At 56.3% G+C, this 140136-nt stretch overlaps 2 protein-coding genes across 4 annotated transcripts; both read right to left on the minus strand.

Annotated features, from left to right (window-relative positions):
* Positions 1–5277: 5277 nt before the first annotated feature.
* On the minus strand, positions 5278–84400 carry ZFPM1 (zinc finger protein, FOG family member 1). Of its 3 annotated transcripts, none has more exons than XM_066349249.1 (10): positions 84023–84400; positions 52575–52727; positions 49922–50044; positions 25323–25456; positions 14574–14676; positions 12472–12672; positions 9384–9614; positions 9033–9128; positions 8794–8940; positions 5278–8659 (listed from the first exon to the last, which is right to left on the minus strand). In XM_066349249.1, exons 1-10 carry the CDS (start codon positions 84060–84062, stop codon positions 6879–6881), a joined length of 3009 nt encoding a protein of 1002 aa, XP_066205346.1. In that variant the 5' UTR covers positions 84063–84400; the 3' UTR covers positions 5278–6878. The 3 variants fall into 3 exon arrangements, with proteins under 3 accessions (XP_066205346.1, XP_066205347.1, XP_066205345.1); XM_066349250.1 differs by having other exon boundaries at positions 5278–8599; positions 9384–9617; XM_066349248.1 differs by having other exon boundaries at positions 9384–9617.
* Positions 84401–93998: 9598 nt separating this feature from the next.
* On the minus strand, positions 93999–106839 carry ZNF469 (zinc finger protein 469). Its single transcript, XM_066348992.1, has one exon. The coding sequence runs from the start codon at positions 106837–106839 to the stop codon at positions 95164–95166; it is 11676 nt and encodes a 3891-aa protein (XP_066205089.1). The 3' UTR covers positions 93999–95163.
* Positions 106840–140136: the final 33297 nt, after the last annotated feature.

A 140136-nucleotide genomic window follows, 5' to 3' on the forward strand; every position in this document is an offset into this window, starting at 1 on the left:
CTGGCTTCCAGAACTGGGAGAGAACATTTCTTGTTATTTTAAGCACTCTCCCCCTATCCCCCAACTTCTATGGTCATTTGTACAGCAGCCCCAGGACATTCATCAAGAGGAAAGAGAGTTGAATGGACAGGGGTTTGGAAGAGGATGAACCCTTCCCTCGCACTGACTTCCTCTGGTCCTGCCTCGTCTCCCTCCAGCATCCCCAGAGCTGGTGAGCTGCAGCAGACCCCCTGTCATTGGGCCATGAGAATACTGAGTTGGATGGCTCCTCCTTTTAGAGCCCTCCTGTGGGTCAGCCTGGAGGTCCTCTGCCTGCACAGTCCTCCACAGCCACCCCTGTCCCAGGGGAGCAGAGTGCCCAGCATGCCATTCGTGTTCCAGGACACCGCCTCCTTTGCCCTCCAATGTTTTGGCCCCTCTGCCCTCCTGTGTCCTGACTAGGCACAGGTGTCCAACGGTTTTCTCAGATGCCTGTCAGTACCTTAAGCCTCCCACAGTTCGGTGACTCAGGCAATTTTGCCAAACATGGTTTGATTTTCCCTTTCACAGAGCGATCTGCTGACTGGTTACATGGTGCTCCTTCGCTTTCAGTGGGCTGATGGTCGCTACCAACCAAATCCTTTCTCAGGGGCCGCTGCTTATCATAATAGCACTGGTGTTCCTTTGGGGGAGAGCATTTATTTTCCTCCAGGTGAGGAACTTAGGAGTGGAGCAGGCAGTCCCAGCGTTTGGAAGACTGTGTCTGTGTGGCTTTTATGCACGTGTTTCACCTCTTTGAGGCTCAGTCTCTTGTCTATGAAATGAGAATGGCACTTGGGAGGGGGCAGGTGACATTTGCTCTGCAGGTGTATGGGTGGTGGCTGCTCTGGAGCTCCAAGGAGTGAGGCATTGGAAGTGTGCAGTCAGCATCCATGGGAAACAAGACACAGGCAGGTGCCCAGGAAGAAAGGCAAAAACATGATGTGAGCACTACTCAAGAAACCCTTGCAGGACTCAGATCCTCCGTGGGGAGTTTTGGGTTCCAGCAGGCTGTGGCCTTGTAGGCCTTGTTCTCTACGTTCACTATAGTGTCCTGCTACAAGTTTATTTGCTTTTTTTCCCTTTCATTTCTCTGAAGTGAGAAGTGGGGAGGCAGAGACAGACTCCCGCATGCACCTGACCGGATCCACCCGGTATGCCCACCAGGGGGCAATGGTCTGCCCATCTGGGGCGTTGCTCCTTTGCAACTGTAGCCATTTTTATAGGGCCTGATGTGGAGGCCATGGAGCCATCCTCAGTGCCCAGGCCAACTTTGCTCCATTGAGGCCTTGGCTGCTGGAGGGGAAGAGAGAAATAGAAAGGAGAGAGGGAAGGGTGGAGAAGCAGATGGGCACTTCTCCTGTGTGCCCTGGTCAGTAATTAAACCAAGGACTTCCACACGCCGAGCTGATGCTCTACCACTGAGCCAACTGGCCAGGGTGGGCTTATTTGCTCTTTATATTGAGATAATTTATACTCAGTTAAATGCACCATTATACTTCTACATATATTATAAACCTAAGACATCAATGTCACTTTTATTTTGACATTTGACTTTTAAAATGTTTAAAGCCAGAAAGAGAAATAGTTTTTACGTTACTTTGCTTCCTTTCTTTCTATGAACCCCAGTTCCCACTGGGGTCACTTGCTTTCATACTGAAACACTTCTTTTAACTTGGTGACATATTTGCTTGTAGTCTTATTTATCTTAAAATAACTATTCTGCTCCTATTCTTAAAGAATATTTTTGCTGAATGTAGAATTTTGAGGTGACAGTGTTATTTTTTCTTTTAGCCCTTTAAATTTTTTATTTTGTTGTCTTCTGGACTCCATTATTTTCTGAAGAGAACTCAGCTATCATTCTCATTGTTTCCTATACTTTAGTGTCTCTTTTCTCTGGGTGAGTGAATCTTACCTATTCATGATTCTGTGACATCCTGCATTGTCATTTGGAAGATATTGGCTCATTGAGTCAGGCAGAGCTTCTAGAGTGACATCATTAATCTTATATATAACATTAAAAAAAAAAACATTTTACATTCAATATTGCCACCAATCCCACTAGAGAAGTCTTTAACTATTGAGAAGCTGTTGTGTAGACAATGATGAATACAATATTCCCCAAATTCTAATCTGCACTCAAAAGCTCCAATTTTAACAGTAGCAATAAATACTGTCATCTGTTTTCCTCAAAGGGACAGGCTAACTGTTCATTTTCTAGGAAAAGTTGGCCCAATACCCAAGTCTGATTAGGCATGTCTTTTTATTATTCATTTTCCAAATCAAAGACGTTCCCTGAAAACATCAGGGAGTTCAGATTGTAACTCAATCTCCAGGGCTGTTCCTCGAGGCAGCCAGCACCCACTTTCCAGTCCCTCACAAGGTATTCAGAAGATTGTGCTCAACGGTGAAGATTTAATACAATGAATACTTTTTACAGCTTCATCAAGGACACTTTTAATGGAGGCATGGGCAGAGAGGGGCCACTGCCACAATCTGGTGCAGCTGCCTTATTTGTGCTAAGGTCTACTTGTCATATCTACCTTGGCTTTTGAGCCATTCATGCAAATATGGATCAAAGTAGGAAACTGCAGACCGTCTGAAGGGTCTTGGGGTTCCCTAGGGTTCCTTGAAGCATGCTCAGAGAACTGCTGATATGAAAGCACATAGAGGTGTGTGCTTCTGTGCCCTTTCCCTTTCCATGCTGTCCTCTGCTGGGCAGCTGGGGTGTCTAGCTGGTTGCTGAGGCCCCACGGCCTCACTGCTTTGGTGTGGCTACAGCTCTAAGCCTCCAGCCAGGCTCTAGGTTCAAGCACAGAATATCTCTGCTCATCAGCCCCCCTCCATCTGCTCAGCCTCTGCAGGGCTGCTACTTTTGATCTTACCGGGAGTTGAGTTGAATGAGGGTTGGGTGGAGCTCTGGTTACACCCTGTTTATTTACATCTCAAAGGTCTGGAAGGTGAGCTTAGACCACTTTCCCTAACGCTGAGGGGGAAATGCAAGTGCAAGAAGGTACAGACAAACTGTGGATTCAAACACAGGTAGCAAGGATATAAAAAGCTTCAAGGGATGATGTGATTGGCAGAATAATGGCCCCAAAGTTGTCCATGTCCTAAACCCCAGAATGTGTGAATGTTTCCTTACATGGCAGAGGGGAATTGAGGTTGCTAACCAGGTGACTTTGAGACAGACAGATAACCTAGAGGTGACTACAGAGGCATGTGCAAGACCCAGCAGGGCCCAGGCAGACTGGCTGGTCAGGCAGAGGAATGGGCCTCCCAGAGACCCAGGCTCGGGGCAGGAAGTGGGGGCCATGAGAAGAAGCCAGCCATACTTTCCACCATCCATGGGTGGAAACCCATTTGCTGGCTGCCTTGAGGAACAGCCCTGGAGATTGAGTTACAATCTGAACTCCCTGATGTTTTCAGAGAACGTCTTTGTCTGATTTGGAAAATGAATATGTGTATCTAAACCTGAAAGCCAGACTCAATCCGCTTCCCTAAGGGCTCCCTGAGGGAGAGCAAGTTAGAAGAAAGAAGATGTCTCAAATCCTGGGTCAGTCCTAGGGCCCTCAACAGGGCTGTATCTGTACCTGCTAAGCTAATAAGAAAGATGCTAAGAGAGTCCGTGTTCCTGTTGTGCAGATATCTCTCAGTTGTTGAAGAAGAATCTGCTGGGAGCTGATTACATGCAGATTCTCAGGCCCCAGCCGCACTGGCTGGCCATCTCCCTTTCAGTGGGGACAGACTCATTTCCAAACTCTGAGAGGACTGTTCCTCGCAGTGATGAGCCACCTTCCATCCCTCCTTGCTCCCTCCCACAAGTTTCCTGTCTCCTCGGGAAACAAAAGGCTTTGAGGCTTGGCCAGCCTGGAGCATAATAGGGCAGGCGGGCTCCCAGCACCGTGCCTGCTGGCCCACATAAATGAGTTGCTGCTGACCCCTGGTGCCAGGAATGTCCACCTGCAGTGATTTCTAGAGTTAGGCCCTGTGGGAAGAGACTGTGATAAATACTGACAGGAGCAGGGTGAACAAGACTACAGGGCGTGGTACGGTAACCGGGGCCCAGGGGCCACCTCTGTGTGACAGGAACCCCTGAAGACCTGAGCAGGCCTGACTGAGGCTGGGAGAAGAGCAGTGGTGGCCAGTCCACTGGCTCAGGTGTGGCTGGGGGCACAAGAGAGGCGGCAGTAGACCTTGAGAGGTAGGGACAAGCAGACTGGCTCACTGATAGGTTTGAAAATGCCAGTTGGGGGAGAACTCAGGTGAAGATGCAGATAGTAGTGGGTGAGGCGGTTTGCTGTGACAGTGAAATGTAGTGGGCGAGGGTGGTACTCTGTCAGGGTGGACGGCAACTTCTGCAGAAAGAAGACACGGGTGGGAGGTGTGCAGTCTTGAACATTTGGGGCCCTTAACGGACATTAGGGCGATATCCAGGCCAGTTGGTATGGTGTTCACAAGAGTGTGGCTGGACTAGAGAGAGATTTAGGGGCTCGAGAATCCGTGTGCCCACCATGGCAGAGTGCAGTGAGAGCTTCAAGAGGAGGGCTGGGTGAGCCATGAACTCATTTAGAGAAGCAGCAGGCTAGGAGGTGGGGGAGTGGTTGGTGACTGGGAGCCAGGAGAATCAAGTTTCCCAAAGAGAGGTGTGAAGGGGGCTTGGACTGTAGCTGGGACTCTAGCCATAGGGGTGGGTGGCCGTTTCTGGTGTAGAGGGTGGGAGTTGAGGAGGAGGCATGGTTCACTGGTGGAGTCTGTAGGGTGTGGGCAACCTGGAGTCTGAGGAGGGAGGAGGTGGGATGGGTTCTGGACTGTGGGCTGGTGCTGTAAGATACTCAGCCCTGTACAGGGCCCAGGCCTTCCCTGGTGACAGTAGTTCAGGCCTCGGGCAGGGGTCAGGGTCAGCTCTGCCTGCTGAGCTAAGCTCTCAGAAGAGGCTGCAGGACCACTGAGCACATCCTCGCTCATCTTTACAGGTGCGAAAACTGAGGCTATTTTCTGTATGGCACAGTCTTCCATTCACATCTGCCCTCCTGTTCAGAGTCACTGTGTAGGGGTGGGGATGTGGCTCTTGAGGTGGGTGAAGATGCTAGATGCTGCTCTCCCCCCTCCTGCGAGTCTGTGTAGTTTCCCCCTTTTGAGCATCTGTTGCTCATAAGCCATATTCCTGGTGTTCCCCAGCATCTTTTTTAAAAATTTATTTTTAAACATACACACAGTAAAATTAACTTTGTTATGTTTAATTTCTTAAGAACAGTATGTGTTGCTGCCAGAGTATCTGTCTTCATTTGGTGATCTGGCTTAGAGGCACAGCTTCCTGAACTCTCCATGCAAATTAATTCAGAGCAATGCAAATAAGGAGGGCTGAGGGTCGTGCACCTCCCCCATGCCACCGCAGGAGGGCAGAGGCCAGGTTGGTCTTTTGGAGGACAGGCATCTACAAGAAAGGCAGCTTGGCTCCCATGGGACACTCCCCCAACCCTTTCCTAGAGCCCAGGCCCCCTGAGAGTGTGGGGACCCTGACTATCCGGGGGCCTTGGCCAAGTAACCCTGGTACTCAGGATTAACTCAGAGCAAGCAGAAGGGGTGTGTGTGTTTGGTTCTTGCCTGTGAATGATGCCATGGAGACTGCTCTTGTCCAAATACAGGCTTGTTAGCTTGTGAGGCTGAGTGGGAGGGAAATTTACCTTGAGCCTGGTGAGTCTGGGTGGGTGGCAGGAAGCACCTTTCAAAAAGCAGAGAAAGGTCAGAGTTCACGTTTATCCACTGCAAGCTGCTGAGTGAAAGTGTTTGCTACTTCAAACAAAGTTGGAAAAGACTGATGGTTCCTTTTCTAGCAGGGACACAAGGCTGGAAGGTACCCAGTTAACCAGTTGCCAAAAGTTAAGACCATGGCTAGACTTTTTGCTTGGGTGTGGCCTAGCATTGTCCAGTCCAGCTGCCGCAACAACCCCCACAGCTCCAATAGAGCAGACTGGGGGTGGGGTGCTCCTGTCCCTCACCTCCACTGCAGCCACCACAGGTACCAGGATTTGGTCCCCCTGGCCCCAGGGGTCACTGTGAATCTTGGTACCCTCTCCTGTCCAACTCTTCCTTGGTGCCTGTTGACTGCTCCTTCACTCCCACCAGGCTTGGTAAGAATAGGGCTTCATCTCCCCAAGATGTTCCCATCCCTGCAACCTTGGTGGCCTGTGACTGGGTGGGTGACAACCAGGTCCCATGACCAAGCAGGGTGGGAAGACTCATGGGTAGGATTAGCCCCCTCTTTTGGTATCTGGTGGCCAAACCAGACTTCTAGTTGGATTCTGGGGGGTGGAGTTGGGGTGGCAATAGTGGGCCTAGAAGGGAAGTGCCTGTTCTTCCTATGCCCCAAGTGGGTACAGACCAGCTGGCAGGGCAGCAGTTCTCAGTGTGTGTGCTGGCGTCAGACTGACCTGGAGCTCAGTTCAGCTCTTATGGCCACTAACTGTGTGACTGTGGCAGGGGGTCTGGTCACTCCAGACTCCACTGGAGTGGAGGGGGTGGTGGTGGGCCTCTAGGTGCTTGGTGCACAGAGCGCCCAAGATGTAGGCCTGTGTGCACCCCCACCCAGCAGGGCCCTTTGCTGAGAGAACTAGGCTGCTCCACCACTCTATTCATCAAACTGAACTTCTTTATTAAGTGCCAAGGGTCCAGGTGGGTGCTGCCACCTGCAGCCCCCTCTGCTGAGGCCTGTGCGTGGTGTGTTTCCCAGGAGCCAGAGCCACCAGCAGCCGAGGGGCTGGGGGTGATTCCATCTCCATAAGCAAAGGCAGGCAGGCCTGGCTCCTGGAGAGCAGCGGGGCGTGTGAAGCGGTCTCCCTCTGTAGTGTGGCTGCTGGTCACTTCACGTGCTCGGCGGCGTGCGAGGAACAGTAATACTTCTTGTGGGCGATGAAGGTGGACAGGCTGCTGAACTTGATGTTGCACAGGCGGCAGTACCTGTGATTGCCGTTGGGCAGGGGGGCCTGCGTCCCCTTGCTCGGGGTCTGGACGCCCTTGTCCAAGTGGGAAGGAGGTGTTGGTGGGGCAGGGGGCGGGCCAGGCCGGGGACTGCTGTCAGGGGGGCCGGTGGATGGCTCCTGGCCGTTAAGACCATCGCGAGGGGCGGTGGGCGAGGGCGTCCGGGCCTCTGCGCTGGGGCCGGGGCCAGCCAGGGGTTTGCCCAGCAGCAGGCCGTGCGCCTGGCGCAAGTGCTCGACGAGGTCCCCACGAACCAGGCCGTTCGGGGGGCAGTAGGGGCAAACGACGGCGGGATCCTCGGGGGCGCGCGGGCGACGCGGTGCGGCAGGGCAGGAGAACTTCTTGTGCGCTAGGTACGCCTCGAGGCTGTGGAAGCTCACGCGACAGGCCGTGCATTCGTGGTAGTCGGCCAGGGCCGGTAGCACGGTCGTGGGGCCAGGCAGAGTGGCAGAGGCCTGGCGCCTCGGCTTTTTGCTCAGATCGATGGGGCCTTCTGACGGGTCCGACCCGCTTCCGCTTCCGGGCCGCGGCGACGGCGAAGCAGAAGGCTCGGGAGCGTGACCCTGCGCGGACGGGGCGGGGACTGGCGCCGTTGGGGCGGGACTGGCCGCCTGCAGCTCGTAGAGCTTGCGGCGCCTGCGCGTGCGCACGGGTGGAGGTGCAGGCGCGGGGATGCCAGGGGTCCCTGGGTTAGCGGCAGGCGCCGGCCGGCGCGGCGGGGGGTCGTGGCGCGAGGCGCAGTAGTAGCGCTTGTGCACTGTGTAGGTCTCGTGGCGGCTGAAGCGAATGTTGCAGGCCTCACACAGCGTCCGGCGGGGGTCGTCGTCCTCGTCCGCCCCGCTGCCCGGGCTCGGGCTGCCCTCACTGCCCCGGCCGCCCGTCTCCGCCTCGGGCGTGGTTGCGCCCGCCGCCTGGTCCTCGCGCGCCCCGAGGCCTGGAGACGAGCTCGGAGCGTCGGGTTCTGCGGGCGTTGGGGCAGGGGGCGCGCGTGCAGGGGTGAGAGGCGCCTTGGGCCTGCGGGTTGGGGGCGCGTCGTCCGGCGCGCGACGGCCGGAGCAGTAGAGGCGCTTGTGCACGTAGAAGTTGCTGACGTTGTTGAAGGTGATGTCGCACTCAAAGCATGTAGCGCCCTTAGGGGCCCCCGCGAGTAGGTTAGTCGGCGCCCCCGCGCCCACCCCCACCTGCAGCCGGCTGTGCACCAGCTCGGACATCTTGGCCAGGATCTCTGAGGCTGGGGGCGCGGCGGGGAACTGTGGCAGGAAGAGCGCGCCTGGGCCCGGGCTGGAGCCTGGCGTGGGGCTGGGCAGCTCTGTCTTGACCCTGGCGAGTGCGGGGCTAGGCGGTGAGGGCGTCCGCGACGAAGGGGCTGTGGACCCTGGCTCCAAATCGGGCTCCTCCGTCGCCTCCACCTTGATGTTCTTGGGCGGCACTGGGGGCTCGCTGCTGCCCCCGTTTTGGGGGGCCGTTCTGGCCTCTCCATTGGTGGCCTCGGCCAGGGCTTTTCTGTCCAGTCTTGATGATGGGGTGGAGCCCAGGCCCAGGTCAGAGGAGGCCAGAGGGCCGTGCAGGGCCGTGTGCTGCTGGAAGCTGCCCAGACTGTCTGCAGGGAGATCCCAAGGGCCATACTTCAGGGCTGGAGCAGGACCTGCCTGGGCCAGACCTGAGGAGGGGGCAGGGCGGGAAGGGAGAGGAGGGCTGGGCTGAGGTAGTGGAGGGCCAAGGCTGAATTGACCACATGGCTATTTCATGGATCAGCACCCACCCCAGCCCTCAGAGGGGTCCCCTGGGACTCACCTGGAGGGAGCTTGGTGGAGGGGTGCCCAGCCCCTGGCGAGTAGATCTCAGCCTTGGAGCCCGGCTGGCAGACCATGTGGTTGGTCACCAGGTGGCTGTAGAGGATGTCCCTTGTGGTGGAGATAAAGCCACAGCTGTGGCAGACACCTGCAGATGGGCTGTGGTGTCAGGGCCCTGCAGCTGATGGGTTCCACAGACACCCCCTGGCCTGCCCTCTGCCCCCTTCTCATCCTACTTACCGCTCAGTGTGTCTGTGTGCACCTTGAGGTGCCGCTCGCAGTTGGCCTTGGTGGTGAAGGCCGACAGGCAGATGAGACACACGAAGGGGCGCTCGCCTGGAACACAGGGCCCAGTGAGGAGCCGTGACTTGGGCCATGTGTGGAGGGCTCTTCAAGCCTCCCAGGACCCCGGCCCGGGCCCAGCCCCGAGCTGACCATCTAGACAGCCACAGATGGGCTTCGTGCCCTGGGAGCTGTGGAAGGCTGTGTGGTATGGTGGGAGGACCCCACAGGCGCGTCTGTTGCCTGGGCGCAGTGGGCACGCACACGCTATCAAGCAGGCGGGGGTCCTGGGGGGGCATGGAGCCTCACCACTGTGGCTGCGCATGTGGATCTCCAGGGAGCTGGCACTGGGGCAGCTTTTACGGCACTGGGGGAAGGGGCAGACACGCTCGTTGGGGTACGGCTCCTTGGGCTTCTCGTCAACAGCAGCTGTGGCAGGAGAGCTGGCACTCTGGCGGCTGGCGCAGTAGTACAGGAGGTGAGCTTGCAGGTTCCGCTCGCTGCGGTACCAAATGCCGCAGTCCTTGCAGGGGAAGACATCTTCTGTGGGGGTAAGAGGTGGGGTTCTGGAAATGGGGGCCTCCTGCAACCCAGGGTGAGGGAAGTGAACTCTGCAAAGTGAGGGCTCAGCCTTGGCTTCCTCCAGCATCCTCCTGCTTTGAGCGGTGAGGTTTGTGACCTGGCTTTTCACTTCCCATCACTGCTGTTCTTTCTCATCTGTCCTTTTACAACCTGGGGTGCCCTCTCTATGGATTAACAGGATGCTTTGGCCTCATGAGGTGTTCATGGGAGGAGCATGAACAGGCTAGTGGACAACCACAGGAGTGAAATGGGTCTAGGACATGTTTGTGTCAGTTATTTGACAGAGATGACCATGTATAGGTGAAGAAGGTGGGCAAGTGTGTGCAGGTGCACATGTGCTGGCAAAGGGGCTGTGAGGGATGGTGTAGACCCTGGTGCTTGTGGAGGATGAAACACAGGTGCATGTGCATCAACAGGTGTGTGAGTGGCCAGGTGCACGAGTCCCCAAGCATTCAGGTACAAGGATGAGAACTGAATGTGGTTCTAGTGGCTTCTGGGATGGGAGTGGGCAGGAGGTGAGGCCAATAGCTGCAAGGAAGAGAAGCCCTTCCTGTTCCCCCATCATCCCCTGTGCAAGTCGATGGTTCCACATCAGTTACTGACTGAATGGTCACATTGCTGAATCCACCAAATTTACCCCAAATAAGATGCCTCTAATTTTTCAGTTTATAGGAGTTGGAATCGCAGGGCTGCTTTTGCCAGCAGGTGAGGATTTCTCTGATGGATGCTTCACCACTTCTCTGGTTCTCAGTGTGTCTTTATGGCAGAATTTAAAGGAATGTTCTGTTTGTTTCTGCCCCTGCTCTGTGGCCAGCTGCCTCTTGACTTAGGGGTGGAACGAGGGCCCCTGGGTTATCATCTGGTTTCTGCTTCTGCAGGTTTCCAGCCTGGCTTTTCCAGTGTTTGTTCTGGGTCTGTAGTAATTGCTCAGGTGCTCCTTCTCCACCCAGGAGTCAGCCAGGTTTCCCGCTCTTCCCACCTCTCAAGGAATTTAAGTACCTGTCTGTCTGGGTGAGGTGGCCACCCTCATGCCCCATACCTGCAGTTTTTTTGGGCGCTGTTCCCTTCCTACTATGTTTTTTCTGTTTTTCAAGTTCCTTTTCATTTAGGGGTTCAAGGTGGCTCTGTTCTCTCTCAGCTGAGGCCTTGAGCTGAGATGGGAACCTGAGGATATCCGTGGGTTTGTTTTTATGTTTGCAAGGTCAGTGCTGGGGACTTGGCTGCTGGCTGCTGGCTGGGGCCAGAGCCTCGGAGGCCCATTTAAGCCCTGGCCACAGTGACCCAGGGCTGACCACAGGTCATGTCCTGGGTGGGTGTAGCCAGGTAAACTGTACAAATACCTCTAGGCTGATATTACTGTTATCCCCATTTCACAGGTGAGAAAATTGAGGCTTAGAATGGTGGAGTCTCAAGAATTAAACTGGGACACAGCAGACCTCCCTTCCCCCAACTCTAGTGTCCACAGGTCCCGTCTTTTCCTGGGGTCTCATCCTGCCCCAGAGCTCCCCAGGGAGCTTATGGAACTCTGCCTGTGCCCTGAGCCCCAGCACACGTTCTCCAGCTGTCTGGAGTCAGGATGTTCAGAAGGGCTCTCCTCAGTGACTCCCCTGCCAGCAACAGACCTGACTGACATCCACCTACACAGCCACACCAAAGCTCACGGCCTCTTGCTTGCTGCTGCCTCCTTAGCTGGCCCAACCACAGCTTCCTGGTCCCTGTGGGCTCCAATGTCCCATCTGGCTCTTGTCTTAGCTGCATCCACTTGCATCAAGCCATCATTACCTTTGAGTTGCTCAAAAAGGTCACTTAAATTTTGCAACCCTACCGTTGCCATCTAGCAGCCAGGGCGATTTAAAAACTAAATTGGATCACACCCTTTGCTACTTAAAGCCTCTAGTGAGGCCTCATTGCTCTGAAGTGAAAGCCCGTTCTTGCCTGGAGCCACCCTAAGAGATTTGCCCTTTGCACACTTGCTGCACTGCCAGGCTCTAGCCACAGTGCCCATCTCCTGGGCCTCGGTAGATGACCACTCAGGTGCTCTTTCCTAGTGTGCAGACCCGAACCTGACTGTTCTCTGGTCTGAGCAGCTTTCCAAGGCACCCCAGTTAAAGTAGCCCCACCACTGTCTGACCTCGCTACAGCTTTCCCTCATAGGATATACCCTTGCCTGTGGCTGCTGCCACTACCTCCAAATAAGGCCACCTCTGTTATATCGTTGCCTCTGAAGGTGGGCTAGCACCCACCTCGGTGACTCTGGGACTTCCAAGGTGATGTTCAGTGTGATACTAAACAAGTATTTGTGGAATGAATGAATCCAATTTAATTCTCAGCAACTCTGAGGCTTAGTGTGTGCTGAGAATGTGTGTGTGTGTGTGTGGGGGCAGTACCAGTGTTAGTGGGCAGGGCCAAGGGCAAGCCACATCAGCAGAGGCTGAGAAACAGAAACCTGCTCTGCTCCCAAGGGGGAGGCATAGGCCCTACGCCTATGTGCAAGGCCTGGGCCCTAGGGACCCTGCTGCCTATGCCAGAGCTAGGCATATGCTGCTGCCCTGCCTCCCTGTCGGGGCTGCCCCATTACTCCCTGTGAGCCAACCATGTTGCTCTCATGCTGCCTGCAGCCTGGAACCCCAATTTCCCTCCTGGTACCCTACTTTCAAGCTCCTCGTGCATGTCTACTGCAGCATATCTCCTGCTCTGCTCAGATCCCAGGGGTCATGGATCTCTGTAGATCTTGAGCTGCTGAGCAGCCCCTGCAGCCCGGCGCCTGGGAACTGTGCTAGCCCTGTCATGCACCTGGTATGAGGGTGGTACTCACTGTTGATGACTGCTGTGGCGAGGATGGATGCCATACCGGCTTGCTGGGGCAGGAGCTGGATATCAGTGTGTGAGGGGGCCAGACACTCGGGCTCTGGTGGCTCCTTCTTCACAGGGGGGCTGTGGGGCTCGGCTACAAGGAACACACTCAGCAGTCCACCTGTTGGCACAGGCTTGGTGAGCCTGCACCAGAGGGCTCCATCTGCAGGGGTAAGGACACATGTGATGAGAGGGCCAGCAGCCCCAGGCCCATCACAGCAGCTCTGCCAAAACTCTTCTCATATCCTGAGCGCCTCATCTTAGAGACCAGAGTTTTGAAGCTCGGGGTGGATGATGGAGCCAAGGCTACACTTAGGGAGTGGCCATGCCTGGTTCACAGTTGTGGGTGGTTGGTTTCTACAAGTTGTTCTGCCTCCGTGGGGAAACTGGATGGTCCCCCAGGCCTGTCCAAGCCTTGGGCTTCCTTACCATGAGCCCATGGAGTAGGAAGGACCCAAGGGTGGCCAGTAATGCTGCCCTGTTTTCCAGGAGAGAGCTGGCTTGAGTGCCATTCAACACTGCTGGAGCACTGTTCCCGAGGTGGCCTGCAGGGGGCAGCCTTAGCCAACAGGACCCTGGTGGGCTGCTCAGCCATTTACCCCTGGTGTCCAGTACAAGGCCACTTCTCTAGCTGCAAGGACTCCTGTCCTGTCTGGGCAAATACGGGTGGCTGGAGCTCTGCTGACCAGGCCAGGAGGAAGGGTGGCCAGACAGCGCTAACTGGCCCTTGACCTGGCTGGGTGTGTAATCTCATGGTTGACTAGTTGCTGCCAGTACCCAGTCCTCCAGCTGCTTTCTGGTCCCTAGAGTATCCCTTGGTGGGGATGTGGGGCCAGGGTTCTTTCCCCACTGTGAATGGGGAAATTGAGGTGCAGAGGGTGAAGCACTGGGCATGGGGTTGACAGCAGGGCAGCATGGAAAGCCCAGGTCTGCAGATGCTGAGCCAGCACACATTCTGCATCCCTGGCAGGCCCTGACAGCTCCCAGGTGGGTAGGGGCCAGGCTGAGGAGCTGGTCACAGGGCTGCTGCCTGTCTCCAAAGGCCTTTGGCTGTCCGGAAACCAGAGCCACCCTCAGGATGGAGCTTTGCTCCATTGGGATGTTCAGCTGAATGTGCTGTGTGCTCAGGACATGGTGGTGAGGGTGACCCCCCCCCCCCAGGACATTTTAGCAAAGCAGACCACTCCCTTGCAGGGGAACGAGGTGGGTTTCCTATGGTCAGTAGGTACATACCCTTCCTGGGAGGCCATTTGGCAAATGGCTCTTGTTTATAGAAGTTGTCTCTTGTCTGTCTCCACATCCTCTCATAGGACCTGAGCTTCCTATCTATAATGGGTGGGGAGGTCCATACCGCATTGACACCCTGGACCTCACACACTGGAAAGGCCCTGCAGTACTTTTCTTAAAGGATTTTTTTTTTTTTTTTTTTACAGAGGAGAGGGAGAGACAGAGAGAGAGAAGGGGGGAGGAGCTGGAAGCATCAACTCCCATATGTGCCTTGACCAGGCAATCCCAGGGTTTTGAACCAGCGACCTCAGCATTTCCAGGTCGACGCTTTATCCACTGCGCCACCACAGGTCAGGCCCCTGCAGTACTTTTCTTAAGAATAAGATCACCCAGGGCAGACAGGGCTGTGATGACAGAAGCCCCTGCATCTGAGTGGCCTAAACTTTGAATTGAGAAGGTGAGGGGGGAAAGGACCCCATTTTGCTCTCCCTCCTCCATACCCTCACCCTCCTTCCAGAAGGTGCAGGGAGGTAGGAGTGGGCCAGAATGTCCTGCTGACACCCATTGCTGGGCCCCTAGTCTCATCTGGGTGCCTCCACTGCCCTTGCAGTATCCTAGAGGCCCTGAGAGTGGTCCTGGCTTCCTAAGACCCTGCTCCCACTTCCAGGGTAGACATTTGTCCAGCTCCAGATGGGCATTAATCAGGGTGCTAGGGATGTGGTGGCCAGTCCCTTGGTCTGGCCCAGAGCAGGCCAGTTTCCCTTTAAGAGCCAGCCCAGGGAGAGCCAAAGGACCTCCACCTTCCGGAAGGCGGAGAGGGAAGTGCCAGATACCAACCCTTCCTGTGGATCTCCACATTTGCCTCGGCCTTCATCAGGGTCTGGGGCAGTGTCCTCAACCAGCAGGCCTCATCCTCCAGCAGCAGGGTCAGGGCCGGGCTCTGGTGGGGGGTGAGGGGGTAGAAAGGAGAGGTTAATAAGGACACAGCATGGGAAGAGCCCAGTTGGGGGTTTCCCACAGCGCATGTGGTGAGAAGCTCAAGAGACCACCTGGTGGGATGTCTGGAACAGGCCCAAATACTCTGCTGGTGATACCTTTCAGGGGTCAGATGCTTGGAAACTGAGGTCCAGAGAGATTAAACAACATATCCAAGGTCAAGCCAGCCAGTGTAAGAGGGCATTTGTACCCAGACCTGTGTTTTCTCCTTAACTGCCCTGCCCCATATCTTAGCAGGTTGCTGGGTGCTGAGTTCATCAACTCCATCGGGCACATGGGCTGCACCAGGCACAGAGTCCTCCCACTTGGGCTCCAGGGCCTCTGTGGGGCAAGGCAAAGATAGGTCTTGAGGAGACGGCAGGTCCTGAGGAGAGGGGCTTCCGTGTCCTCCCAGAGAGTGGGCACCCTCCCCATGGCAGGGCAGGCCTACTTATGTTTAGACCACCTTGGGGCGGCCAGAACGTGGCTCACAGAACGTGAGCCCAGCAGCTCACTGAAGTCCCCAGGCAGCACAATGTCCTCATATTGAGACTGGCTCAGTACCTGGCCCCGTTCTGTGGCTCCGAGAGACCAGCCCCTTGCCCACCCAGCCTCGGATCAGCCTGGAGAGCAGGCAGTGTCTTTCTCCCATCTCACAGGTAGGGAAAGAGGGATGGAGAGGGAGGGAGGGGGTGGACAGTTTGCACTGGTGCCCTGCCCAGCAATGTTTTGTCTCCCAGCTGGGTCTGCGAGCTGGCCTTTGCAGCATCCAGAAGGAAAGAGTGCTCTGGGTTAGACCCTCAGGGTTGCTGCCTGCTGGGCCTCGGAGGGGGGTGACCTGATTTCTGGAGCCCTGCAGAGCAGAGGAAACAGGTCCCCTGTCCCAGTGCATCCTGGTGCCTGGATATGGCTAGCTGGGGATGGGCTGCCACAGCCCCATTCTGGCCCAGCTCATGGTTACACACAGGGTTGTGGTGCAGACCCATGGCTGGCTGGCGGGCAGGGCAGGACCGTGGCCCTTGTTGCCAGAGGAAGTTGAGATGACCGCTGCTACCCTTTGGGCCTCAGCCCTAGAACTGGACCCTGGTTCTGGGCTCCTCTGCCTGGAGGTCCCCAAACTCAGCAGTTGAGTCCTGTATGGAAAAGTATGGCGCACATCAACATTTGGGTATTTCTTATTTTATGCAAATAAATGCTTTTTACTTAGAAACTTTGTGCATCAGGACCATTACCTGAAGAACCAATGTCACTTGCTGTCACCTGGAAAAGCTACTACCTAGATGGCATTGGTTTTGTGCACCCTATGGACAAGGTGCTGCCATGGTGGGACAGCCAGGGCAGGGGATGGTGTGTGGGGTATCCTTTGACGGGTTCTGGCCACCTCCCTGCCAGGTCCGAGCCCATGGCACTTTCCTGGGCTTTGGCTGTGGGGACCACGAGGCTCCAGAGCTGGGCATTGGGGTCCAGTCCAGGTTTGACCTCCCCCACTGTGACCTTGGGCAAGGCACTGCTTCTCAGCATCCCCCTTCACCACCTCTGCATCTTGTCCCTATCCTGTGGCAGACTGGGGGACCCAGTGAGATGAGGCCAGTGTACTGGGCACTCCTGGTAACAACTCCCAGCCGAGTCGGCACCATGGTCAGCGGAACAGCTGTGTGGCTCAGTCATGGACTGGGAGAGCTGGCCAGTGGGTGAGAAAGGGCCTCACCCGTCCCAGTACCACACAGCCCTCCCTAGGCCTTGGCATCTCTCTGCAAACGGGTGATGTCCCTCCTAATTGGAGCCGTGGCCTGAGCCTGCATGCTTGCTCTGGACCCATCCTTGTTCTGTGCCTACTTGCAGGGGATGTCTTATCCTCGGCTCTGTGGCTTAGTTTCCCGTAGGGCATTGAGAAGAAGCAATCTGTGTGAAGACCTCCTTTGGAATAGCACCAGTCTGGTGTGTGACTAGCACGTGACAAACAAGCCCCTACCACCAACATCCTTGTTTTTACATTCCATTTGGCCAGCAGGACACACCAGGCAGGGGCTGGGTCTTTAGGTCCAGCAGGCTGGTGTCCACTGGGGCATTGGGACAGCAATTGCTAAATGTCAACTTGGGGTAAGCATCTCCACCAAGGAGCTTGCTTTGGGGCAGGTTGGTGGCAGGTGGTTCCCTGCTTTTAAGAGACACCTGGTGATTCTGACACTGCAGAGCAGGGGGCAGGAGCTGGATGCCACCTGGGGGTCCCTACTGGTTGGGAGGTCTGCTAAGGCCACAGCTGGAAGTGGGGTGTAGGGGGGGTGGGAGGCGAGTCAGGCCTGGGTGTAAGTGGAATGGGTTGAGGAAGGAAGCTGGCACAGTGGTTGGCGAACCTACAGGGCTAGCAGCTACCAGCAAGGCAGGGGCTGGGCCTCCTTGAGTCTCTAATGAATATTAATGAGTAGAGGAGGGTGAAAAAATTAATCTGCCTGATCCTCTGATGGGTGCTGCGGTAACGATATGAAATCTAATTATTCGTCCCAATATTTCTAAACCCTCAAACTGAGACTGACAGCCTCCCAGTCGGTTTAATGCTTATCACTCTCAGGAGCGCGTGTTCACAGCATGATAAAACCCCCCCCGCGCTCAGCTTTGCTGACGCTGCAGAACCCCTAATTTTCCATGTACGTTCTAAGCTGACAGAAGGCAGTGGTGCCATGTCCCTGGCCAGCTCTATGCCGTCTGCCGGGAACAGCCCATCTCTGTGTCCTGATGGGTATTGGGCACCTGTACTTGTTGGCTGTCCTGGATGAGCTAGGTGACAGCTCCTATCTGGTGAGGGCAAGTGAGGAGGGAAGGAGTATAGAAACCTAAAGGGGGCTTCTATCCTGTACCTCACACCTGGTTCCCAGGAGGAAATGGGTCAGGAGATCCAGGACTTTATGACTGACTTTCACACCCCTAACACTGGGTTGGACTGGCCCCCCCACTTAAATGGGGAAGGCTGGAAAAGCGTGGGGTGCACCTGTCTGAATGGCAGCACATGCCTGCATTTGGCCCCTTGGGGTATAAGGCTGGACACCCCCTGGCTCCTGGGGAGTGTAGCACGGCCTTGCCCAGCCTGCCCCTGCCCCCCAGCCAGCCTGGTGCCTGCCTCTTCCCCTGTACCAGGCAGCTGGACCCCCATGTCTACAGGCTGCAGCCTGAAGGCCACCTCCCTACTGCCAGGAGCATGCCGAGCCCTAGGGCTGAGCATGACCAGTGGGGGGCAGATTTTAGTCTCTGCTTCTCCTGTGGAGGGCCTGACACAACATGGGGCTGCCTCATTAATTATTTTCTTTCTTTTTTCCCTACTATTTTATCCCCAGTTTGGAGCAGCCGGGGAACAGAAGCCCTTTTCTCTGGTGGTAAAGGTGCTGGGCCTAGGCAGTCCCCTGCCTGGCCTGCCCTGCCAATGGGCAGCGGGGTACAAGTTTGGGAAGGACTATTCATAACTGCCCCCGCCCCGGCCCTTTGCCAAAACTAGCAGAATCATGTGTGCCGCCAGCTGCTTTCCCTCCATGGCCGCCCCCAGGCTCGGTGCCCAGTCTGGGTACAGCTTGCTCTGGACAGGCCCTGTCAGGAATCAGGGAGAAGCCCCACCTGCCCTGCCTGCAGCCCCTCGGGGTCGCCCCTGTCCCTCCCTCCTGGCTCCAGGCCTGCCCCACCCAGCCCCAGGATAACGGGTGGCCACTTTAAATTCTCTGGGTGCATCTGAGAACGCTCCTTGTTTCCCCAACAAAGAGGTCAGTGTCTGGATTCTGTGCCCACCGATAACCATCAGAAACCCTATCTCCACCGCATCCGCTGTGACAACTTTATCTGAGGCTGTTCCCAAACCTCGCGGTGCTTCTCATGAAGCCGCATGGAAGGAGAGGTGGGGGCCCTGTTTTGGGGGAGGGTGGCCCAGCACAGGGAGCACACAAGCCCTGCAGAAGGTCAGGGGGACCACTAGGCCTCCCCCAGGTTACCACAGGCATGTTTGTGGGAGGGCCTGGTGGGAGCAGGCTGGGGTGGGCTCTGACTGGGCTGCCCCACCTCTGTCCTTCAGCCCATCCTGAGAAGCCCCGCCCACACCCTCCCCTTCACCTTGCCAGAGGCAGTGGCCTTCTGTCCTCAGGCCTCTCTTGTCTTCCCCAGAACCCGGTCTCACAGGAGAGGAGACTGAGGCCCACAGAGGTGAATGGTGCCAACGGCTATGGGAGGTGGCTTTGTGCACACAGAACTAGATTCAGGTATGCATGATCTCCACAACTCACTGCAGCCTTTGCATGCATTCATTCATTCATTCATTCAGCAAACAGTCCCGGTGGGTGTGCTCTGTGCCAGGTGCAGGGGACCGTGAACAGAACAAGCAGTTCCTGATATCCCGGCATGGATGCTCGAGTGGAGAGGCCAGGAAAGAACAAGCCATGGAGGCTGGAAAGGAAAGTGCTGCAAAAGCAGGTATAAGGCTGAGTAGAGCTGAGGTCTGGCGGTGGCAGGGGCTGGTATGGGTAGCTGTAGCCAGGGCACTGGGGCAAGGCTTGGGGGGTGTGAGGAAGGGCGCAGTGTGGGCATCAGTGGGAAGAAGACATTGGGAAATGACAATGATAGGGGAGGGGACAATCAGAGGAGGAAAGAGCAGGGGGGGAAAGAGATGGCACGGGGAGGGCCGTGTGGTCCCAGCTCTTTTCTTCAGGGTGACCCTAGGGCTCAGGGAGGGAGCCAGCCATTAGGGATTTGTGCCCTGGCCCCAGGGGAGGGGTAGGTAGGGCTGAGGAGGAGAGGCTTCTTCCAGCCCTCAGCATGGGTCTTTGTGGTGTGGTAAGAGGGTTCCTGAGTGCCTGACAGATACAAGCTGAGTCCTCTTCCTAGGTCCCCAGGAGGCCAGTCTGAGTTAACTCTGTAGCAAGAGCCCCTTTATGCTGACAGCACCTCACATACCCCATGGCACTTTCCCAACTCCCACAACTGCAGGCAGGGAAACTGAGGCATGGAGAAGGGTGCCAGAGACCCAGGAAGCCCAGCAGCAGGTCTCCTATCTGGGGCTTGTCCCCAGGACACCCCACACTGCCCTCTTTCCTACCCTGGTGTTCCAGTCTGAGCATCCCCTCAGGGGGTGCCCCATGCAGAGCCAAGGGTCAACCTGGCCAGGCGCTAACTGCCGATCTCTAGCTCCGTGGACCAGGCAGAATGTGCCCCCCAAAGATACATCCTCTCAGAGCCTGAATGTGACCTTGTTTGGGAAAGGAGTCTTTCTGCAGATGTGATTAAATTAATGAAAGCCCAGACAAAATCATTCTGGATTATCCAGGTGGGTCCTAAGTCCAATGACAAGGAGGAAAGAGGAGGCAGAGATGGGACCGATACATATCTAAGCCAAGGAACTCTGGGGTTACCAGTAGGCACCAGAAGCTGGAGAGAGGCCTGGAATGCATTCTCCCTCAGAGATGCAGGAACCAGCCCTGCCAACACCTGGCCTCAGACCTGGGAGAGAATATAATTCTGTTTAAGACACCAGGTTGTGGCACTTGGTTGCAGCAGCCACAGGAAATTCTTACACTCTGGGGCAATCTCTGAGCCTCAGTTTCCCCAATAGGTTCAATAGGATTAGTTGGAAAAACTGACTCATGGCCAAGGTGAGTCAACAGTGTCAGGATAAAGCTCTATCCCACGGCCTGAAGGAGAATGACCACCATGGTCCTAGTGACCTGTTGGCACCCCCAGTTTGGGGCCAGTAATGTGGGAAGGGGAGGGGAGCACGGCCTCAGGCATTTCCTGTGAGGTCCCGTGGGGTTTCTGGGTCCACTGGACAGAGGACAATGGGCTGCGATGGGTGGGAGAGTCTCCTGTCTCCTGGGAGTAGCAGGGGCACGGACAGGCCCACGGGGCTGGTAAGTAAGGAGGCAGGGTTGGGCAGGGATATGGGCAGGAATGGCTGGCAGGCCAGCTCCAGTGCTGCCTTGCTGTGCCCAGACCTAAGTGGGTAGCAACGGCCTGCTGCCAGGGTGTGTCCACAACATGTCATGTGTCACTGACTCTTACTTTCCAGGTAGGAACGTGGAGGCTGGGCAGCTGCAGCCAGCTGCACTTGGCACTGTCGGAAGAGGCTGCCCTGAGGTGGAATGCTCAGAAACATTTCAGCAGGTGAGCACAGCGGGGTGCAGGGCGGCTTGCAGTGCCTCCCCACCTGGGTAAAGAACTCGCAGCACCCCTCACCTGGGCTGGGTGTCCCGGAAGTCATAGAGAAAACAGCGCAGTAATGGGCTGGTGGGGGTGGTGTGTGTGTGTGTGTGTGTGTTCTTCCCTATTACAAACAAATGTAAATGAGAACCAAAGAGGGCATCACTCAGAGTGTACACGGGCATCCTGCCTCAGCCCCCTTGCCAGAGGCTCCTAGTCAAGGCTTGCCCTGCTGTGAGGTTTGACTCTGCCATGGCAGTGACCTCTGATGTCAGCCTTCAGCGCTTCCCACATGAAGAGCTGCTTAGAGCCAAGGGCCCCAGCCCCATCACCATCTTCAGGTGAAGGACCAAGGAGGCCCATGATCTGTAGGCAAAGACTCACAGGGGCCTCACTGTAGGTCAGGGGGTCCCATCTCGACCCATCAGGCAGAGTCTTTCCCCACTGGACCTCCTGCCCTGCTCGGCAGCCATGGGTTCCTCCCAGGTCTCACTAATGTCATGATGGCCTTATGGCTAAAGTAGGTGAGCCCTGGGGGTAGGAATGGACAGACGGATAGGCCAAGCCAGTGTGGGCCAAGCTGGGGGTGAGTTTTTTCATTCATTCATTCGCTCATTTACCCATTCGTCCCCTCATCCATCCACCTACCCTGCATTTATCTACCCATCCACTATCTACTCATTCACCCATCAATCCATTCACTCATCTGTCCACCCATCTACCATCCTTCCTAAACATTTCTTTTGTATCTGACTGCAAATTTTAGAGCTGGCTGGGCCTCCAAGCCCCCGTTTCCAATGGTGGAAGCTGCTACTGGATCAGGGAGGGACCTGTCTGAGTTAACACAGCAGGTTGGTGTTAGAACCAACTCTCAACCCCCTGCCAGGCTCTGTGCCCTCTGTGTACTTCCTGAAGTTCCCACCCCCAGTGTCCAGCCAGCCAAGCTGTCCTCTCTCCAGCCTGCAAAAAGCTCTACCCACCTCCCCAACAGCAGGAAAGGGTCGCCACGCCCCACTGGCACCCTCCCCTTCCCTCTGCCCCCCACCCTCTTGAAAGAGTGAATACTGCCTGGCTGCTGATAGGACGATCTGGGGCAGGAGGTGCTGGGGGAGAGAACCGGGACCCATCAGCTGAGCTCGATAAAGGGCCCACTGAAATGTTAGCAAAAATATTTAGACAATAAATGAAGTATCAGAAAGGCACGCATATCTTTAAGAAATCAATCATCTTGTACGGTGCGTCTGGACATTTGGCGCCAAGGCAGAGATAGCGCCTGCTGGGGAGATAAGGGTTAATCAAGGATTTAATTCTGCAGGAGATAAAGCTACAGCGAAGAACAGGCGAGGCTCCTTCCTCCCTGGGCTCCTCCGCAAGAGCCTCAAAGATTGTTGGCTTCTCTGGTGCTCGCTCCCTCGCTCCCCTCGGCCATTATCTCTCTGCCTGGAGAGCATATCCAGCCTCGTGCCAGATCTCCCCAGGCTGACCTGTGCCCCACGCCCAGGGAGGACAAAGCACCCAGAGAGGAGGCTGCAGGTGGGGAGGGAGGACCCTGTCTCCAACCCTCAGCTGTGTCCTTATGGAGCCTGCAGGGGTCTCTGGGGTTGGGCAGACATGGGTTCCAGTTCTCCCTCTGCTGTTTGATCTGGATGGGTTTGGTACACCACATAACCTCAGTTTTCTCATCTGTAGAACAGGGGCAGCAGTCCCTGCTCCACAGAGTGGGAAGGAGGAGGAAATGAATTGTTGTGTATAAGCATGGGCACACAGCATGGTGTGGGAAGAGAGTCTGGAACACACACCTGTCCATCATGGAAAGGGCCGATTATCCCCAGGAGGGAGCAGAGGAGAGAAGTGCAGACCCTACTCAGAATATGCTGAGACCCCCAGTCCTCAGCCACCTGCCTTTTTCCTTTCACTGCTCACAGGTTTTCTTGATACTTTGAGAGTTCAGAGGCCAGGGCCACAGAGCTCCTAGCCTACCCATTCCTCCTTCTCACTATAACTGCCCCCCAACAGCCTTCTTTCTGAAGAGTCAGCTGCTACCCGAATGCCTCCAGTGACAGGAAGCTCACTGCTTCTAGAGACTGCTCTGAAGACCATGGCCTCCCTCCCACAGTAGAGCCAACATCAGGCTCCTTCCGTGAGCCAAACTCCGTCCTGGAGCTTCCACTGTTTCCCTCCTGCTTGGGACCACAGGACAAGAGGGTCGTTCTTGCTGCAGGGCTGCTGGCTCTAGTGCCCACCGAGCCCTGCCCGGTGGTAGGCACCTTGGTAGGCACCCTTTAACCCAGTGGTCCCCAACCTTTTTTGCACCACGGACCGGTTTAATGTCAGAAAATATTTTCATGGACTGGCCTTTAGGGTGGGACGGATAAATGTATCACGTGGCTGAGACAAGTGCCAAGAGTGAGTCTTAGATGGATGTAACAGAGGGAATCTGGTCATTTAAAAAAAGTAAAACATTGTTCAGACTTAAATATAAATAAAACGGAAATAATGTAAGTTATTTCTTCTTTCTCTGTGGACCGGTACTAAATGGCCCACGGACCGGTACCGGTCCGTGGCCTGGGGGTTGGGGACCACTGCTTTAACCTGCCCAGCTGCCCTGGGAGGCAGGCGTGCTGCTGGCTTCTCCACTTCACAGACAAGCTGCAGCTCCTCCACGGAGAAGCTGGAGGGATTGCAGGCTTGGACCTCAAGGACCCTTCAGGGTTTTCCTCTGCCCCTTTGAGGTTCCAAAAGGCGAGGAAACAGAAGCTCAGAGAGGTCAGGGCTGTCTGGGAGCACACAGCAAGATAGCCAGAAGGTAGTGGACATCGGATCCGGAACCGGAGCCATGGGTGCGGCTCAGCCACAAAGGTGCGTGCCCTCAGTCATGGGTCAGCCTCCCGCCGACTTGCTGAGTGGCTTGGGCAAAGGCCTGCCTCTCTCAGCCTGACTGCTCAGCTGTGACAGCCAGTGTGGGCAGCCCATGGGGGCCTCAGCTGGATTGCACATTTGGACCCTGGGCGACTTCTCCAATCTCCTGAGGCCCAGGCCCAATCCCAGAGCTTCTGACACAACGTGACCCACAGCCCAGGTTTTATTGCCCACAGGAGTGGGTGGGTGCTGTAAGTGCTGGTCCCAGGGTCTGCAGCTGGGGATTCTGCCTGCCATCTTATCAGGCCTTGGACACCACTACAGGCTGAGTTCCTGGGGCCCTGGTTTCCACAGCTGAGCAATAGGGGTTCTAACTACCAGGTTGGAGCTGGTTACTGCTGTCAAGGCAGCATTTACCCTCCACGTGCTGATGGGGGTGGGGGCATGCCCTCCCACACAACCCTACCACTGCCCGATGACTACACGGAGGCTGACTGGAAGCCCACACATGAGATTTCAAGACCAGGAGACCTAGCACCGCAGGGCACCTGCTAGCTAGTGTGTATCCTGGATCAAACTATAGCTGAATGCCACATCAGGACTCAAAAAGGGTCCAGGCCATTGCTGCACTTGCACTTTTGGAGCACCTGAGCCTGGGCTTGAGGGGACCAACCTGGGGTGCCACCCGCCTCCCAGGCAAGAGCCATCAGGACTAGGAGGTGTTTCCTGAACACTCATCATTCACAGGCTCCTCCCGGTTACCATCATACCATATGCTGCCCATTTGCTTCCCCATGCTTACTCACTCATTTCTCATAAGTGATGCTCTTTCTTAACTGAACTGTATTTTAACAGAAGCCTTTGTACACCCTGCTTGAGGATGCCAGACTGACACCATAACACAAGGTAGCTCAGAAGTAACAGTGAGACAAACGACAACCTGGTGGTGTTCTCATCTAGGGGGAGGGTGGGGCTTCTAGGTAAAGAGGGAGACTAGCAAGTGCTGAAGAGCCACTGATGACACTCAGCCACCAAAGGTGCCCTCTCCTGGTCCTCAGAAGGACCTTTAAGGACAAAAACTGAACAAATCTTTTGCCTTCTGCTGAATCTGTGCCCGGGTGCTGAGAAAACCACTGACTTACCACCAGCAGGGCCCCTGCCCATACCTGGGAGGGGACATCCCTGACTTCCTCCCCAGGCACACACAAGGTCTAGTCCTACCACTTGGCTCCTTGTTGCTTCCTCCCCTCAAAAGCCCTTTTCCTTCTCTGCCTCACCAACTTCTACTTATCCGTAAGGGCCTGCTTTAAAAAAACCTCCTCCAGGAAGCCCTCCCTGTGTCACCCAAGCATTACCCCCTCTAGGAAGTGCTCCTTGGGCTCCCAGGCAGTTAACCCTCCTTGACCTCCTGGTCCCAATACCCGCATCTTCTGATGTGTTTCACATGGAGTGGTGGGAGCTCCTGGGCTAGAGTCTAACCTGAGCTTGGCATGGGGGGGCCAAAGGGGCCTGTGCCCTGGGTGGGATGATGCCCTCGCTGCTGCCCTGTGGCTGGTGCACAGCGTAGCCATGGTATGGGTTCCTTACCGGTTCTGCATGCCCGGGGGATGAGGCGCTGGTCTGGATGCTCCCGTGGAACGGGCCCCAGGACAGGCCCTCAGCAAGGCTGCGCCGAGCCCGCACACACCGCTGCCCATCCTGTAGGACCTGCTCCAGCTCGTCTGCAGGGAGAGACATCAGAGGTATGAGGAGCGCCCACCATGGTGATCGCCCAGCCCAGCTGCCTGCCCAGGTCCAGCCTACCTCTGCAGCCCCAGCCCCCCACCCTGTCCCTCTTCACCAGGAGCAGTCAGGGGCTGCAGGGCAGAGGCAGGAGTACCGCTCTGTGGGCCTGGGCCTGAGTTACAGGGATCATGGCTTGTGCCTGGCTTTGGGGCCCAGGGAGCCTGTGAGGCAAGACCTTTCCTGGAGACAATAGGCTGTGAGATAGGACAGTGAGAGGTGCCTGCTGCTGGATTTGAGCAGGCAGATGCATAGCTTGGGCGACATGGCTGTTCTGTCAGGGACATTTGTGGCTTAGGGACCATAGTCACCGAGTCATGAACACACATGGCCTGGGGACCACAGCTGCCATGTCATGGACATCTGACCCTCATGCAGCCAAGGGTGGCACTGGCAAAGTTGCTTGTGCCTAGGATGCACGCATGGAGCCAGGTCAGTCCTGATGCCTACGCTGGGATGAGTACGGAGCAGAGGATGCTGATGTTGATGAGACCCACCCACAGCCCCTCCACATGGGCTGAGTCCTCCTGGCCCCTTCCCATTGGCCGAGTCCCTGAATCCACACAGCAGCCTGGGAGGGCACCTGTGGAAATGCTGAGCCTTGGTTTCTCATCTATAAGATGGGGACCCCAAAACTTCCCCCACCTCCGTGGGTGGTACAAGGATTGAGCGAGTGAATTCACTTAACATGCTTAGCAAAGTACCTGCTGGGGCAACTGAGGCACAGTGCCAAGCACTCCCCACAGGCCCTTAGCAAAGCCAGAATCCGCACCCGGGTGGTGCTGAGGTCAGCTCCATTTACTCCCTGAAGATCGGAGGGGACCCCAGAATCCTGCTGCTCCCACACCACCCTCAGGACCTCTGTTTACTCTCTGGAAGTTCTGGACCCTGACACTTGCTGAGGTCCGTGGCCAGCCATGGCCTCTCTCATGGCCTGTCTCCTAGCTGAGGGTGTAAGGCGCCCGGGGTGCTAAGGCTCCCTGCGCCATGGGCACCCTTTGGGTTCTAACAACTTGTGTGGCCTTGGCTATGACTCCATGGCAGGGCTAGAGTAGTGTATCCACTGCAAAGCCAGGATTCAGTTACATTTACAGATAGATGGGCCTCAGCGTGAGCCCCTGCGATGGATGGGGGGGACCTTGGGGTTGGACAGGGTCTACCATTAGACCCCGGGGTTTAGCCCAGGCTTGCCGCACAATCCACATGACCTTGTGTAGTGGGCTGAATGGTTGCTCCCAAGAGATGTGTCCACCCAGAACCTGTGACTTTGCTTTTATTTGGAAAAAGGGTCTTTGCAGATGATATCAAGTTAGGATCTCAAGATGAGATCAACATGGATCACCCAGTGGGCCCTGAATCCAATAACAAATATTCTTATAAGAGACATGCAGAGGAGAGACTCGAGGAAAAAGACCATGTGAAGACGGGGGCAGACAAGGAGTGATACAGCCAGGAGGAAGCTGCACCCGGGGCCCTGAGGAGCTGCGAGAAGCAGGAGGGACCCTCTCCTGGAGCCTCCAGGAGCATAGTCCCGCCGACAGCTGGATTTAGGATGGCAGAACTGTGAGAGAATAGATTTCTGATGTTTTAAGGAATCAAGGTTGTACAAATTTGTCAGAGCTTCCCTGGGAGAATCACACCCTGCATGTTACACCCCTCCCTGGCTTCAGTGTCCTAATTGGACAAGGGGATGGTGGTGACCCCATGTCCTCAGATGGGAGTACTTCTCTAGGCCACACAACTTCTGCTCAGGAAGGCCAGGCTACCTTATGCCTCAGGTGCCACGCAGGCTGCCTGGGCCCATGGAGGCCTCACGTGGCCTGGCCTGGTCCCCAAACAAGCGCTGCTGTGGCGGCCCCACTTCCTGGAGCCCCAATTGGGCAGGCTGTGGCCTTAATGGGCCTGATTATCAGATAACTGCCGGCCTAATGGCAGAGATAACGTGTAAATATGCCAGGAGGCCTGGCTAAAACGTTCTAACTGGGTCCTTGTCTTCCCCAGGGCAGATAAGATGGCAAGAGACCAGGGTGAGGCCAAGGAGGCCGGCGCCCCTTTATCAGCCCTGCAGAGAAGGGGGCAGTGGCCGACTCTGCTGCTTTGTGGCATGCTCACAAGGGTCTGTGTCCTCTGCCAGCCCACCTAGAATGCCTGAGTCCCAGGTTATGGGCCACTATCTCCCCTGGGCCTTAGCAGTTGGTGCTGAGGGGCCAAGTGAGAGCCTGCCTTCTCCTCATGCACCCTCCACCCCCCACACAGATGAAGAAACTGAGGCCCTGAGAGGACACACAGCTGGCAGTAGGATGCCAACACCCCTGAACCTAGGCGACCTGGCTCCAGATGCTGACCCAGGCTCCTGTCCCCTTGTGTCCTGGGTGTATCTAGTTTCTGGTTCTCCACCTGGCCAGCCCTCGGGTGTGTATGTGTGAGGGAGCGATGGGGGATGAAGAGGCTGTCTAGAGATGAACTCATTAAACATTCATTTGTCTACCCATGCATTTGTCTGTCCAGCCATCTGATGGGTCCATGAGCTGCTTCCGAGGATGGACTGAGCCTGTGCCCTGCCTGCCCAGGGCAGCGGGGCCCAAGGGAAAAGCATCCAGAATCCAAACGTCATGGCTTACCCCAGCCATGACAGCCATACACACAATGAGCACACAGAGGTTGGCCTGCATTTGGGCATCTTTACAGAGTCGCCCACGTGTTCCTGTGGGTGCTAGTTCTCCTGCTGGGGCCACAGACAGGAAAGGTACAGTGGGCACGACTCCCTCTGTTTTCACATATTGTCTTTTCTGTGTGCACAGTGTTTGTGAAGGAGTCGTTCTGGCCTTGTCAGTCATAGAGCCTCCAGAAAGAGACACTTCCATCAGAGGCTGGAGCCCACCTTCCTGTAGGAGGAGGGACTCAGAATTCAACTCCGTCTTCCCAGGTGTGGGTGGAGACTTGGGGACATGGAGGGGGAGGAAGGCAGCTGGCCCAGGTCACCCTGTGAGCAACAGAAAGAGTAGGGCAGCCTCAGGCCTCCCAGGCTGCCTCTGCTCGTCATACCAGTGGGGGCCTGTGGTCCCTTTCCCAGAGCCCTGCCTCTGGTTTGCCCCCCAACTGCCCAGGCATGCACCCACAGGCAAACGGCCATGCTCCCTAATCAGAACCCCACGGCTGGTGGACCGATCCTCCCAGATAACAGCATGGCTGGTGTTCCCACGACAGCCGCTCCATCTCCTGGGTATCATGCATTGCCAGAGACGGCTGCCTCCTGATAAAGGCGGCCTTTCTGCACTGCTGGACAGAACCCACTACTCAGGGCTCACTGAGGGCCAGTCAAGGCCCAGGAAAGGCGGGGAGGCCGGGGAACTGAGGGACCTGGGCTGAGGATTGGCAATAGTCAACATGACATCCCACCACCCAAGTCTAGGGAAGTTGTTTCAGGCGCCCCCTGTGGGTGGATGCAGGGCCATGGCAGGTGCCTGGCTTGGTGAGGGGCACATGGCTGGATTTAAGCCCTAGCCCAGGGGTCCCCAAACTTTTTACACAGGGGGCCAGTTCACTGTCCCTCAGACCGTTGGAGGGCCGGACTATAAAAAAACTATGAACAAATCCCTATGCACACTGCACATATCTTATTTTAAAGTAAAAAAACAAAACAGGAACAAATACAATATTTAAAATAAAAAACAAGTAAATTTAAATCAAGAAACTGACCAGTATTTCAATGGGAACTATGGGCCTGCTTTTGGCTAATGAGATGGTCAATGTGCTCCTTTCATTGACCACCAATGAAAGAGGTGCCCCTTCTGGAAGTGCAGCGGGGGCCGGATAAATGGCCTCAGGGGGCCGCATGTGGCCCGCGGGCCATAGTTTGGGGACCCCTGCCCTAGCCCATCCCGTGTCTTTGTGCAATGTACAATCTGTGTAACTGTCCATGGTGGCCCTAGTGATAGTGATGTTCAACACCTATCTGCTCAGATAACCTACTTCCACCTCCCAGTCCCTCCCCAACCCTCCCGGGGCTGAAATGGGGTCAAGCAGGTGTTAAAGCCCAGTTAGCACCTAGCAGAGACTCTCTCTCAACCAGAAATAAAATTGCATCAGAAAAGTGGTGGGTGGGTGGTGGGACCACTTCCTCCTGGCAGACTGGGTATCTCATGAAGGCCCAGTTCAAGGCCGAGAGTAAATGAAAGCAGAAATTGGAGAGGGGCTAACAGGTGGATGACACTGAGCCAGGGGTGACAGCTGATAGGGAGATGCAATTATTTTTAAAAAGTCTCTATTAGAGCTGGAGGACCCAGGTAGTGGTAGCTGTGCAGATGGCCAGTTCCCAACCACACTGACAGGAAACCCAGGGCTCAGGGAGGCTTAGGAGCACCAAAGCCACACTGTGAGCTTGCTCAGGCTAATGGTAGGACTGGAACCCAGGTCTTTGGACTCGTGGCTTGGTGCTCACTCAGTCACAAAACCCTGTGTGGGCACCTGGGCCAAGGACAAAGGAGGACAGCACCTGCCCTCAAGGACCTCCAGGAAACACAGGTGGGAACATTTCTACTGGTCAGCTTATCAGGGTAGGCTTCCAGGTAGAGGTGTCTTCCTCCTCCCCAGCTCCAGAGCAGCTCAGGCAAGAGTGGCAGAGAGATGCCAGCTCCAGCCAGGCAACTGGCCAACTCTTCTCTATCTACCCTGGTTCCTGGCCCCTAAGCTGGAGAGTGAGGGCGATGCCATTTTCCTGAAGAAGTCACAATCCTCACACAATTTCTGGCCATTTATTGAGCCTTAAACAAGGACCTGGCACAATCTACAGGGATTCCTCCTAGCCATATTGAACTTATTCCCCAGTGTACACAGCAGAAGACTGAGGCTCAGAGAGGTTAAACAACCAGCCCAAGGTACACAGTAAGTAGGTGGGGTTTGAATAAAATCTCCAACCATGGTCACGGCTAGGGCCTAAACACCCTTTTCTGGGCTGAGGCAGGGGCAGTAGAGAAAACAGAGGATGGGGAGGCTGCCGGAGAGGAGGTGGGGGGAGAGTGGGCCAGCTTCGAGCTCTCTTGCCCCACGGCTGACTTCCTGCTCTGTCCTCAGTTTCCCTATTTGCAGATGGTCTCCTCCGGGGGTGCAGCAGGCCCTGGAGGGTCAGGCCATCACTACAGGCACAGCATCAAGACAAAGACTAATCTATTCTGGCAAACAACCCCACACATGTTATTTCCAGAACAAACATGCAGGGTGGGATTCAATTTCACCCCCACGCATCTGTGAGGAACCAGATGAAAAAAATCAGTTTTTGCATATTTATATGATTTACATGTCTATTTAGGTCTAAAAGCCCTCCAATGGCACCCCAAGGGGATAGCGAGTGGAAGTAGGGCTGAGTATCACCAAGTCAGCTCAGGGCCCACTCCTGGGAGCCCCGCAGAAGGGACCTTCCTCTGCTTGGCTGTTGCTAAGCCTCAGTTTACCGGCTGGGTTGGCAGCTGTGTGAGGAGAGGCCAATGTGTTGGTAGGTGTGGCCCCACTGCTTTCCTCCCCCGGGAGCCCAGGCGCCCTGTGGCCTAAGACCCAGCCCAGGGCTGCCGCTGAGTTGCTGCTCTCAGCCTCAGCCCCCAGCCCTGCCCCACCCTGGAGCCCACGGTGGCCTCCCTCCACAGCATGCACGACAAGCCAGTGAGGAGGTTACACTCTTCCCGCTTCATCCTGCAGAGGGGGCCCAGAGAGCTTGAGCAACGCCTCAGGTTCACAGAGCAGGCACTGCCCACACCAGACCCGAGCTCCTTTCGGGACCATCTGGCTCCAGAGCCCGCTGTGCACAGCTTCCCAGGCCTTAGTTTCCTCCCTTGTGCAATGGCCCCAGCAGGCTGCCTTGCAATTCTGACTTGGGGCGGCTCTATACGTTTGCTGGAGTGTCCATGAGTGTGGGGACTGCCTCCTGTACCCTGCTGACTGACTCTTCCTTTAGGCTAATGGCTGGTGGCCTCCAGAACAGAGTCCAGCCACTGGGCAGTCTCTGCTGTGAATGGTGGGCCATCGGCATGTTGGTGCTCACTCTGGGTCACTGCCAGCACCCACTTATCTAATCAGCCCCATCACTCCTACCAGGCCCCACCCTGTGGCTCCTGTGGGCCAGCTGGCCCTGGCTTTGTTGGGGAGTGGCCCTATCTCAGGGATCATGCTGTTTGCCTTTGATAAAAGTCATAGAAAAGAGAGAAAAAGAAGCAAGAGGGAGAGACAGAGGGAGGGAGACAGAGGAGGAAAATCCCAGGGTGAGCAGGCACCCCACCGCCTCAGTGGGATTCTAAAAGTTTTCCTGGGTGTAGGCCCAGAGTGAGGCTGGTCTGGAGCCTGTGTGAGCCCTGTGAGTGTGTATTTCCAACACATCCTCTACCAATGTGGAAACCAAGCCCAGAGAGGGCAAGTGGCTCTGATAAGGTCACACAGCCACCAGATTGTGGCTGGTGCCTCTACTGGCTGGCACAAGCTCTTCTGCGATGACATGTCCCGCAGATCTGTTCACTCAAACACCTGCTTGGCCCCTCCTACTGCAGACACACCTCAGTGGATTCCCCACATAATCTGGAGCAGTGGGGACTGTGCCCATTTTACTGAGAGTGACGTGACTTGTCCAAGGTCACCAGCTCTAAAGTCCAGCCCATTTCCTGTCGTCAGCTTGACCTTCCTGACAGGGAAAGCCATGAGTTGGATGGCAGCTAAAGCCCTAGAAGGACAGAAACAAGGACAAAAGGAGGAGGAGGCTGAACAGCTCCTCCTCCTGCCCCATGGTGCCACCACTATCCAGGGTCTGTCTGCTCTGCAGCTTTAGCAACTGACCTTGGCTCTAGATCAGCGGTTCTCAACCTGTGGGTCGCGACCCCAGCGGGGTCGCCTAAAGCCATCAGAAAATACATAATGCATATCAGGTATTTACATTCTGAATCATAACTGTAGCAAAATTACAGTTATGAAGTAGCCACCAAAATTATTTTTTGGTTTGAGGTCACTGCAACCTGAGGAACTGTATTGCGGGGTCACGGCATTAGAAAGGTTGAGAACCACTGCTCTAGATCCTGTGTTTGTATCCTGCCACTGCCATCTCCCAGCCGGACAGGTCCTTTCCCTCCCAGAGCTCCGTTTCCTCTTGTGTGAAACGGGCTATAACAGTATCCGTCTCATAGGTCATCACCAGGTGAAATGACATACTGAATACGGTATGTGAAGAGCAGGGCCTGTGCACATTAAGCTGCGGCCACTGTGGACTACCTGCCTGGGCATCCCGCCCCTGGCATACTGGGAGGTTTGGAGGCCACCCACGGTGGGGGGGCAGAGCCCTGGTTACACAGACACACAAATAGGAGTCACAGGCAGGCACAGAAGGCCGCCTCCTAGACAGTTATTGTAAGGTGAGAGTCGAGAGCCCTCCAGATGGGGTAGGCGCCACCTGAGGCCATGAGAGCCTGTCTGGATGCCCAAGGTCCATGGCTGGTCACCTTCCCTTCTGTTCTGTGGGCACCGGGAGGGGAGAGTTTGTTCTGTGTGGATGTTGTGGCTCTGCTTGTGTGTGATCCTCCTGTGATCGGGCTGGGCTGGGCTGGGGGTGGGGAATCTAGGCCTGAGGAGAAACGTCTGTGGGAAGGCTAGTTCCCACCAGATCTTGGAACATCCCCATCTGCTGGGGTCCACCTTGTTGACCCCTATTCTTTTTTTTTTTTCTGAAGCTGGAAACAGGGAGAGACAGTCAGACAGATTCCCGCATGCGCCTGACCGGGACCCACCCGGCACGCCCACGGGGGGGGGGGGGGGGGGGCGATGCTCTGCCCACCAGGGGGCGATGTTCTGCCCCTCCGGGGCGTCGCTCTGCCGCTACCAGAGCCACTCTAGCGCCTGGGGCAGAGGCCAAGGAGCCATCCCCAGCGCCCGGGCCATCCTTGCTCCAATGGAGCCTTGGCTGTGGGAGGGGAAGAGAGAGACAGAGAGGAAGGAGGGGGGGGTGGAGAAGCAAATGGGTGCTTCTCCTATGTGCCCTGGCAGGGAATCAAAATTTTTTTTTTTAATTTTAATTTTTATTTACTGACATTTCTTCGAGGTGGTTTGGGGGAGGTGGCTTGACAAAGATTGTGGGGGAAGTAATTAAAGCCCCCAAAGTCCTTGGCATAGCCTTTGAGACTCAAAACACAGGATAGAATTGGTGGCCGAGAGGGACAGAATACTGTATGGAAAGCCCACAAAAGGGGCTGGTCCTGCTCTGTTAGCCCCTGTTCTTGCTTCCCACTTACAGATGGGGCACAAAGCCCAGCAGAGCGGGTGCCTGGCTCAGAGCTCCCATATGGAATTGGGAACAGGCTGAGGCAGATCTTTGTCCTGGGGCGTGAGAAGGCCCACGGGGCTGTGGACAGCTAGCTGTTCCCAGGAGGCCCATCCCTGCTGCCAGTTCTCCCCCAGGCATGGGGCAGTAGCAAGACTCCTAGCCAGGACTGCTGACAGGCTTGGTGGTGACCTTCTCATACCCTCCAGGGCACGAAAAAGGCAGTCATACCCACACAGCCTGAGGGCTCAGGACCAGGAGGCCCAGAGCTATAGGGTGCCAGCAACCCAGTGTGTCCCCTGGATCAAGCCACGCTCGAATGTCACATCAGGAGACAAAAGGAGCAGAGCTGGATTTCAGCCTTGGCTGTGTTTCCAATGGCACCTTTTGACAGGTTCCGCTCCATCTCAAACTTCCAGCTCCCATCTATGAATTATGGGGATATCATGTCGAGAGGACATGGCTAAAAAAGCTTTTGGGGAAAAAAAAGTGGGGTCCTTTTCCCATGCTCTCTGCCCGTCCAGGGAAGCAAGGCCTGGGGAGGTTGAGGGATTTTCCAAGGTCACATGACCAGCAAGTGGCACAGAGAGTCAATCAAGCTCAGGTCCTTCTGACTCCAAATACATGTTCCTACCCCAGGCAGTGTGCCCGTATTCGCAGTGACTCTAGTACATCATCACACAGCTGGCATGCTCTAGGCCTTTAAGCACAGTCCTGTCCCCATTTCACCGGTGGGAGTAACTGAGCTGAGAGGGGACTAAACGATACTGATGGCCACGCCGTGTGCACAGCTACACTCTCAGGATTGAGGCTGTCTCCCAGGACCCAACCCAGGACCCTGGCCCCATGGCAGTTGGCAAGGCCAAGATAGAAGGAATGATCTAACCTATGCTACCGCGGAGGCAGCAATGATGATGGGAGTGAGAGCCTCGGAAGCAAAGCTACCTGAAGCCTCAGCAGATCAGCGGCTCATGGCCTTGCGAGGCTCATGGCCTCTCTGGCTTGGGCATCCCCACAGAGCCCCTCAGAGGGTCCAGACCCCCACAGGGAGACCAGGGTTTGGGAGAGGCAGCCAGAGGGGCTGGGAGCCGTAAGCTGAGGACATGAACAAAAACAGGGACGTACTATCGTCATTTAAAAACAAGATTTCACAACAATCTGGGATCCCTGGCCTCAAGGGAGATACTGGATTCTGTGGCAGTCAGGCTCTGATTCTCGCAGGGCCAGGAACTATGCAAGCCCAGTGCCAGCCGCTGCCCCTCAGACAGTGACTGTCTCCCCTGAAATGATGCCCCAGCCCCTGACCCTATTCTGGCCACAGACCACAGGGCCACACTCCTCTCAGATCATTTGGTGTTATTTTATGCTGAGTGTACAGCACTAGAGGTGTGGACGTGACTGTGATTAAGACCAAAATCCATTTCTCTGATGAGGAGAGTCAGAGAAGAGGAAATTCCTGGGAACCTCTCACCCCCTGCCCGGGACTCCTGGGTATCCCCCTCCTGGTCCCACCACCGCCTGGCGAAGTCTCTGGCTTCTCTGTCCTGACCCTGGTGCCCTCTGCCAGTGCGGCTCCTGCTGGCCTTCAGGCATGGTTTGAGTAGCCAGCCCCCATTAGTCCCAGCCGCCCAGGTGCTCAGGCTAGTGCAGTGCACGGGGCCTGAGTCCTCCCCGAGAGCGGTGGTTTCCCTCTCATTTCAGGTAAGAGCTTTTCAAATGGCTTCAAGCCCAGAACCTTCCTAGGAAGTTTGTCACAGACCCTGTGCTCACAGTAGCTGGCTGTAGGGGGCAAGATGGACCCTGAGGCCTCATCTGACCTCCTGCTGGGGGGGGGGCAGCATACCTACCAGGAGAACCACGGCAGCCTGCCCAGCCCGTCACACCTGCCCGAGGCTCTTTCTGCGGGATGGGGGTTGAATGCCCACTGGGCAGTGTGCCACCTCTTGAACCTCACCTCTCCTGTCAACTCTGCAGAGTAATTGTACAATGTGGGGTGGGCTGAGACCAGGCAGAGCTTGCAGGTGACATGACTGGGAGCCAACGGCAGAGGGGGCTGGCAGGACGACACTGTGCCTGGCTCCGATCTGGTCAGGTGGGTGCAGGCACAGTGACTCCCACAGGGCTGGGGTAGGGGGCACTCCAGGGCCTCTGTGTGCTGAGTAACCTCACGCCTACAGCAGGGGGGATGCCCTTGGCCACCGGCCCCTTTGTCTCTGGCTTTGTTACACCCTTAGTGCCACTACCCCTAGCACTGTGGAGCTGATGCTTGTATTTTAAACGGTCTCTTCACTAGAATGTTAGCCCCTTCGGCTGGGGCTGCCAATGGCTGTGTCCCGCTGGCCCCAGTAGTGCCAGGGACCTTGCAAGCACCTGTGTCTAGAGGATGGTGGTAGGAGGTGGAACTGGAGCGGGACATTCCAGTCCAATCAACAAGCACAGGCCTGGGAGATGGGGCAGCTGGTCCTGCTGGGCATGAGAGGGGCCCGCGCTGCCCTCCCCTCTGCTCCTGTTCTCACCTCCCAGCCACCACCCCTCCTCACCCTGGGCAGGGGCCTAGCTACTCTGGGCTTCCTTAAAGAGGTAGCTCTCAGGCTGCCCACCCACAAAGAGGTGGTAGGCAAGGAAGGGGACTGCTGTGGATTGGCCTGCCAGCCACCCAGGTGAGGACTGAGCAGGGAGGGTAGCCTCAGGTGCTGGAGCCCCCCGCCCTGCCCCCACCCCACCCCACCCGGCAGCTGGTGCTTGTGAACTTCTCTCCCTATCACTGGAACATCACTGGGGATTATTGATTTTTTGATATAGAACAACAACCCATCTTTATCGGGCTGAACCCTGGCCCCAGCTAATGGCGGAGCTGGGACCGCTTGGGAATAGCCAGAGAGGAGGGTGGGGCCCAGCTCCCCAACCCAGGCCGTGCAGGGGCCCTTCACTACTCTCAGGCCCAGAGACCTATCCTGGTGAGGGGGTGGCCCTAGGGAAAGGGGGGCCTACTGAGCTAGGATGGGGTGAGGCCGTGGCTGTCATCTGGACTGGGCCCCAGGTGGGCATCTGGGGTTTTATGGGGGCCACACTCAGGCCCAGATGAGCCCTTTCTGAGGCCCTGTGGGCAGCTCTGAGTCTTGGGGATGGTTGTGGTCGGGGACTGCCTAGAACTCTGATCACTCCATCTGAACCCCCAAGATGGGGTTCCTTGGGGTGGGATGTGTCTCAGACACTCTTCCCCCTCCAGGCATAACCAAGAGAACCAGCTTGACTGGCAGGAGCAGCCATGGGGTGGGCAGTGAGCCTGAGACTCCTTAGGGGTGAGTGTGCTGGGCCCAGGACACTTGACTGCCCTTGCTGAGTTTCCAGTAGGCCCCTTCCTGCTCCCCACCTTGGATGGAACCTCCCTTTGGCCCCATGGAGCCTGAGAACCACAGCTTCCTGGGTGCCTCAAAGCTCAAGGACTCATGGTCTCTCCTGCCTTCTTAAAAAGCTAACCATTCTGGTCTCTGGGCCTCTCAGTCTTCCCACCTGCAAAGGAGGGAGAGGAAGCCTCTTCAGATCTTGAGCTCTGGTACTTTGGTTTTGGGAGACCCTGTGGCCTGAGCACTGGGGTCAGGGTCCCTGGCTCTCCCCAGCCCTGTAGGCGGGCTGGAAGCAGGATGTGTGATAAGGTAAAGAAAATACCTCTTGTGCAAATAGCTTATCTGGCCCCTATCAGCCTGGGCGTCCTGGCCCCTGCCCCCTGTTTTTCCAGGGGCTGACGCCACCAAGAGGGCCCTTCCTTCTTCTCTAGCCTTCAGCTCACCCCCTCATAGCCCCCAGTCTGGCCAGTCCATCCTGCTCCCTGATTCAGGCCAGAACATGGTCCTCACAGGGCCCCGCCTGTCTTCTGTAAATGGGCAGGTGGGGTGGGCATGAAGGTAAGGGAGAGTCTGGGTGGTTGCAAGGGTGAGGACAGGCCCACTGCCACTGGTGAGGCAGGACTGCCCTAGCCTCGTCCTGCCCAGGGGGGCAGCTGTGGGCACTGAGCCAACACACTTGAGAATATCATGACACTGCCACTGTCTATGCAGGGTGAGCCCCTTAGGGATTACAAAACTCTTCCAGAAAAGGCAACAGAACCTGAGCACCTGCTGGCCCTTTATGAGCACCAAGCACCTCCCACCTGCTCTGCCCACAAAGGAGGCGTGTATACACGGGGAGGGAGGCTGAGGCTTATAGGGAGGGCTCCAGCTTGCCTACAGCCCCACAGCCCTAACTAGGCACTGGCTCCCTGCCCCAGGGTGTCTTAGGGACAACCCAGCATGAGGCGAGTCCCAGGAATTGTTAAAGCCCCGTCTTGTGAAAGCCGTGCAAGTTCACTGCACTATGTAAAACAAGCAGGCCCTGGCCGGTTGGCTCAGTGGTGGAGTGTCGGCCTAGCGTGCACGAGTCCCAGGTTCAATTCCCGGCCAGGGCACACAGGAGAAGCGCCCATCTGCTTCTCCACCCCTCCCCCTCTCCTTCTTCTCTGTCTCTTTCTTCCCCTCCCGCAGCCAAGGCTCCATTGGAGCAAAGTTGGCCCGGGCACTGGGGATGGCTCTGTGGCCTCTGCCTCAGGCGCTAGAATGGCTCTGGTCGCAACAGAGCAATGCCCCAGATGGGTAGAACATCGCCCCCTGGTGGGCATGCCGGGTAGATCCTGGTCGGGCGCATGCGGGAGTCTGTCTGACTGCCTCCCCATTTCCAACTTCAGAAAAAGACAAAATAAATAAATAAATAAATAAATAAATAAATAAAAAATAAAACAAGCAGACACCTGCTTTCATTGTACTGGTCAATTCAACTCTCAAACCACCCCATGCCATAGGGACTGGTATTGTCCATTTTACAGATGAGGAGACTGGGGATCAGGGAGAACCTGGCTACACAGGGAGGCTGGTGACTGAGTCTGCACTCAGGTCCCAGACCCTGTCCAGTGCTCTGTCCCTCTTCATGCCCCGAGGGGGAAGAACAATGACCGGGGCATGGCAGGGCTGGGGGAGAGAGGAGGAGGGATGGCATACAGAGAGCCTTGCCCTGCCCACGGCAGGCACAAGCTGGTCCCCACCCCAGACATAGCTGAACCTCTGCTCAGAGACTCCTGGCGCTCCCCAGTGGGCCCTGAATGGAGCACTCTGCTGCCCGTCCAGCTGAGCCCATGGCCGGATTCCACCGGGAGTCCCTCTGTGGGACACAGTGCTTGTTCCCAACTTCCACTCCTTGCTCTGTCTCTTGTCTGCTAAGATGACTGCCTGTGCCCTCTGGGGCCCAGCAAGGTTCCTGGGCCCTGGGGTGGGACAGGTAGAATTTTGGCAGGACCGGTAAAGCTCAGGGACTGGGGGAGGGGGTAGGTGGTGGAGAAACTGCCCCACGTCAGCCCCAGATTTGCCGTCCCTGCCCATGGCCTTTGGCTCTGGGAACGTCTGACCCACTGTGTGTGTGTGTGTGTGTGTGTGTGTGTGTGTGTTGCACACACTGGCAAAGCAGTGGGAACATCTGTGCAGAATTTGCTTCTTTTACAATCATTTCTCCCTCTTCTTGTAGAAATTGTGCAGGCCAGCAAAAATAAATAAATAAATAAATAAATAAATAAATAAATAAATAAATAAATGGCTTGCTATCTTCAACACAGCATGATGACTATCCTTGCCACTCCATGCCTGGCCACGCTGAGATTATTTTTCTGGGATAAATTCCTAGAAGCTGAACTGCTGAGTCAAGTCAAGAGCATCACGGCACCGCGCAGGATCCAGCCTGGGTACCTTGGTGTGGCAGTGCTTTTTTGGGGGGAGGGGGGTGGTAGGTCCCCAGAGCCTACTGCACCCAGCAGGGGGACTCCTGGTGACAGACAGGAACATAGGGTTAGGGAGGCTGAAGGAATAGTCCAGGAGGCCAAAGGGTCCTGGGATGGCCCAGGTGTGTGCCTGGGGCCAGAGCCCTGCTGAGGGCCCACTGCTGAAAGTGCTAGGGCATCCTGTGACAGGTGAGCTGGGATTGGGGTGACACAGGAGTCCATTTGGAGGGGACTTCTGGCAGGGGGGGAGGGGCTGAGGCAGGCAGTGCCCCCTCCTCACTATGACACATAATAAGACCCAGAGATAGCATCGTGCCTCATTTCAGGCCCCGCTTGGCCCTATCGGGCAGGATATGACCAGCCCTCGAGCTGATGGCGGCCCCTTTGTCCCATCTCCGGGGACCGATCTTATCGGCTGCGTCCACCGCTGCCGTAATGGAAAAACGCAGTGAGGAAATAAAAAGTTACGCACAGAGATAGAGGAATAATAAATAAATAAATAAGGAGCCCAGTTTGCTTGGCAGGGGGAGGGGCTCTTTGAGAACAAAGTGTTAAGTCCCATGGGGGGAGGGCAAGTGGGCGAGCAGGTGGGCGTGTGGGAGCCCTGTTCCCATCCTGGGTCTGAGAGAACCACTGCGGCTCGTCCAGCCTCAGTTTCCTCATCTGTCAAGTGAGTGTGATCAAAGAACCCACTCCTGGGGCCGAAGGATATCCTGTGATAAATGGTGCCTGGTACGAGGGCACTGCTGCCTATGATTGACAGCAGGCTGCCTCTGTCTCTCTCTCGGGCAACAAGAGCTAGCTGGTATAGGGGATATGTCCCAGCTGAGGCTGCATGACCTCAGGGAGAGCCCAACCAACACCATGCACTGGGGACCACAGCCCTGTAGACAGCTCAGTCCTGGGCACGCTTGGAGAGAGCCACTGTGGTGCACACACTGCCCTCCTGCTGCCCCGCTCTGCCTGGGCCTGTCCCAGGCCACCTGGCACCTCCAGACAGCCTGAACATCATGTCCCCATCCCATAGAAGAGCAGCTTAAACCCAGAGAGGGGTTAGGGGGGCCCAAGGCTCCCAGCAAGAGAGGTGACAGCTGGAAGCCAGGTCTGCCCTAGTACCAATGTAGGGGCTGTGCCAGCAGGAGTAACAGGACAGTAACAGTATGGTGACAAGGACAGTACTGGTGACAGTGACAGTACAAGTACCAGTGCTAGTGACAGCAACAGTGTTAGCAACAGCAGCTGTGACAGTGACCAGTCCTGATAGCAGCGATGGCGCTAGGAAGGTGGCAGCAGGAGCACCGGTGCAGGAGGGGGCCATGCTGGCACCGACAGCGGCACTGACACAGGGGCAGTGGCCGTAGTGGCGGAAATGGCCAGCCCTCCATCCCATCCATCTCTGTGTGCATCTGGGGCCACTTTACCAGGAGGCTCAGAGAGGTGAGCTGATGCATCCCGGCAACTTGGCCAGGCCCTGCTGGGTCTGGGTTTGGGCTTAGGAGGAGGTCAGAGAGGGAAGCTTCTGGAAGGGATAGCCAAGGCTCCAGAGGCTCCCCAGGTGGGGGTGGGCAGAACTGTTCTACACTAATGTTTGGGAGGGGCAGTCCAGGCAAAGCTGGTGCTTAGACACAGCCGACCGGCAGGGTGGGCTGGCTGAGGCAGGAAGCCAGTGGGAGGGCGGAGGAGGAAGCTGGGCTTGATTAGCACCCGTGGCCGAGATAGGCTGCCCTGGCCACAGATAGGCACCCCCGGAAGGCCGGTGAGGTCAGCGGGCAGCATGGGCAGGCAGCCAGGCCTGGGTTCCCCCAGACGCAGGACTGCTGAGGACCTGGGCCCCACCCATGCTCCTCGCTGAGCATCTCTCTGCCCACTCACTGTCCACCCGCTCAGTGTCCATACCCTCTGAGGAGGGGCCCTAGGAGTCCCTGAGAACCATGTGGGGCTGGGCCAGGAGAGGGTGGGCTGGGGTTACTCTCTGGGATGTGGACTTTGGGCTTGGTTCTCTCAATGACCCAGTGGTGGTGCTGGGGGGCAGCCACTCAACCTCTCTGGGCCTCAGTTTCTACATCCGTGAACAGGGTGGCTGGCATCTGATGCCAAGTTTCAGTCTCAGCTTTTTCATGGGTCTCCCATGTTCACCTGAACTTTAATAGTCCATTCGCCACACGGCAACCAGCCCAGCCATCAGCCCTCGCCTGCTCCTGCTCTATCCTTGTCTCCCCCATGGGTCCTGTACATGCAGGGTCTCTGCACACTGTGCTCTGTGGGACGGTTACCGGGGATCCACTGATCTCTCTGTGAAAACTCCCAAGGGTGAGGGCAGCTCTAGCCCAGCCTCCTGCCCACCCCTCTTTCCTGTCTGCACTCCCTGCTTAGCCTGCACCCCTCGATGACTGCTCTCTGTGCTCTGGGTTGTGGCTCCGAAAGGGCAGTGGCTGGTCTGTTTTGGTCATGCTATACCCAGTGCCTACAACGGGGCTGACTCACAGGAGGCACTCAGGAAGTAAAAGTGTAAGTGACTAAGCGAGTGGGGCTGAGGTCCTGTGGAGGAGTTGGATGGGATGGTGGTCAAGTGTTGCCAAAGAGCTGCCCACTGGTAGCCTACTCTTCTCACATGTTCTGACCACCCCCCAACCTGTGACCTCAAGGCCCAGGCACCTTTGTTGGGGGCAGAGGTCAGAGTCAAAACCAGGCCAAGGGGCAGCTGCCATGGCAGGGCTGATGTGGGTGCTGGGTGGTCAGCTCCCTTAGGGTGAGGAACTGCTAAACACAGTGAGGGGCTTCTCAGGGCTGAGGGGGTCAGTTTCCTGGCTATGGGGGGAGCCATGGTCAGCTCTGTCCCTCAATTTCCCCACCAGCTAGAGAGGGAATAGGTGGACTTATTGCATCAGGCTCTCTACACAAGGCTTTTCTGGGGTGCTGTGCATGGCCCAGTGCCCGAGGCAGTGCAGGAGGCAGTGTCCATACGGGCCAGGCCAGACACAAAGGAGAGGCCGTGGGTTCATAGCCCCACCTCAGCCCTGGCCTGGGGCTTCTGCCCAGAGGGCCTTGCTCAGAGAGGTGGGCAGTCCTGAGCTTTGGTGGTGGATGTAGGCTAAAGGTTCAGGCCTTATGCTGGTCTGGGGACTGATGCTCTGGGGAGGGGTCATGGAAAGAGCTTGGAGCCTAGGGGTGGTGGGCAGCCAGGGTTCTGTTGGTCAGCCAGCCACACTTGGCTTTTGCTGGCCAAAGCCTATAACCTCTGAACTCCATTTCTAAGACAACCACTACAGATGGGGCCCCCATGCTCTGGGCTCGCCTCCTCACCCCTGTGCGCACTCCAGACCCAGCCAAGAACTCTCCGACCTCAGGGCTCTTGCCTGCAGTGTGCCCTCCGCCTGGTACACTGTCCTGGACAGCAGCTAGTTGCCCTCACTGTTCTGGTATTGGCTTAAATATGGGCTTAGCAGGGCCCCTTCTGGCCACGCAATGTAGAATTGCTCCCCCTTCTTTCTTTTCTTCCAGAGTCTTACTCCCCGAACACATAACGTTTTTAGTCCTTGTAATTTAACCTCTGTCTCCCTGACTAGAAAGAACATCAGCTTCCTGGGTGCCTGGACTCTGCCAGCACTGAGCAGAGGCTTAATACACAAGTGTTTGTTAAGTGAACAAACAAATGTCTTCCCTTCTCTTGCCCATTCCTGGGCTGTAGACACTATGCTCGTCTGGTTCAACACACCTCCGCGAGGGCGGGACCGACTCCGCCTCTGCTGGCACCTGCAGCGTGCCTGGTCCCAGTAGGTGCTCAGAAAACACCTGGGAAGAAAGGATGGCTGACTGCAGGGACACAGACCCTCCTTGGGATTTTGCTCCATGTCCCTGAGTCTCAATTTGCTCAACTGAAGTGGGGAGGTCAGGATGGTACAGGGAAGGGCTCACTGGGTGGTCCTAGGGAACATGCCTCTCTGGGGCACCTGGTGTGGGCCCTCTTCCCTGGGACGCCCACAGAGAGGTGGCTCCTGACCCAGCCGCTAGGTCTGGTCTCTGGAGCTGACTCCAGGTTGACCCCTGACATCAGCCATCATCCCCCTCCTGTGACCCCCCCTATCTGTTAATCTAAGACAAATAGGCCTATCAGGCTGCAATGCCAGGCCCGGTGATAAAGCAGAATAGCTGAAATGATTTTTCCCACCCACACATGCCGAGCTGGCGGGAGGGGACTTGTGGCTAGGCAGTATCAGCTCATCTCCCGGGCTGTCCATCTGGACGGGCTGTCCTGCCTCCGCCGCCTGCCCGCTCACTGACCGATAACAAACCTTGAGGTTTGCATAGAAACTCCAGGCAGCAAGATTAGTCAGCTGAGCACGGCCCAGAGAGTCAGCCTTACGCCCTCACTTACACTCCAGGGCGAGGATTCCCAGCTTCCAGCAGGCCCCCCAGGACCCTGGGGATGGGGGACCAGGCTCCAATCCCGGAGCAGGAAATGGCTGACAGATGCCTCCTCCAGCCCCTCACAGCAGCCGCTGTACTCCCAACCTATTCTCTGCACAGCAGCTGACCAAACACCCCATTTAAAACCCTTCAGCCTTCCATTTTATAGTCAAGAAAATGGAGGCATCTCTCTATAGTCTATGGCATTGAGCCCAAGCCCTGACCCATGAATGCCCCATCCTACCTTTTACCAACCCAATTCCAGCCTCTAATGCCAGAGTCACACCCATCTTCAAACTCAAGACCTTTGTGCATGCTGGTTCCTTGCTTGAACACTTTCGCCCCATTCCAATTTGTCCTTTAGGCTTTGGCTTGGGGGTGAGGCCCAGGGTTAGGGGAATGGTGCTGACCTGCAGTGCTGTGGGAACACCATCAGCCGACTCAGCACTCCCTCCACGGCGAGGGATAGAGCTTGGGACAAAGAAGGTGACACCAAAATTTGGGCAATTGGATTTAAGTAGTCACCAGGTAAGAGCTCCAGGCCCTGAGACACTGATGAATAAAGGAGACTTCACTCCTGGGGCCCTGATCACATAGCCAGGCCAGGAGCAAGGTATACGGCTCCTGGAGGCTAAGGTGGAGGGGTGGGCACTAAGATGAGGCCTAGAGACACGTCCCCCACCAAACAGGCACAGCCCTCTCACATCCCAGTTCTCCGTATGCTGTAGGTTGGGTGACCTTAGCCATGTCAGTTTATCTTGCCAGACCTCAGTTTGCCCGATTGTAAAGTGGGGCAGGACTGTTGGTGGGATTAGGAGAGGTAACAGTCACGAAGGGGTAAGTGTAGCTCGAGGTGCACAGGAAGCATGAGCAAGAGCAGTTATCGCCAGGTGCTGAGCACAGCGTGCTGTGCTCCACAGTCCTTCTCTTGGAGGGTGTGGGTCCCCATCCCGGCCTCAGTCTCAGCTCTCGGGACCCCCAGGCCATCCCCTCATCAAAGGCCCTGGCTTCTGGGGGAACAGAACTAACTCACCCCCAGACTTGGGGGCATAGCGGTGGTAGTGACAGACTATGGCCCCTTGTGAGGACTGTTTGCTCCAAAGTGTCTCAGTTCTGTCTGGAGCTGGGCACAGGGTGCTGCTAAGTGTTGGTGAGTGAAAGATGGGTGGTAGGTGGTCCCCACTCTGTGCCCCCATCCCTTCCTGATCCAGCTCAGTCTGTTCCTGCCCAGTGCCAGTCTGGGGACTTATGGACAGGCCTCCTGCCCATCCTGTGCCCTCGTGATAAAGCCAGGCTGTTGTCCAGCAACTCATCTTGCACGAAAGACCCATCTTGCCCCACGGCCCACAGGCCTCGCATTGTGGTCCTCTCACCTTCTCACCTGGTCCCACCCCTCAAGGCTCTGCCCAGTTGGCTTTATTTTGTAAATAGTGGTCACCAGGAAAGAATTCCAGGCCCTGAGATACTTATGGGTAAAGAAGACCCTGCTCCTGGGGCTCTGACCACATAACCAGGCCACAGGCCTGGGTACCTACCTACCACCTTGAACACTAAATATGCACCTGGCCGTCCCCTTCCTTCCTGGGCCTCTGAAGCCCAGGCCACCATCATGGCCACTTGATGCCCTCTCGTAGGCCTCCCGGGTTCCCTTCCCGCTCCCCAGTGAGTAGGGCGCCCATGGTGAACAGCCCTGCACTCAGCATTCAGGGCAGCAGGATCAGGTCTCCCTGACAGGCGGACAGAGAGCCAGACAGAGGCTGTGCTCATTGGAGTTTTCTCTGCTAGGCACAGAAGGTGGGGAGGGGAAGGGATAAAGGGAGGTCAGAAGAGTGAAGCCTTCTCTGGCCACCCCCAGGGGGCAAGTCACTCTCCCTCCGCTGGCCCAGGGGCTGCTCAGTGGGAAGAGGCCCAGGCCTGGGCCCAGCCCCACACACAGCAGCGCTCCCATTCATCTGTCTTCTCATGACCTGCTAGGCAGGCCGAGGCCCTGCTGACCGCCACTGGACAGAGGCTTGGACAGGGTCATGAGGTGGGTAAAGGCCCAGGACCCCACACAGTCAGATGGGATCCTCAGGGCTCTCAGTCCTAATAGGGGTTTGTCTGTCTGACCTGCTTCTTCTGGATGTTAAGGGGAGAGGGGGAGGGGGAGGTGGGTGTCAGGAAGTGTGGGGACAGAGTCAGGAGTGGGGGTGGCTGGAGCCAATCCCTGTGGAGCAGCGAGCTCTGCACTAGCAGAGCAAAGGCAGCAGCGCCGCCCTCCCAGGAGGGCTTTAGGGATTATATATAGATTATAGTTTGCAGCCATTTGCATATCAGAATTTTAAACAGCCAGCCCCTCTAGCAAACAAGGTCATTTCAAAGATAAAACTACTGAGTTCTCCTTCCTGCTGCCTGTCCCCTTCCCCTTTGAACTGGGCTGAAGGCTCAGGCCTGGGCAGCTCCAGCCCAATGTCCCTTTCTCCAGCCCTGGGGGAGCCTTGCCCACCATGGGTGGTGACCCTCCCATAGACCAGAGGCTGGGGTGGGTCTCTGGCTCTGCGCTTGTCCGCTTTCGCGCGGAGAGATCTCACCCCCACCCCGTCTTCCTTGGGACCAGACCCCACTCACCCGATCCCTCCTTGACCCCTCATCCCTTCCTCAGGCCCTAGGGCCTCCTTGCTGGGCCTTACTAACACCTCTGAGTCTTCGTATGGGCTGTGCCCTCTGCCTGGCACGCTCCCCTTTCACAGGCTCTCATCCCTTCCTGCCCTGTGGGGCCTGCTGGGATCACACACTCCCAGGGACCCCTCATTTCCCACATACACCACAGATCAAGTTGGTGTTGCTTGAGCTCCATGAGAGTGAACATCCTCGGCACAACTAGCATCCCTCCAACGTTATTGGTGCACCTCTGCTCTAGCCCTCACCCACCCCTCGTGGCTCAGAGGAGGAGGTGACATCTTAGAGGCCATACTGTGGTGTCATTGCAGAGTTGGATCTCAAATGCAGCCTGGACCTTGGGCTTTGACAGACAGGAGATCTGGGTCTGGTGCAGTGGAGGCATCTTGGGTGAGGGGTGGGTGACAGCATTTGTGGGGCCAAGATAACCGCCACCCACAAGAGAGCGACAGGTACTTCTCCCTGCTTCATGGCCGCACAGCTCGGTCGGCTGCAGGAGCGGCTGTCTCAGACTGTGGCTTCTCCCTGTAGGTCTGCCTCCACCTCCACTTTCAGAGCAACCCAGGCTGCCATGATGGAGTGGCAGACCTGAGGGCGACGCCAACGGGGTGCTCGCTCTGCACCAGGCATAACTCTCTCCTCACAGCTTCCTTGAGAGGCTGGCGCTCTCCTTAGCTCTGCTGGACACATGAAGAAATTGAGGACCAGAGAGGACAAGCGACTGGCCCACAGTCACTCTGCAAAGTTTGGACCCAGGCCGGCCAGGCGGACTTGGGGTCTGTGCTCCTGCTGAGGACAGCTCGGAGGTCCCCACTCAAAGCAGTAATACCTGAGAACCAAGCCGCCAGCAGCTGACACAGCTCCTAACTTTAGCAGATGAAAACAAACACCCTGAATGCCTCCCCAGTCTGATTTTGGAGCTCTTGATTCATCGGGTATCGGTCAGTGGTAGGAGGAAGGTGGGAGTGGCAATGGTCACGGGCAGGACCCAGGACCCACACTCAGGTGCTTACAGAGCCCTTGTACAACCGGGGCCTCACTTGTATTTGCAGTATGTGGGAAAGGCCTCCTGGGAAGAAAGGGGAGCCATATGGGAGCCCCCTCGGGGTTTTTTGGACATTAGCTTGAGGTCCTGACCATTGAAGGCAGTGTAACAGCGCTGTACCCACTGTGTAGCTGCAGAGAGGGGCACTGAGGCCCAGCCTCTCTCCTGGGCTGGTATCGCCTGGGTCCCGACCAGCCAATGGCAGCCAGAAAGGTGAGGAGGGGGCTGCCAGTATGGGCTGCAGCATGTGTGCTGAGTCCTGGGCCCTGTGAGGTGACCGGCTCCCACCTTCACACAGGCCAGACGGGAAATCTAGCCTCGGGCCAATCACTTACTTGCTCAAAGCCAGATTGCAGGGTGCTCTGTGGTCCAAGCTACCACCCCCATCCCAGAGGGGACAGGTGGGTGGTGCCCCTAAGCTTGCCTCACAGGCTGCTGGTGAAGGTAGGGGCTGCATTTTCCCTTACACTGGGGGTCTGGGGACTAGCTGCAGGCTGGGGCTCAAGGAAAAAAGGGTGGAAAGAGAGGCTCAGAGGGGCAGAGAACAGAGAGGACCTTAAAGTTGCAAAGAGCACTAGGCCTTGCAGGTAAAGGTGGCCAGGCACTGGCAGCATCCTTACACTCAAGGTGGTCACTGCTGGGCAGTGCCCTTAGGGACACCAACCCAGCGGGGCCCTGACAAAACCCTGCTGCCCCATTGCTGGCACGGGCGGCCCCTACAAGATAAGAGCCCACTGGGCCTCTCTGGCTTTCCCGGCCAGGCGATAAGTGTGGCCTGCTTAGGGTCTGATAGGGGGTGGCCACCACGGCGGTTGGCCAGTGGCAGCTTATCAGCCCATCACTGCCCACTTCATATCTGTGGGAGCTGATAGGGAGTCCCCCCCCCCGGCCCCCAAGGATGCAAATAGCGCAGGAAGCTCCTGGGTGTACCCCAGCCTTCGCCTGGGATCAGGTTCGATCTCTAGGGACCTCTGTTTTTTCATATGTGAAATGAGGATGATGATACTGACACTGCAGGGTGAGCTGGCACCACCTGGGGTGAGAACTCAAGCTGGTGTTCACAAACTTACAGCCGACTCCGGAGCCAGGTGGTGGGTCCAAACCCAGCTCTGCCACTTCCCAGCTGGTGACCTTGGACAAGCCCCTTGGTCACTCCGTGCCCCTCTGCTCTGGTGAAAACTTTCCTGACCACCCAGCAAGGGAAGGCCCTCACTATGTATCTTCTTTCCACTGGTCATTAACCTCACTTGTGTTATTATGTAACCTTAGTTGTGCGTGTGCACGTTCCCTGAGGACTGTGCTCACAGATGTCTGGTACACAGCAGCTACTCAATAAATGCTTGCTGCATCCACGCCTGTGCCTGGCTTGAGTACACAGTCTCCCTTCCATCCTTCCAGTCACCACGAACACGCCTTCCCTCCTTTACCCTGGCTCCCACGTGACAGCCCTTGATGACAAGCTGCACCTGTGCCTGGGGGTGCAGCTGTGCCAAGTCCTCTCACACCACCCATGTCCCTGAACTGAGGAACCACAGAGACGATCAACATTCTTCCTGCTCCTCACAAATGAGTGGAATTGGGGGATCCAAAAAGAACACATCCAACGGAATCTCCAAGGTCAGCTGCAAATTGGAGTGGGGGCAACTGGTGGCCCCAAACTGCCCTCAAAGATACTCCCTGTGGTCCAGGACCAGGCAGTTTGCAGCTACCCCTGCCTCTCAGGTGCCTGCAGCTACCCAGAGTGGGCCAGACTATCCTGCACTGGTTTGAGCATCTGTACAGCTCTGTATCCCACACCCAGTGGGAATGCCCTCCACACACACCCTCCCTCTTCTTGGCCCTGGCTGTTTCTGCCTCCTGGGATGCCTTTCCCTGTCTCTACCTCCCGTTCGTCTTTCCCAGCCAGACAGGCTCTCTTGGGAATCCTCAGGACACCTTGGTCTGCCACATCAGGCCTGGGATTCAGCTCTGAGTATCAGCACGGCTTGGAGCTTGCTTCCAGTGATACCACTGGCCCCATAGGAAGCTGGACTTTGGAACCGGCACAGGCCCGGGCCTGGTGGGTTGCCACCAACCTTTCCAGCCATCAGACCAGGCCTGTCCCACCCGAGTCATCACAGTTGTTGGCTCCCAGAATTCCCAGAAGCTGGGCTCTGGGGCCGTCCTGGAGAGGCAGTGCTGCTGGCCATGATGGCAGGCACGGTTACCTGGCCCACTCCAGGCGCTGCTGGCCTCCTCCTCCGGACTCGCCTCTGGCTCCTGCCCGTCCGTCTCCTTGGGGCCTCCAGGAGATGTGGGGTGTGGTGTCGGTGGGAGCAGGGGACTGGCTTCTGCAGAGAGGAAAACACCATTAGGCTCCACCAAGTACTGGGCACCGAGTCGTCTGACCACTTGCCCTACCCTCCGGCCAGGAAGGACACTGAGGCAGAGGTGCGTGAGCATGTGCCTAAGATCACCAAACCCTAGGCTTGCTATAATTGGGAAAGATCAGACACCTCGATTTTCCCCTTGGCCTTCTAAACCTCTCACCCCCCTCATTAATTGTAGCAATAATAATTGCTATTCCAATTGCTGTTAATAATTAGAGTGCAGGATGCCCTACTGGGAACGCCCAAGCTAGGGGCACACGTGTGGGCTCCGCCTCCCCAGTCTCCTCCTCTGGCAGCTGGGGGCCTCTCCAGCAGGCCCTGCACCCAATTCCAGCCCAAAGGGCATATTTGCCTTCCCTGCTGGCCTGATAACCACTTCAGCCCCCAATCGATGAGCTCCCATAAAAGCCCCCCCTTGATGACGTCATGCGCCCAGCAGATTATTAATACCCAAGATAAGGGCCATGATTAACATCAAATAAATCAATCACACAGTATAAAAGTCCTATTATTTTTGGCTATAAATCAACGTGGCTGGCATTTGAGCTCCAGCCACCGAGAGAGAGCTGCGCTGGGCCCGCCCGCGAGTCAGATATTGCTCCTGCCGCCTTATCTCGCCCATCGTCGCGTTATCACCACGGCCTGTGCCAGGTGCAACCCCGGCTGTTTTTTCCAGCTCCTTCCCCACCCCGCCCCCGTGCAGCCCCAGCTCCCAGATCAGATAAGGGGCCCAGCACCCTAGGAAAGCCACCAGGTCAAAGTCCACCAGTAATGAGCCATTCGCCCTTTGGCAGATCAAGGCCCCCGCGAGGCCTCCCATTAGTGCACAGCATCTACAGGAATGGTGATGGTGACAAGAGACCCCTCATACACTCCCTCAGCTTCACTGCATGCCCAGCTACAGATCTGGAAACTGAGGCTCAGAAAGGACAGGAGCATGGGCTGGGGACCAGCTGGGGAGAAGGCTGGTAATGATGATGATAACAGGTGAGATAATAATAACGAACCTGAACTGGCACCAGAAGCCAAGCCCCTGATCCCTTCACACAGTCCAGCAGTCCCCAGTGAGCTGAGAGTGATGGGAGCTCCGGATCTGGGTTCAAGTCCCACTGCCCCAGCCTTCTCTCACTGCATAGCCCTGGTGATGCCAATGGGCCTGCTGTTGGGCAAAGGGATGCAGGGGCCAGCGGGTCCCAGAGGACAAGGATTGTTAGGCTCCTGGGCTTGTGGTTATTGCACAGGGGACTCTGATGCTGAGACCGGAATATGCTGGCTGTGGGAGGTCCACAGTGAGAAGGAACCTCCCTGCCAGGGACCAAGGCCTGTCTGGGATACCTGCCTGGCCCCTGCTCCTCCTCAGCTTCAAGGCGCCCCCTGCCCTGCAGAGCTCTCCTGCTGTCTCCTCTCCATCCCAACTCGGGGCCTTTGAGCTGCAGGCGCCCCTGCCTGGTATACCCTTCCCTGGGCACCCACAGCATGGGTGGCTCCGCGCATCCCTTGGGTCTCTGTTCAGTGTTGCCCCCCAACCACATCTCTCCTTCTCTCCAGTCATGCCCACCCACTTACCACTCTCCCAAATGGTTCAGACCGTTTGTGGCTGTCTCCCCCATCAGACTATGGTCTAGGGGTGACTCAGCCTGGGTGTGCATTCATGGTAAGGAACGGGAATGGGAGTTAAAATCGCCACCCACAGCCATGGTGAGGGATCCGGGGAGGCAGGGGAGAGAGGGGCCGGGGCTCACAGCAGGTGGACCGGGCAGAGCCCAGCCCCCTTGCCCTCTCTCTACTGGCCCTCCAGCCCCAGTTTCTTCTTCTAGAAAATGAATGAGGGTGCTGAGCTCCCCCAATGCCTTTGCCTCAGTGAGGGCCCCCTACTAGGAGTATCTGGGGGGGTATAGGGGTACAGCTAGCCCAAGAGGCTGCCCCAGCTTCGAAGCCCTCCCGGGGACCTGTCCTGAGCAGGCCTCCAGGTGTCAGATTAATTCACCCCTGAGTGGAGGGCTGCCTCTTCTCCCAAGACTTCTTCTCAGCTTGTGAAATGTGTCCCACACTTTACTGATGAAATTGCCACCAAATAGGCCCAGGAAGGGATTCCAGGTGCCTGGGCTGGGGTGGCATGGGGAGCTGGTGGGGAGATAAGGGGAATCAATGTGTATCCAGACCTGGGGGTCAGATCCCTGCTCGGGTGCTTAGGCTGTGTGACTCTGGGCAAGTCATTAACCTCTCTGGGCCTTATTCCCACATCTATAAAATGGGGTTATCCCCAGGCCCCTCTAGACCCTGGGATCAGGCCCCTGGCTGGGAGCGGCCTGGGCTCCTCCTGGCCTTACTGGGCACAGTTAGCCCACAGATACACCAAACTCACTGCTATTTCATAGGTGTGGAAACCCAGAGACACTGGCTGCCATGAAGTCACAAGGGAGAATGTGAAAAGGTGTGGGGTGGCTCAGAATGCCAGACCCCATTCTGCCACACCTACCGCCCAACTTACCTGGACTAAGAGGGCTCAGGGGCTTGGGCTCCCCCTTGGCTTCAGGCTCGGGCTCAGGCTCAGGCTCAGGCTCAGGCGCTGCTGCCTCTGGCTCCGGGGGGCCAATGTCTGGAACTTGGGCCTCTTCTCCAGCTTCCATATCTCCAAGGGGACCTGCAGACATAGCCCGAGGGGAATCATGAGGCACTGGCCCTTTATGGTGTACCCTGGCCACCCCATGGGGTCAGAGGCCATGAAGGAGCAGCTATCAGCATGGGGGCTCCCTCAGGGTTCCCCAGGATTTGATGTGTGAATGTCACCCCATATCAACCCAACCCCTGCAACCATTCTAATACCTGGGTGTTATTGGCCTTCCTGCCCCACATCGCCTACCCTACAGCCTCTGCTGGCCCCATGAACTTCTCTTGCTAGGATGATGGTCCCAAACTTTCCTCTCTGCTCTGGTCCAAACCATGGGAGCCGGTATGTGGGACTCTTGTGGGTCAGTGAGCCCCTGGAGGTTACCGTATGTCCCCATGTATAAGACACACCTTTTTTAAAAAAAAATTGGGGTCTAAAAACTGGGTGTCTCTTATACAGTGGTTGTAGATTTTTTAACTTACATTTCCTGCTTTTTTGTGCAGGAAATGGAACTGAGGACTAGGCAATATATGAAGACAGTGATTTGTCATTGGATATAGATGAGGACAAGCTAATGGATGGGAATTTTGACAGTGATGAGGAGTTGTATGAATTTTATGCTGAATAAAACTTGAGTTCAATAACTTTACGTAATACATTTTTTCCCCCAAATTTTGGGCCCCGAAATTAAGGTGCGTCTTATCCATGGGGAGGTATGGTACATGACTGCTGTGGCTTTCCCTGTCCCACAGGTGCTGCTCCCCTGCCCCAGACCCTCTGGGAAGCAGCCCACACTCAGGTTCCAAGGTCTGGGGGCTTCGTGAGGGTGGCCCCAGTGCTTGGCACACAGGAGACACTGAGAGGAGCTGATTAAAATAATAAATAGATGGGCACAGATGAGCAGACAGGTGTCTGCAACCTCTGGGGGCCAGCGCACCACAGGCCTAGGATCCCCTAATTCCAATCCCCAATCCCCAGAGGCTCTTACAGGGGGAGCTCCATGGAGCCCACCTATAGGTAAGAAGCCAGATGAGCGTCCAGGTGATCTGACCAGCCCTGTGAGGGTGTCAAAGCTGGACCCGCCAGGGCCCCTGAGTGCAGGGCTGGGTGGCAACCTCTGCTCTGGTCAGCCAGATGATGCCAGTGCAGAGGACAGAGAACACTGGTGAACAGTTGCCCTTCCTCATTCTGACCCCCAAATCACCTAAGCCTCTTCTATCCCTGTCTCAGCCTGGGCCTCAAGACAGGTACCAGGATGGCGCTGCCTCCTGCTCCAATCACAGCACATCTTTGAATGTCATTTACTTATAACATTGATGAGATGCTGTAGGAACCTAACTCTGGTTTATATCTATTAGCCTAGGGTAACTGGATTTTGTTACACATCATATCATATTAGAGTCACAGAACCTATAAATGATGTTAAGTGAGGACTCACTGTATCTCCCAAGTTATTCCTCTGCAGACACCTGCCCTAGCCCCACCCACAAGTCAGCAGGGAGATGACACTCATCATCAGGTTTGGCGTAGGAAGATCTGACTTATGAACCCCAGCTATGGAGTGGGGGGTGCGGGGTGGGGTGGGGCTTCTGGGACCAGGCCACTAAAGAGGGAAATGAGCAAGAAGAAAAGTCTAGAAGCTGTGGCAACATCTGCAAAGTCACATGTCAGAGGTGCCTGATGGAGCAGAACGGAGCTTATGTTGACAGGAACAGAAGGCACCAGAAGGAAGGCCTGAGTGGGGAAGAAAAAAATGGCTACTTCTCAAGGGCCACTGAGCAACCTGTCCCTGGCGGCAAGCAAGTAAGCAGCAGAGGGGAACTTGCTTGGGATTCACACCTCAGTGGCTGGTGGTTCTTGACCTTTATGTCGTGACCCCTCTGGGAATCTGATGAAATCTGATGGTTACTTCCCAGAAAAACACAGAACGACCAAAATTTGTCCAGTTTCAGGGGCTCCTCACTGAATCATTAGTGTCCTCCTTCCTGGTGCCTTTACTCTCCAGCTTTGCCAGGGTGTTCCAGGGGGAACGAAGTGGGGTGGTTAGCTCATGGAGGGAGACGGGGCCTGCTGATGCTTCGGATTTTTGCCTGGTGAGTAACAACTGTGCAACCAGCCAGGGTCCAACACGGGCCACAGAAGCTGGCTCATGGCAGCAGGATGGGGAGACCCATGAGGCTATGATAGAAGGTGGTGGCTGAGTTCCCCGGCTTACTTTCAAAATCCAGCAATTTACACAGAGCAGGGAGGAGCAAAGCTGGTGCTCTCTCTGCATTTCAGCTCACTTCTCTGACCACAAGTGGGTGACGGTCCGCTACTGTGGTGAAAACTGATTTGTTCCTGGTGAGGCGGATGCCTTCCTGACTTCTGTGGACACCTGAGGGCAGACACTGTTCTAGACAGCAGAGGTGCTGGGACCTCTGGACTCTGCGGGGACTTCCAGGCTGGCAGAGGAGATAGTCAAACAATAGACAGGCCCCAAACCGAAATAACAGAAAATCAGAAATGTGCTGTGAAGAAGGGAGGCAAACGACCAAGAGAGAAAAACAACAGGCAGAGATGCTACCAGCAGATGTCAGAGGGGACGATGTTCGTCCAAGGCTGATGGCTAAGAAGAGAGCAGAGGAAGCGGCTTGTGCACAGGCCTGGAATCCAGACAGCCCTCGTTACGGTGGAGGAAGGAGTGGGGGGCAGTCAAGGCTGAGAGGCATGTAGGGCCAACCCACAGAAAGGGGAGGTGGATCCTAACCCTGGGGGTCACAAAGGGTCCTGGCAGGGTGGCAGGGTCATTTCTCAGCTGTAGCTCTCCAAACTTATCTCCTGCTGAATCCCAGCCTCTCCAAGACACCTCAGAGCTATAATTACTCAGACCACACAGAACCAGCCCTAGGCTAAGCCTCCATGCTCTCGTCAATGTGCCCACACAAGCAAGTTCCGGGTTGGGCTGGGCACACCCCAGACCGGTCGGACTCGTGCCCCTGGGACCAGTGGGAGGTCTGACTCGCACTAACCTCCTTCGGCATGCAGCTGGGCAGCAAAGCACTGGATGCAGTGGAGGCCAGCCTCTGATCCCTCTCCCATGGAGATGGCTCTGAGTGGGCACTGCCCATCACTGTGGCCTGCACACAGTCCTGAGGTCAGTCCATTTGCTGGCCCTTTTCTAAAAGCTCTGTACCTTCTGTGGGTCATCCAGAGCTGGAGGGGTTGCCCTGTAGCTGTGGCCCCTCCTGCTGAATGGGCCATGAGATTTCAGGGCCTCAGTTTCCTGCTCTGGAGAATGGGAATAAAGCCACCAGGGAATGCAGGGACAGAGCTTGGGGCGGGGCTGACACTCCCCTCCCCACACCTGCCAGGCCCTCTGGGACAGTAGACCCTACTCTTAGCGCCTCACCTAGGTGGGCCTCAGCCAGCCAGGGAGGCCTTGAGCTCCTGTTGGGTCCATTTACGGAAGAACAAAGGCGTCTGCTCCGCACAAAGGCGTGACAATGAGCGTGAAGAAAAAGGCTGTAGGCTGAAGCAATTTATTCTATTGCTGCTAATTCAGTTCCAGCACAATTAAAACAGCTCTGATAATGCAGGAGACAATTGCCAACCAGCAAATTGCTACAAGCCCACAACCAGGATGCAGCACAGAGAATTCCGCCCCATGCCCACCTCAGTGCATAAAGAGCATGTGCATCGCCCCAGCTTGAGCCCCTATGACAAGCCTGTTCCACCTGGGGCTCAGGTAGGAAGGTTTCTCAGCTGCCAGGGTGATTGGTGAGATACTGTGCTTCCGTGGGTGCCCTGTGATAGGAAAGAGCCTGCTGGGCCCCTGTGGGACCCCTTCTACCAGAGACCTCAACAGCGGAGCCAGAAAGACTCACGGCCAGGGAGGAGGTACCCTTGCTATGTGACCTCAGACAAATCCCTCTACCCTTCTGTGCTCAGTAACCACACAGGATGAAATATAGTAACACCTGTATCCTAGCTTAGCTCAGGGCTGGCACTCAGGGCTAGCACATAGGATATGTGCCCCAAATGTCACTGTCATCACCATTAGCTACTACAACCCACCACCCAGCAGGGCCTTGGAAACAGTAGGGGGCATGGCTATGATTAAGCACTACCGTGCGCTTAGCATTTTATTAATGTCCTCTGTACCCGCCACCCCCTGTAGCCAGTGGTGAGGGCGAGGTGCATGTGGGGAGCAGGGTACACTCCCACCACACAGGGAAGAGTGCTGGGAGAGGATAGCAGGAGGGGGAAGGGAGTGATGTGGAGGGGAGGCAGGGCTCTGGTGACAGTCACGATGGGCAAGTGCACCCCTCAACACCTCCCAAGATGGAAGCCCGAGTCATGCCCACTTTGCAGATGAGTAAACTGAGGCCCAGCAAGGTGAACTGACCTGCTCATGGGCCTGGGCATGGAAGCAGTGGTAGGGGCAGGTGGAGCAGTACCCTCCTCCAATAAGCTACCCTTTTAGATATGGGCTCAGACCATGGCCCTTCTCTGTGCCAGGGGTGGCCCTACACCTCTTCTTAACCTGCAAACGACTTGGAGTGAGGGCAAGGCTAGCCCCATTGCCCAGTGGATTCCAGAGGCTGATACCCAAGGCGAGCACCTGTCTGGGGGGTGCCTGTGGGTGATCACACCAGTTACCAGTTACCACAGGCCAGGGGAGCACTGGGCATGGTCCCCGCTGCCCAGAGTCCCTTGATTATCACGGTGAGCAGACACCACGCGCACTGATCCATCTCCTGCTCATTAAGCTGGATGCCGAAATGGAAATGAAAACATAATAGCTATTTGATTGGGGGTGAGATATTTTGCATATTGGCTCAGCGCTGATAGCGGAATTTCATCAACTCCCTTTTTTCATGCTTTAAAACTGAATTATGGAGACAGGCTCTGTGCAGCAGGATGATTCCAACTCCTTCCAATTCCTGGAGCAGCAACGATTAACGACCCCCTCCCGACTTTGATGGCAAGGCAGCTGTGGTATCCTTTTGAATAACTGCCTTGAAGAAAGCAAAAGCTGGGAGCTGAGGAGGGGACAAAACCCTGAGACTTCAGTTTCCAGGTGGACCTTCCAGGCGGGTGTAGATGGACGTAGGTGGCTTAAAGCACTGGCCAAAACTAACCCTGGTCCCTGCAGACTACTTGTGTTAAATGGGGGCGACTCTGGCCATCCTCCGCCAGGCCACTGGAAACGGGAAAGAACCAGGGCAGCGTCCCGATGAGCCCCCACCTGGACTGGGGCTTGACCAGGGGGGCGGGGCTTTCCTTTATGCCTGCCCATTGCACGGACCGTCTCTGCCTCTCCGGGAATGTCCTCTACAGTCCCAGCTTACAGGGGACGAAAACAGAGGTGGAGGCCATCTACCTGCTCAGGTCTTCTTTCCATGTCAGGGCAGGATTTTGAATGCAGGCCTACTAGCCTGGGGGACAGGTGGGTTATGTGTCTTGCCCCTCCCCCACCAATATCTGGCCTGCCCAGAGAGGTGCAGAGCTGGGAGAGGGCACCAGGCAGACCCTGGGGTGCAGGTGAACCCGGCTTTGATGGTTTATTTTTAGTCATTGTCCTTTCATTCACTCACTCACCAATTCACTAGCTCAGTTTTTCACTCACTTGTTCATTCAGTCATCAAACATTTCCTGAATTCACTGAGTGCCAGAACCCCACAGGCACTGGGGACCCTGCAGCAAATAAGATGTAACCCCCCAAAAAAGAAGCATGAAAAATGCAAGTGCAGCCATTGTGACAAAGAGGTGGAGGTGCCAGTCATGGAAGGCTCCTTGGAGGAGGCAACAAATAAGTGGAGACCTGGAAGGAGACCAAAGGAGGTTGCTTGCAAATGGGGCCAGGCAAAAGTGTTCTAGCCAGGGGGAACAGCAGGCCATTGAGGTTGGTGACCTTGTGCAGGCCATACCTCCCCGAGTCTGGTTTCCTCACTAAAGGCCTGGGATAATAGTAGCCTCCTGTCATGGGCTGGGGTCAGGGTTCAGGCAAGGTGGTGCCAGTGGGTGCTGAGAACAGACTTGTGGTTATTATCACAACTGTTACTATTTCAACTCTCCAGAGAAGTGCCACCTGGCCCTCTAGGGGTAAGGATGGGGGTCATAGTGCTGGGAGGGCTGAGGGGCTGGGGCCTGGGGACAGCAGTGCAGTCAGAAGAGAAAGACCTTCCCCAGACTGGCAAATGGTCTGGCCTCCTGCCTTGCTGGCCCTGGCCAGCCAGTGGGCAGGCGGGGGCTCAGTCCTGCCAGGAGAGAGACCCTGGCCTTTGGGTGGCACAATGGCCAGATAAGGCTCTGATAACAGAGAGAAAATAGCAACAGATTCAGACTTTCCCACCACTGGGCATCAGGCAGCTTGGGCCACGGCGGGACAGAGAGGCGGTGGGGACAGCCCTGCTCTCCCTGAGGGAGCTGTGCTGTGGGAGTTTGGGGTGACAGGGGCCTGGTCATTCTGGGGGCCCAGCAGACAGAGTTGGGTCTGAAGCCCAACCTCTAGGCAGGAGGCAGAGTGATCTCTGGTGAAGCTCCCCCTCCCCTGGGTCTTGGCAACCACAAACGGATGCTTTTAAATCTACTCCCAGATGGGTCTTTAATTCAGCTATTTTGATAGACAGGGAAACAAAGGCACGGAGCATAGGGGCAGCTGGCAGCCCCAGTCCAGTGCCCTCTTGTTAGCTGCACCCCTGCATCCTTCAGCCTCCATTCCCTGCCCAAGCCCTTCATGACCAAGGGCCTCATACTTGATGCACAATTATGACAAGCAGCTGAGCTGCTTTCCAGGTCCAGGTGGACGGAGAGAAGCAGGTTAGAAGAGGGGAGTGCTGGGGAGAGATAGGATAGGGACAGGGCAGGGTCAGAACCAAGCCCGGAGCAGGAGGGAGTCCAGCATATGGGGCTCTGGTGGAGGCAGGGTACCCCAGGGCCCCGAGCAGAGAGGCCCCTGAAGTCCGGGAGCTGGTGAGGTCAGCTTGTGCTACCCATGGTGGGCATGGGCATGCCCAGTAGGGCTTCTGATAGAAAAGGAGCCCTGGGGAAGGTGGGTTGGCATAGGGGTTAGGTTCTAGGCCTCCAGTGGAAGTAACAGTTCTGGGAAAAGGGTTCACTTGATCAGAAGTTCTTCAACAGCTTCTCTAACATGAATAGAGGTAGGTTTCTAGACTGCTGCCCCCTAGGAGCTCACATCAGCAGAGGTGTGGGGGCTCCCTGGAGGGCTATAGGCACCCACAGGAGGAGGATGGAGCTCTAAAGCAGGCCTCCTGTGAACTCAGCCAGGCCCTGTAACTGACTGCCCCTTCCGGTGGGTTCTCTCATGCCAACTTCCTACCAGGACACTGAGAGCTGGCACAGATGTCACATGGAGTCAGGTAATCTCGGTGGGTCCATCTTCACGCCATCACCCTAAATGTGGCCTGAAGCTACTTCATTCCAAGCCACTGCAAGTGTGGGGTCTAGCCCAACGGCAGGTGGGACTCCTGGGCCTTATCTCTTCCCTGATGCACCCTCACCCCCAGGATAGCCAAACCCCTTCCACCGCCCTGGCCCTCCAGCTGCAGGGCCTCAGCCCACTCTGTCCCTCTGCCAGGACACTCTCTCACCCCATCTCTGCCAGGTTAAGGCCTTCTCACCCCTCAGCAAACTCTTCTTCCCACAGTCCGGGTGGCCCTGGAGCCTCACATTTATTTGTAAGTCATTTGTGCAATTTTCCTAGGAGTGGAGGGTGGGGAAAGCTGGTCAGCTGATACTCCCTGCTGGCTTCGAAGTGCCCAGAGGGAGGATGAAGGGTGACACACTTGTAGCCAACTTCAAGGAAGGCACTACCCCAATAGACCTAATGGGATGTGTCCTGTGTTCCAGGACTGCACCAATGGCTATGAGGATACAGGTGCTACTGAGGATGCAGAGGGTCCCAGCGGAGCACAGAGGGGTCTCTGGAGCCTGGAGAGGTTTGAACTGGCTGTGGCCTGCCAGTGGCTCTCATGAACCCCAGATCAGTCTCAGTGACAGCCAGGGTGACCACAAAGAGGATGCTGGCAAGACAGTCTTGGCTTATTGGAGCAGGCAGCCTCCTCTGAGGGCAGAGTGAGCATCTGAACCTCTGCCTGTTCTGTGGACTTGGCCCCAGATGCTCTCCTGCACCGGTCCTCTTCCCCACTCCTACACCAATTGCACAAGTCGGCCGGGGGCAGAGGAGACATGGGGACTTAGCCACTTGACTGTCTACTTCACCAAGGGTCAGCTAAATGCTGATTGGATATACTCTGCAACAGGGAACTCTACTCCTCTTCCTGAGGCACAGACGTCTGGGTCCTAGATCCCTGCACCGCTCAGCTCCCTCGGAGGCTGGTATAACTTCCAGGCTGTGAACCTCATAGCTCAGCAGGCACCCAGGCCAAGCCCAGAGCTGCTGGTGAGTGCAACTGTTCCAAGTAAGCTAGGCTGGAGGAGGGTGGCTGGCTGCTGTCACAACACACTGTCGACCAGCTGAGGGCAAAGAGATACCCTCAGCATCAAGCACAAACTTGCAGTGCCTGGGGGTGCCAAGCAGGGGCCCCATGCTCTCTGGGAACACAGAACTATGCTCTAACGAACAAGAGCCACTGGGACCTGTTCCAGCTCCTAACAAATTAAAAAGATCTTATGAAGATATAATGCACATACAATAAAATTCATCCTTTTAAGTGTCACTCAGCATTTAAAGGCATGTTTATTGAAAGATGGGAGGGATAATCATATGTACCCAAGTAAAACCCAAGAACCCTGTGGCCCAGTCTTATGCAAAGACTAGGATCTTTCCTTGTCAACTCTTCGACACTCCCAGCCATCCAGAGCCTCCCCTTCGGGCCCTTAACCCACCACGAGCCAGGTCCCTGTGCCTTTGCCCTCCCTCCCCTCTCCTTCTCCCAGGTTCCTTCTCTCCACACCTATTTTCTGACTTTGTCATAGGCCTGGCAGCTGGGCTGGCTACCACCAGACCTTACTGTAAGGGTGTGGAGGGAGGCCTGGATGACAAGGACACAAATAACACTTCTGCTCAGTAGACAGCAAGTGGATGACAGGTAAAGTCCAACAACCATTTTCATGTGGATATCTTGTCTTGTGTCCCCATTATGCCCGGGGCCTGCTGTAACCAAGAACAGCCCCAGAAATGAGACCCAGTGTCCACCTGTGTAGCTTCTGGGACAGGAGGACCCCCTCCTAAGCCTCAGGCCTGCCTTGCCCTGTGGCCCTCAGCCTGTGGCTGCCCTCTCTTCCTTAGGCCTCACCCTCCCTCGCCAACCAGTGGTCAGCTTCCTAGTTCCTTCCTCCCAGGGCTATCAGCACAGTTTCTAAGGTCATGCTTTCTGGTGGGTAGTTGTCTACACCCATGTTCCCTACTACACTCAGGCTTACTGGTGATGTTCACCTAGAACTCTCCACACCTTGACCCACACTCCTTTGCTCAGGAGTCCCCTCCTATAGTTCCCCTATCATTGGAAAAGTACCTGGCACATGGTAAGTGCTTAATACTGTTTGACTGTGATGGGTGTCGGAAAGGTAAACTGGCTGCTCACAGGTGGCCCGGCTCAAAGCTGGGTGTGGTTGGGGGCCGATCAGCGCCCCTCAGAAGAGGCTGGGGCAGAGTGAGGGGACTTGGGGAATCTCGTTTGGACCAGAGGGGAGCGTGGGGTCTGAGTGCACACGTGGATGGAGAACCGGAGCTGAGTCGTGAAGCAGGGGTATGCCTCCTCCCCACAGGCGGAAGCTGGGCCTCCTGCCTGGGGCATCTGGGGCCTGGGTGGTATGGGTGTCCAGGTGTGAAGGGAGGAGATTTGGGAACATACAGGGTACTAACACCCAGTGTGGGGGGGTACTGTATCCATATCCCCCGCCCCCAAGCCACCACCATTTCCTCCTGTGGCCAGCCCCTTAACTGACAGACGGAACTCAGGGGGCTTAATTGTCCCAGCCCCAAGGGCCACGCCCAGTGGGGGGCCTAGGGGGAGCCTGTCATTCCCTGCGTGTATATATCCTTGGAGGCCTCACAGGGCAGGAGAGATCACAGGAGTGAACACCAGCAGTGACAATGACAATGGTGGCAGGAACTGGAACTTGAAGCAGCCTCTGCACCAGGCCCAGTTCTAAGGACTTAACCACAGAGCGCTTTCAATCTCTGACACTTCTACTTATTGTCACCCCACTTTAGATGGGGAAACTGAGGTGAAGGGAGGTTAAAAAACACGGCCCAAATCCTTACAGCTAGAAGAGTGGACAGGCGGCCAGCCAGCTCCCCTTCCCTGCACCTGGTATTGCCTGTGCTTCCCTCCCATTTCCCTGCTCACAGAGGTGGTAGTGGGGGACTCGGACCCAAGTCTGTGAACCTGAACACCTGTTTCCTGGCCTCCCCTCACCTGGTCTCAGTTTCCCTTCCTGGCCCTATGTCACAGACAAACCAAGGCATGAGAAGCCCTCCCTCTCTCTCAAGTTCTTTCCTAAGTCCATCCCACGATTGCCTTGTTACCACCATCTGTCTGCCGCTCCCCTTGAGGCCAGGGCCAAGGCTCTGCCAGCTGTTTGCTGTGTGACCCAGGCCAGCATGCCCCTCTCCACTCTGCGGGGGTGTCCATCTACTGCCCCGGCTTTGGTGCAGAGACAATAGAGGTGTGCAATGACTGGCACCCAGGATCCCCACCTCCAGGAGATGTGGCCCCCTCTGGCACAGATCCCTGGGACACAAGTGCACAGTTTATAAAACTCTGCCAGGACCCTCCTCAACACCAGCCAGGGGGTAAACTGGTTCCTTTGTACAGATAAGGAAACTGAGGCAGAGAGCACTACACCAGCTGCCATCTGGCCTCATCTTGGGCCTTGGGCTACCTGCCCCACAGCTATTTAGGGCAAGGCAGAGCCCAGGGAGCCTGGCTGGCTTTGGTTTATACATAGGGCAAATGGGTACTGCCACACTGACTTTGTAGTGCTGTTATACCAAGTGGACATGGTAGGACTTTGCAGGTGAAGACTCCAGATGTGGATTATTTCCAAGAGTATTGTAACTCCTTCTACTAGGTTCCTGAGCGCTGCCACTTGCTAACAGATCCTGGTGGTGTGTGTGTTCATTAGGGTGGGGGTGGGCATGAGTCTCAGTAAGAAGAGCTAAGATGGTGTAGGATGGAGAACAGCAGGTCAGTGTGGCGGTGGTCAGTGAGGAATTCTCATAGGAGGAGGAGATATTAAAGCCATGTCTGTGAATATGAAAACCGCTCCAGGAAGAGGGAATTGTCGGTGCAAAGCCTGGGAAGGAAGGAAGAGTGGGCTGGCTCTGCAACTGAGGACCGTGGAGGTGGAGAGGCCGAGGGGCTAGAGCGCTAGGCAGCTGGCTGGGGGTTATTCTCAGCACCTGGGGAGCTAGTAAAGACTGCGGACCCTGGGCTGCAGGGAGGCTGGCTGCTGTGAACAGCCCGCGCTTCCATGCAGCCCCTAGCTGGGTGCCACTTCCTTGGCCCCAGTCAGGATCCTCCTCTGCCCTCTCAGCCGGGCCAGTGGGCAGGTCCCCCACCCCTGTCCCCAGGGGTAGGGGCCGGGTGGGGCAGGGCAGAGAAAGGGAGGGTAGTGGAGGAGGCGGGAAGAAAGAGCGGGGCCTGAGAAAGCCCAGCCTGACTGATAGGGGAGAGATTGGTTTCAGCCGGAGCTGCGGGCCTGCCAAGTCCACATCCTATCGCGCGGCCTGCACTTACTCAACATTCATCTCCGCTCAGCTAGGAAACTTTATCAACGCTGGAGGTTGGCGCCATCTCTGGGCCTGGCCACTCCCCGCCCTCCGATGGGCCCAGATAGCTGCTGATAGATTACATGAGATTGTTTCACTCTGAGGACGATTACTAATACTCCTGGGGGAGGGGGTGCAGACCATGTGGCCTGAGCCGGGTGGGGAGAGACCAGACCACTTTTGGGCCATGGAGAACACACTTGGGGCCATGTGGCAAAGACCCTGGCATGTGATTGATGGGGAGGTGGAGGGGAGAGGCCAGGACATGCGGTAAGAAGGGTGGTCAAGGCCATGGCACATGGCAGAGATGGCCAAGGCCACAGCATAGAGTGGAGAGCAGGAGGCAGCCTGGCAGGAGATGGGGAAATAGTGCCCGAGAAAATGAGCACCACTAGCTCCAAAGAGATTCTCCAGATGTGCTGATAAGGCTGACAGATGGGAGCGGGGCTGCAGCTAATGGAGCCATTGCCAGGGGGCCCCCATGTCAGATGGATGGAGGCAGACTGCGTTCTAGAGGGGACAGTGCTCCAGTGTGACAGGGCCCTGCTGTCTGATAGACAGGGAAGGAGACCCCAAGGTGCTGAACCCTCCTCAGCTCCAGATTTCTACTCTCTCACCTCTGGTGCACCTGACCCTCAGTCACAACTGTATTAGGTCCTACACTATGGACACTGTGAGAAGGGCCTGTCATCAACCACTTTACCAAGGAGCTGTGGTCTCAGAAAAAGTGGGAACTCTGGGCCCAGGGAGGCCTGGGTGCAGGATTTCATTCATCTCCTCTTCCAGGTGGTAGGGTTCTGCACCCATATCTCACAGGCAGTCCTGATGCTCTGTGGTGAGGAGCACACCCAAACCTGGAAGATTCTATTTTTTTTTCTATTTTTCCTTAAAGTGGAGGAGGGGAGATACAGAGACAGACTCCTGCATGCACCCCAACCGGGATCCACCTTGCAATCCACCTGGGGCCAATGCTTGAACCAGTTGAGCCACTGGCTGCGAGAGGGGAAGAGAGAGAGAAGGGGGAAGGTGGAGGGGAAGAGAAGCAGATGGTCACTTCTCATGTGAGCCCTGACTGGGGATTGAACCCAGGGCATCCACACACTGGGCTGATGCTCTATCCACTGAACAAACCAGCCAGAGCCTAGAAGACTCTAGTATCCAGACTTGTGCCTTGGGGACGGTGTGCAGGGAGGAAGGAAGAAGCTGGTCCCCTGGGCCGGCCTTTCCTCCTTCTGGGTTTGGCTAGGTCCCAAACAGCAAATCGACTCTGCACATATGGGGAAACTGAGGCACCTTTCTGGTCCCATGAAGAATCTGGTGAATCTTTAGGGCCTGAAACTGTACCCCCTGCCCAAAACACCCCTGATTCCCATGAGGCCCAGAGCTACAGCATCCAGGAAGCTGGGGTGAAGGATACCTGGGCTCAAATCTCACCCTGAGGACCCTCATCCACCCTGAGCCTGTTATCTCAACTGAACTGGGAGTTAAAACATCAGCCTCAAAATCATAGACAGAGAGTAGAATGCAGGCTGTGGGGGCTAGGAGAGGGGTGGGGGTTTAGTGTTCAATGGTGACAGAGTTTTTGTTGGGATGATGGTAATTTTCTGGAAATGGATAGTGGTGATGGTTGTACAACTTTGTGAATGTCAGTGAATTGTACATTTGAAATAGTTATGTTAAATTTTTTATTTTTTTTCTATTTTCCTCCTGGTTCTTTCTCGGAGGGGATGAGGAAGAGGGGCGGTCCTTGCGGACTTCTACTCCTCCTGGGTTTTTCCGGCACCAAAATGTAAGGTATTTTTCCCCGCCGAGAAGGAAGGAACGGGGCTTGGAGCCACAAAGTGTGGAATAATAAACGGCTTTATTGAGTACAGAGCGCATCCTGCCCAGCAAGGTTCCCTGGCCCCGAGGTAAGATGGAGGCCAGGGAAGTTGCCGTTATGTTAAATTTTATGTATATTTTACTACAATTAAAAAAAAAGCTGTCAGCCAATGCCAAGGAGCACACAGCAGGTGCTTCATTAAGTGGTGCTCCATTTCCTCAGGGATTCAGAGACACAGGTCCCTAACCATGTGTACAGCCCTCTACAGTGAGGAAGACTTCCCCACCATTATGCTGCCTCAGGCCATTCGCTGGATAAGAAGACTGAGGCCAGGGCTTGTGGGGGTCTGGTTCTGCATTCATGAATAGGGTGAGGGTGCGAGGGGGTCATGGCAAGTCCAGGAGGCAGGCAAAAGCAGTGGACCTGTCCCATGAATGGCCCTGGGCAAAGCTCTGCTGCTGGTCACAGTTTGGCCCTGCTAGGCTCCTGATGAAGGGTCTGAGGCTTCCCTGGCATCCAGCTCCAAGCCCTGCAGTCTAGGAACACCTGGTGAGACTGGATCGAGCCCCAGGCTTGTGGGAAGCATGATCCATACAACCCCTAATGGGTTCCTCACAACCTCGAAGAGCGCCAACAGAGGCTCACGGGTTTCAGTAGCTGGCCAAAGGGGACCCAGCAAGTGGAGGGCTGGGATTTGCATCTAGGCCATTGTGGCTCCAGAACTGGCAAACTTGACCCCTCTGGAGTGAATGAGAACCACAGCAATGACAATCACCTTGGGACCTGGACATTACTGCCTTGGGCCAAACCCTCTGGATTGTCAAAGATTGTGCCTGGATTCCCAGAACCCATCAGGTCAGTGCAGAGTTGGTGGAAAGGGAAAGTCTGGTACACGAGAAAGGGGGGAGGGGGAGGGAGAGGAGGAGGAAGAGGAGGAAGAGGAAGAAGAGGAAAGAGAGAAGGGAGGAGCCACAAGCACATTTCCCCTGTCCCCAGTTCACACCCTGGACCCACAGGCTATGTATGTGGCTGTCCTGGAGGCAGGGTTAGGTGGCATGCTGAGGTGGTGGTGCTGGCATTTAAACTGGGCCCTGTGCTGGTCAACGCATGGCAGGGGGCTGGCACTTCTCCCACCAGGATATCTCATTCCCTGCTCAGAGTTTTGCTTCTGTTGTTACCTCTGCCAGGAACATTCTTCCCCACACACGCCACCATCCCAATGTCTCTGCTTAAAGTCTGTTTCATTGTGGCCACCTCACCTTCCCTGACCACCAGTGCCCCAGCTAGAGGGGTTCCCTCCATTGTTGGGATTCTTTTCTTCTCTATCTCCCCATCAGCCTGAGGCTCCATGAAGGCAGGAATTGAGGCTCTGTCTGTGAAGGTCACCAGGATTCCTGGTCCTGGCCCTTTATATAGTAAGTACTCAGTATAAGTTAGAGGTCGGCCTGTATGTCCCAGCTCCCAAGCAGCCAGCCCCTGAGGGAGCAAGTCCCAATCATGCCTTGGGAGTGGGGACCTCAGAGTCCACTGAGTAAGGACCCCAGTTCCTGTATTTTAGGGCGCTATGACACATTCCCTGCAGGCCCTTTTTCTCTCAGTTTCTTTTTCCTATTGGGTTTGCTTTGGTCCACTGGGAGAGGCCGAGGTGGGAATAGATTTAGAAATCAATTGAGGAATAAATTATCAAAGAAAAAGAAAATAAAAGGTAATAAAAACCCTCTCAAAGATAACGTATGCCCTGCATTGTCCTGGGGGAGACAGAGCTGCTGGTAGAATGGGGGCTCCTCTCAGAGATTTCCAGGTAGATGCTAGGAGACGCCTCCCAGGTAAAGTTACCCGGACTATCCTTCTACCCTTGTGCTCTGAGTCCCTCTGACCCTCATATCCCCCACCCCTGCGAGGTACCACCATCACTGCATCTTGTAGAGTAGGGGACAGAGGCCCAGAGAGGTGAGGGGCTCAGCTGAGGCCACACAGTGGCAGTCTGGTTCTGGCCCGATGGCCCCCTCCCTATTTCCTCCCTTTAGATCTCAGCCCAAACTTGTCCTCTCCTCACCTCTCTGTTATTTTCCACTTACGCATTTTTGAAAAACACCCCCGCTTGTGGCTGGTTTTCGGTCACTGAGCCTTGCTGGTGAGCCGTGGGAGCTGGAGGGGCCTCTCTGGCCAGGCCTACCTGGGCCCCGTCTTGACATTCCATGGGGGTGCAAAGTGACTTCGAACACAATGAGAATCCCCTAAAGTTGCTTGAACACTTCCTACAGATATGGTCTCCTGTCATGTAAATTTCTGAATATGGAAAATCTGAAAGACCCCAAGTTTCTAGAATATGCCACAGCTACAGAAAGAGTAGGAAACCTCCAGAGAACCTCTTTCTCATTGTGTGGATGGGGAAACTGAGGCTGAGGGACCACAGGGCTTGCTAGAGGGCACAGAAACCATTCTGGGAAGCAGAGACCACACCTTCCTATTTAAACAGTGAGAAGCAAGTCTGGCAAGAGAGTTGAGACTGTCATTCATGAAGTTGGTGTTACAGAGAGCCTGGCAGAACAAAGTTCTGGATAAAAATCATAGCCAGGGGAGTGCAGAGAGTTGGGGGAGAGCATGCATGGGGTCTGGAGGTGCCCGCCACTGGGAGTAGAAGGGGAGGCTGGCCAGCCTTGAGCTGTCCACACCCTGCTTTTGAACTTGATGTTCCCATTTGGGAGTCAGAGTTGTCAGTGCTGATCTCAGGAACACACAAATCCTGGTCCCCTAATTCAGGCTGTGGGGATCTGGGCTCTGAGGGTCAGCAGGAGGTCAACTAAAGTCCAGCCTACCCGTCCACCTGCTCCCAGGCAAATGGGTAGCCTCAGCAGCAAGGTCTGGACGGGTCCTCCCTTCCAGAGCTGGGGAAGGGGGGATTTCCACCACTAGGGCAATGCCTGGTAGGGACACTGGAGGAGGTCCCGCCCCCCCAGTCATCAGCCAATCCCTGGATCACACTAATGGTTATTTGCATGCCCCGTTTCCATTGGCTGCCAGCACGTAGGTTAGGACCTTGGTTCCCAGACTGAGGGAGTACCTGAGGGGAAGTTGTTGGGGAGATGGGATTGGGGGGCCAAGCTAGGGGTGCTGGGCTCTGGGAGTGCCAGACTCTGGGGGGCTGGGCTAGTGGGGCCCTGAGCTCTGGACATGCCAGACTCTGGGGTGCTAGGCTGATGGACTTGGGCTTTGAAGGGCTGGGCTGGGCTTTGGGGGTAAGTTGATGAGGAAGTGGGCTGGGACCTGGGGGTGCTAGGCTCTGGAAATGCCAGATTCTGTGGTCTAGGCAAGGGAGGCTGTGCTATGGGGATGTTGGGCTCCGGGTGGGGGCAGGCTAGGGGCTTACTGGGCTCTGGAAGGGCCCAACTGGGATGCTAGGCTGGGGGACTTAGCCCTGAGGGGCTGGGCTCTGGGGGGAGACTAGGTTCTAAGGGGCTGGTTTCGGGGGGTGCCAGGCTCTGGGTGACATGACCAAGTTTGGGACACAAAGGGCCACTTGTCTCATGAAGAAAACTGGTTACATTGCAGGCTCTTCCTTTTCCTCTAAGGTTCCCTTAAATCTTCAAACTCCACCTACCCCCCCCCCCCCCCATACTCCTTCCCTCCACAATTAGGAACTCAGAGGGTACAAGATACTGACCCCAGGTCACACAGCCAGAAAGTAGCAGCATAGGTAGAACCTTGCTCTAAGTCCTGCAGCCCCCCCCCGCCCCCAGGAGGGTAACTTCTTAATTTTAGCTGCCTTGTCTCAGGGAGGGCTATTTTTTGGCTTCCTTTGCGAAATAATTATATGATGGTTTTATTTTTTAATTTTTCCATTGATTTGAGAGAGAGAGAGAGAGAGAAGCATCAACTTGTTTCACTTAATTGTTCCATTTAGTTGTGCACTCGTTGGTTGCTTCTCGCCGTGACCCCTGGTGTGCTCAGACAATGCTTTTCCACTGTGCCGTCTGACCAGGGCCATGATGATGATGGTCTTAAGAAAACCCGAGTCCCTGGCTTTCACCTTAGAACTACTAGTAGCAACACTTTCTCGGGGCTCCATGAGTTGTGGGGTGGTGGTCTCCCGGGTGTGTGTGTGTTTGTGCTTTTGTTCCTGGCATTTTGGAGGGAGAGATAAGGGGAAACAACAGGACTGCTCAGAGCAGCAGGCAGATAGAGAAAGTGATAGAGACTCCTCCACCACACAGGCCTATCGCACTTTTTATCACAGTTCCCCTTTCTTCCTTCCTTCCTTTCTTGGGGAATGGTAGGGTGGAACATACCCCCGTTCCTGGCCCCCAAGTGGAGGAACCAAGGGATGGAGCCTCCTTCTCTCATGCTCCCTTTAGCTATGTCCAGCACACCCAGCACCCTGGCCCAGAGCTCCCAGCTGGAAGAGGTGAAGGTCCTGGGGTGGTTGTCACCATGGGACAACAGCAGTGGGCACACCTGCCCTTGTAGAGTTAAGATCGTGGATCTCTTTTATTAATTCACAAAAGGGCCCTGAGGGGGAATGACTACTCATTTCATGGATGAGGGTAGGGAGACTCAGAGAGGAGCCAGGACAATAGTGGGTAGGGCTAGGATTTGAATCTGGGTCTCCTGAGAGGCTGAGGTGAACACAGCTGCATAAGAACAGGGAGTCCTCAGGGGTGCTGGTCAAAGCTGGTACCTGATACTAAGATCCAGCCCAAGAACTATAGGGCAGGTCTCATTATCTGTAGCCCCATTTTACGGATGTAGCAACTGAGGCTCAGAACAGGGCAGTGTGTGTGAGCCACAGAGACAAGGCATGCTGGACCCTCACACTCCCTCTCTGTTCCCTCTGGCTCTGGTGAAAACAGAGGGTTCTGAAGGAACAGACTCCCAGGGCTATAGGACAAATGGTCCAGAACCACCCGTGTCACTGTGGGATAGGACAGAGCTCTGGGCCTCTTCAAACCAGAGCTGTTTGCCAAAAACACTCCAGGAAGAATGCTGGTAGGATTCTTGGAATATGTCCAGCAGGTAACCCCAGCGACCCATGTCCCTGACTCCTAGAGAACCTCTGAGTCCCTGATGCTTTTCTCATTTCTCTCCTGTCTCCTTCAAAGGCTGAGGAGGCTGGAATTTTGATTATGCCCACTGTTCAGGTGAGGAAACTAAGGTCCAAGAACAGTGAGTCACTTGCCCAAGCCACCTGCCCAAGAGGCAAGAATGAAACCCCAGTCACCTCACCCTCTACTTGTCCCCCTCCCCTGCATATGCACCCATTTTACTGGAAATAGTTGACTACCCTTAGAATATTGAAAGAAATCAAAACCCAAAAGACAGAAAGAAGCCAACTTTATCATCAAAGGAGCCAATTTTCTGAGGGCAGATGTACAGGCATCTATCATCCACTGCTCTTAGGACTGTGTGGTCCAGAGCAGTAGCTCACCTTGATGAGGCCACTAAGCCAGAGTCTCTATTGCTTCCTCCCATGCTGTGTGACCTTGGGTGAGTCACTCAACCTCTCTGAGCCTGAATCCTCCAAGGAGAAATGAGGTCAGAGGTGTCCTTTCCAGGGCTGCTGGGAGTACTCCACAGGATAACATAGGCCAAGTCCAGGCCTGGCATATAGCAAGTGCTGAGTAAAGGGAAGTATCATATTATCTAACAATGGCTACCATTAGGATTATTATAAATGGGGAGCTCCAGAGCTATCCAGAAATGTTGCTGACTGCTTATTCAGTCCTCCTGCCTCTGGGCTCACAGGGAATCTCATTTCTCAAAAGTTGCCTAAAAAAACAATGCAGAAAGTGGGGAAATGGGCAGCTGCCCTGTGCCCGTCAGGAGCCCCCAGTCCCTCTCTAGAGGGCTCTCTACAGCAAGGGAGGCAGGCTCGGCCTGGCTACTGCCCCAGCTGGCATGGCGAGGCCACCAGGGCCTCGGTTTCCCCTCCCAAACAGCTGGGGGCTGGGTGTCCCTCTGCAGGCGCCACCCCCATCATGGATGCCTCACCTGTCCCTCACCGGGAGGATTAGCCACACGCTGGCCTTAATCGTTACTAATCGCACCCGATCTCGGATCAGCTGAAGGAGGCAGCTTTATCCAGACAGATGCCGAGATGGCACCTCAGCCCCATTTGGGTGCTGCTGTCAGTTGTGGCAGGCAGCTGGGCCAGCCTCGGAAGGCAGGATGGCTGGGAATGGCAGGTGAGGCTTTGCTTGATCTCTTAGCATTTATTGCGTGCCTACCGTATAACCAGGCACCATTCTAGGTGTCTGGGAGACAGCAGAGACCTGAACAGACAAAATTCCTGCCCTTGGGGGTAATGTATCCACTCCATAAGCCTGCGCCTGTTTGACAGATAAGGAAACTGAGGCACAGAGCTGTTTCCCAAGAGTTAGAGTCCAGGCAGGTGGGAAAACTCTGGGCTTGAGTGAGGCTTAAATTCCCCCCACAGAGAGCTTGCCCCTCAGGCCTGGACACAATTCCCTTCAATGGGATTCTTCCTCCTGAGGGAGGCCTGCTCTGCTTCCTCAGCCCAGCCCCTGGATGCTGTACTGAAACCTGGGAGGTGCATGCTGGATGCTCTGAGGTGCACGGCCTGCCCAGGGGCCAGGAAAGGCCGGAGAGACAGCCAAGGGCTCCCCTCCAGGCCCCCGCTCTCCCCACCCTTCTCCCTACCTTCTTTTTCAAAAACATAATTTATCTGTGTATTATCAAGAAATCCAGACACTTTAATCAGTGAGCTATGAAGTCAGAATTTCCATTCTTATCTGCGGGAGGAGTGGAAATGGAGGAGATAGGCGCAGGAGCGGATCGCTGGTGGGGAATGTTAATGGGTGGAGAGGCTGGGCTATTGGCCACGGAGAGGCCGTATCTCCCCCATTATCAAGGCAGTATCTCGCCAACCATCTCAGCGCAGTAATGGGGCCAGTTCAACTTTCCGAGTTATCACAGGAGCTGAAACCTGCGCCCGCCAGAGGCCTGGACCGGGAGACAGTCCGGGGCAGACTGGGCTTCGGCCGGCAAGGCTGGGAGGGAGAGGGGGAACGCTGGCCTGGCTGGGGCCCCTGAGCGTGACTGGCTGCCTGCTGACCCTCAAGGCCACTGCATGAACATAGGGGTTCTCTCTCTGTTCTCTGGGAAAATGTTTGGTTCTGATGGAGCTGAGTGTGGGTAGACTGACTAGGAGATGAAACGGAGGCAGGAGGCCACCTCAGGGTGCCAGTGCAGCTGTGGCCCTCCTGAGCTGCACCAGGCCCATGAAGTGGAGAGATGGTCAGTGGTATGGGGGCACGGCAGGTGGGGCTGGGGAATGAACAGCCTGCGTTTTTCCTTGAGACCTGTAGGGTCCCCTTTCCCTTGCCTGGGGCCTTTTCTAGCCTCAAGCCTGGCGGCAGGAAATATCAGTAGGATGGGGAGACCATGGTGGGCTCTGCCCCTACAGGTCCCAACGTAAGGTTTGGCTGAATCGCCCCAGCCCCTCTGTAGCCTGGGAACCCGGGGTATGTTCAGTGTGCCCCTCAAATGCTGAAATTCTCCTACCTGCTGGCATAGAACACCTTGAGGGGTGGGCCCAGGGCCCATACACAGAACACCTCTGTCCATTCAGAGGAAGGGGCCCCCAACTGCACTCATTCCAAGCCCCTGGGGACCAAGGGCTCCCACTCAAAGACTGGCAGCTAGGGTGTAGCACATGGGCCTTACCCTAGAACTCCTTCTGCCTGCAGCCCCTGTCTGACAGCTGGAGCTCTGGTTGTTCTGCACCTGGAAGACTGGGAAGCAGCCACCTTGGCCCAGAGAGGGGAAGGAACTCACCCAAGGTTACAAAGCCATTAAGGAACAGTGTGAACACCAGAGCTGGTGCTGCCTGGAACCACAGGAAGACATTGGTTTCTTGGATTTGAACTTGAATGCAGCCAGGCCCAGCAGGGATTACAGAGCACTACCCTAGAGACCACCACTATAGACATCTTCCCCCTTCCTTCCTCCCTCCCCCAGGAGCTTGTTGCAGTCCTGGGTCTGACCTTTAAACTCTCTAAGTCTCAGTTTCCCTTCTGTGCACTGGGCTAATCAGTGAGCCTCTCTTGAAGGTTTCTGGGGGAAGGCTGTGATATTATGGCTCAAGTCCTAGGCACAGAAGAGAGCTTAAGAAATGCTCAGTTAATGCTCGCTGTAATGACCAATGACCAATGAGTCCAAGGTGATCAATAATGAGGCTGGGGCCCTGGATAAGCTGGGGGCAGGTGGGGGAGGCCATGCAAGGTCTTATGGCTGCCCACAGCTCTGCCTTGACTTTCTCTCCATTCTTGAGGAACCAAGTGCCTATTTCCAGAGCAGTCCAAAGACCAACTGATGGGGCAGGTCCAGGCTCCCACCCTGGTCCCTCCCTGGAAGCTGAGAATCCAGCAATGCCCAGGATGGACCCACCATTGCCTGCAAACTCCTGTCTCTACTGAGGGGTCCTCTGGCAGCTCTCCCCTTGAAACCCACTACAGGAAGGAACCAAGACTGCCTGGCCCTAGGGCCAAGACCTCCCCCTCCTGCTCCCTGGGTCGGACTTGCAGGGTGGGGGCTTGATGGAGAAAAGGGAAATTGAGGCAGGAGACTATAAATAGGCAGACTGGGAAAGCTAGAGATCTTGAAGACATCATCAAGAGGAATCGGAAGGAAGCAGCCTAAGGGAGCCTACAGGGGGAGAGGTGCTCCCCTGTCCGCTTCATTTTAATTTTGTCAAACAGTGCAGGTGACACAACAGCTCTGACCCAGGCGGTACCTCCTATGTCAAGTCTCATCTGTTTCACTGAGATGCCCAAAGAGGTCTGTTCCATTTTGTAGGGGGAAACTGAGGCTCATAGAGGTTCAATGAATTGAGGTTCGATGATTTGCACAAGGTCCAGGCACCCTCAGAGCTCAGCCCAGGCCCCCACTTTTCAGAGGTGAAGACAGGCTCAGGAAGGTGAGGTAACTGCTATGTACCCGCAGTGTCCAAGAGCCTTGATCCCAGGATTCCACCTGTCAGTGGCAGTAGCACCCATTTTCAGAGATCCCCTGGTGGTCTCCCCTCCTTCTTAGGAAGCAACACACCTGCCAGTTCTGGGTGCGTCGGAACATAGGCAGCCAGCCTGGGGGCTGGGGCAGGGCTCACATAGACCTCCCCATCCGTCCCTTCTCCGTATCACTTGTGTGCTGTGTGACTCTGGGGCAGTCACCCATGCTCTCTAATCTTCCATTTCTGTGTGCAGAATGGGCTGAGAACCCCAACCTGAGTGGTTTCTGGGAGAACCGCTAGAGGGGATGTGTGCAAAGTGCTTAGCAGGTAGGTGCTCTTAGATGCTGGCTCTTGACTGGGTCTTTGTCTCTATTCTAGCTCCGGGACTGTTAGAACCAGCTGTTAGGACAGCTGGGCTGGGCTCTGACAGGGCCTGGCTCACAGAAGCTGCACACCATCCCCCCTTCACCCCTCTATAGGTAGGGAAACCAAAGCTCTGAGTCCCCCCGCCTTGTTGGCTCAGGGGAGGACGAATGAAGGTACAGGAGGCCAAGGGGAGGGCCTGCTTATCTGTCTCACCAGGCTCTGGCCCAAGGTCAGCTACTACATTCCTGCCCCACCGGGGCCACTGCCTCCTCACAAACATGTGGCTGTGAGCAAGGAGAAAGGGGTGGGTGGTGGAGAGGTCTCAGGAAGATACAGGACATAGGGGCAGATGGCCTGGGGGTTGATCAGGCACTGCCCAGATAAACCTCTGCCTACCTGTGTCACATGACAGTCTCCCAGGGCCTCAGTTCTTGTCTGTAAAATGGGTCAGTCAATAATGATGATGATCATAACTGCAGGTAAGATCCCTGTGCAGGAAAGGACTGAGAGAGCTTGGGTTTGCAGCCGGCACAGCCCATGGCATGGTATAGTCAGGGCCCACGAGTCCCTCCTTTTTCAAAAACAAACACTCAAAGGGAAGGAAGACAGAAGGTGGGTTCTGTGCTGAGTGATGGGCCCTCAGGGTATCTGGCAAAATATTAGTAATGCAGCCAGCAGCTCTTAGGGCCCCAGAGTCCACTAAGGATACAACACCAAGTCAGCACTTTACAGTTTGCACCTGGGATTTCATGGACCCCACATGAAGGCCCCAGGAGGAATCTGCTGTTATTAAGCTCCTCCTTCAAAAGTGGAAACTGAGGGCCTCAGTGGATAGAGCGTAGGACTGGGATGTGGAGAACCCAGGTTCGAGACCCCAAGGTCGCCAGCTTGAGAGCAGGTTCATCTGGCTTGAGCAAAAAGCTCACCAGCTTGGACCCAAGGTTGCTGGCTCAAGCAAGGGGTTACTCGGTCTGCTGAAGGCCCGTGGTCAAGGCACATATGAGAAAGCAATCAATGAACAACTAAAGTGTTGCAACAAAAAACTGATGATTGATGCTTCTCATCTCTCTCCGTTCCTGTCTGTCTATCCCTCTCTCTGACTCTCTCTCTGTCCCTGTAAAAAAAAAAAGGAAACTGAGAGATGAGAGAAGCCACTTGCCCCAGGGTCACTGTGAGGCCAAGATTCTAGGCTGAGTGGTGGCACCCACTGCAGTGACCTCTTGTCCTGGAGGCGAGGGCTGGCCTGCAGACCCGAGCCCTTAGAGCAGGGGTCCCCAAACTACAGCCCCTCGGGCTGCATGCAGCCCCCTGAAGCCATTTATCAGGCCCCTACCACACTTCCGGAAGGGGCACCTCTTTCATTGGTGGTCAGTGAGAGGAGCACATTGACCATCTCATTAGCCAAAAGCAGGCCCATAGTTCCCATTGAAATACTGGTCAGTTCGTTGATTTAAATTTACTTGTTCTTTATTTTAAATATTGTATTTGTTCCCATTTTGTTTTTTTACTTTAAAATAAGATATGTGCAGTGTGCATAGGGATTTGTTCATAGTTTTTTTTATAGTCTGGCCCTCCAACGGTCTGAGGGACAGTGAACTGGCCCCCTGTGTAAAAAGTTTGGGGACCCCTGCCTTAGAGGGTGGCCCAGCCCTGCAACTCCGAGCCCAGGCTTCCTGAGGGGGAAGATGGGGTGGGGATGGAACCCTGGAGCCCCCAAGAGAAGAGTCTCTGTCCTTAGCCCACCTGGTAGCCCCATGGACGGTGGGAGCGAAATGTCACTCAGCAGCACACAACCTAGGTCCCCAGCCGATCCGGGACCTCAGGTATGCTCCAACCACTGCTCTTCATTGACACTACTCTGTCCCAGCAGTACTGAGCTCTCAGGACAGCCATGGGAGCAGGCACTGTGTTATGTACACACACACATTCTACACATGAGAGAACCAGGGCTGCGAGTGAAGACACTCGCCAAGGTGCTTAGCTGGGAAGCTGTGGCTCAGATGGAAGGCTGGGGTGGGGGTGGAAGCTGAGACACAGGCCTCTTTCAGAGCTTGGCCTTCTCCCCCTTTTACTCCTTGCTCCAAGGCAGGCCTCAAGCCCTGACCTCTGTGGGTCATTTGAAAACTAGAGCACTGAACTGGGATGTGCCCATTGAACCAATGGGCAAACTGAAGCAGAGAGGGAGCATCACACTGATGCTGCCTGGTACTTGGCCAGCAACCACTAAGTCTGCCTTCCTGTAGACACCTCCAGTCCTCCTGGACCTAATGTCCCATGCCCACTGCTCTTCTGGCCCTGCCAACTGCTGGCTAGGGACACTGGGCAAGTCCACCTTCCTCTTTAGGCCTCCAGTTCCCATTTCATCTGTGAAATGGGCACAGGGACACATGAGATTCTCACTTGGCTGATTGGTCCTGTGGCCCCTCAATTCTGAGAGGTGAGGAGGTGGGGGGGGGGGAGCAGAGGAACATCATTGACCACTATCTAGTACAGCCTTCCTGTTCTCCTCTCCTTTGACAAAGAGGAGACTCCAGCCCAGAGAGGGAAAGCAGTGTGCCAAGGTTGCACAGCTTAGGTACTCACTTGGCAATGAGCAGGAGGGAAAGGCCAGTCAGGAAGAAGGGTGGCTGATGACCTGGGGCTGGCAGAGTGAGTTCTGTGTGCCACAGGGTCATAGAGGGTGGAGGCACTTCCTGGGCAGGGTCCTGCATGTGTTTTACTCTCTGGGAAAGAGTTTGGGAAAAGGGATTTCTCATTCTCACGTAAACTGAAAAGTGCGTATCTGACACTACTGGCCACAGAGATACTGTGAAGGAGGGGGAGGGTGGTTGGGGTGGCAGCTGTTTCAGATGACGTGTATTTACTTCTCTTTGATCCTCACAGCTGTGCTCAGGGGCCAGCAATGCCATCACCCCCATTTTGTAGATGGGGAAAATAAGGCTCACATGGGGTGGTCATTGCCCAAAGTCTCACAGCCAGTAGGTGACACAGCTGGCATCTCAGGCCATGTCCATTTTACTCCATGTATCCATTAGACCATTTATCTGGCAGAGTTCTGGAAGGCCCTCTGTCTGGGGACAGGACAGACCTAGTCCCTGTTCCCAAGGAGTGAGTGATTGCACAAACTAATGAGGTCACTGGGGGCAGGGTGGGTGTGGAGGTGAGGGATGACCTGCCTGTGAGGGGCTCTGAGTGGAGACCAGAGCAGCTGTGAAAAGGCACCGAGGCTGGAAGGGACGGAAGGAAGCCAGAGAGCGCGATCCTACAAGTCTTGGGTTGTGCACAGCCCAGTGAGGGGCTCAGCCCTGATGGGATCTTCCCCCATGAGTTCAGGCTCTTCCCTTCTCACAGGGTTAAATGCAGTGCAGCTTGAAGGAAGCTGAGATCTTACCAGTAGGGCCATCTGCTCCCTTTGCCGTCGCCAAAGCCCACGGAGGGCCAGGAGACATGGAGGTGGACTCCCTGTGCAGGTAGAACCCCCTTTACCCCAGGCCTGAGAGGGGAGCAGCAGACTAGGTCCAGAGAGCACACATGTGGCTGTGGCCTCAGTCTCCCTCTCTGTGAAATGGGGATAGTAGCCAAGGGCAGCTCCAGGAAGATCCAGGGGAATGGAGGCTAGGTGGGCAGGAGCCCAGCCAGGTGCCTGAGTGTGGCCCAGCCAGCCTACGTGAGGGCCCAGGCCTGGGTCTATGGGGTAGGTGATACCAATCGGCGAGGCAACAGCTGCCTCCAGGAGGAGGCCTGTCGATGGCAGATAGGCTGGCCGGGAGTATTATTCACAAGCCCGTCAAGCCCCAGGAACGTCTGGTTGGCATAGAAACAGGAGATAAGGGGTACAATTAATGGCATCGCATTCCCTCCTCCTTTCTTCCCCAACTGACCCATTTAAATCGCTGGCTGTGCTGGTGCCATGCTGGGCTCCGGGTGACCTCCGGGGAGGGGCTGGCTGGGCAGCTAGGACTAGGCCAGGCTCAGGCCCCCGGGTAGGGCTGGGTGAAGTCTCCCTGGGGACCAATCCTGTGCAGGAATGTCTCAGGAAGGAGGCCATGGGAGACTCAGCAAGGGTAGGGCTGGGAAAGACCCCAGAGCACTTCTGCTCCCAGAGGCCCATTCCACAGGTGTGGAGACTGAGGCCTGGAGAAGCTCAGAGGCAGGCAGAGGTGAGAGGACTTTGGGAAAGCAGCGCGATGTTCATGAACATACTGGTTCAGAGTGAGGGACCAGGCTGTCTGCATTCTAACTTTGGCTCTGCCACTTTCTTGGGTGAAAAACTTAACCTCTTTGTGCTCCATTTCCTTAGATGTAAGTGGCAATAATAGGAGCTGCTGTACGTTAGTATGTAACTGTCACAGAGTAAGCTCTGCAAGTATTAGCTATTAGTAATGTTATTATTACTATCAAATGAACTGACTGTCTTCCTTGAGGCCCAGGAACGCAAGAAAGAAAAGTCTGGAACTGGGTGAAGCCCCACCATTGGGGGTGAGAGGCTGGGTTCCAGAGTGCATCAGAGCCCTGCTCAAGTCCAGGGGCAGGGGCAGGGCTTGTAAGCAAATCCCTCATAGTTTCTAAGCCCTCTGTCCCCTTTGATCACTATAGCTCAATCCCCATACCCCTTGGGGTCTGAGGCTGAAGCCAGGTGAAGGCTGAATTTGGGTGCCTGTCAGCTTCTGTTTTTCAGAGGCTGTGGCAAGCAAAGTAGCCTGCCCATAGTGGCTCAAGTCAGGAGCAGCTAGGTTGCCGCAACCCCCTCTTTCTCAGTTTCTTTGCCACTACAGTGGCGTGGTGGGCATTTCAAGGTGGGTCCTGAGAGCCAGGCAGACTCCAGGTACCTCCCACACATGGAAAGAAGGGGTGCATGGCTCTGTGCTGACAACTGTAAATTCATAAAAACTCACACAGAGACCACCTCATCTCCTTTCAGAGCCTAACCCAGGCTCTCGTGGAACTGGCCCTTGCCAGAAGCCACAGCCAGTCCCACAGGTGGGTGTCAGGCTGCTACGTAGAGCAGGTGTTCGACTTTGAAGCTTGGAGTAAATTAGTCATCCTGTGGCCACCAATAATTTGTTTAATCAAACTCTGAGAATGTGTGAAAAACACAGTCATCTGAGATGGAGCTGGAGCAGCTGCTGGGGCTGGGACTGGTGGGGACTATCAGGCCAGGCAAGGCTCGGCTTCTTCCGGAAGCCCCTTCTTTGACTAGCCTTGGTTTCCACTTGGTGTCTGGGATCCATGATCCCCAAGGGCACTCCCACTGTAAAGGGACTGTGTGCTCCCTGTACAGCCTCAGTTTGATGTTGGGGTTCATTCTTATCCCTTTTTCAGAAAGGGAAACTGAGGCTCAGCCCCACCCTCCTGACCTCATTGTTGCCTCTTCTCACAGGCCTCCCCTTCCCTATCATCACGTGACTCTCAGCCCTTTATTTGCTCGATAACAAGCAGGACTCATCATTTTTCAGAGTTGGAAACTGAGGCCCGGGGGCACCCCCATGGCTAGCCTCTTCCTGACCTCACTGAAAGTCCTCTCCATCCCGGAAAGTGTCTCTGACCACGTGATGTGCCTCATCTGCTCTCTGCCCCTTATCCCGTCTGGACTTCCCACACCGCTCCCAGTCTCACTGCCTCACATTTCCCCAAAGATGGGACCCAGTGCTTGTATACGGCAAGTGCTCAATAAAGAAAGACATTCAAAGTGAACCAAGGCAGATCTACACAGACCCTCTCTCCTGATTTGGGAGACCTGTTCAAAAAGAAACCAGCACACTGCCCCCCTCCCCCACAACTCAGACTGGGCAATGGAAACCCCCTCGATTTTTTTTCCAAGCAAACTCCAAGCAGGTTACACCTCACACTTGCCAAAAACGACACCAACCCCAACATGATTCAAGAGGAAAAACACCCTCTCTCCTGCTGGAGGTGCCAATCTCACCTCTGGCTGTCTCACACCATCTAATAGAAATCCGGGGGGGGGGTCCTCCTCTGCCCTCCCCCCTCCTGTCCAGCACGGAGTCACTTTTCTTTCATTTTGATGGACTGTACCACCCGCAGGGGGAGGATCAACTTCTTGGCAATTAAGTGTGTTTGGGATGAAAACTCGCCCAGACAGACCAACGCTGGCGCGGACGCCCACTCTCCCTGGCCCCCCGCCCACCTCCGAGGCCCCCATTCGCCCCCGCGCTGTTGTTGCCTTGAACCGGCGGGGCCTGGTGGCCATAGATAAGGACTCTTATCGTTGTTGGCGATCGCCATCCGGCCGACCGGCCCCAGTGTTTATCGGAGCTCACATCGACCCGGGCGGCAGGAAAGCTCAGTGGGTCGGGGGAACCAGGGGTCCCAGGCAGCGCTTTGCCTAGTATTCTCCGCCAGCGCAGCCAGGCCTATCATCTCAGCCATCTGGCCGGCCAAGGCCGAGCTCCCGCCTCGCCCTCCCCCGCTCCCACGTTTGAAGTTAATAAATGGAAGCGCCTATCACCGCCACCATCAGTTACTCGCCTTATCAGCGCGGCACATCTATCTCTGCGCGGAACAAAAGGCGCACAGAGGCGCGGGCAGCTGCACCCCGGCTTTGGTAGGGGAGCGGAGGAAGGGGGCGGCGACCCCAAGAGCTCGGCCTCCTCCCCTCCATACGACGGCCTGGTTGCAGGTGAGGCCAGCGTGGCCGGCGCACAGCTGCGACGGCCGCACGCACAGCCGCGGGCAGAGGGCAGGCCGGCGGGCGCCGCCGCTTGGTGACAATCAGCGCTCACATCTTAACGCGCCAAGATCTGCCATGGGGAGGAGGCGCCCGGAGCCGCGGGCTGTAGGGAGAGTGCCCGGCCCCGCCTCCTAGGCCCGGTCCCCTCCCTTTGCACTAGTCTTGGGGACGCAGAGGGTGGGCAGCGGGAGCTCGCCGTTGCGCACGCTGCAGACCGTATCCCCAACGCGCACCGCTGGGCCGACCCAGCGGGGCCCCGGAGCTCGCCCCGTTCTAGGCCTTATCGGCGCTGGCGATCAGTTCCCAACCTGCGATCTCCCTGCCCGCGCTATCTGCATTTCTCATCACGCTGAAACACATACACATACGCACACACGAGAGCAGACCGAACAGTGGCGCACAGGGGAGGAGGGGAAAAAGAAACCAGAGAACGCGCGCAGATCGGGACCTGTGGGTGGTTTTAATACTTGAGTTGACTTGATAGAAGGCGACTTACTGAAAATAGGTCCCGCTCGCACATTGACGGAGTCAGATTACGGGAACCCGGATTCATGCTTGCGTCTCCCCCTCTCCGGGACCTCGGGAGTTGGCACTCCCCCCAGAGTTCGCACATGTGGTCGTGGTGGGAGTGGTCATGCGGACAGAAGTGGCAGTGCCCCGGTGCCTGCGGCTGGGCAGCGGGCCGGACCCAACAACCTGCTGGTCTGGCCTGGGAGATGCGACCCTCGGAGGAAGTCCCGTGCCTCCGCCCTGGACGCTGGAGCACTAAGTTATTATTGGCGTGGGGCGGGGAACCGCTCTTCCTGTGCGCTCTCTCTGTTGCTCCTCGCGCAGCCGCGTGGCCCCCCGAGAGTGCGGGGCGCTCTTATCAACGGGCCATCGGCAGTGTGGACTCAGTGGCTGCCCAGCCTCCCAGGGAGTGGCCCGCAGGCCGGATGGGCGAGAAACTTAGATACGCACAGAAAGAACGCTGGCCTGGGGCCGAGTCCCCAGGAGCTCCATCACTAAGTTGGAGGGGGACGGTTGTGCCCGCAGGCATACGAGCGCACCCACTGCTGCTGGTGCGGCCTTGGCTGGGTTGGATCTCCAGGAGTCTGTCTCCCCGCAGGGAAGGCTCGAGTTTGAGACCCTGGAGACAGGACGCGGGTGTCTGAGTAGCTGGAGCCGAGCGCACGGGCTGCAGTAGCTGCACCCCCCCCCCCCCTTACCGCCTCACCAGCCACGTGGCTCTTTGGCCAGCAGAACTGGTGGTGGGCACGGACAGGTCCCCGGGGCCACCATGCATTTCCACGCGGCCCCGAGTGTCCCCTCTTTTTCCCAGGTCTTTCTTTCTCCCTCTAGATACAAAGCCTGGGAGAGTCAACCGCGCAAGATAAGATCACAATTTCAGCCCGTCCCGACAGAGCGATCTTATCAGGATGGGACTTGCAGAATGGAATATTTTAAACTTTATCTAAGCCCAGATCAGGGCCGCCTTATCACAGCACCATCTCGGGGATATAGGGGAGGGGTCGGCCGCGAGGTGGGCGCGCCCCCAGCCACCCCGCTCCCCGCCCTCTGGGCGACACCCCTCCAGGCTAGACCCCCCGGTGCAGAGTCGAGACGCGGGGGCCCAGCCGCCGAGGAGATTAGATTACGGCACGCTTGGCACTGAGCGCGGGGGACGCGGCGTGGGGTGAAGGTCGGCGGGCAGAGCAGGGCAGGCGGGGGGCCGGCGGGCGGGCAAAGTTTGACTCACGCTTGATCTGCCGGGGATTGCTCTGTTTCCTTCTGGACATGTCTCCGACGCCGCGTGCCCTCCCGGCGGCCGCCTCTAGCCCCTGGAGGGCGGCGGCGGCAGGCGGCGGGGGCGCGGCGGAGCCGCGAGACGGCTCATGCCCCCGGCCCTTGTGCTCCACGGCCGCCCCGGCCCTCGCCTCCAGCCCGCCGCGGCCGGTTCGAAGCCACTGCGGAGGCCGAAGGTTCGACCCTGCGCTGCAAGCGCGAAGATCGCTGGGGCGGCGGGCGGCGGGCTGCTGCCGGTCCTCGGCTCCCGCGCAGACGCCGCCGCCGCCGCCGCTCGGCTTTTCTCAATGGAACCTGCGGGCAGTGCGCGGCGAACCGGGCGGCCTGGACCCCGGCGCTCCAGGAGGGCGGGCCGGCAGGGGCGGGGCCTTCTCGTCACTAGCGCCGCGCCTCCGGGCCTGCCCCCGCAGAGCTGGCTCCGCCTCCGGCGTCACGGGCCCGCCCCGGCCTGCACAGAGCTGGCCCCGCCCCCTAGCGCAGCGGCCCGCCTCCGGCGCCTCGGCCCCGCCCACACCCCAAGGCCCCCGCCTACGCCCCGGGTAGTCCTCTGGCTTTCACTCTTCCTTCGGCCCTGAAGCTTTGTCTCCAGGCTTTTCAGAGACCTGACGACCTATTTCTTCCCGTTGTGCCCCGGCACTGCACCTGGCCGAACTCCAGGCCTCTCTGGACCCGCCCCTCGCACTAGCCCTGCCCATGAGCCTGACTGGACCAGGTTCGGCCCTAGACGCTGAAGACCCGCCCTACCTACACCCCAGCGGCCTGTCTCCTCCCTCACTCCGCCCCAGTTTCTCATGGTGCCGCCCCCTACTCTATAACTCCGCCCCCATGTCTTCTATCCTGCTCAGAGCGCGTGGGCTCGGGGCCCTCCTTCGACCGCGGGAAGCGGGCAAGGACGGGTCAGGAAGCTCAATGCCTTGACAGTTCACATTTGTCTTGGGCCCGATGAGGGGTGTCTGGCCTGTGAGGGCTTCCGTCCGAATCTCTGCTGGAAGCAACATCCCCGGAGTCCAACAACCGAGTGTCCGAGACCCCCCCGAGAGCGGGGACCTTGAGTCCTCCTCCCTTGGGCTGAGACCTGGCAGGAAATCTGGAAGGGTGCGGAAGCCAGGGGCCTGTCCCTGCGCCCCCCCGCCCCCTGCAGCCACCGTCGTTACTCCTCAGAGCCTCTCTGCGGGACGCCCAGCTGGAGGCCCAAGAAACAGGTCCTTCAGTGGGCTGAGAGAACTCCTTGCCCTTTCCCGTCTGGGCAGTCGGAAAGGAGCGAGGGTCCCAGGGTCAGTACTGTCTGTTCCAGTCCTGTAAGTAGAAACGACTCTCCTGTCTTCTGGGATATGTTATCTTCGGGGTATTCCAGAAGCCCTTCCATTTCCAGTGTGGCTGGCTCAAGGTTACACAGCATTAGGGTTGTCCCAGGAAGCACAATTGTATTCTTTTAAGTTTAATTTTATTTTATTTAAATTTTTACTTTTGCCCTGGCCGGTTGGCTCAGCGGTAGAGCGTCGGCCTAGCGTGCGGAGGACCCGGGTTCGATTCCCGGCCAGGGCACATAGGAGAAGAGCCCATTTGCTTCTCCACCCCTCCGCCGTGCTTTCCTCTCTGTCTCTCTCTTCCCCTCCCGCAGCCGAGGCTCCATTGGAGCAAAGATGGCCCCGGCGCTGGGGATGGCTCCGTGGCCTCCGCCTCAGGCGCTAGAGTGGCTCTGGTCGCAATATGGCGACGCCCAGGATGGGCAGAGCATCGCCCCCTGGTGGGCAGAGCGTCGCCCCTGGTGGGCGTGCCGGGTGGATCCCGGTCGGGCACATGCGGGAGTCTGTCTGACTGTCTCTCCCTGTTTCCAGCTTCAGAAAAATGGAAAAAGAAAAAAAAAAAAAAAAAAAAAACCAAAAAAAAATTTTTATTTTTATTATTATTTTTTTTTACTGATTTTTAGAGAGAGAGGAAGGGAGAGAGAGACAGGAACACTGATGTATTCCTGAATGTGCCCTGACCCAGGATCAAATCAGCAACCCTTGTGCTTTGGGAGGATACTCTAACCAACCAAGCCATCTGGCCAGGGCACAATTATATTCTTTGATTTTAATATTCTTGGCCTACATTTGGTGCCTCCCCACTCTCTCCCATATTCACAAGAAATAGGGAGTTAGTAGGGCCTGAAGGGTACCAGGAAGGGTTTTTGTAAAGAGCCCCACCCATCTGATGGAAGATAAGCATCAGCACTGTCAGAAGCAGAGGCTGGCTGAGTGGTGAGACCCTCCTCCTCCCATTCTGACTCCTAGTACCTTTGCCCTCACTCCATGGGTAAGGAGAAGGGTTATCCCCCAGAACCTGCACACTCTCCCCTGCCCTGCCATTGCTCTCAGGGGGTCTCTGGGCAGTAGAGTGGCAAGCAGGGCAGGAGGCTGAGGTCTACCTTGGGACCACCCAGTGCCACTGGACAGAGAGGAACACTAAAGCTAGGAGGACAAGAGACTTGCCCAGGGTCACATAGCTCCCTACCCAGGGCCAGTGGGTATGCCTCATTACATCTGCCTGGTGTTGTAGTCTCTCACTAAGGAGCATGGGGCCTATGGCTGGCTGATTCACTCAACCCAAGGCTCCCACTTGTTTGTCAGCTGAATGAAGCACCTCAGCGGTCTGTGCTTCCCATTGGACTTGATTGCCTTCCCAAAGATGAGGACCTTGGGAGTCAGGATTCTGGGAGGAGGTGGTCATGGGTTGTGTCTGAGGCTCCATGAATACCCAGGTTGGTGTTGCTGAAATGGCTGGAGATCTTGTTAAAAAAGACCCTGAGGGTCAGCAGAGGAAACAGCTATGATCTATTAGTGATGTCTGTTGAGGGTGCAGGATGAAAAGGTAGGCATCACTTTGGCCACTTCTTTGCCCATAAACTGAGGAGAAACACATCCAAATCACCCAGAGATTTAGGAGCAGAGGCAGGTCAGGAACTGAACCTCCTGACCAGGAATGGCTACATCATTTTGGGGTCTAGTGCAAAATGAAAATATGGAGCTCCTTGTTCAAAAATTAAGAATTCAGGTAGCAACAGCAGAGTCTTAAACCAAGGGGTGGGGTCTTCCAAGTGCAAGCCCCTTGCACCTGCACCGGTCACAGGCCCATGAAGTGCCACAGCAACCCTGACCTGGGTAAGAGCTGTTTCTGGAGCTCTTTCCTTCTATGCTTTGCCCGTCTATCTGCCCTGCAGGGGATATTTCTACCCCTATCACACAGAGGAGGAAACTACATTGCTGGTGATTAGTGGTGATGGCATAGGACCTTGAATACACTACTGTGCCCTCATAGGAGGTCTGTTGATAATGAAGGTAAACTGAGGAGAGAAAAGCAAGAAATGTTACTGAAAGGAAGTCTTAAGTGAGTCCAGAGTGGGAGCTACTGCCTCTGTTTGGGGAAGTCAGGGAAGGCTGTCTGGAGGAGGTGACATTTGAGTGGGGCTTTGCCACTGATCAGGTGGGAGAGGAGGAACAGGGTTGCTGAGGGTATCTCACCTGGCCACCTCCATCCTCCCATTGGCTGCCCATTGTGAACCTTAATTTCCACTTGCCCATGTATGTCTGTGAGGAGTGCCAGCATTCATATACAAAAGTCTTCAGTGGAGTAAATAGAACTGCATTCAGTCTAAATGGGAGGCTGTCAATGCTTGCTGTGGAGCTGGGAAGGGCTTTGCATGGATCTGGGGTGCCCTGACCAAGGCCTGGTTGTTTCCTGCTCATTGTATTCCAAGGCTAATTAGCAGACTCCCTGGAGGATACGTCCTAGATGCCCATTCTAGGGGCAACATCATGGTCGCAAAAGCAGCATTTTCTAAGCCCTTCCTTTAGGCTGGTTCATATTCTCTCGTGAAGTCCTAGTGCAACCATCAGGGTCACCCAGGCAGAAAGTGGCAGAATTGGAACTAGGACACAGTGTTCAGGCTGTGGTGGCAGTGATGAAGACACTAAGGCTCAGAGGGGTCTTCCAGTTCAGAAGTGGCAGAGATTCCTATAACCACAGGCAGGCTAACTTCAGAGCCCATGCTCTTAACCCTGGTATAAGAGTCCAGAGAACTGGGTTGCCATTTTAGTGGGTGTGACCTGAGCAAGTCCTTAACCAATCCAGCTGTTGTTGGTTTTCTCACTTGAAGTGTGGGTGGCCCCTGACCCCTCTAGCTTTGATGCCATTGTGGTTTGGGCTCCTGTCTGGTTTACTTCTGCCCTCTGACCTGTGGGCCGGCAGTCTATGGGTGTGCTTCATGCTGCCCTGCCCCAGGAGGGTGGTCCAGGGCTGGGCAGTTGCTGTGGGTTGAGGAGGGAGCTAATTGTGACACTTCCCACAGGCCAGGCCCTGCATTTATTGTTGGGCTATGACCAAGGGAGCCACAGTATGTTCTAGAAACTTATGCTGGACATTGAAAAATGAAGAGGATGCTCAATAAAGAGGGATGGGAGAAAGGCATTCTCAGCTTAGAGAAGAGTAGGGAGGGAAGAGTGTGGGGTCTCAACTGCCTGGGGCTTCAGCAGACAATGTATGGGGCAGAGCAGGTCGTGAGGCCAGGCTAGATGAAGGGCCATGGACACCAGGCCCAATGAGAGCCCTCTTTCTGCCCCACTGTCTCTCTGGTGTTTGTGACTTCACCTTCTTATGGCTCTGAAATGCCCCCTGAGACACTGCCACTACCCCATTGCATTTCTAGTCTCCCTCACCCACCACCCCAACTGCTGCTGCCCCCACCCCACTGGTCCCCACCAAACCACTCTTGCCCCCACTGCTGGTGATATCCTCTTCCCTGGCCTGCCCTGCTTTTACCCTCTTTTCTGAACCTCCTTATACAGGGGTCCACGTGTCCTGCAGGCTGGGCCTTTGCCAAAGCTGTTCCTGCTGCTGCATGCACCCTTCCCTCCCATTGCCTGACACTTCCCTCCCACTTCCCTTCCTCAGGGAAGCCCCTGACTGCTCCGACACAAGACTCAGCCTTTCCTCTCTGCTCCAGCTTGCGGGGACCAGAGGCCTCCTCTGTACCACTCGGCGCTCTGTCATCTTACATTAGCAGCCATGCCAGTAATGTCACAGAGGGTTCCTCACTGCCAGGCTCTGTGCTGAGCACTAACATAGGTTGATGCATTCTGCTCATAATGGCTCTCTGAAGGACTGTTAGACTTTCCATTTGCCAGATGAGTAAACTGAGACTCAGAGAAGTGAAATCACTTGCCCAAAGTCACACAGCAGATAGGTGGCAGAGCTGGATTCTCACTAGGAAGTCCACACCCCCTGCTCCCGAATGAACACTGGTTGCTGCGCTGGAGGGAAGGGGGCCCAGTCTATCTCATGGCCTTGCTACCTGCCTGGCCAGGCTTTGCTACCTCCCCCCACCCCTGCCCCTGGCCAGTCGGCCCAAGGCCCTGGAGCTGCTGGGCAGCTGTGTCAGGGGCCCATCCTGACATTCATCAACACTGGATCTGTGAAGGGTTTAATTAACTTCCTGTTTCAATCGGGGATAATGAGTTTTACTCACCACGTGACTCCATAAGGAGGTCAAAGGCAGCAAGAATGTCAAAATAAATTAAGTTAGGAATCAGAAGGCTGCCTGCGAAAGGGGCAGAGAAAGAGCCAGCCCAGAGATAACTAGATGTTGCCTGGGCGGCCCTGGTTGGGGTGGGAACAGGTGGGTGGGCTGCTTCCTTGGCTCTCCCCATCATAGATGGGCGGCTCTGGCCTTGGAGACTGGGCTCAGGCAGTTCTCTCTGTAGCTGGGGATTCCATCTGAGGGACAGTAGAGACAGTTGGCCTGGGGCCACACCAGACAAGCCCCTTCTCCTGGGCACGGTGGTCTTCTTATAAAGCCAGCATCTCTAACAAGCCATATCCTCTGATATCCTGGGACACAAAAGATGTTGCCTGGAGATCAGCCTAGGTTTTAGGTATTAGCTAGAGCCATGCTTTCACACAGCTGCCCAAGTTTGGCCTATTGACCCCGCCGGGCAAGGCAGTACCTGGAGCAAGTATTATCTGGAAGGAAGTATTATCTGGACATTTCCCAACTCGAAGAGCTCGGCTCATGTGGTTATATCAGATAGGAAGTGTACACTTACCCACAGGAAGACTTCCTTCCTTTCTTTCTCTCTTTCTCCTTCTTTCCTCCTCGTCTCCCCTCTCTGCTCTATTCCTTCTCCTCTGCTCCCACCCCTTGGCCCTGCTCCATTCCCTTGCCCCTTCCTCCCTTCTTCCCTACCTACAAAGTCCTGAGCTCCTACTCTAGGCACTAAAGGGAAAACTGTGAGCATACACAACACATCAGTGAGAGTCTAGCAGCAGGAGGCCTATAGTCATAATTAAGGAGTGGGCCAGGGGGCACACCAGAAGGTCAAATGTGCTATAAAGCAGGGTGGGGGCCTGCGGGGGCACTGGGGGTGCAGCTGCCACCTTAAACAGGTGATTAGGGAGGCTACAGAGAGGAGTTATCATTTGAGTATAGACCTGACAGAGGAGCCAAGTGCATGCTGTGGGGAGAGGAGGGCAGGGCAGTGAGATCCACCAGTTCAGCCACGCCATTTAGGCCTAAGAGGGGGCCTTCGAGTGGAAGGGTTTTTTGGTAATTGTTGTGCCCATATAATGAGTGGGAAAACTGAGGTGCCGAGGATGGTGATGAGCCTGAAGTTTCCTGCCTCTCAGCCCAGAGCCTGGCTATACTTGGTGCCAGTGGCCGACGCACCTGCCTTCCCTCCTGGGTCCCAGATGTGAATCCGCGGTTCTCTTGGCAGGGAAGGCCAAGGTACTGTTTGCTTAGGTCCAGCTAAACCTTGGTCCTCGGGAGGCCCAGTCCTGTCTCCTCTCTGCCTGGGGGCTCTGGGGAGGAGGCCTGTGGCCTTGAGCTGCAGCCCACAAGGCCACACCAGCCAGTAGTGAGTTAGAGGGTGCCCTGTGGGAAAAGGGCCATGTCCTTGGGCATCCAGGCCCAGAGTGGGCAGGAAAGAGAAATGGCCCTGAGAGGCTCCGTGTGGCTGCTCGGGACCACCATCTCCACAGCAGCCAGGCTGGGGCTCTGAGGGCAGGCTTCCACAGGGCACACGCTGCCCACACACCAGACAGGCAGAGAAATGGCAATCATGTGGACTCAGGGCTGGATTTTCAGAGCCTATGTGCAGCACATTCACAGATGATGTGAAAAGGACAAACGCCTCCAAGTTCTGTCCCCTAATGGGCGTTGCTTCAAGGAGTCCTGACACTGGCCACTCCAAAGTGCCAAGGATTCGCTCCTTCCCTAGTGGCTGGCTCTCTGCTTCTCTGGGGCCAGCTCTGTGGGAGCCTTCCCACTGGATTCTTCTCATGTGTGAACATGGCCATCTACACACTTTCCCGGGAGACTGGACTCTCTAAGGTGGGTATGGCCTCAGTAGCTGGGGGAAGCCCACTTTTAGTCACATTCTCCAGTCGGTTCTCTAAGCAGATGTGCCCAGCAAAGCTCCCCCTGTAGGGGGTCTGGGGGAATGGAGGCTGGCTCGCCATCCACCACCAGCTGCTCTCCCGTATCACCCCAGCATAGGAATGCCCCGCTCTCCTGTTCTCCCAGCCTGTCCCCTTTACCTGCACCTCCTTACTTGGTCCCAGGCACCATCTTCTCTTCTATTTGTCTCTGGGCTGGTGGGGCTGAGAGATCATTGGGGTCAGAATGGGGGACTTATTAGAGGATGTAGTTGAACAATACAGCCCTTTATGTGGCATTCTGCCAGCACACGTCTCCCCCCGCCCACTCCTGCCTGCCTCGGGGCAGCCCCTAGAGGGGCTCTGCAGGCTGCCCGGATGGTGAGCAGTGCAGGGGCGGCCCTGCCTGAGGACACGCAGGGGCGAGCGGAGGGCTGTGCTTCCTTTTCCCAGCTGCAGGATGTCTGAGCACTTCCTCGGGTCCTCAGGGAGTGGTGGCCCTGCTCCAGCCCGGATCCCTTCTTGTCCTCGTCTAGCCCACTCCATGGCTTCAATAGGCTGTTTGGGATGCTCTCCTGGGGACCTCTCAAGGGTAGGGTCTCCGCCCCCCAGACTTACGTACAGTCACATCTCAGTGTGTCTGGGCAAGTTCTGTGTTTGCCCGTGTGTGGGGCTGTGTGCCATGTCGGTGCGTGAAAGGCTGTGAAGGAGTGCGGGAGTGTGCACTCACGTGCCGTAAGCACGGGTTTCTGAACTTGTGGGTGAGGCAGGGTTGCGGCGCGTGTCTGCTGTGTTTGCATGTTAAAGATGCTGTGGTGACTCCTGGTGTCCAGCTACCCAGCCCAGGTGCCCAATTAATTGGGCAAATGCTGCCACCTGCTGGCTAGTCAGGCATGTCCACGTTGGGGGCTCTGGTCGCAGGAGGGGGCTAAGGCCACAGGAGTGAGGTGGCTTGCTCATGCCATTCTCCGAACAGACTGGAGCCATGGTGAGCCCCCAGATGTTGTAAATGTCAGCACCCCAAGGGCATGTGACATTGCAGAATGCTCTTCCCCATCATCTGATTGCAATCTGGGGCAGAGCCTGGAATGTCTACCATGTTCCCAGGTGATGTGGATGCTGCTGGCTGCAGGCCCTGCCAGAGGTATGGGGGGCTGACACCCAGAAATGGGGGCACCCAGTCCTGTGGATCCGCTGGGTCCCATGACTCTCCGTGTCAAGTCCCCAGACAGCCTTTCTCAAACATGACTCAAACTCACTCACTCCAACCCTACGCCCCTCTCCTTTGTGTGCCACTCAGGGCCATTTCCATCCCTGATCTTCCGTCCTATCTGAGGCCTGTGACGGAGACCCCAAAGAGACCAGAGCTTCCCACTCCTGACGGAATCTGTTTGGAGGCCTCTGAGGGTGGGACCTGCATCTGGTGCATTTCCCAGTGTAGAACAGGGACGTAAACGGGAGACGGATGGCCAGGCACCCTCACCGAGTCTCTCCTGGCCGCCCACCTGGGCCTGGAGGCACACCAGTAGGAGGGGCTGGGACTGAGGGAGAGGACTTGGGAAGGGTGTTCCTTATGAGGGGACAGCACAGGTAAGGGTCTCGTGTGATGAAGGTGAGCCAGCCAGGCAGGGGTGTGTGTGGGGGGGGGCAGGGGCCCTGTGGGCTTGGACAGAGTGATGAGACCCCAGTTAACTTTCACATGTGGGATCCCTCTCCCTCGGGAAAGGGCTTGGTGAGGCCCTCCTTCTCACCCCAGCACGTGTTTTGCGGGGCCTGCTCTGAGCAGCCCCCATCATGCCTGCGCCCAGGTGGGCGGTAGGGGCAGGACCAGATGGGTGCTTGACTCTGTACAACCTCGTTTGCCCTGCAGGTGTCAGACACTGGAGTCTGTGAGGGGGTCTTCAGAACAGGGTGGGCCCTGGGGGTCTGAGCCTGCGGTGGAGGAGGGTCTCTTGGTTTCACCCTTCACACTGCCTCTGCTGCTTTCCCGTGTCCTCTAAACTGAGCTGTGTTAATGATCTCCTGTTTCTTCTTTGCTCCCCAAGGGCGCTATACCAGAGCTGTCAAGCTCTCGAAACAAAGCGAGGCTGCACTGTGGCAGTGCCTGCGTGTGTCAACAATTCTGGAGGGGCTGGCGGACAGCTTTGCTGTTCAGGTAGGCTCTACAGGGCCAGGTGGCCCTGGAGACAAGAAAAAAGTGGCAGCTGAAGCCAACACTTTATGAGCCAGGTTCTGGGACTGGGTGGGCAGGGAGGGTAGGGCAGGTTGGAGCATAGATGCCACACAGCAGAGGCTTTCTGTGAAAATAGTGGGACTGTATTTGACAGGATAGGTTTGCTGTGATTCATACAGCACAGCCTCAGAGTTCCCCCATGTTTTATTAGCACTAAAGAGTCATTCTGAGTGGCACATAACACCTTCTAGGAAGGAGATCTGGGCCTGATTTTGGTCTCTTTCAAATTACCAAAATAAAAACTTTTGACATACACATTGCACCCAAGGTAAAAATGAAAAACAACAACAACAAACAAACCCAGAAGGAAACAAACCATGAACCTCAGACACCCAAGGACAGAAGGACACCTCTCCCACACTCCTACCCCCTTCGAAGACACGATAGTGTAAAAAGGACATGTGGACTGCCCCTGCGTCACGTCAGTGCATTAAGATGCCAGCAGCACCACACCCGGCCCTGAGTGTCTCAGCCAGCTGCTCTGACTGCAGCCCTGGGGCTGAGCCTGCCGGCCGGGGAGCCAGTGAAAGACTTCTTGGGGTGGCTGGTGCCTGTGGACCTTCCGTGCAGCCGCCATCGTGCCTCCCCACCCTGTCTCCCCTCTCAATCCCCCAGGTAAAACTAATCAAGGAAGCCTGTATTCACATTACAACATGAAAATAGCACCAGAAATTTCAGAGCTAAATTGCTGGCTGATACTTGCAGCTGAGAGCTCTGTGTAGGAGGAAGGCTCTAGAAGGGCAACCACAGAGGTTGGGGGTGTGGGGAGTGGGGGAATGTGAGGGATGGGGAGGAAGGACCAGTGGGAGCTGGCTGATGAACAGCTTTCTCCCTGTCCAAATGGGAGTCAAGGCACACTGGAGACCAGTGCTTCTGTTGATGGCATGGATAGTGGCCGTCACAACCATATGGTGTGCTCTAGGGGCCATGCAGCTCACAAACCGCTCCTCTAGGCAGAGAGCCCTGCCCAAGGCCATTTTGGAATTGCAGCAACAGCAGCAATGAGACTAGGAAGAGGCCTGCTGTGATCCGACCCCAGCTGCCTCCACGTACTTCCCTGCTAGATGATGTGGTGGTGGGGACCCTGTGCAAACCTTCAAAGGAAGGCGGAACATGCGGTGCAAGGTGTGAGCTGCTCTTTCTTCAAGTTCTTGGTATTGAAAAAACAGCTTTGTGGTCTCAAAAAGCCTACCGCTGGCCCACTCTTCACCCTCACCTTCCAGGTTGAAAGGGATTGCTGTCCATCAACCCCAGGCCCTGCTCAAAGCATTGGAGTCTCAGTTCTAACACCAAAGACTGAGCATTTGCATGGTAAATCAGGAGGGTTAAGACGTGGCCATCAATCAAACCATCTCAGAGGACTGAAGCTTGCCAGTGTAGACAGGAGTACCTCATTCACTGGGCTCGTCCCCCAGCCCTTCTCCCAGGCACTCTCTCACTCCTATAAATTACTCAGAAGGGTCTTTTTTTAAAGGGATCTTGAAGCTGGTCAGTCTCTGTCCAAAGAGCTGGCTGAGGAGGTCGTTCTGGGATTCAGCTGTCCAGCAGGCTCGGGGGTTGGCGTGTTCAGCACCGTGGACAGCTCTGCCTCTCCTGGGGGTCCTGTGCTGCGGTTTCACCTGGGAAAAGGCCTTGCCCAGCCCATCCTTGCTGCGTCTGAAGTCCCGGTGCGTGTGTCTGGGCTCCCCCCTCTGCTGCTCTGAGGTCTGGGGCAGGGTCGTGCTGCTCTGGCTACTGGGCCTCAGCTTGGCAGGGAGCACCCGGCTGGGAGTAGCCTGCTTCCGAGGAGCCCGGGGGGGCTTGTCAGGGACTGAAGGGTCTCTCCCCAAGATCCCCACACTTTCACTCCTGGTTGGCCCTGGGGCCCGGCCCTTTCTCTTCTTCTCTTTGCCCTCCCCGTCTTCCTTGGGGACAAAGCTCCCTTGGGACCCCTGGTCATCATCTTCTCTTGGTGCCTTGGGGTAGCCCTTGGCTGGGGCTCGAGTGGGAGGTTTGTCTGGGGTGGGGCTCTGGCCTGGACAGTTGGGCTTGCCTGGGGTGGTGGCCGTCTCGCTTTGGAGCTGCCCACTGGCTGGTTGAGGCTGGCTGCCACCTGCTATCTTGTTGCTATGCTGTGGGCCTCCATTGTCCTGGGAACTGGGGCCCAGCTTGACTTTGAGAGCAGTGGTCTTCTGCTTGTCCTCAGTGCCATGGGCTGGCTCTCCAGGTGTTGGACTGGTCACAGCCTTCTTCGATTGCATCAGAAACTTGGGTGCTTTGTTGGGGATGGACACAGCTGGCCTGTCCCTTGATGAACTCCGACAGCCCCCATGCTTGGTGGTGCCACCCTTGTGGGAGGGGACGCCTTTATGCCACTCAGGCACCATATGGTATGTGGATACCTGCTTCTCCTTCCGGAGCAGAGAGGGGGCTTCTGGGTGATGGTCAGGGGCACATTTGCCAGGGGTACTTGGGGTCTTGCCTTTCCCTGAGAGTGGACCAACAACCCTCTGTTCCTCTGTGGTCTGGCCTCTGGTCCCCGGCTGGGGCAGAGACCCCTCCAGTGGCAGAGCCTGCTGAAGAAGAGGTTCAGCGCTGCCTGGGGAGACCTCATCTGTGGAGCTCTCCAGGGCTTGGCCTGGATCGTAGCCTTCTTTGCCATCAGCTGAGGCTTCTGGGAAAGGAGACAGAGGTGGAAGAAGAAGCTCCTGGGGGTCAGAGGGCAGGTTGTCGCCCCTAGCCAGGTGGCCCACAGGATCTATGGGTCTCTCTGGGGTCCTGGAATGATCCTTGGTGCTGCCAGGAGCTGCCTCCGGGCAGGGCTGGAGTGGGGCTGAGAAGGATGCCTCACTCAGGGCAGGGCTGCTGCCCAGAGACAGAGGCCCGTCCAAGACTGGCCCAGGGGTGCTGTTGGGCACGGCCGCTCTGTGTCGTTTGCTGGGAAGTGACCCCTCCCAGGCCTGGACCTTCTTCCCCCGGGTGCCTGGTCTCCGCACCCCACGGAATGTGAAGGGCTGCTGCCCCCTCCTCAGGTGTTTGTCCATGTGTCGGTCAAACTGCTCTTTCTTGACAAATGTGTAGTTGCAGGAGCTGCAGACGAAGGACCTCTTGCTGATGTGTGTGACGTTGGCACAGAGTTCACAGGTGTACAGTGGGGTGTGCTGTAGCTCCAGCTCCTCCCTCACCCCGTGCTCCCTGGCCAGGTGCACACGCAGGTCGCCGGGCTCAGGGTAGACCCTTGGGCACTGGAGACACAGGAAAACGCGTTGTGGGCTGTGCACCGCCAGGTGGCGCTGCAGCTTGAAAGGCTTGGGGAACCGCTTGCCACAATGGTGGCAGTCTCGGGAGGGGTCCTTGCAGTCCTGGTGCACCGGGGTGGTGTGGAGTAGGGGCTCTCGATTGGAGCAAGGATCCGGGGATGGGCTGGGGCACATCTTGGTGGAGCTGGGGAGAGTGGCAGGACTGCTGGGCAGAGGGGGGTTTGAGCAGGTTGACAGGTTACTGTCGGCTAAGGTGCTGTCTGGCATCAAAGTGCCATCCTGGTTTGAGTTGCTGGTACGAGCCTTGAGTTTTGTCCTCTCCCTCTCTGCAGGGCCCTCATTTGCCTGGCCAGCTGAGCACTTGCCCTTGTGGGGTTTGGGTGCCTGCCCCATAATGCTGCTCAGGAAGAGTGTGACAGTGCTATCCCTGTCCCAGCATTCAGGCGGGTCTCCCAGGGACCTCCGTGCTGGCCCCTTCCGGGCAAACTGTAAGGCATGTTCCCGCAGGTGCTCATTGTACATCCAGACGTCAGCTACCTCCCTCAGGCACATGCCGCAGGCCCACAGCCCCGTGCGGCCCTGCACGTGCTTCTCCTGCAGGTGCTCCCGCAGCAGCTCCCGGGAGCCGAACCTGCGCTGCACACACATGTAGCAGGTGGGCGGTGGCGAGGGGCTGTGGGCCAGCTTGTGCAGGTCCAGTTCACCCAGGCCGTGGAAGCGCTGGAAGCACACCTTGCACTTGTAGAGCGCCCTCCTGGCCTTGGCGTTCTTTCTGGCCCCCGCCACCTCCTCTGGCCTTTTGTTCCTTGGCCCCTGGGAGTCTGATGCGGACTTGAAGTCTAAGAAGCTCACACCAGGGAGAGCCACAGGGTCTTCACAGGGTCTCAGGAAACACAGATCTTGCATCTCAAGTTTGGTGTTGAGTCTCTCCAGATCCACAGTGTTCCCTGGGAGCCCACAGTCATAGTGTTCTCGCTCCAGGTTGGGGGGTTCGGGGCTCACGTCTCCAAGAGAAGAGGTGGTCTCAGTGGTGGAGACCTGCAACTCCAGCCCACGCCAGGCTGCTGGGACCATGTGTAGCTCAGGGATGTTCTCTGACAGGTGGTCCTTGGTACTGCAGGGGGGTTCCTGCTCTGCACAGTCTACCTCCGGGTCAGGCTCTAAGGCCCACAGGCTGGGTCCGGGGGCCCAGGGGTCAATGCCAGGCACCTTGCTGCTGAGAAATCCCTCCAGAAGGAAGGACTCGGGCAGGCCTATGGCCTCGTCACTCCACGGGTCCTCATGGGACAGGCAGAGGGAGCCTGAGTCACTGAGGTCTGTGGGCATGTGGGCAGTGGGCAGAGCAGCGCTCCCTTGGAACTCTTCACTGGGCTTTGGCAATGGTGGAGGCTTTGGCCTTTTACAGCGCTTCCCATAGACTCGGGGGTTCTTCTTCCGAGTTAAGCGGTTACCCAGAGGGAAGAGCTGGGAAAAGGAGGCCTCATCATCAAACAAATTCAGAGGGTTCCCCGGACCGGGGCTAGGGGCTTCAGAACCTTCAGAAGCGATGTCTTCATGCTCCTGGACCCTGTTGTCCGGGTTGTGCAAAGGGCCCTGGAGGCAACTGCTGATGGCGTCAGCTGCTTCAGAACCACAAGTCTCTGGGGTGCCCGGGGGTTCCCAGAGCGGCTCGTGCCCTTCCAAGACACCTCGCCCTGACCTGCTTTTGGCCACTCTGCTGTCCCCTGCAAGTGTATCCCCAGCTGCCCTTGACAGGTCTCTGCAGGCAGCCGATGTCCTGGTCTCTCTGGGTCCCCAGCACCCCCTTGCCAAAGCTGCTTTCTTTCCCCCCAACCCTTCCCCAGGAGGTACTACCTCTGTCCTCCCTGGAGGGGTCACCCAATTTCCAGCTGACCTCCATGTGGGTGTCTCCTCGAGGTCTGTAGCCACGAGGAGATGTGGCTGTGTAACCTTGGTCTGCTGCTTTGCCCCCTGTGAGAGGCAGCGGCTCAGAGGGGCTGGGTGATTAACAATCGCAGTTGATGAATTCCAGCAGCTTCTATCTGAAATCACATCAGGAGAGACTTGAGGACCGCTCTCCTCCCAGAACCGTTTCGCTCTTGGTTTTCTTGTTTTCTTATTTGATTTCCCTCCTGACTCACTGGGGTTGTCCACAGGCACTCTACCCTGCCTCTGGCCTCCTCCTCTCTCTGCCTGCTCGGGACAGGGCTCATCCTTCTGCAGCAAGTGCCGCTTCCTGGGCTCTGCAGACCTGGAGCCCACTCCTTGCTTGACTAGGCCTGGGAGGTGTAGTTTCCGGCTTGGGGGACAGCCTGGTGTTCTCGGAATGCCAAGCCCTGGCCTGAGCCTCTTGGACGTCTCAGGACCCGAGGCTTCCTCAGGAGCCGCGGAGCCCTGGATGGGAGGGGGCCCCGCAGAGTGGCTGGGGCCACGCAGCCCATGCCTTGGCTTCTCCTTCCCAGGTGCCTTGCGGCTTTTCTTCCCAGGGCGGCAGCTCCTCTGGGTGGCAGGCTCTCCAGGTTGGGGAGTGGGTGGGGCTGGGGGGCTGGGGTGGGAGACGGCCCCCCTGCGCAGCCTGTGCTTCCTGGCTCTGTGGCGGCTCAGGCCTGGCCCGGATCGGAAGGTGGCCAAGCAGACCTCGCAGGTCGCAGGCTGCCCACTGGGGCCCTGGTCCTTCCAGCTGCTGTTCTCAGTAGACATGGGCCTTTTTCTAAAGCCACAAGGCTTCTGTTTGAGGTCCTGGGGACATAAGGGGTCTCTGTGGGGCATCTGGTTAAGGACATTTCTGAGGCTCTGGGGAGAGTTGGGTGTGGAGTTGCTGGCTGTGCTGCTCAGAGAAGTGGCTTTGTCCTGACGGAGCTCTTCATAAGGACCGATGACTATTGGGCCTCTGGTGCCAACTCCTGAGACCTTAGTAATGCCAGGGCTTCCAGCCTCAGGTGTCTTAAGGTCCTCCTGGCCTTGGGGGCTGGCCCCTGCCTCACCTTCCTGGCAGGCATGGGGCTCTGGTCCTGCTGTCCTCCGGGTGGAAGGGTTAATGGGCACAGTGGTGATGCTCTGACCTTCCCTGTTTCCTGGTTGTTCTGAGGAGGGGCTTTCAGGCATCCTGTCTGGGCCGAGGTGGGGCGGGGCTCCCCTGCAGTGGGGGTCTGACCTCTCTGCTCTGGGGCCTCTGACTGCCCCTATGCCATCTGTGGAAGAAATGCCAGGTAGGGCAGCAGCCTTGATGGTCACTCTTGGGGATATGGCCCTCACTGGGGGAGAAGGGGCACCACGGGCAGGAGATTCCCTTAGATTTTCTTTTCTGGAACACCCTAGAGGTCTTGACAGGTGGTGTTCAGGGTGGTCCCCCGCATTGGGGGACAAGACATTGATGAAGCCAGGCTGGCCCATGGGAAGCTCTTCCTGGTGGTTCCGTTCCTCTAAGAGAGAGCAACAAACCAGGCTTTCCTCGAAGCCACAGGGGTTTGTCCTCAAAGATGAGGAGGCTTCCAGGGACCCCCCAGCCCTAGTATCTGTGGAAGCTGTGGTGCAGTCACCCCCTTCCCGAGATGTCCAGGCAGAGGAATAGGCTGGCAGATGCTTCGTGCTCATAGGGTCCTTGTAGGCGGAAGATCCTGGGAGCAGCCCCCTCAACTCACCTGAAGGCACCGTGGGAAGGTCTTCTTGAAGCAGGTGCTCAAGTCTGCAGGGAACAGGGGGTGCTGCAGAAATGGGCAAGGGGGCACAGCCAGCCAGGTCCCTCATGGGGAACTCTGGGCTGTCCCCAGTTGGTAGCAGGTGCTTCCGAAGGCCTGGACTGGCCGCCTCTGGAGTACAGTCCTCAAGCCCAGTTTGGGGATGGGCTGCTGCCAAGGCTGGGACCGAAGATTCCACATCAGAGGAGGTGGGGCTGGAGGTGGACTGGGCCTCATTCCGAAGGCCCAAGTTTGGCCCATTTCCCTGAACCTGACCCCGTAGTTGATCTACAACCCCAGCCGGGCTGGCGAGTGTGGTATCAGGACCAGCACTGACTGTGGCAAGGTTGCCTGCTTCCCCAGGGTTCCCCCAGTTATCGGATTGCAGCTGGCTGGTTTTGCCTTGGCCTTCGAGCTTCTCAGCCTGGCCGAGTGAGCCCAGATTGTCATCTGCCTCTGGCCCCAGCTGACATCTGGCTGTGGCAGGGATAGCTGTCATCTGCACACTTCCCTCCAAGCCCTTGACAGGGCTGTGGGCCATGTTCCCACATTCCATGCTGTCCCCTCCCACATCTGAGGGGTTGCTCTGTTGAAGACTCTGGGTGTTGGCCAGCGGGACCCTCTGTAAGCCATGGGTGCCACCTTCACTCTCAGCTGCTCTGGCCACCAGGAGCTGGAGCTGATGTAGGGGGGTTTCAGCTGGGTCCTGGGGCCTCCCGCCAGGACTGGTGTTGGGCATGCAAGCAGCACTTGGGGAAGCTCCTGCTGGTACAAACTCCTTGTTGCCTTCAGAGCCAGGCCCTCCTGCTACAGGGTGGAGGGGCTCCGGTCCCTCTGGCCCATCTGTGCTACTTATAGAATGTCCTTTGAGGACCTCACTGTGAGTGCCACTAGAAGGTGGAGCGGCACCCTGATGCAGAGTGCTGGCACCCTGAAATGCCAAGTCACGTGCCAGATGGGCAACAGGACTGCTGAGCACTTTCAGATCAGGGGCATCTTGGTAGGGCTCCTGTGCCTTGCAGGCTCCTGGGAGAAGCCCTCCTCTCCGAGTGCAGGGAAGGAGCAGTAGGACATCTTCATTGCGATGGGTTCTGGTGGCCCTGTTATTTTTAGAAAGTAAAGGATCATGGTTTGGGCTGCACTTTACTAAATTCCCCCCGTCCGATGGGGACTTGAGTGGCTCTCCAGGGTCAGGTAGACAGGCTTCTGGGCAGACCCTGCAGCCCTCTGCCTCCAGGAGCCCTGTCCTGGAGACTCTGGTGTTCTGCACTGGCTGGAAACTGAGGCTAGCCTCTGTGGGCCTGAAAGCACCCCCAGAAACCTGGTCTTTGCAGGTACTAGGGAGAGGGCCTGCTTCTCCTGGGTGAAATGAGGACCATTCCTCCTGGGGCCTCCCCAGAGTCCCCTCCTTGGTGGTAACGGCTGTCTCTGCCCCTTCCTGGTGTGGACTCAATCCCCCAAGATCAGTGAGGCTGGCTGCAGAGAATGAGTCCTTCTCGGGTGAGGCAGCCTGGTGGTCGGGCAGCGGGGTGCCGGTGCCTGAGCCCATTCTGCCCGTGTGCTGAGCCTCGCGCAGCTCTCCTGGGGCCTTGTGCACACCTTTACTTTGCAGCTGTGTTTCTAATTCGGTGACCAATCTTTTGATCTCTAATTCATCTTCAGAGAGGTTGCTAATAAAAGCGATGCTACATTCGCTAACCTTGCAAGGCAAAGGGGGAGGGTTGGTGGCTACTGTCCTTTCACGAGGATACTTCTTACTGAATGCCTTTCCCCCTGAGGGGTCAGGAAAATGGCCCAGGTGGCTGGGTAGCATTGGGGAAACTCCCTCCAGCAGGGACCAACCCTTCTCAGGCAGAAACGAAGGGTATGGTGGGTCTAGCTGGGGTTTCCTTGGGGGAGGATTGATGCGTGTAGAAGGTGAGTGTGCGCCCCCATTTCCAGATAGGCTGCTGTAGAGTGGCGAGTTGAAGTCGTCCACGGGCAGCCCTGAGAGGAGGGGCGTGGGTTCCAAGGTCAGCGGTGATTTGGTTTCGCCTGGATCCATGTCGACTGTGTAGGGTGGATCCCTAGGAGGTTTTGGTTTGAGGGGACCAACGTCTACATCGTCCTGGCAAAGGTGCATGTTGCTGGCAGGAGGAGTGTCTGGAGCCGAGGGCTTGGCGTACAAGTCCTCATGGAAACAGCCAGCCAGGTCTTTGGGTCCAAGAAGCAGTTTTCTGGGGGGGCTGCTGTAGGGCTGGGGCCCCTTTTTGGCAGCTAGACCCACGGAGTCTCTGTTAAAAAGAGCAGGGTCACACCCAAGATCAGAGGTCTTTAGAAACAGGATGTTGGGCTCGGGGTAGGCAGTGGTGGTGTTCGTGACAGGCACCAGCAATTCTCCTGGCAGGTAGGCAGGGGGGTCCTCTTCATCATGCGAGACGGAGGGTTGCGTGCACCGAGGGACACTCAGCCGACTGCCTGTGCCTGGTGCTGATGAGCTTCCGTGGGGCACCGTAGTGTCCTCCCTGCCCGGCTGTGGTTGGTCTGGGGCTGGGGAGCAGGGCCTTCCTTCCACACAGGTGGATGGAGGAGAGCTGGAAACATCTCTGAGAAGTTTTGTGCTGTCAGAGGCAAAATTTTCTTGAGGGAAGTTCAGCGACAGATGTTTTTCCTCTGGGGCCTTGGCACTGGTGGGAACCTGCAGGAGACACTCGGGGCCTCTCTCCTTAGGGCCTTCTCCAGTCTCGGGGCTTCGCAGTGGGCCTTGAGCCTCGGGGCTTTCACTGGGGCCTGGGCAAGGCCTGCTTGGCTTTGTGGTTTCCTGCCTCACCACCTTCCTGGGTTTCTGCTGCTCTCGATCTTCTCTAGGACCCAGGGTCGAGTCCACTTCCTTCCTCTTCTCACCTCGGCGCCACCGCCAGCGGCCGTGGCGGGGCTGGCCTCTGAAGTGGCAGCCCCGTGGCTGCAAGTTGTCCTCCTCCTCGGACTCTGAGGCATAGTCGTATTCCTGGAGCCTGCCATCCAGGGTGCCGCGGGTGGGCCTCTCAGCTGCCAGGGAGAAGCCCTTGCCCTGGCTGCACTGTGCCCGCCGCTTGTGCAGCTGGTTCTTCTGCTGCACAATCTTGTGGATGAGCTCCTTGCTCCAGGTGCCACCCCGTGCCTTCCTCCGCCTGGAATCCTTTCCCGGGGACAGACGAAGGTGCTTGGAGCTCCTGGTCTCCACTGGGAGGGCCTTACCACAGGGATCTTTGTGGCTCTTGGGGGCGTGGGTCCTGATGTCCCGGGGGCGGGGTGGGACCGGCTCAGCCCTATTGCCCTTCCTCCTGGGCCTCAGGCAGGCTGCTCTGGTGCTCCTGCCCGACCTCTTGTTAGGGTTGGCTATATCCAGCTCTCTATGGAAAAACTTAAACTGCTTCCCTCTCCTCTGCTGGCTGGCCAGGCTGGCTCCATCTGCCTCCACAGGCACTGGGCCCAAGGATCGGGTTTTGGGCCTGCTGTAGGCCGGGTAGCAGTCATCCCCAGGGCGGGGGGCCTGGGGCTCCATGGCGAGGAGCGGGAGCTGGGCTTTGTTCTCTGGCATGGCCCCCACCCTGGTCTTGGGGGGCAGCCCAGCACTGAGACCTCTGGGGCCTGAAGGTTCTTCGTCAGTGAAAACATCGATGAAGCTGCTGTCAATCTCGGGGTTGTCCGACTGGTATTCCAGGCCGTTGAGTGCCTCGGTGATGAGGCTGTCCAGCTTGGCATCGTCCTCCAGGTCCAGGTCCGTGGCGGAGAGTGAGAAGGGGGCAGTGGTTAGGCTGGGCAGGAAATTTGTCCTCAGGGGGTCATCTTTGCCATCCATCTGGACATCTCCCCCTAGCAGGAAGGGGAATGTCTTGGTGTGGCCGAGCAGGCTTGGGTTCCCACTGGCTGGTGCTTTGGGGGCAGCCATCACAGAGGAGGTGGTAGGGGCAGTGGGGAGATCCGAGGGCTGCTGGTGGCTGTCCTTGTTCCTGGTGAGGAGCAGGCTGCAAAACTGCCGGTGTTCCAGGAAGGTGGCGAGGCTGCTGTAGTTGCGGTCACACTGCTTGCACGTGAGCAGCACGTCCAGCTGGTCCAGACTGGCGCTGCTGAAGGGGAAGTGGTGAGCAGAGTAGGGGGGTGGCTCTGAGGGGAAGCCCTCGGGGCCCGCGCTGGAAAAGGAGGCCTCCTCCAGGCATTTGAAGGTGCCTTCCGTCCCCAGCCTCTCTGTGGGGAAAGGGAAGGTCTTCACGGGCTCCGGCTGGTAGTGGATGGGGAGGGCATGCGCGGGCTCAGGGGATGGGAAGGGGCTGCTGTTCTCCTGGGCATGACTGGGGGGTTGGAGGAAGGCAGATGGCCCTACTGGGCCGGGGAGCTGGCTTTCCTCCGAGCTGGGGTTGGCTGGGCTGCTGGACAGCGGTGACAGTGATGAGCAGGTGCTGCTGCCAGCTGTGTTGGTGGCAGGTGAGGGCAATGGGGATTCACTGGGAGAGGCTCCTACAAGCCTGGGTGGGGGCAGGCCGGGCGTCCCTCGGGGTGAGACCTGGGGCTGAGCCACCCCAAAGAACAGAGGCTGGGCTCCAGGGTCCTGCAGCCCGTTGTAAGTGAACAGCCCTGGGGAGTTGCTGCTGTGCTGGCCTGGGCTGTTTCTCAGCACTGCCAGCTTCTCTCCTGGCCCAGGTGTCTTACTGGAAGCAGCCAGGGATGCCTGGCTGTCTCCTTGCCACTCAGGGGTTCCTGGGGGAAAAGGTAGCTGGCTCAGCCTCTCCATTTGACGGGGGCTGGGTCCGGTGGCTGGGAGCACCTGGGGCCAGGGCAGCGGGGGGCTCTGGGGCAGGCTAAGCCTCTGGCTTGGGCTGGGCTGGCCTTCAAAGAATGCACTCCTGGTGGCGGCCGGGGGTCCCAGAGGAGATGTGGGGTAAGGGGCCGAGGAAGGATCCCACAGTTTGGGCAGTCTGGTGGGTGGGGGCCCAGAGGTGGCCAGCTCTGTGTCCAGAGACCCAGGACTGGTGCCCACTGCACTGGCTCCTGGGCTTCCATAGGCTTGCCCAGAAAAGGGCCTCTGGGGCAGAGAGTTTGGGGGTTTCCTGGGGCTCCTCAGCCCATTGTGGGCTGAAGGTGTTCTCTCAGGAAGGGCTTTGGTCAGGCTCTTGTGCAAAGTGTCTGGGAAGGCAACTGTGCTCTCCGAGAAGGGGCTGGGGGCTGGGTGAGCAGCACCAGGTGTGGGGAGAGCACAGCCGAGGTCACTGGGGGGGTCAAGGCGCCCAGGCTGGCTGGGGTAGCAAGGTGGGGCTGCGGGGGCAGGCTGAGTGGGCAAGGGGTAGGCCGCACCAGCGCCCACTGCCTCCTCCTGCCACTCGCCTCGAGGCTGGCGGAAGGCAAACACCAGTGCCCTCTCTGAGTACTTGGGCCCTGCCGTGTCCTCGGGGAAGGACTCCGGGCTGGCCCTGTGCAGTGCCGGGAAGGGGAAGTGGTAGGAGGCCACCCTGGGGCTGCCAACTTCGGGAAAGGGCCCCGGCTCTGTGGGGAGGACCCTGAAACTAGCACCTGGGAAATTGTTCTCAGCAGTGGGAGGCCAGGCGTCGGCCCCACTGGCCTGGAATTCTGAGTAGGAGGCGGGCCTGCAGGGGCTGGTGTCACTGCTGTGGGGGGCCCTAAGGGGCGGAGGCCCCGGGGTGGCACTTGGTGAGGTATAATTGGTGGAGGTAAAGCTGGAGGGGGTCTCCTGGAAGCACCTTTGGAAGCTGAGCTCTTCTGGGGCCGGAGGGGCCTCTGCCTCTGGGGGCCGGAGGGCCTCACCCTGCGGGCCTTCAGGGGTCTCCTCCAGGGCGGATCTGGCCCTTGAGTCTGAAATGCTCAGAGTGTAGAGCTGCTGGGGGCTGCTGTCCGCCCTGCCCGGGCGCCGTGGGGGAGCCTGTGTGTGGCTCCTCCCTAGTGGGGCCTGGGTGCTGCCACCCTTCCTGGGGGGGCTGCTTAGGGGCTGGATTCTCAGGAAAGGGGCCTTGGGCTCCACCTCCCTAGTCTGCCCAGGCAGGGTGTCCGGGGGCTCCATGGGCTGGGCCCCACGGCCTGCGTCCCTTGTGGCCTTGGCGGTCTTGTTGGCCGGAGCACCATCCTCGCCGGGGAGCTGCGTGGCCGTGCCGCTGGCCATGGCACTGGTGGTTTGGCAGGACTGCAGGCCTCTGGTTATGGTCGGGGGTGGCACTCCGCGGGGCTGCTCCCCAGGCATGGCCCCTCCGCCCGGGCGCTAGGAGGATGTGGTGGTCCGAGGGGGTCCATGGGGAACGGGCTGGGTGGCCATCCTCGCCCTTCGGGGGGCCCTGGAGAAGCCTGCTCTCATGGTCCTCGGGGGAGCCTGAAAGGAAAAGACAGACGTGAGCAAGGAGCCGTAGAGGCCTCCTGGCTTCCCGGAGGCCATGACCCTGGGGGCAGAAGCAGCTGGCTCAGAATCCCCTTCTTTAGAGGAGTGGACTCAGCGTCAATGGCACTTTGAGAGACAAGAGGAGAACAGCGTTCCTGTCAGACTGAGCAAAAGGTTGAGGATGAAGGGAGAGGGAGAGAAGGAGAAAGAGAAAAAAAATGAGAGTGACATTTGGGGTCTTAGGGTCTCAGAAGACTCCTGGCCACTCAGAGCAGCCCTGTTCGGCTCTGGCCAGGCCATGAGTGAAAGGCCCCAGACCTGCAGAGGGATAATGGGCACCTGGTGGCCATCTGTGTGTCTAGGTGGGGTCAGGAGACAGCACAGGCAGGACAGAGGAGATGCCTTTACCTGCTGAGAGGAGGATCCTCAGATCAGAAGCCAAGATGGGAAATAAGGGGTGAGACTATGCACACCTGAGTTTGGCCTGAGGTTCATAACGAGTCCTGTGATGATCTTTTAGCTAGTGAGCACAGGACAGCCTCAAGCCACTCGCTTGGGGACCCACTGGCCAGCTCCCCGGCGTGGAGCCTGCATCTGTATTTCTTATTTATTCATTTTTTTTTTTTTAGAGAGGAGAGGGAGAGACAGAGAGACAGAGAGAGAGAGAGGAGAGACAGAGAGAGAGAAGGGGGGAGGAGCTGGAAGCATCAACTCCCATATGTGCCTTGACCAGGCAAGACCAGGGTTTTGAACCGGCGACCTCAGCATTTCCAGGTCGACGCTTTATCCACTGCGCCACCACAGGTCAGGCGCCTGCATCTGTATTTCTAGGCAGTGCCAGGCACTGCTGGTGGGTGCTCCCTCCCTGTGTTTGGAGACCTACCCAGGGATCATGCTCATTGAGGAGGGGTGTTCAGCATGATTTGGGGCACAGGCATCCTTCTCTCCAGGGTGGGGATGGTTCCAGTACTGGCCAGCAGAGGTTGCCACAGTTCCCCTTCAGTCCCCTGCCAGCCTTGTGGACACTCCCTCATCCCAGCAGCCCGAGTGTCCCTCCCCTCCTAGGCAGAGGTATCATCCCCTCCTCTGGATCCCACTGCCTGGCGGCCAGCTCTTCACTCCCCTCTCCATCTCAAGACTGGGAAGCCTTGGGGTGAGGTTTTGTGGGTGAAGTTTGTTGAATGAACGAATAGTAGTAATAGCAACATGAGCTCTTTCTGAGCATCTGGCTATGGTCCAGGTAGTTGAGCACTTTCCATCAATCACTTCTCCTGTTTTCACGGTGGGTCTGGAGGTCAGAACTGTTCGAGTTATGGGAAGGTGCATCATTTGCCCACAGTCTCAAAGCTAGTGGAGGGCACTGGGGGTCCCCAGGAAGGGCCTCACCCAGCCATGTCACACCTGGTCTGGACACCTGATCGGGGCCAGGCTGTGCCTGGTGTGGAGAGAGCAGCAGCCGGGGCCCCTCCCAGACTCTTGCATTGAGAGAGGGCAGGGCCTGTGTGATGCCATGCTCTCTGCTGGACTTGGAGCTGCCTGGCGCAAGTCCTGGCTCAGCCTCTGACTCAGCCTTCCTGAGCCTAGAAAGTGGAGAACCCAGCTGAGCTCCTTGATGGGACTGTTGTGAGATGACATAGTAACTGTGTCCAAACTGTATAATAGGTCCCTGGTGGATCATCTGCTGTTTGTATGCCTTTTTAGTATTCATTTATTTTATTTTATTATTTTATTTGATGTAATTTATTTACTTATTTTGAGAGTGTCAGGAAAAGAGAGAGAGGAAGGGAGAGATGAGGAGCATCAACATGTAGCTGCGTCACTTTAGTTGTTCATTGATTGCTTCTCATCTGTGCCTTGACCAGGTGGCTTTAGCTGAGTCAGTGACCCCTTGCTCAAGCCAGTGACCTTGGGCTCAAGCCGGCAACCTTGGGGTCATGTTGATCCTGTGGTCAAGTCGGCGACCTTGAGGATTCGAACCTGGGACCTCAGCGTCCCAAGTTGACACTATCCATTGTGTCAGCACTGGTCAGGCTGTGTGGTTTTGACTCTCCCTGTTTCTGCCTGAGCCTGGGGCCCCCAAGCGGGGAACCTGAGGTTTATTCTCTCTACCTTGTCCCCCAAGTATGGAGTCCGGCGCACAGTAGGCAGTCAGGATTGAGGAAAGGTCTGTTTCCACACCCTTGAAGTAGGGGCAGTAACGGTGCCACCCTCACCAGGTTGTCCTGAGGTTCAACATTCTTGTACCCCGGCAGGCGCCTGGCACTCCTTCCCTGTGCCTCCCCAGCATCGGCGTCTCCATCTGTGCACGGGGTGGTGGCGCTGCTTCTTCAGGACACTGCTGGAAGCCAGATGGAAATCTGGTTGGTCAGCCCTTCAGGCTGTAGCCAGCCCTCAGGTGGGGCCACCTGGGTCATCCTGAGTGCGCTTTTAACGAGAAGCAGAAGCCTCTGACCCATGGCCCCACCTGCTCTCAGAGGTCCCTGCAGCCCCCAGGTGGCCCTGACCTCTGCCCGGGAAGCTCCCTGTTGGGGCTCGAGGCGGTAGATCACAGCACTAAGAACTGCTGTCTCTGTGGAAGGGCTGCTCCAGGCTGTCTCGCTGCCGGCAGGCTTGGCCACGCGGCTGTCTTCAGCCACCGGCTGTGAGCAGCAGGGACTGTGCTACTTCCGAGCAGAGACTTTTAGAGCAGAGTTCTGGAAACCTGCCTTGCTGCCTTTTTGAGGGCTGAGGTCACAAGCAGTGGGGTGGCTGCCTGGTCACTGGTGGGGTACTGTCGATCTCCGGGCTCCCTTCCCCACTGGCCAAGGGGGAGGAGGTCAGACCAGGTTATCTCTAAGGGTTCTTTTGTTTCCAGTGGCCAGAACCAACTTCTTTTGGTGGGAAGGCAGTCATTGGGGCTGACTCCTCGTTCATGCATTTACACTCACAAGAGCGGTTCTGGACATCTGCCCTGTGCCCAGCATTCAGGGGAGAAGATGGACTGCAGCGTCAGAGCTTTGACCCTGGCTCAGAGCTCCTGTAGGGCCCACAGAGGCTGGGCATGGGGGGGGGGGCAGGGAGGGCATTTATTGAGTATCTACTGCATGCTAGGTGGAACTTAACTTGGGGCCTCGGGGATTATAGGAGGGGAGTCCTGCATGGCTGGCATCAGAGGAGGCTTCCTAGAGGAGGTGGCATTAGTTCTGGTCATGTGGACAGAGAGGGCATTCAGGGGTGGGAACTGTGAGCACAGGCAGGTGCAGGGCTGCTTGGAGAAACTGGGAGAAAGACGTTTGTGCCCTGGGAAGGACTGGAATTGTGAGGAGCGAGGCCAGCTCCTGAATGACAGTGGGGCCTTTATAAGGTGGGCAAGGGAGACCCCAAGTGAGCAAGCATACAGGCTGCAGCCAGTAGCTTGGGCAGGGTGGCCTGCCTTTCCATGTACTCTGACCCAGGCCAGGGAGCTTCCTGGGGGCCCCTATTTGCCACTGACTCCAGGGACACACCACAGGGAGGGCTCTTTATCCAGCAGAAGGGTGGGCCAAGAGCTGGCTCTGAACCAGTTGGGGGTTGGGGGTTGGGGCTGGGCCCTCCCTAGAAGTAGGAAGGCTCTAGCCTGTGGGACCTCCCCTCCTGAACTTCTCAGACAGACTAAGAGGGCAGGAGCCAGGCCTAAGTCCAGACCTAGGCCCAGGGATCCAACTGCAATAGACAATGAAGTCTATGGGATCAGGTGTGCAGAGGTGCTGAGGGCCTCTGACCTCACAGGGCCTCCTTTGCCTGTCCCCGAACAGGCTGCTCCTGAGACTGGGTACAGGGGACGGGGAGGGCCCTGGGCCTGGGCCTCCCCACAGCTTTCAGCGCTTTTTAGGGGGTGGCAGGTGAGGCCAGAGTAGATGCCAGGCATCCCCAAACTACAGCCCGCGGGCCGCATGTGGCCCCCTGAAACCATTTATACAGCTCCCGCCGCACTTCCGGAAAGAGGCACCTCTTTCACTGGTGGTCAGTGAGAGGAGCACTGTATGTGGCGACCCCCCAATGGTCTGAGGGACAGTGAACTGGCCCCCTGTGTAAAAAGTTTGGGGACCCCTGTGTTAGACAGTGAGCCCCACAGGTCCAGGCTCCAAGCAGCCTCCCAGAGGGGTAGGTGGGCGGGGATCCCTGTTCTGATCCCCCCACCAGTGCTGGCTGTACACCCGTGGGCACCTCGCTAGCCACTGTCAGCCTCAGCTTCTCCATCTGGGATCTGGAAAGAACACTGGAATCTATTCAAAGGGTTGCAGCAAGGGAGAAGTCAGTGAACACCTTCTTCATAAACATTTAGCAGACACTGGTGGGGACCAATGTACTTTCTAGTTAACACTGTAACTGTTACCTTTTGCTCATGGCACAAAGGAGAGACAGTGAGGAAACAAGGGGTGAGGGGTGTGGGGAAAAGGCTGGGTGGGTCCTGACAGCAGGAAGAAGTTGCTAATTTGTTGGCCTGAAACAGCTCTGCCCCAGGCCCCTCATGAAAGGAGGGCTCTGATGTAAGGAGGCCTGACTTGCTGGCCCCCAGAGAACTTCAGATGACAAGTTGCCGCTGCCGCTGTCTTGAACAGTCCTCTCACCTCAGCTCAGGGCTGTGGTTAGAAGCCACGTGTCAGCCCCTGACAGCTGGCTTGGGAGATGGTCTCTCAGGGAGGCAGCTGGCAGCTTCAATTACCGCCCGAGTTGGGAGACGGAAGGAGACGGCCTGGTGAGGCGGTGGGGAGGCTGGGACAAGGGCATCTCCGGCCGGTGGAGACTTGCCAGCCTCCAGGCCAGCTGTCCTCTCTTACGTACCTGGGGAGTCGGGCCCTCAGCTGGGTCGCTGCATAGCTTCCTGAGGAATGAGGACTTCTTGGCTGCAAGGAAAATGAAAATCATATCAGAATCCATGTGGTGCTTGGCTGGGGGCCAAGAGCCACGGGCGAGGCCAGGCTGGAGGGAGTGGCTCCTGGGTGAGCCCCCCCCCCCCCAACACCATGCAGAGCCAGGGGGCCCCAGGGGGCCAGGAAACCGTCAGGAGAGATGGTGAGCTCAGGAAGCCAGCGGGCAGCTCGGCCTGGCCAGGAGAGCCCCGCAAGGTTAGAGGTCAGCAGGCTGCTGTTGCCCTAGGTTTGTTGATTAGTTTACATTTTATTTCGTTAAGTTCTTATGCATAGATTACACATCAGTGTGACTCCCAAACTTAAAACAGTGTTCAGAGGTCTGCAGTGAGAAGTCTCGCCCCGTATCCTGCCTGCTGACCCTCTTCCCCCATCCTGCTCTGTAAGTTCTGTTTCCTTCCAGAGTTTCTTGATGTAAATACCAGCAAACCTCATTTTCCCCTTTATTCAACAAAAGATAATTTCTGCACTCACTGTTCTACACTTTTTTTTTTGTATTTAACAACAGATGTTGGAGATAATTCTGTAGCACTCCATAGATGCCTGTCTGTCTGTCTCTACCACACAGAGCGACAGAATATTCTGCAGAATGGATGGACAGCTAATTTATGTATCCAGACCCCTCCAGATGGACACTGGGTTGTAATATATTGGGCCTTACAAACAAAAGAGCAATGAATTGGCATGCCAGTGAGACCCACAGGGTAAACATTAAGAGATGATGGGGTCAAAGGGTAAGTGTATTTGTGACTTGGAGAAATATTGTCAAATTAATCCCTGCAGTGGTTTTAAAATTCGGCCACATTTTTTATTTTTTATTCTCCTTCCTCAAAAAACGACATGTGGCCCAATTCCCTTTTCTCAAACGTGGGCTGGACTAGGTGACTTGCTGCAAATGAAAAACTATGGTGGAAGTGAGGGTGTTGGACTTTAGAAATTAGGTCATGAAGGGCACTATGGCTTCTGCCTTGCTCTGTCTGATCACTCACTCAGGGGAGCCATGATGTGAGGACACACAGACAGCCCTGTGGAGGGTCCACGTGGGGAAGAACTGAGGCCTCCCACCCAGAGCTGTGTGAGGAGCCACCTTGGAAGTGGCTCCTCCAGCCCCAGTTGAGACTTCAGGTGAGACCACAGTCTCTGCTGACATTTCAGCTGCAACTCCTTGAGAAGCCCTGTGCAAGACCACCCAGCTGATATGCACCCAAATTCCTGACCCACAGAAACTGTGGATAATAATGGTATTGTTTGAGGCTGTTATTTGTTACACAGCAACAGACAACTAATCTATTAGTACAACCCTGTGGGGTTGCACCAACTTGCATTCTTCCTCAGAGAGAAACTTAAGCTTTAATGTAAGTCCTGGCATCACAGTATATTCTTTCCCAGTAGAGGTGGACAGGCTGAGGCCTGGAGAGAGAGGAGGACCACAGGAGGCCACTGGTGACTCAGTGGAAGAAGTCCCACTACACCTCCCTATTCATTCATCCACTCGGTCATTCATTCATCCACTCATTCATTCACTCACAGATCTCCAAGGTTGTGTCCGATGATGCACTAGGCATGAGCATACAGTGCTGAGTAACTGATTCACAGTTTCTGCCTCACGGAACTTACAAGAAAAGTCAACAGATAACTACAAACAAGGAAACTGAGGCTCAGAGAGGTGGTGCACTGGTCCAAGTCACACAGCACATGGTGAAGCACACAGGGAGGTGAAGCAGGCCTGCTCAGGACCGTGCCAGCCCCGTGTGAGACAGTGGCTGTATACCTCGGTCCTGCCTTAGTGGTCCTTTCTCATCCCCGGGGTGCCCCGTATCCACACCCTGAGCCTGTGGGCAGAACCCAGCCACCCCAGCATCCTCTTTCTGTCCGTACCAGGCCTTTTGATGCCTGGTGTCCCTCCTGGGGTTCAAGGACCAGTTTTTGGTGCTTAGACTGTGGGGCAGGTGCAGGGCAGCATGTGCCCTCGGTCTCGGGTTCCCAGCCCCGCCCAGGCTCTTGGCAAAGCCCCTTGGTGTGCATTGGTGTGGGTTTCAGTAGCCTGGGGCCCCTTTGAAGTTGGGAGATCCAATCCCCCAGATCCGGGCTGCCCCAGGTACCCCAGGAGTGCAGGCATCTCCTTTCCCTCAGAAACACTACCTGGCTCCTGTCCTAACAGGTCTGGTCCCAGAGCTGCAGGTAACTCAAGACCACAGTGGTGCTGACTGGCTCCAGCCCGGGGTGTTGGCGGCCGCTCCTGGTGAGGGTAGTCCTGCTGCAGGCCTGGGCCTCTGCCGACCCTGTGTCTCTGCCCCATGACCCCCAGCTCCTCACACAGTGTCTGGCCTCTGCTCCTGACCCTCTTCCCTTCCCTTCCCTTTCAACTTGCCTTGTTTCGACTGTGGCCTCTCAGTCCTAGAACTGACCTCCCCTCTCCCTTCCTCCCTACCTCCACCGGGCCTGTCCTAGCCCTTCCTCCTGAGTCCACCTCAGGGCCTTTGCCTAAACAGGTCCCCCCTGCCGAGGATACCTCCTGTCTTCTTTCCAGTCTTCCGGTTCCCACCCACTCCCAGGGAGCCATGCAGGGTCAGTGGGGCTGGGTTCAAATTTTGGATCCAGCTGTTCCAGGCTGTGGGACCAGAGCCAGTCCAAGTCTCTCTGAGCAGTTTCCTCACCAGTAAAATGGGGATGATCAAAGTTTTGACCTCAAAGGACTTGAGGAAGATTAAAGGGGACAACACAGCTAAAGCACTCACGCGGGCCAGCGACAGCGAGCCCTGATTGGGTGTTTGTTCTGAATGTGCTCGCTGCTCGTCCGGGCTCCTCCCAGGCCACTCTTCAGAGGAGCCTTCCCTGCTCTGTGCTGCAGCCACCTGAGATGTGTGTGTCCAGGGGGCCGCGCTCCACCCAGCTGTCATCAGCGCTCTCAGAAGCTCTCAGGGCAGGACTGTGTTCCTGCGTCCTAGTGGCCTGGGGCAGCTCTGCACCCAAGCTGGCACTGTCCAAGCAGAGCTCCACATGGGACCCCGGGCCTCCTGGCCTTAGTTTCCCCACCTATAAATGAGGGGTTAAACCTGAGGACTCCTCAGGCCCACCCTGGCTCTGTCTTTCATGACCAGTGACGTGGCTACTCACAGCCCCAGCTGGCACACAAGCTTTACTCCTCACCCTGCTGCCCACCTGCCCGGGTGTGGCGTGGGTTTAATCTTTCTGCTTCTCTCACCAGGGCTGAACTGTACCTTCTTAAAGGGCAGGAACTGGGCCTTTCGATTTCCTACCCTGCCAGAGAGCTAGGTGTTGGCCACCCCACCCCAGCATGGTGGGGGAAGCCCTGTTGGCTCTTTTGTGTCCTCATCCTGACTGTCATGCTGAACATCTGTGTCCCTAAATCTGTGTGTGGAAGCCCTAACTCCAAGTTTAATAGTACTTGGAATTGGGGCTTTTGGAGGTGCTTAGGTCAGATGAGGTAGTGAGGGTGGGCTAGTGCCCTGGGGCAGCCCCTTCCCCACTCTGTGCCTGCTCCCCACTTAGAGGAGGGGCCTGGGCAAGGACCACACAGCCCCTCTAGCCCACCTGGCTCATCCCAGCCTCCAGGCCTCAGTGCCCATACTGGCCTGTGCTGGCCCAGCAGCGGGCTATGGGCTGCTACAGGACAAGCACAGAGAGGGAAGCAGGCGGGGTCAGGCAGGCACAAGGAGGTGGCCACAGGCTGCAAGGTCAGATGCTGGTTCCTTTTCTTCATTTTGCACGCCTCCCTACAGAGCTGGCGGTGACAGGTGACAGCGCGTGGTGCAGACAAGGACGGCAATAGCGTCCACACACCCGTCCTGCTCTCCGTGCTCATTTCTCACTTGAGCTCCATGGTCACCTTACAAGGTCGGTGCTGCTCTCTCAATTTACAGACAGGAAACTGAGGCACAGAGCGGGGCCTCTCGCCAGGCCATGCAGCCTGCGAGAAGTGCAGCTGCGCTCAGTGCAGGGGTGATGCGAGTCAGAGCAGAAAATGCAGCTAGGGGTTGTAAATGGGGCAGAGGCAGTGAGCGGGGGCCTGGGACAGGGCGGCAGACACAGGGTCTCCGTGAGGAGGTGACTCACAGCCGTGCATGGCTGGGCCGTGGGTAAGAGGCTCTCAAGCACAGGCTGGGGTGGGGATTCCTGCCTGGGAGGCCAAGGTAGGAGCAGCAGTGCCGGCGAGGGGTGGGCTCGTTCGGGTTTTACAGGTGGGTAAGGGATGCTGTGGACATGTGTGGGGCTCACCTCCACGCTCAAGCCCAAGGCCCTGCCCCCCATCCTAGATGCCAGACAGGAGGCAAGACACTAGCACCACTGGGCAGAACTGGCTGGGAAAGGCAGCAGGGCTCTGGCCTGAGCTAGGTGCAGCTGGGGAAACAGGCTCACGGCACACATGCATCTGTCCAAGGGCACATGGTGAGTGGAACTGCCCCCCAAACAGGTCGCTTGCGGGCCTGTAGGAGGCCCCTGTCCAGGCTGGTGTAGCCGGGCCCCTCTTATTCTTGATCCCCGCTGTGCTGCTGGCTGCGCATCCTCTCGAGCCGCCTGAGCTGCCTCTCTGGGCACTGGCTTGGCCACTGGACCGCCCCCCCCCAGCCTGCATATGACTGGCCTGAGGCTTGGCCTGGCCCCACTGGCCACCAGCCCGCTACCAAGGCATGTGATGGGCAAAACCAGGTGTCCTGAGAGCCAGCTCTGCTGGGCAAGAGCCTCTGTTTCCAAATCATCTGAGACAAGCATGTCTGGGACAAGTGAGAGGGGCACAGCTGTGGGACAACATCTTATCCGGTGGGTGCCATTCTCTTGGTGCCCCTCACCCATTCCAGCCCCCTTCCCAGCCAGCTAAGTAGCCATCATGCCCCAAGACCTAGGGCATCTGAGCAGAGTAGAGTGATCCAGAGCAGCCCCTGGGGTTCCCATTCAGCTGTCCTTGCTTTTAGGGGCTGGAGTGTGGCTCATGCTGACATTTACTTCACAAATATCCTCCTTTCCTTTTCCTTCAAATGCTGCCGCTTTGCTTAAAAACTATCTGTTACCCAAGTGCGCAGATAAACCTTTGCAGGTAAAATTATATCTGAGATATGGCCCGAGGGTACGTTTAAGAGTACGGTGCAAATTATCAGCTGCATTTATCTTAATTACTTTGGGGGAAAGTGGAGGTTGGCATTGGAAGGGGCCAGGGAAACGGGCGTTTGTCCCGCCTTATCGGGTGCATATTTGAGATCCTTTAACAGAAAGGAGATAAGAGGAGCACGTGGGAAGAAAATGATGTCTTCGAAAATGACAGGGAGGCACTGGGGGTAGTGGTGGCGGGGACGTGTGCTTAAAGTCAGGGCCTGGTGCCCACCGAGGGCTAGTGCCCACCGACCAATCTCTCCGACCTTTTTGTTCCTCAAGGACCAGTATATGGAGGTGCATGACAACATGGCTGACAGCAGCTCTTCATTTCCCAGAGTTTGTGTGTCAGTTCTCCAGGAGGCAGCCAGGGCCAGCTGGAGCCCCGTCCAGATTCCTCCTGGAATAAGCCTGAAACCCTGCCAGATGCCGTACACCTTCATTCTGGATACCACTGAAGAGCAGGGCCTTATTCTGAGTGTGGTAGCGGGAGCCTTGGAACTTCCGGTCGGGCCCGGCGGGGTCCCACTGGTGTTTTCCAGGCTCACGCTGGCTGGGGGTACAGAATGGTTTGGGGCTGGGAGGATGCAGGCGGAGGCAGGAGCTGGCTGCCCACATTCGACTATGCCAGAGAAGCCTCTCCCTGAGCCCCAGTTCCTGGACAGCAGCGGCCTTGTCTGGTGCATCTTGATGGCCCGTGTGGCTCTGGAAAGTGCCTGCTGGCTCAGCTGGCCATCCGGCATCAGGAGGGCCGCCAGAAATCTAAGGCAGGATTCCCAGCCTGGTCACCAGCCCAACCAGGGCCGTCCTGACACCGGCACTGACTGGCGCTGTCAAGAACCCTGGGTACCAGCTCTCTAGGGGCCCTCAGTGCCCTCACCTGCGTGACAGGAATAACCACGCTGTCCCATGTAGGCTGAGCAGGGAAGGGCCAAGGAGTGAGATCGGAGACTTGAAAGAAAGAGAGGTGTGGAGTCCTATGTGAAGTCAAGATGCCGGGGACTCGGGCAACAGCAATCACCGCTGTGTGTGCGTAGGGGTGGGGTGGGAGAGGCACTAAGGGGGACCCTGTGCCTTCATCCCCAAGACCCTGGTTCAGGTGCCCACACGCCTGAGTGGACTATGTGCTGCAATGTCTGGACCTTCTGTCCGGCCACCTTCTGCCCTCCCTTCCCGCCCCATGTCCCCCACACCTACTCGACCTCTGTTACCTTCCGTGTTGCTGCACACCAGGCATGCTCCTGCCTTAGGTCCTTGCACCTGTTGTTTCCTCCCCAGATGCGACTCCTTTCCCTCCTCCTCTGGTCTAGTGCCAATACCACTCCCTCCAGGAAGCTCTCCCTAACCGCAGCGCTAGCACAGCCACTGCCCAAGATCCCTCTCTGCCCCTCGAAGGCTTATCTGTCAGTCTCTCGTGGACTACCCCATTCCTTCACTGTTGCTATCGGCTCACTGCTGCACTGTCCCTTCCCCGCCCCCCACAGGCAGCACTTGGGCCATGCTGGCTCAGGCCTCACTCTCCGCTCCTTCCTGCCCAGGGTCTGGAGGACTGAAGGGGACCCAGGTCTGCCTGGTCCTGCTGCTAACCTCTCTGTGTGCTTCAGGGAAGTTCTGCATCCCTCAGTTGGCCTTTTTATTTTATTTATTTTTTTAGCAAGAGAGAGAGAGAGAAACAGGAAGGGAGAGAGATGAGAAGTATCTACTCTTAGTTGCATCACTGTAGTTGTTCATTGATTGCTTCTCATACGTGCTTTAATTGGGGGGCTCAAGCAGAGCCAGTGAACACTTTGGGCTCAAGCCAGCGACCATGGGATCATTTCAATTATCCCATGCTCAAGCCAGCAACCCTGCGCTCAAACTGGGGACCTCGGGTTTTGAACCTGGGACCTCAGCATCCCAGGTCAACGCTGTATCTACTGTGTCACCACCGGTCAGGCTCAGTTTGCCCCTTTTTGAAGTGGTAGTGCCCTTACCCACCTCAACACAACATCACAGAACAGGATGAGATACCTTGGGGAACCTGGGGCCCAGGCCTCACGGTGGGAGACTGCTTGGAGCTGTTAATCCTAGGGCTCCCGGGGATCTTCTCCTCAGATCTGAGCTTCAGTCTGTGGGTGCCAACAGGTGGTCCTAGGGGACCAACCAGGGTGGTGTGCAGGGCAGGAGCCAGATCCCCTCTCAGTACACAGAGATGCACACACAGCATGTACACAGGCATACACCCTCACCAAGCCTGTGCAGTGGCCGCACACTCTGCCTCTGGACCTCGTTTCTAAAAGAAGCCCCGTGATGCTTCAATGTTCATGAGCCAGCAGGCAGGGAGTGCTGCCTGGAGGAGGCGGGAGTAGGGGTTTGGAGGCAATGCCTTCAGCCTCTCCATCTCTCTGCTATTGTACCTGCGTCCAGAAAGGTCTGATGGCAAAGCTGACACTCAGTTTTAGGACACCATAAATGTTAACATTGTGCCAAGCTCAGTCCAGCATACTCTGGATGTCCCCTGACCTAGTCCTTGGAGAGTCCTTCTCCTCTGCTGAGAAGGACAGGGACCGTTTGGGGCCATCTTGCCAGGGTCTGGCCTGCAGGGATCCTTTTGGGACTCAGTGGCCCCAAAAAGCTCCCACCCAAGCCTGGGGAACTTGCCAGGGGTGTCCACTCTGGCAGAACTCGGGCTCCATGGAACTCACTTTGAAAATCAAAGCAGGCGGGGCATTTTCTTCAGATTTGCCTGCTGAGCAATCCTGCTTTGGAATTCTAGAACGAGGCTCTCTGGGGCACCTGGTTCAGTGTGTTCACTTCGCAAATGGGGAACAGTGGCGCCAAGAGGGTGCTGGTGTGCCCCCAAACCTGCGTGGGCTCTCGGTGCTTCTGGCTCTGAGCTCCTGGCAAGGGCAGCACCCCAGTGATGTCCGAAGCAGCCACTGGCAGCAAGGAGGGCTGGTGGAGGCCCAGCGCCTGGCCTTCCAGAGATGGCCTGGAGACACCACCTTTGATGCCAAGTAGCAATTCTGGAGAAGGACTGACAACACCCAGGCCTGCCCTTGCTTGGGAGCTGCCAACTGGATAGCCCCCATCCTTGTCACTAGGCAAGGCACAGTGGGTGAGAGGGACAAGTTCAGAGAGACCAGGAGGAGAAAGCCAGGAGGGTTGGGGGTAGCCAGCCTCGGTCTGGTGCCTTTGGGCCCCAGGTGCACGCTGCTCTCAATAAAGCTGCAGACTAGAGGCTGCTTTGGGCTCTGTTCCCACTACCCTCAGATGAGTCAGTGGTCTCCAGATTGTTGCTGCTCAGGGCAGGCCATGAACCAGCACCTGGAAGCTGAGACTGGGGTCCACGTAGACCCTCTAGGTCTGAAACCCTGGGCTGGGGCCCAGAGCATGCCTTGGGAATCCTGCATGCTGTCACCCCACCACCCCATGACCCTGATGCATGACAAGGTAAGAAGCACTGGTCTGCACAGAGGTTGGATCCAGGTGAGAGGAGGTGAGGCAGGGAGGCTGCACAGTGGAGCTGTGGGATCCTGGGACATATGAGGCCTCCCTATGTGCTCTGTGGGCCTCCCTGGGGCCAGGTGGCTGGGCCAGGTGTGGTTCTCACTACTCCAGGCCTTGGGGTAAGTCACTTTAGGCCAGTCTTCTCACCTTCTAGCCATGGGGTGTGATTGTGGTGGCATCAGACCCATTTTACAGGTGAGAAAACTGAGGCTGTGGGGGGTGGGTAGCTGAATTGGGTGATGGCTGCAGGACAACGTCTGCACCCCTGGACCCCTAGAGAAGGGAGGCCGCCTGCTCTGGCTTTTGGAAATAGAGCCCATCTTGCCCCAAGCAGGATCTCCACATGAGAAATGAGCCCAGAGTGGAGGTCACTCAAGGCTTCCTCCCTATGCCTGGCGGGGAAGGTAGGGTTTAATGAGGTGTCTCTGCTGAGTGACAAAGTTAATGAGCTTCCTCGGAGGCCTGCGTTAATTATTCTCTCATCAGGTTTGGAATCCTATCAGCCTCATTTTTCAATTAAAAGTGATTATAATTTCACTTTCTAAGGATGAGAGGATCCGTAACACGCTGGCTGGTGGGCAGCTGGGTGGGGGTGGGTAGGGCCCTCGACACTCGGCTCTTTCGTGCGGAGGAAATGAGTGCTGTCCTGCCAGCTGGCCTCTGGGCCAGGCGTGTCCACCCTTGCCCACGCTCGTCCCTAATTCCTGATGCACACACAATAGGTGCTCCTGTGTGGTGGTGACAGTCCTAGTTGCTTGGGTGAAGCCGGTGGTTAGTGGGAACTGTGGGGGCACCAGATTCTAGAGGCCCCGTGGGCTGGGGGAAGAGGCCAGGTGGAGCAGCCCAGACACAGGTGGGACTTTTTGGGGAGAAGACCCTTCAATATTCCAGGGGACTTGCAGGATCCAGGCCCTAAGGGGCGGGGGTGTGACAAACTGTAGGGAGCCAGCCTGAGGGGCCTGCAGCTCTGCCTTTCCTCAGGGATTCCCCATCCCTGACTCCGAGGGGCCCTGGGACACCTCCACCCACAGCCTCCAGGTTGGTTTCATCCGTCTCGGGCCATCATCACCCCTTTTACAGATGGGAACACTGAGGCCAAGGCCACACAATAGGTAGCCCAGGACCCAGCTCTCACCTGCATAAAGCTGTCCTGCCATCGCAGGATACCCTCCTCACTTGGCCTCTGGGCCTGGGCAGTGAGCCCCTCTACCCCAGTTGCCTGCCATCACAGCACCCACTGGCTCTGTGCAGAAGGGTAAACTGAGGCCTGGTGGGGTGGACGCACAGTCAGCGTGTTGTGGAGCAGGGACTCAGGCAGTCAGAATGGAAGCCTCTGCTCTTGGCACAGAGCGGAGCCCCACGCTACCTACCGAGTGCGCTCTCCTTTCATAAAAAGTCAGCACACACGCCCGTGCTGGAAAACAAAAGGGCTGCCAGGATTCACGGCCAGAGACAGCCCTTCCTGAGAGCCGCTCCTGTCTGGGCCTTCAATTTACCTGCTATTTACTTGCTCAGCTGGCCTTCAGGGGTGCGGCTCCACTGCCAAAGCCACAAATGGTTTTTTGGGGTGGAGGGGTGGAGGAAAGGAAGGAAAAGGTTACGGGGAGAACTGGGTGGGTCTGTGCTGTTCAGAGACAGGACCCTGTCTCTTGTCTCACCTTCCTCTGCCTTCACAAGTGTCACCTGTCCTTCCAGACCTCTAGCCCCTGGGCCCCCACCCTCTCAGACGCATCATATTTGACTATTTTTCTCCAGGACCAAGTTCTCAATTAGTTTTATGTGCCTCCATATCGCCAGTGCCAGGGACCAAGCTGGAATGAGACTGGGATCAGCATGTATTTCTTCAAGGAGCAGGGAGTAGGGGGCTACACTGCTGGTGTCCACCTGGCCACCCGTCTGTCCCTCTGACAAGAGTTCACAGCTGCATGAGCTGCACCGGGGCCCACGCCCACCACCTGATGGGCAGCTGCTCCAAGCCCCGCCGACTGTGGCTGTTGGGAAATCCGGCACAGTGGTAGGCTCTCTGATTTTTCAGGAAAAGCCAGAAATTCAGGTTTTAAAGTGAAATCTCATTTTTAAAATAAGGAGATTTGGCAACAAATTCTCATAAAACAAAATAACTACTGTGTGGGCTGAAGCTGTCGGGGTGGATTGAGCCTGTGGTTGGTCTTGAGTGACCTTTCTATGGGCGGTACACATTCCAGGTGTCCCACCCACTAAGGCCCTCCGCCACTCACCCCTTCATTCACTCGTTCATTCAGTGAATTTCAACAAAGCACCTCCGGTGTGCCAGGCTCCCTGCCAGGTGCTGGGACGTGACGATGGCTGGGATGGTCACAGACCCCTCCCCACGGGGCTGACATCCCAGTGAGCCCCATTTAGGGCAATCAGGATATGAACACATGTCTGTTGACCAGGTGCTCTGGAAAATCCTCAGGATTTCTAGAGGCCCAACTGGAGTGGGAAAATCCCTCACTGGCAAAGGACCTTTTGGGCTCCCTATGCAGCAGGGTTCAGGGAGGTTAGGCCAGATGCTTAGGTCACACAGTGGGCTGCAGAGGGGGCAATGAGAGGACAGAATCAGGGAGGCTGTATCCAAGGTGGGGGCCTCGTGGGGGCTGCGCAGACAGGAGAGCGAGAGTGAGGTGAGTGGTGTGGGCCTGACGCAGGGAACCTGGCTGGCTTCTGTGAAGGGTGGGTGTGCTGGGCCCCCCACCAGGGGCTCTTGTGGAGGGTGGGTGTGCTGGGCCCCCCACCAGGGGCTCTTGTGGAGGGTGGGTGTGCTGGGCCCCCCACCAGGGGCTCTTGTGGAGGGTGGGTGTGCTGGGCCCCACATCAGGGGCTCTTGTGGAGGGTGGGTGTGCTGGGCCCCCCACCAGGGGCTCTTGTGGAGGGTGGGTGTGCTGGGCCCCACATCAGGGGCTCTTGTGGAGGGTGGGTGTGCTGGGCCCCCCCACCAGGGGCTCTTGTGGAGGATGGGTGTGCTGGGCCCCCCCACCAGGGGCTCTTGTGGAGGGTGGGTGTGCTGGGCCCCACATCAGGGGCTCTTGTGGAGGGTGGGTGTGCTGGGCCCCCCACCCAGGCATCTCCCTGGCCTGAGGCTGAACTGGGTTCCAGCAGGAAACAGGAGCAAGGTTGTAAGGGAGTAGGAGGCCACCAGAGGTGTGCTGGGCACAGGGGTGATGTCTCCCCATGCTTTCCAAGACCATTTTGGCTCTCTTCCTACGTGCTAAGGCCGGTGGTTGCCCTGGCACCCTGACTTCCCACAATAAGTATGCAGACCTTGCTCCTTTCCTGACCCACTGCCAGGTGCCCCTCTTGGGAAGAGTTGAGCCGTCCTGGGGGAGGGATGGCTGGTGGCAGGGCCTTGGTAAGTCCCCAGGACCCTGGAAGGCAGAGGGGGTCTGAGACCCTGGATGACACTATGGCCCTGTCCAGCTCTGTGACGAAAAGGGACCCTCAGGTGTGGGCTCACTCACACTCTATTGACAAAGGAAAGGAGCTCCGAGAGGTTGAGACACTTGACCATGAACACACAGCCAATTTTGGAACACATAGCTCCGAAAAACCTGGGTTGGCCTCTGTCCTGCTGTTTCTCTTGTGCCCCTCTCTGGCCGGGCCAGGCCACCAACCACTCCAGACCAGATGACTGCACTGCCTTGTTTTGGCTTTCCTGGTGGCTCCCTGCACCTCATTTTCCCCACAGCAGCCGAACGATCCTTCCAAACACAAACGAGGCTGTATCTCTCGTGGAAAGGCCTCCGTGGTATTGGAATCAAGTCCCACCCTGGCCTACAAGACCCTACACCATCAGGGCCTTGTGTCCTGGGCCTTCTAGAAAGTACCCAGCTCACACTTGCCTCAGGGCCTTTGCATTTGCTATTCCTTCTGCCCGAGAGGTTCTTCTCAGATCCTCTCATGTTTGGCTATGTCTGGTCAGGACGCTTGAGCTCAAATGTTGCCTCCTTGGAGTCTTAACAGGAGTAATTCACCCTCAAGTCTCTGTTTCATTGTTTGTGACTCCTCCCTCTAAGTCTGTCTTTGCTGAGGAAGTGCAAAAATTAGGAGATAGGGATATTATGGGTTGAATTGTGTTCCCCCAAAAGATATGTCTAAGCTCTAACCTCCCCAACCTGTGGATGTGACCTCATTTGGAAATAGGGTCTTTGTAGATGTGATCAAGTCTAGATGAGGTCACCTTAGGGGTAGCATGGCCTTAATCCAATTAGAGTGGCCTTATAAGATAAAGACACAGGGAGAGGTCCCATGATGACAGGGAGAGACTGGAGTGATGCAGCCACAAGCCCAGGGACGCCTGGAGCTCCCAGAAGCTGGAAGAGGCAGATAGGCTCCTACCCTGGAGCCTCTGAAGGGAGCATGGCGCTGACCTATTGTCTCCTTCATGAATGGTCCACTGTTCTCCAACTTGCTCAGACCAAAATACTTGGAGTCATGCCTGACCCTCTCCTCTCTGCGCCCACATCCACTCCAATCCATTAGCATCCATTCCCATCAGCTCTGCCTTCAACTGCATTCAGAATCGACTTCCGTAGGCACTGCACCCCCTGGTCCACTGCATTTCGTCACCACCCTGTTTGCTTGCTTCATGAAGGGAAGCCCAGAACTGCATCCTGCTATTTCAGGGCTGGCTCTGTGGTATCCTCTGAGGCCCTGACATTGTCCCTGCTTCATAGGTAAGAAAACTGAGTCAAGGTGAAATTAGGGGTTTCCTTTCTAAGCATGATGACTTCAACCCAGGATACTGTGGGGAGGGGGGAACTCCATGGGCAGAAGCCCTCAACTCCAGCCACACTCTGGGGGTCTCCGGCTGCATGATCCACACTGTGGTCCTCAAAGGCCCAGCTCAGTCCTCTGTCTGGCTGCGAGGGGCCTGCTGCAGACGGGCCGGCTGGGAGCAGACAAGCCCTGGCTCGATTGGCTTCAGAGAGTGGCACTGGCTGAGACCACGTAGAAAGCCCTTCCTCCCTGGCTCCCTGGGTGTTTTTCTTTCATCAGTTGGAGGAAAGATAGGAAGAAAAGGAGAAAGTGGGATATTTTTCCAGGGACTAAAAAAGGCATTGTGATCATATTTATCTTTGATAGCGTTGGGGTTCCAGGCACAGGGAGTCCTCTCTCTCTGCCTTTGAGGTAGAGGTGAAGAGAGAGGAGCCAGCCTTGAGTCAGCAAGGGTCTGCAGGGAACAGGGGAAAAGGTGGGGGTGCGAAGCCCCTGTGAGTCAACCTCTGGGAACCAGAAGTGGACCTGAAAGAGAGACAGAGAAGATTCCAGAAGGGCAAACGAAGAGACAACCATTCAGTGCTATGCATACAGTAATTGCTCATTAAGTGTTTGCTGGCTGGATTTACGGGTGGCTGGAAAAGCCATTCAGAACTCTGTGGTGTCTGTTGATCCTAACTCTCTCTCTTTTTTTTTTTTTTTTGTATTTTTCTGAAGTTGGAAACGGGGAGGCAGTCAGACTCCTGCATGCGCCCGACCGGGATCCACCCGGCATGCCCACCAGGGGGCAATGCTCTGCCCATCTGGGGTGTCGCTCTGTTGCAACCAGAGCCATTCTAGTGCCTGAGGCAGAGGCCATGGAGCCATCCTCAGTGCCCGGGCCAACTTTGCTCCAATGGAGCCTTGGCTGCGGGAGGGGAAGAGAGAGACAGAGAGGAAGGAGAGGGGGAGGGGTGGAGAAGCAGATGGGCGCTTCTTTATGTGCCTGACCGGGAATCAAACCCGCGACTTCCACACACTGGGCTGACGCTCTACCACTGAGCTAACTGGCCAGGGTGACCCTAACTTTTTTAATGAGAGAGAAAGAGAGAGGAAGGGAGAGAGATAAGAAGCAGCAACTTGTTGCAGCATTTCAGTTGTTCATTGATTACTTTCTCATATGTGCCTTGACCCAGGGGGCTACAACAGAGTGAGTGATCTCTTGCTCAAGCCAGTGACCTTGGGCTCAAGCCAATGACCATGGGATCGTTTTGATGATCCCACGCTCAAGCTGATAAGCCTGCACTCAAGCCAGATGAGCCTGTGCTCAAGCCGGCAACCTTGGGGTTTTGAACCTGGGGCCTCAGTGTCCTAGGTCGACGCTGTATCCTCTGTGCCACCACCAGTCAGGCAGACTCTAACTTCTTATGAGAGCTGTCCCCTCACACTGACCCAATGGTGACAGCCCCTCCCTTGCATTCCTCAATCCTGAATTCCCCTCCTTCCAACTTTGTTTCTTTAAAACTATACTTCTCCAAAAAAGGAGCTAAATGTGGCTTAGGGAAAATCACACCTATACCACAAGGTGGTGAAGACAGAAACCAAAAGCCAAAAAGCTCACAAGAAGTCCAAATGGGTCTCTGAGCTTCCTGGCCAACAAGGCAAAGAGGAAACGATGTACAGTGGACTCGTCTCTCCCATATCTGACCAAAGTGGAGCACACGTGTGTTAGTTTTTCTGGAAGTCTCCTAACTAATCCCAGCTCATAGCATTGTGGTGAAATTTGATTAGAAGAGGTGCCAGGTGTCACATGCGTGGTGCATGATAAACATTCGATGACTGTGAATTCCCACCCCTTGTGCTAATGGTGAGGAACAGAGGTTCAGAAAGGTCCACGGTTTGAGAGGTCATCACACAGCGAGTGAGTGTAGAAGGATGGGTGCTGAGAGGTCAGGGCTCATCCTCCACTGTCCCCATCTTCGGGAGGGGAGCACTGGCCCCTGGTGCTGCCCATGTTTGACCTCATGCACAGCTGAGGTCTCTGAGCTGCCAGGAGCCTGGGAGGGGTAACAGGGCCCCAAGTCACTTGGCCAAATGAGGCATCCCTGGAGGCCATGGGCATGGAGACCTGCCACCTGTGGTCTTGCCACCCTGGTGGGGGAAGTCCTAGAAACCCAGATTGCTGGAGCCCTGAGTCAGATAGGGAGGAATGTAGTATTGCACCTTCTTCTGCTGAGAAGTGACTCTGGGGGTGACCCTGACCTAGGCTGACCCTGATATGGGATGACCCTGACCTGGGAGTGACCCTGATCTAAGGTGATTATAATCTGAGTAGCCGTGACTTGGGAGACGCCACAGCCTGCACCTTCTCAAGATGTGGCTATTGCACGGACCAGGTGGGAGTAGAGCCAGAGAGCTGAGACAAGGCCCAAGGTAGCTCTGTGCTGCCATCAGTAGGACCTGTTTGGTCGCCAGGGGACAGCCCCCAGGCTGCTGCAGAGCTGTTAGGGAGAGTAAAGGGGCCACCCTGTATTTCCTTAACAGAACATGTGCGACAGCGGTGGGATCTGCAGGCAGAAACACAAACAGTCACCTATGCCCAAATGAAGAGGCCCTGGAGGTTTTCAAAGGGGACTGGAGGAGGCAAGCTGGCTTTCTTACTTTTTAAACATTCCTGTCTGAGTTTCTGACATGAAGCAGGAATTGCTTTTGATGAAAAGAGTCAAAAGAAGGGCATCTTCTGCTGAACCTTGCTCTCCCCTGCTGAGCACCAAGTGTCTGCAGGGAGGTCCCTCTGGGAGAGGATAGGCAGGGACAACACTTGAGGAGGCTGCACAGGGCACCCTCTGATAGGTAGGAAACTGAGGTCAGGAAGGAAACGGACAGCTCTGGGGGCCAGAGCCAGTGACCCACCAAGCCCCCAGGTGACTGGCCCAGCCCCACAGCACCTGCACCACACCCACACTTCTGCCCTCCTGCCCTGTGCTGAGACTCGGCTCTGGGTCCCACAGTGGGGCCGAGTCCTGGCCGGTCCCATACTGTGGGCTCCAGTTGCTCCTGAGTCCTTAGGCAAGTTGTCCCTGGCTCCTGCCACCTGCCACCTTCTAACTTTTAACATCTCAGCTGGTCTTAATTAATTTCCTTCCAGGTCCCTCCAAAAGCAGGTCAGCTGCACTGGAGCTCACCTGCTGCCAGACACTTCGATGTGTGTGGGTGTTTTGAAGGACAGGCAGGTGGGAAAATACAGAAACCACCTTGAGTTACTAAAATGCAGGACTTCTCTGCTTTTGGGGCCAAGAGCTGCAGGGCTGGGCAGAACTTGGCTGGGTAGATGACAACCATAAGGGGCATTGTGGCCTCACTGTGGCAGCTGGGAGGGACTGGTCTTCACTACCTGGAGACTCCAAACCTTGTCTGCATTTTCTGGGGGACTCTGAGCACCCGGGGTGCCCAGAAGGCCTACCTTACCCTTTATTCTGCTGCAACAATGCTGAGCAAAGCCTTGTTTGTGCCACCACATTGGGGACCGGTTCCCACCCTCTGTCATCTCCTCCCAGCCACAGTCCCCTCTGGGCCCCCAGGTGTAGATGCAAATGCCCGAAGGGGCTTGGTGACACCACAGTGAGGGGGAGCTGGGGGTGGGCAACAGGGAGTGCAGGAGACCGAGTCCGACAGAAGATTCATGCCACATCCACGGGGCAGCAGCTGCTGGGCCCCGCCCAGCTGATCCTGATGGCATCGGGACCCACTGCGGATGCTTCTCTTGGAGTTCTAACAGAAGCTTGGATAGTTCACGAACATCTATGATTTGAAAAACAGCTATGGCCAACGAAACACATGTGCTGGGTGGATCTGAATCCAGGGGCTGCCAGTCTGCAATCCCCATTCTACATGTGGCTGTACCCCAGGGTTCAGATCTTGAATCTTCTTGCTCTGCTCTATTCCCACCCCGGACCATCCTTACAGCTGCCATCATTCCCTCTGTGTGAAAGTCTGTTTCTTGTCTGCCCAGCACCCATCCTTCTATTCCTGGCAATAGCACCTTGAGTTGCCTCTGGCGAACCACCCTCCCCCCCACCCCCCCCCGTCCTTGTGGTCTGCGGGGCTGACCCTCCCTATTCCATTAGACTAGAGTTACATGCCACTGTTTGAGTACCTGGACCCAACTGTGCCTGGAGCACGCCCTGCATATCCTGGTTATGGGAGTCAATAACATCTCATTTTTGCTTACCCGATTCTGAGTTGAGTTCTGTTCCCCTGGGGCTGCAAGGCATCCTGATCATATACAGCCTCACAAGGGGCCCACAGGTGACCCTAATGGGCATCAGCTTCTTTCTGGGTTGGCCTCTGGCTGTCCTGACAGGGGCCTAACATGCCCTATGATCTGTTTGTTACCTTTCTTCTCACATAGTCACCTAAAATCGCCTCTTTCCCAGTGATCTGTGTGTTCTTCCTGAAGCTCCCCCCTCCCTGCCCTGCCAACTCAGAAGGACGGGCCCCGAGAGCGTACTCATTTGTGCACTAGCACGTGCTGTGTGCGTGTCCTGGGCCTCGAAGCAGCTATCCTACACCAGAGATTTCCAAACTATTCGAAGGCCTCCTGGTCTTCCTGGAGACCTGTCCACGCTCCAGACCATGTCCACACTCCAGGAAACCCACTGCTTCCTGGGCCTCGCCCCTTCCTCGCCCCCGCCAAGAGGGCCTAATGGACTGTGCCTGCAAATGGATATGGCTGCGGGATGCCCTCAAATTCATTCTGTTTTCCGTTAAAAGGGCAAACGGCCCATTCACACTGGGAACTCATTAATTCACTACTCAAAACACCCTGCTGACCATCAGTCTATCATGCCTTGAAGGGCTGACTCCTTTTCTGAAAGTCTTCACAGGCTAAGTAATGTGGCATCTGGGATTTGCTTTAAAAAACACAGCAAGAGAAAGCACAGGGGCGTGGCAGGTGGAGGCGGATCACAAGGTGTTAGTAACCCTGCAGCTGGGTGGTGGGCACGAGTTTGGGTGTCTTTCTTGCTACTTTCGTGTATGTCTTAAAAAATTCCACCATGAAACTATAAGAACAATTATCCTATAAAGCAACTACCACCACAAAAATTACAACTGTTCTTGCAAGGGAGGTTTGGGACACTGGAAGGCACGCAGACTCCATCGGCACTATCGGTTCCAGAAGGAAAGATTTCTAAGGTCCCTTAGTGTGGCCCCAAGAGGTATGGCCGGTGAGGGGCCCATTCTTGGCCTCTGGGCGTATCACAGAATGTGCTGTCACAATTGGACACTTCCGAGGGTAAAATAATTCAAGTTATAAACGTATAAAAATTGCAAAATAGAAAAGAACCCTGACCGAGGAGATAAAAATCAAGTGAAAATTCACACCATAAGAAAACGGGAGGAAACTGCAGGGTCCCGCCCCTTGCTCTGGGAGTGGGGGCGGGGACTGCCCACGACCCACCCACCCCTGACCCCAACCCACCATCCCTGGCGCTCTGCCTGAGACGGCGGTTCACAGGCTCCTCATTCCATCCATTCTCGCTCTCCTCTCCTAAGGGTCTGGACCTTGTAAAAGTTGAAAGTGTATTGATCTATATGTAGTTCCCACATATTTGAACTCTGGTATGTGTGGCTGGGTGTTGCACTTACAGTTTTATCTTCCTAGGGAGAGCTGACCTTTTTATGGGGTCTGTTTCCTCAGAGTGAGTCAGATGAGAGAGTCAGCAGACATGGGCGAGCTTCATGGCCATGTGCCCTGGGCTAGCCCCCTTCCCCCCATCCTGCCCAGCTTGTTCCCCACCAGGAAAATACAGGGGAGATAAACGGGAGGTAAGCCCACTTAGACAAAGAGGCCCAGGCGCAGGAGAATGATGCCTGGAGACAGCAGGAGGGACCTGCCCCCTCTCTGTACCCCCAGCTCCTGGCAGGGCCAGTCAGAATCCCAAGAGGGTGCAGATAATGCAAATAATGGAGGTCTGGGGTGTGAACCCAGGCGGTGGTGGAGGAATCGGAGCTTTGACCAGGGGTCAGGGAAAGTTCTTATTGAGAGAAGGGAAACTGGGACTCCACTGGATGCAAAATGTCTGTCTGGGACGTGACATGTCCACATAGCGACCTCTCCCCACTCCAGCATCCTCAGACTGTTTTCTCCTGGACGCCCCCAGCCCCCAGATCGTGCTCCTGTGAGATGACCGTCCTGCTGCAGTGCAGTGTCCTCCCACGGCACTGGGAGTCCCCCATCCACCTGTCCACCCAGGTGAATCTCCTCCTGTGTTGGATGGGCAGCTGCTGGAGGACACGGCCTCGTTTGACAGGTTCACCCTATGTCTACTGCTCGGCACAATGCCTAGCAAACATAGTCATCCATCATCCATCCATCCATCCATCCATCCATCCATCCATCCATCCATCCATCCATCTACTCATCCACATGTCCCCAGGACTAGAATTTGAGTCCTAGGGCCCTGAGTGCTATACTCTGGCCCCTGGCTCACTGCTGCCGCAATACCGTGGAGTAAGCAACTGCCCCACCATATGACCACGCCCTAGGCCCCACTCCCTGCCCTGAGAATGGCTCTGACATGGCTGGATCTGGATGGCATGGGTGACACAGCTCTGTCACTGACAACTCTGTCACAAGTCTAGGAGAGGGGATAAGCCCCCTACCTCCCTTAGGCACTCCTGGTCAGCTCTGGGGTCCTGTGAGGGGACAGACATTATGCAGCCATCTGGGGTCTCAGCCCCCCTTTCTGCCCGAGCCTATCTATGGAGGGTCCCAGGGCCTGTGGGCCAAAGAGCTGTCAAGGAGTGGGGTGGGAGAGCCAGGTGCAGCCAGGGCTGTGGCCATCCTTGCCCCTGGGTGGATGTGCCTCCACCCCTAGAGGAAGACACTGGCCTGCTGTCTTGGGTCCCTTCTCTGGGTTGGCTCAGCCCTGGCCTCAGTAACTGCCACGCTGAGTCCTTGAAGATACCCACACTGCCCGAAAGCAGGGCCAACTCTGCCTGCCCGTCCATGAGATGCCAAGAAGCACCGAGGAAGCTGAGGCGTGGCCCCAGCTCACTCAGTCTCTGACCGGGGTCCTGCACGGCAGCCATTAGCTGACCCATGGCTGAGCCACCCGAGCTCTCCTGTTGCTGCTGCTATTTTCACAGCTGAGAGGAGGATGGATCTGGAGAGGCTGGTTCTGGGCCTAAGAAGCCACCAGGCTGGGAGGTTCTAGAAAACAAGCATAAGCAAAGTGCTTCTGGGAGCCCCAGCTGCCGTGCAAATGAGCCCCTTCCCGCCTCACCAGGCCAGGCGGAAATGCTGCTGGGCGCAGCAGAGCCCACCCTGAAAGGCCTGAGCATGGCCCCTCTGCAAGTAGGCCGGCCTCAGTTTCCCCATGTAGAGTATGGAGCTGCCATCCCTGCTGGCTGATTTTGTAGCAGGGCCTTTGAGCCGGCAGACCCAGGAGGAAGCTGGGGTGCCAGCCTCCGTTTCCCAGGCAGGTCTGCTCAGCTCCTTTGCTGGGTGGGGTCACGAGTGTGCTGAAGTTCAAAGGTTATAATGTGGGCCCGGCAGAAATGAGACTTGGGTACGCTGACCCTAGAGATCAGACTCTTCCACTGACACCCCTGTCCCCGTCCACCCTGAGGGCCACCAACCCTATGCTCCCCAGTGGCGGCATGTGGGCAGGTACAGATGATGAGCAGCTCCCCTTGACCCTCTGTTTTCCTTCATCACCAACACATTACTTCTATCACCCAGGCTGATTCTCATGCTAATTTGTGAGGCTGCTATAATAAGGAAATTCCAATCTCTCCGTTGAAGAACTGAGGTCCAGAAAGGTGTGGAGACTTGCCCGGGGTCATACAGCCTTGGTCCCAGTATGCTTGTCACCCTGAGGCCAATGGGGTACCTGGAGTATGGTCTCTACCTCCTGGGCATCCTGCTTGGGCATGCCAGTGTCCCTGCTGGCTGGTGGGCACAGCCTGGCCTTCCTCCTTAGGTGGCCCCAGGCCTGGCAGAGCCCTGGGCAGAAGACACCTAGGAGAAAGGACTGCCTGGTTGGGATGCTCTCAAAATGACCCAGCTGGCCTCTGCCCAAACCACCAACCACCAGCCATAGCAAAGCCGGCTGGTCCCAGCTGCTGCCCCTGAGTGGCCCAGGCACGAGAGCAGAGGCCATGCGCCGACCTGTGGAATCATGAAAAATGATAGAACATTGCTGTCCGATGCCCCCAGGTTGGCGGCTGTTTGGCACACAGTAACAGGTAGCCGTAGTAATCAGTGTCTCTCAGCTTTAGTTTTCTTATCTGTTAAATGGGGATAACATAGACCCTCCAGGGACCTTGGGGGTTAAATAAGATGGTGCAGGTCAAGTTCTCAGTGCAGTAGGGTGATGAATGACTGTGGTTATAACCTCGTCCTCATCTGGACCTGTGAGAATGATATATTCTGTGGGGAAAGAACTTGGATCTGGTCTGACCGTCGGGTCACAGATCCCATCCCAGATGCTCTGGCTGCTGCAAATGACCCAAATCCACGGTCACCCACGGAGCTCACCTCTTCCTTCATGTTGGCCAGCTGACTTCTTCCAGGAGTCACTGTGTCTTTGCATTTGCGTCCTGAGCAGAGGGGCCAGATGTGAGAATTGGGGATGGGAGGACCGAGGTCCCCACGCTGGTCACTGTGAGAAGCCTGACATCACAGAGGGGCCCTTCTGACTGCACAGCTGGAAGGCAGGGATCAGAGGCCCCATCCTGGGAAGGAGAGGTACTCTTTCCTCCACCATTTTCTTCATTTGCTGACAGAATGTGTTTTCTGAGGCTTTTGTTTTGTTGTCTCTGACCTGGCTCTGTCCAGTGGGCTGGCCAAGGCTTGCCCTATCAGGCTGCCAGGAGCAATGCCATCTCCCACTTGAGACTGTGGGCAGGGACAGGGGTGCCTCTGAACTGCATCTGAGGGTCCAGGTGCCCTAATACCAGGGACCTGTGCCTCAGTGGGAGACTGGGGATCTAGGACCAAGCTCCCAGCTTGACCCTTACTCCTAGACCTCCAGATGCCAGCATGTCTAGGATGGAAGGGGTCTGAGCTCATCTTAGGCAGGGGGTTTCCAACTTGTATAGCTACTGAGGTCTTGAGTCAAATTTCCAAAAGAAATATTACAGCCTGACCAGACAGTGGCGCAGTGGATAGAGCGTTGGACTGGGACACAGAGGACCCAGGTTCGAAACCCTGAGGTCACTGGCTTAAGCAAGGGCTCACCAGCTTGAGTGAGGGGTCGCTGGCTTGAGCCCAAAGGTTGCTGGTTTGAGCAAGGGGTCACTCGCTCTGCTGTAGCTCCCCAGTCAAGGCATAGATGAGAAGGCAATCAATGATCAACTAAGGAGCCGCAATGAAGAACTGATACTTCTCATCTCTTTCCTTTCTTGTCTGTCTGTTCCTATCTGTCCCTCTCTCTGACTCTCTCTGTCTCTGTCAAAAAAAAAAAAAATCTTTCAGTGGAGACTCTATCTGTCTATCTATCTATCTATCTATCTATCTATCTATCATCTATCTATCTATCATCCTACCTACCTACATAACATCTCTTTCTATCCTCTCTCTCTCATTTACATACATAATATCTATATAAACATTTATAATCATATTTATATGTTTAGGCAAAGATTACTAACATAGGAAGGTGTACAACCTTGCCCACTTGACCCTCTGGGAGTCCTGAAATTTGCCAGGTCAGTCTCCCTCCTTCTCCCTACCTTCCCCAATAGCTGGGAGGAGCTACCACAGAATGGGAAAGAGGTAAAGAAGGAGGTGACCAGGCCATGAGCCCTGGGTAGGGCTGATCTCACCCCCAGGGCTGACCACTTGACCCCCCTGCCCTAGGGCACGATGTGCCTGGCCCATGGAGACTGGGAGAGCTATGGGTACAAATCCACCAATGAGAGGCTTCCCCGGGAACTTGCCCTGGGTTGGTAGATGGGACAGAGGCCTGAGCCACGAGGCTGGCTTTGCCACCCTTCAGGTGGATCTCCTGAGAGACAGGCCAATGCGCAGAAGGCAGAGCCAAGAGAGGGAGAGAGGCCGGTGTGGTCTGGGAAATGGGATCCACCTCTACCCGAAGCCTGCTAGTCCATGGGCTCGTCAGTCCCGCAGGACAACACATACCCGTTGGAGCATTTAGGAGTTCTGTTATTGTCACTTCCATTCCAGAGACCCACAGTACCAGAACACATCAAACATAGCTTGGTAGCCAAGCTAAGCATTGGGTTACAAGGGAAAGGACACAGAGTGGAGATGTGAGAACCAGAGGTGAGAGAACGGATGGTGAGTAACCCTGCGGACAACTCAGCCTTATTCAGGCTCCCACATAACTCAAAGCCTCTAGTCAAAGTGAATGCCTGGGTGGAGGGATCTTGGCCTGCAGTGAGATGACCAGCGTGGGTGGAGCCCCTGTAGATTACTTGGGATGGCCCAGGGTCATGACCTCCTGGGATAGGCGTCTAAAAGGGAAGCAGCCTGAATGCAGTGAGCACTCCTGACTCACTGGGGCCAAGACTGACACATTGACAATCTCCTGGCACTGGGGCCACTGTGTGTGGACTACAGCCGTCACTGGGCTGTGAGAAGACTGGCAAGAGTGAAGAAACTAGACTTCAGAGTCACACATCAGGGCCAAGTCCCTTCTCCTTGATGGGTGTGTAACCTTGGAGCCTCAGATGGGAAGTATAATATGGTAACATTATCTACCTAGAGGGTGCTGTGGCATTGGTACCAAATAAATGGGACTAAGTCCTATGACACAACGCCATGTCAGCAGAACTCAATACGTGATTTATATAATAGTATATGTAAAGTGTGTACAATTATATATAACTATATATATGGAATAATATATGTGTATGGAATAACCTGTATGTCTGTTTTTTATCCATGAATAGCCACCTACCTCCAGAGCTTCCTAACTGGCTGTCATGGTCACAAGAGAAACCTCGTCCTTGCTACAACTTCTCGAGGCCCTGCCTACAGAGTTTGCCCCAGGCAGAGGGGTCACCTGGGCCAGTCTGAGGCTGCTAGGGTTGAGGGGCTGTCTAGGGGAGCAGGAAGGAAATGGGTGAGGTGGGGCGCTGGGCAGGCTGACAGGCGCAGGTGCCTGTGGGGACCACCAGGACAGAGACCACACAAAAACCACGGTGCTGAGAGTCCCTGTGCCCCCGTTCCCACAGGCGTCACCCCCTCAGTCACTCACTTGCTGAGCCCCTGCACAGTGGCCAGGCACAGTGGGTTTCAGGAGCTCGGGGGCCAGTGGAGGAGATGCCAGTGTGACCTGATGGAGTGGTGCCCAGGGGCTGGGACTGGACTGCGGCCCCCGTCCCATACCCTGAGGCTGCCCTGAGAGCCTAAAGAATGTGAAGTGTCTCACTGATAATTTTACAGACTACAGGTTGAGATGAAAGTGTTTTGGTTTTATTGGGTTAATAAAATAGATCATGAAAATTTGTATCACCTGTTTCTTTATCTCATGCAGTCATGGGACAATCTGAACCGACCGCTGTGGCTTGCACCCCACTTCTCCCCCCAGCACTGGTGCAGATGGGGAGCCTTTTCCCTGTGAGGCCCCACTGCTAACCTACACTTCTGGGCCCTGACCATCCTTCCTGAAGGCACATGCCTGAGGCATCTGGTTGCCTGAAAGCTGGGAAAATGGTGTCCACATCTGTTGGAAGAATACCAGCCTCCAGATCTCTCAGGCCTGGCCCATGGCTAACAAAGCATTTTCAGACTGACAGCCTATCACACAGGTTCTTGTTCCCACCCTGGGAGGCAGGACTTGTGATGTCGGGGGACAGGTGGGGAGACTGGAGCTCAAGGAAGTGAGACACCATAGCAAAGCCTCACAGCTGCCTGGCTGACCTGCACCTGAGCCCTCCTCATGCCTGACACGATGAAGCGTCCTGTCCCAGCGGGGCGCAGCTCCCACACGAAAAGTCCAGCTTTGATCTTGAACTCAACAGGCTCTGGGCAATACAGCACCAGAGAGCCTCGCCCAGAGCATGCAGACCTAGGCACCTACCTCCCAGCAGCAGGCAGGCCGCTCTGGGGGCCTCTGGGACTTTAATTATTCCCCAGGCACCAGCCTGGCATAAATACAGCTTAGACATCCAAGAAAAGCACGCTGCCGGTGCGGGGAGCCTTTCCCAGAGCTAAATGCAGCCTGGGTACTAGGCATGCCGGCAAGCACGTTCAGATAACAATCGGATTCGGCAGGCCCTGAGCTGACCCTGGAGTGGGCACGCTCCCACTCACGGGGAGGGACCGCCACGGCCGGGCTTGAGAGCCGCCGGCTGCCTTTCTTCCGCTGGGAGGGCACTCCGGGCGGGCGGGGAGCAGGAATGCTGTGGGCTGGTCAGCGTTTACAATGTATTTATAGACAGGGCATGGCTGCCAGGCGAGTGGTACCCTCGAGGTCAGCTTCCTGCCAGGCCCTGTGGCCAGATGTTTACTGAGATTGCAGAGAGACTGACCCACCCACGCAAGCCCATATTCATTCCACAGCCATGCTCGGAGGCTGCTCTGAGCTGGGGCCTGGCCGGGCTCTGGGAGTTCAGAGAAGAGATGGTCTTCTCGACCCTCAGCAGGTTTCAGCACTCCAGGAACCATTGTGCACAGGTCAGATTTAAGAAGGAGCAATGCTAGGGAGGGGACTTGTGCTGTCTTGGGAAGGAAGCCTTCTCAGAGGAAAGTCAGGGCAATGTTGGAGGTGGGCTTTGAAGGATGGATAGGAGTTCTCCAAACGTCCCACAGAAAGAAAAATAGCATGCACAATGGTATGGTGGTGATCAAGGAAGTGGTGCACTTTGGGACAGCTCCTGTCCGGTGTGCCCATGGCACCTAGGGATAAAAAGGTAAGGGTTTGGCCCTGGCCAGTTTGCTCAGTGGTAGAGCGTCGGCCTGGCATGCGGGAGTCCCGGGTTCGATTCCCGGCCAGGGCACACAGGAGAAGCGCCCATCTGCTTCTCCACCCCTCCCCCTCTCCTTCCTCTCTGTCTCTCTCTTCCCCTCCTGCAACCAAGGCTCCATTGGAGCAAAAGTTTGTCCGGGTGCTGAGGATGGCTCTGTGGCCTCTGCCTCAGGCGCTAGAATGGCTCTGATTGCGGCAGAGCAACGCCCCAGATGGGCAGAGCATCGCCCCCTGGTGGGCATGCTGGGTGGATCCCGTTCGGGCGCATGCGGGAGTCTGTCTGACTGCCTCCCCGTTTCCAACTTCAGAAAAATTAAAAAAGAAAAAAAAAAAGGTAAGGGTTTAAGAGAGTCTGCAACTCCACTGTGGGCAAAGTCACCAGGGGAGCTTGTTAAGATGCAGGTCCCAGGTCCTCCCCAGTGGTTCTGATTCAGCAGATCTGGGTGAGGAGGAGAGACTATAGTTTCATAGAACCCAGTTTGAATAACCAAGCCTTAGAGAGGGAAGAGCAGTGTAGAGAGGCTTTCTGGAGGAAGGAGTGGAAGGGTGAGGAGGGCTTGAACAGTGGGGGGACTATGCTAGGGGTGGGCATCAGGGATTCCAGAGCTGAGGGACACTTATAGACTGGTGGTGCGTGTCAGCCATGTGCACATGTGGCCAGAGGGCTTGCATGAACTGAGACTCCCACCAACTGTAAATGTACAAGGGACCTCAAGAACCTGAACTATATCACTGATTTTATACTGATTACATATTGAAATGATGATATTTTGAGTATACTGTATTTAATAAAATTAATTTCATCTATCTATTTTTCTATCTATCTATCTATCTATCTATCTATCTATCTATCTATCATATGAAAGGCAGGGAGGCAGAGAGACAGACTGCTGTATGCGCCCTGACCGAAATGCACTGGGCAAGCCCCCTATGGCGGTGCTCTCCCATCTGGGGCCATTGCTCTGCCACTTGGCCACTGAGCTATCTCAGAGCCTGAGGTGAGACCATGGTGCCATACTCAGTGCTCGGGGCCAACTTGCTCAAATGAACTATAGCTGCAGAAGAGGGAGGGAGGGAGAGAGAGAGAGAAGAGGGAGGGGGAGGGGGAGGGACGGAGAAGGAGATGGTCATTTCTCCTGTGTGCCCTGACCAGGAATTGAACCCAGGACTTTCACACACCGAGCCAATGCTCTACCACTGAGCCAATCGGCCACCTTTTTATGTTTTTAAATGTAGTTTCTAGAATATTTTAAATTACCTGTGTACCTTGCATTTGTGGCTTGCATTTTATATTACATTATGTTATATTATATTATATTGTATCATATTATATTAATGCCGTACTCATAGACACAATGACACACACGCATATATAGTCACATGTGTGCATACACTCACACAAGTGCACAGATAATACATGGCACATACATGTGCAGTCACATGGGCACACACACAACACACAAGCACACACCTGCAAGCAAACACATATACATGCACTCACATGCATGTGGGTGCACCCCCACTTTCCACACAAGAGCACACACATACATGCACACACACGTACACATACACATCCGTACACATGCATGCAGGCACACTCTTACATATTCACACACATTCCTGCTTCGAGGGCTGCACACTGCCAAGTGCTGGGGAAAAAGAAGGCTTTGGTTTCTGGCTTTCTTGATCCTGAACACAGCCCCTCACAGCACAGGCCACCAGTAGCAACCTGGCCCTTTAAAGGGATTCTTGCAGGCTGGGAGGTGGGCCTGGGAGCACCTACTCATTGCCTGACCTGCCCTTGGCCGTGCCCAGGCTCTTGGGCTCTTGATGACAGTGCCTTCTCCTCTCTGTGTCTCAGTTTCCTCCCCTGTAAAATGACAGCAGTAGCCCCATTTCTTGGGTGAGGGGAGACACGGACTCAGAGCCACTCCAACACATGCCAAGTGCCCATGGTCCTATCATGGCACATGCCAAGTGCCCATGGTCCTATCATGGCACATGCCAAGTGCCCATGG

Source organism: Saccopteryx leptura, chromosome 9 (assembly GCF_036850995.1).
Source record: "Saccopteryx leptura isolate mSacLep1 chromosome 9, mSacLep1_pri_phased_curated, whole genome shotgun sequence".
Lineage (NCBI taxonomy): Eukaryota > Metazoa > Chordata > Mammalia > Chiroptera > Emballonuridae > Saccopteryx > Saccopteryx leptura.

What these genes read in the sequence shown, in the direction of transcription:
- ZFPM1 (XM_066349248.1), bottom strand. Translation starts at nt 84,062, where the DNA reads ATGTCCAGAAGGAAACAGAGCAATCCCCGGCAGATCAAGC. An exon ending in CAATCCCCGGCAGATCAAGC is followed by an intron (nt 52,728 to 84,022) that starts GTGAGTCAAACT and finishes CTATGTCTGCAG; the next exon opens with GTCCCCTTGGAGATATGGAA. An exon ending in CCACATGCGCAGCCACAGTG is followed by an intron (nt 9,129 to 9,383) that starts GTGAGGCTCCAT and finishes CCTGTGTTCCAG; the next exon opens with GCGAGCGCCCCTTCGTGTGT.
- ZNF469 (XM_066348992.1), bottom strand. Translation starts at nt 106,839, where the DNA reads ATGCCTGGGGAGCAGCCCCGCGGAGTGCCACCCCCGACCATAACCAGA.